General features: G+C 42.1%; 3 protein-coding genes across 5 annotated transcripts; 1 reads left to right on the top strand and 2 right to left on the bottom strand.

The window, feature by feature from the left end:
* Positions 1–10,616: 10,616 nt before the first annotated feature.
* Positions 10,617–35,736, bottom strand: ATPAF1 (ATP synthase mitochondrial F1 complex assembly factor 1). Its single transcript, XM_043877013.1, has 9 exons — positions 35,344–35,736; positions 31,912–32,020; positions 28,539–28,583; positions 27,840–27,902; positions 24,181–24,231; positions 22,977–23,024; positions 19,738–19,833; positions 18,082–18,189; positions 10,617–11,789 (listed from the first exon to the last, which is right to left on the bottom strand). Exons 1-9 carry the CDS (start codon positions 35,670–35,672, stop codon positions 11,595–11,597), a joined length of 1,044 nt encoding a protein of 347 aa, XP_043732948.1. The 5' UTR covers positions 35,673–35,736; the 3' UTR covers positions 10,617–11,594.
* A 205-nt stretch (positions 35,737–35,941) lies between these two features.
* TEX38 (testis expressed 38) lies at positions 35,942–40,849 on the top strand. 3 transcript variants are annotated; one of them, XM_043877016.1, is made up of 2 exons: positions 35,942–36,749; positions 40,108–40,849. In XM_043877016.1, the coding sequence occupies exon 2, from the start codon at positions 40,233–40,235 to the stop codon at positions 40,716–40,718; it is 486 nt and encodes a 161-aa protein (XP_043732951.1). In that variant the 5' UTR covers positions 35,942–36,749; positions 40,108–40,232; the 3' UTR covers positions 40,719–40,849. The 3 variants fall into 3 exon arrangements, with proteins under 3 accessions (XP_043732951.1, XP_043732949.1, XP_043732950.1); XM_043877014.1 differs by having other exon boundaries at positions 35,942–36,776; XM_043877015.1 differs by lacking the exon at positions 35,942–36,749 and adding an exon at positions 36,895–36,994.
* Positions 40,850–42,459: 1,610 nt separating this feature from the next.
* Positions 42,460–83,160, bottom strand: EFCAB14 (EF-hand calcium binding domain 14). The gene is made up of 11 exons (XM_043876474.1): positions 81,979–83,160; positions 80,228–80,376; positions 71,287–71,432; positions 61,441–61,539; positions 58,053–58,163; positions 55,813–55,917; positions 54,593–54,784; positions 52,730–52,816; positions 50,335–50,443; positions 49,281–49,406; positions 42,460–45,920 (listed from the first exon to the last, which is right to left on the bottom strand). Exons 1-11 carry the CDS (start codon positions 82,158–82,160, stop codon positions 45,745–45,747), a joined length of 1,482 nt encoding a protein of 493 aa, XP_043732409.1. The 5' UTR covers positions 82,161–83,160; the 3' UTR covers positions 42,460–45,744.
* Between the last annotated feature and the right edge of the window lie 38,736 nt (positions 83,161–121,896).

Genomic DNA, 121,896 nt, shown 5'->3' with positions numbered 1-121,896 from the left:
GTTTGGATTCCACACCAAGTACCGCCCATGACTTCCCGAAGTTGTTTTCCAGCTGGTCATAGCTGCATTTGGGCCTTTTTCAGAAGCAACTCTAAGAGTGCATCATTGCCCAAGGCTAAGGGAACAAAGGGCGTGTGCTCTCTTCTTCCAGAAAGTCTGCCAGTCTTACGCCAGCTGCCTGGAACCAACCTTCCTCAGGGGGGAGCCCTTGGCACAGAAAGTTCTTCATGATTTGCAGATACACTTGGTGGTTCAGATGGTAAAGAATCTGTCTGCAGTGCGGGAGATCCCTGGGTCAGGAGGGTCCCCCGGAGAAGGGAATGGCAACCCACTACAGTATTCTTGCCAGGAGAATTCCATGGACAGAGGAGCCTAGTGGACTACAGTCCACAGAGGTCACAAGAGTTGGATACGACTGAGTGACTAACACTTTTCAACTTTCCTTGTTTAAGCTGTGAGATTCTGTCTTCCGATTGGATCACAAACCCTGAATAGTGGGTTCTTATTTTACCTTCTCCTATGGAACACTGTAGCAACAACTAACATTTGTAAGGAATTTTCTAGCTGACAAAGTGCTTTCACCATGCTAGACATTTTTGAGTCCTGAAACAACCCTGGGAGGTGAGTATTGATAGCAAAATGTGAAATGACTTGGCCAAGGGGCACAGCCTGAAAGTGGCAGAGTTAGGACTCAAACCCAGGCCTCCCAACTCATTCGTGTACCAGCCCCCTGCCCCACACTGCCTGAGGGCTTAGCAGGTGTACTCACATGACCTTAGCGAGGAGAACTTATTTGAAAGTTCTCCTTTCAAATAAGGAGAAAGTTTCTTATTTCTCTTTCTTATTTTCTTATTATCTCTTTCTTTTTTTTTTTTTTTTTTTACACAGGGCGCCCTGCCTATCTCTTTCTTATTTCTCCAAATAAGGAAAAAATTTCTTATTTCTTCAGAAAAGAAGATGTTCTTTTCTGAAGATGTCCTCCTGGGAAAGTAGATGAACATAGACATTTGTACCTGGATCCAGATTAATGCAATTAACATCATTAAGATCCTCAACCATCCTCAGCAACCTTGACACCACCTTAGATTTTTTGCTTACTTTTTTGATACCCCTGCAAAATCTGCTTAGACAGGTCATATCCCACACATATGGAGATAAGACCTGTGTCCGGCACCCAAGAAAGAACATCATTTATTGTGAGCCAAAGGTAGAAAAGCAGAAGGAAATAGGAAGAAGACCAAGTACAGACAGAAGGGGTTCAGGAAACAGAAGGCTACTGGAGAGTCACTTGTTTCTTTTTCTGGGTCTTCACTGTGTGAAGGCTTTCTCTAGTTGCAGAGAATGGGGACTACTTTCTATTTGTGATGCGTGGCCTTCTCATTGTGGTGACTTCTCTTGTTGTGAAGCATAGGCTCTAAGCATGTTGGTTTCAATAGTTGTGATGCACAGGATTACTTGCCCTGAGGTATGTGGGATCTTCCCGGACCAGGGATTGAACTGATGTCCCTGGCATTGGCAGGCGAATTCTTAACCACTGGACCATTAAGGAAGTCCTCATTTGGTTTCTAGAGTGGAGAGTCACCTGCCTCTGGGAATAAGGTATATGGCAGAACATCTCTGAGATACCCAGAGCTTCCCCGACCTTGAAAACAATTCTTCTTCCCAGAGGACACAGTGCAGGCTGCTGTCTCTGAGACAAACTGAGAAGGGTGAGAAAGTTCCAGCCAATCAATCCCAGCTTCAATGGGGTGAGAGTCCCCCAGCTGAGCTTTGTGCCTGAGTTCCCAACCATTCTCCATCACTGCTGCCTGCCCAGCTGTCTATACATCATCTCTGTCTGCTCCCTCACCACAGGCGAGAGCAAAGGCACACACGATGGATGGAGAACTTCAGTCTACACAGGCAACACACAATTCTCCGTGCAGTTGCAGGGGCCAGGCACAATAACCCAGTGCAATAGATAATCCAGTACTGGGCTCCAGGGGTCATGGGCCTGGAGAATTCTCAGCTCTCAACAATCAAATGAGGAAGCCATCTGGACTTAAGGAGTCTCTGGGGCCTCTGGTTTCCTCTGCTGTCCCTTGAGGTGCTCAACTGAGACATGCTAGGAACAGCTAGCCTCTTCCCAGAAATCTTCCCTAGAAGCAGACAATAATCAAATCCTTATTTTTCAGATGTTTTCCAGTTGTGTTGCCTGGCACGAAAGTGCAGAGAAAAGTTACAACAAAGGGATGGAAGGAACGTTGCCACCAAAACTGTGTATGATGTAGGGGCAGTCATCTTGCCTGGTTTGGGACATTTTTCCTCACCTATAAAATCACGAATCTATCATAGGGGTTCCCAAACCAGGCTGAGCCTCAGAATTACCTGGATATTTTTTTTAAGTAAACAGTTTCCCAGACCTCGTCCAGACCAAAATAATCCATATTTCAGTGATGGGCCCCAAGAATCAACATCTTTGACGAGTTCTTTTGGAGTTTCTGATGTCCAGCCAGAGGAGTAAATTATAGGCTTTGGTTTCTTTAGGCTGTAAACTGTTATGTTTAGTGAGTTGTCAAGGAATTAAATAAGTAGCTATCTGTAATCAGAAGTAACTTGGTCTGATAAGTCATCCACAAATAATTAGGTAGGCCCCGCACCTTGCCCTGGATCTTCAAGTGCCACCTGGCTCCTGACCCAGAGGTCAGCTCCCAGGCTCTGGGTCCTGCCTTCACACCTCCCTTCCTTTGCCCACTTGAGGGCACTGAGTCTAGCCACCTGGTAGTTAGGGAGAGGGAAACAGTGATCTCTCCAACCTGTATGCTCTGTTTGGGCTTAACCCAGCCTTCCCATCTTTGCTCCTAACCTGCTGATTTCTGAATCCAGCCTTGAGATTCCCCAGTTCCTAATGTCATGCTTTCTGGTATGCTTAATATTGCTCAAGCCTCTTTATTTCATTTAATTTTTTTTTTTTTTTTGCTCAAGCCTCTTTAAATTGTTGGAAGAGAATGTCTAAAAATGGAAACATAGCGCAGGAAAAATAACACAATAGAAACTTGTAACTAACACAACATTGTAAAGCAATTAACCTCTGATTAAAAGAAACAAACAAACAAAAAAAAAACAACTTGTGTTCCAGAAGTAGATCTATGTTCCAGAAAAGTTTCCCACCTCTTCTATATAGGAGACGTGAGCCTTGAAAAGGTCAAGTAACTTAATCTAACAGCCACTACTCTGCACTTATATTGTGTGTGAACTATAGTGCTATGTACTCTCTATATATCATTTAATCATTTTCTTTGAGATACGATCATTATTTTTTAATTTACAGGTGAGAATACAAAGGCTCAGAGAGATTAACTTGTCCAAAAGCAGAGCTGAGAGTCTTAATTTAGTCCTTACTCTTAACATCTACAATGCTATCTCCCCAGTGTCGTCATTTGTAAGATGGGAGTAATGTTATCCTCATAGCACTGTTGAAAAAGATCAAATGGAAGAAACAGATAGCGGAAGCAAATGTCTCAGAATCTGTTGGGAGCTGTGGACCTTTCCAAGAAATACTGAAAAAAATAAAAAGAACTTGGTCTAGTTTAACCTCCTACCCACCACAGCAGCCCTGCCTATAGCATCTCCAAGTCATTGGACAACTGTTTGAAAACTTCCAGAGATGGGAACTCTCCACCTGCCAGCTGACCTGGCCCCTGCAGGGCTCAGGAAAACACCTCCATGCTTCCTCTCTTCCCTGAAAAATCAGTGTCAAAACGCAAGATCTGTCAGCTACTTCCCTCCTGACCAGTCAGTTCAGTCAGTTCAGTCGCTCAGTCGTGTCTGACTCTGTGACCCCATGCATCGCAGCACGCCAGGCCTCCCTGTCCATCACCAACTCCCGGAGTTTACCCAAACTCATGTCCATCGAGTCGATGATGCCATCCAGCCATCTCATCGTCTGTCGTCCCCTTCTCCTCCTGTCCCCAATCCCTCCCAGCATCAAGATCTTTTCCAATGAGTCAACTCTTCACATGAGGTGGCCAAAGTATTGGAGTTTCAGCTTCAGCATCAGTGCTTCCAATGAACAGAGGCAAGGTCAAAAGGGGAGAATACATGTAGGTTGAAGAAATAAGAATGCAAGGTGGAGATTCATGCCAAATCATGGATGTTAGAACAATAACAACGAAAGGGATTTGGGGAATCACAGTGAACCAAAAGTTAAGTGTGATCCAGTAGTGATGTTTCAACCAAGGCAAGAATTTGTATGTGTGCGTGGGGGGCGGAGTGGGGAGGTAAGTGAAATGCTTGAGGGGACATCACTTACCTCTGATTACTGCCAGGGCAGATGTAGAAGAACACCAAGGAAAAGCAAGTATCACATCCGTAGAGAGGGACACGGCCTCTGGGCACCAGGCAAAATTCAAGTCAAGATGTGATGGAATGCTAGGCTGAAACCAGGCAGATGAAAGGAAATAGGAGCAAATGCAAAGAGCTCTCAGTAGGAAAAGCCATGTTTGACAGATCCTGGGAAGACAGCTGAGGATGGCAGTGAGGATGAGGATGAGGGAGGACAAGGTGGATGAGTCAGTAAGATGACCTTAGTGAGAGGCAATGTGGAGAGGTCATTGACAAGTGGGCCAGGCCAACTCCCAAAGGACTTCCATCTCAAATCCACTCTGGTCACCCCACAAGGCTATCTTTGGCTTAACTCCAGGCCCCAACTGTAAGGCAGACACTGGTGAGTTTGTCCAGAAGCAGAGGCTGGGGTTTTGGGTCATATAAGGAAAGACAGAGTTTGTTTCCTCTGCTGAAAAGACTCCAAGGTAACGTGAGCACTATCTTCACACATCAGCAGGAGATGCAATGGGGATAGAAAAGCCAAGAGACTTCTCTAGGAGGCTGTAGCTATGGTGGGCAGAGCAAAGTCCAGTGAGGGTGGGGAGAGATGGTGAGATTTCAGCGTAGGGTGGGGACAAACTTGCAATTACTCAGAGCTGTCCCTGCAGGGGCCAGGTCAGCTGGCAGGTGGAGAGTTCCCAGTCCCTGGAAGTTTTCAGATAGTTGCCCAATGATTTGGAGATGCTGTAGGCAGGGCTGCTGTGGTGAGTGGGAGGTTAAACTAGACCAGGTTCTTTTTTTTCTCTTCTCAGTATTTCTTGGAAACTGTTTCTTCAAATGACAGCTTAGGGAAAGCCCAGGAAATAAAGTTTGCTTCTCTCTGGTTGACTTAGGGATAAGGACCAGGCTCCCACCCCCAGGAACTGTTGGGATTTCTTTCTTTGTTTCTTTTATAATATTTATTTGGCTGTGCTGGGTCTTAGTGGTGGCACATGGGATCTTCAATCTTCATTGCGGCAAGCAGGATATTTAGCTGCAGCATGTAGGATGTAGTTCCCTGACCAGGGATTGAACCCAGGCCCCCTGCACTGGAAGTGCAGTCTTAGCCTGGACCACCAGGAAGTCCATGTTGGGATTTCTTTTTTAAAAAAATATTTTAAAAATATTTTTAAAATTTATTTGGCTGCATCAGATGTTAGTTGCTGCTCAAGAGATCTTCATTGCATCATGGGAGATGTCATTTGCAGAGCATGGGCTCAGTAGTTGTGGCATGCAGGTTTAGTTGCTCTGCAGCATGTGAGATCTTAGTTCCCTGAACAGGGATCAAACCCACATGCCCTGTGTCAGAAGGTGGATTCTCAACCACCGGACCACCACGGAAGTCCCCCTGTAAGGACTTCTTGAAGCACAGTTGAAAACTAGTGACTGGACAGTGTCAGATCTTTTTAGTGCTGAGACAAATCAGAATTAACTTGATGAAGGGGGAACAGGCATTCAAAGCTTGCAAATTCTATGCAAAGATCAGAGTCGAGGGAAGAACAGTATATTCAGGAAACTGCCAGTCATCCAGACTGATGGGAGCTAAAGGAGTGGGTGGGGCCTACCAAGAGATGAGCCTGGAGAAGTCACCAGAGACTAGTTCTGAAAGCTCTTGTGAGCTGATCCAAAGCGACTTTGTTCTGAAAGCTCTGGACAGCTTGGGAGGATTCATATAAGTGATATGAACTGATTTTTCTTGTGGCTCTTCCAGTACCTGAGGCCCAGAGAGCTCAGAAGTAGCTTTGTGAATGTGAGGGATGAGACTGCTCAGTGGACATTACAAATGATATCATTAAGTCTGAGCATGGCCTTCTATTCCTGGCTTGGTTCCTGATGCAGCGACCTTCAAGTCATCTCTTGCCTTTTTGTGCACCAAGTCTCCTTTATCAGAATAGGGTAAAAATGCTGCCTCAACCTGCCATATTAAGAGAACTGCCAAGACCAAAATGCTCCATGCAGGATGAAACACAGCACAAAAAGTCCTCCTTTAGGTAGAATATGATGTCTTTAGAAATAAAGTTTGGATGAATCAAAAATACGTAACAAGTGCATTTTGTTCTTAAGGTGTTGGCAGGAAAATTGGCACACCTGTTTTTCAGAGCAAGGGCTGGTTCAAGACACTCATGGCTTCTAAAGGTTTGAGTTGGTTGCTTGAAGTTAGGGTTAGAGGTGACTGGGAGGCTGCCCTCTTTTCTGAGCTGGAAGTGGGGCAAGGCAGGGGGCACAAGGGGAGCAGTGGCACATCCCACCAATCAGCAGGTTCCTGTGACCTCACTGGGTTGTAGGAAGGACTGATACAGTCCAGGTAAAGGGCTCAGCATCATGCCTGGCACATGGTAGGTAAGCCACCAATAATAGATTGTTGGGAGCCGCCGGGACGAGAAAGGAACCTGCAAGGCAGCTCTTCCCCTCGAGGTTGTCCCGGGGACAAGGTCACAGGACGAGAAAGGAACCTGCAAGGCAGCTCTTCCCCTTGAGGTTGTCCCGGGGGCCTGCTATGTCCCTTTTTTCCTTCTGTCTTACTGTTGTTGGGCTTTCTATTAATTTTTGGAAATGATAATTTATAGTAATAAGGCCTCGCTGGAAAAGTCCAAGCCTTTTTGGAAATGCTTAAGATTGCTCTGGCTCAGGACACGACCATAAACATCAAGTCATAAAAGAAAAGGCCACAGGTATAGTTTGGCTGCTTGCTTAAAAGATTATAATGTTCTAGAATAGAAAAGAGTAGAGGTATTTAGATTTAGAAGTAGATATACTGCTTTAGTTGACTTGCTCCTTGGTTGAAAGAATTTTCACTATTGCTATTTCCTTGCTGCTATTTGTTCATTGTTCCCCTTTCTTTAAACAACATGGGATATTATGGGTATTTTTGTAAAATTAGAAAATGGGGTATATAGGATTTTAATGGAAGATTTATATTAACCAGCTTTACTGCCATTATTTTACTATTAATAGAGGTGTTTTGCTGCTTTAAAGGTGTTTTTGCTGTTTAATAGTTAATCATTGTAAATTGAGATTTTGTGGTTTCAGGTAAAGAAAAATATCAGGTTTTTCTCATGCTACTATTTTCAGAAATGTCAAACATGTTACTACTGTAACCCTTCCCATGTATTGCTTTATTGTCCAAAGAATTTACACTATACCTGAGATTTATGAAACATTGTTTTTGTTAGAGTGAGAATGTTAGGCCATTGAAGCAAGAAGATTATGTACGGGATATTTAAGTATAAACTCTGTAATCAGAAACGTTCTAGATGAATGCTTAGGGGAAAAACATGGGGAAAAAAATATTGACGGAAGCACAGACCAATATCTGATGTAATATGTGGTGGCTTAAGGGGGAGGTAACATTCATTCTATAAAAACTGAGCTATCCTAAAAATAAAAAAAGAGCTACGTCTTCTATGCAACGTCTGTGTGTGTGTGTCTGTCTTCTCTCGCCGATGCCGTTCATCCTGAGGGTTCCCCTGGATCCTGCTGGGGCTGGACCCCAGCAATAGATGTTAATGGTATTGTTAACATGTATATATTTTGAGACCAACTGTGAACTCATAGCATGTCCTGTCTTGCATGGAACACACATTCTTTGAGACTTTTAATAAGTCTTTGATTCCTTATTAAGTCATAGGTGCTTCAGGGTAGGTACCACAGGTCAAGCAAGATCTGCATTCCCCACAGCATCTGATAGTGTTCTCTAACCCTCCCTGCCCCTCTCCTAAGACAGCTCTGGTCTTGCAATTAGTATTCACGTCAGTGTCTTGCCTTGCTGAACTCTGAGCTCCTCAGTGGCTGAACTGAACCTTTAAGCATACTTAGCTTGGCCCCACTTTAAGGCCTCAGACTTGGTGATCTCTACCTGGTACTTTCCATAGGTCAAGCAGCAGCTGTCACCTCTGCAGAGATGGTATTCCTGACCATTATGTTATTGCCTCCACTCTTATGTTTTATCACATTTTAAAAATTTCACAGCACTACCAGTATTTGAAATCTTATTGCTTTTTTCATTTGTCTTCTCCACAATAATATAAGCTCCATGAGAATAGAGGCCTTATTTGTCCCCTTCATTGCTGTATTCCCCAGTTTCCTATAACTGTGTTTGGGATATAACAGGTGTTCCATAACTATTAATGAATGCTGAATCAATTCTAAGTCAAATGACAGGCGGACTGAGCATCTGTACCTCTTCTCCAAGACTGAAGGTCAGTGTTGCCGAGACTGCGAAAAACAGAGCCTGTGGCTCCTGCTTCCCAGCTGCTTGAGGAGGAAAGCACCCACTCAGAACAAGACGAGACAAACTCTGCCCAGGCGCTGGACTGAGGCAGAGTCACAGGCAAGACGCAGCTGGGGGCCGGAACACAGCCTGAGTGCAGGGATCACCGCGCTCACCCTCCGGCGTCAGCACCTACGTCGGAGGCTGTAGAGGATGTCCTCTGGAACGACTGCTGAATTGCACTGAGCAGGCAGCCCACCACAGAAGTGCAGGAGATTTAGCTGAGATACAGAGAATGCTTGTTTACCTTGCTGTCTTGATTAGCAAATATTCCTACTCAGTAAATTTTTCACTTATGTGTGTCAAGAGAATCTCTTAAGTGCAAACTATTTAAATATAAGGCATATACATGAACAAGATAATGTTTTGGCTAAAATCCATGTCATTTATTTATTCAACAAAAATCTGAGTATCTTCAATGTTCTAAGCCATGTCCTTGGTGCTGGAAATGGAGGTTAAACCCCTGGCCCTCAAGGAGCTCACAGTCTAGGGGGGAAAAGACACATACATAAATAAATATAACATAGGGTACGCCAAGGGGACCATTATAGGAGGCAAAGAGCCGAAGAAGCTGATTCTATGGTTAACGTCCACAGGAAAGAGAGACCTGGCTAATGTGGATTTTTTGTGAAGAACAGATAAGGCAGTGGTTCTCAAAGTGTAACTGGCTAATTATCTTCATCAGAATCACCTGGAGCAATATTAAAATGGAGATTCCCAGCATTTCAGCAGGTTGGAGTTTGGGACCTGGGAGTCTACATTCTAAAGTGCTCTAGGTAATTCCACTGCAACTTAAAGTTTGAGAACCAGTGAGATAAGGCTTGCTCTTAAAACTGGAATAAAGAATGATCTACATCTGATATACTAATTTGTGTGGGTCTTTAGCGAGAGGTGAAGTAGGGAAGAAGGGAATTGACATTTATTAAGCTCTACTATAATCTTTATATACGTTAATGTAATTCTCACAATGATCCCATAAGGTAGATACTATTATTCTCATTATACAGATGGAGAAACAGAATTAGAGAGTTTAAATAATTTGTTCAACATTTAGAGCTAATGAATCCCAACACTGAACCCAGATTCACTTAACTCTAAAGCCTGTCCACGTTCTATAACACCACACTATAACAGGGGACTGATTAATTTGACAATTTTCTTGTCATTCTTTGCCAGATCTTGCTAGGTAAATATAAAGAAGAAACAGATGGTACTTTGATCACATCTGATGTAACTGGCCATGGACAGGCCCTTCTCTGGCGACCGGTGATTTAGGGCAAAGCTGGGAGGAGCATAAAATGAGCAGTCAGTTCTGACTTATTTCTTCATCATTTTCTCATCCTCTGGTAGAGGTGTTATAAAAGGTACTAAGGCTAAAGACTGGGGCCATCTGGAGGGGAAAAGGAAACATATCTATGAAAGTAATTCCACTGAACATCAAACATTCTTAGGACTCAAAACATCGAGACTCGTTTCTTTTTTAAAAAAAAAAAAAAGAAAGAAAGAAATGTCAGCAAAAGAGGCCTGAATCTGCATTAGGAAATAGCTTAACCTTTAGAGAGATTGTGAAAGACCAGTAATTTTTCCAGGTTAAACAAACGCTGTCTCTATCTACATACAGATTCAGAAGTACAACAAAAGAAACCCAGCTCAGAAAATAATGGGAAGTCCAATCCCATTTAAAGGACTTGGGAACAAGCTCAACCTATAAAAAGTCTCCAGTAATAAATGAAACACACATAAACTGCAAATCCTGGTTATATTCCCACACACCATGTTCAGCGTTGTTCGCCAGACCATAGGCAGGAGCAGCAAAGTGGAACATGTTAGATGAAGAAAGGGAAAAACATTATAATAAAGGTGGCTGACAACAAGAGTGGGGGAGGGGGGTGCTCTGAGGCCTCGCGTTCAGAAGGCTGGTGTGTTACTGCCACCCTCTTCTATCACTGAGCTTGGAGCCACAACAGGGATACTGTAAGCCAAACCTGAGCTTCTAGTGTTGGACAGCTTCTTTTTTTTTTTTTCCTGTTATTTTAAGCAACTGGCTGAGTCCCAAGATCAGTTTTGATGAGATCAGCCCACAGTACAGACACAATGGACAGCACAGAGCTTAGATTTCACTATTTAGTGTAACAAAGATTATAAGCCAGACTTTATTTTCCCCCACACACAATAGGGTACATTTGCTTCCTTTTCTATTAATATAATACTGGCATGGTTTTAGAGTTGTTTAAAAAACAAAAAGCAAATCTGGATTGATCCTCTCTTTACAAAATAGTTGATTTATTTATACTGCACCAATTCAGCCCCTCCAAATACACAGCTTCCAACAGGCAGAATAGTTAGAGAAGCAGGTGTCACAAATTATGGTTTAAAAATATGCAGGCAGCAGGCACTGTACCTGTGTGTTTAATATACCTGAAAACTGCTGATACTCCAAACAATACCACCAGCAATTCTGGGAGCATCTAGATAGACTCTTAATCCTGATGGCAATATGTGGTTGTTCGAGGGTCTAACTGGGTTACGCCTTTAGTTGGCCAAGTGGGAAGAGTATGCAAAGACCACGTCTAACTACAGCAGGTCTTCAAGCTTATTATCCTGTCACAGTTTATAAAGGTGAGGAACTAATTATTAGAGCTGTGCAGTCAAAATGGCCAGAGAACAAATACACTCCTACAGTGCATAAAATTAAGTCAACCATCCTGTGGATCCCTGATTGTCTCTGGATGTGACCTCAAACACTTGAAAAGGAAACTTCAAGTATGTCGGGAGATAGTTATCAGAATGTTTGGGTATCTTTGTTCCTGAATATCAAGTAACAGGGCTCACCTCCACGTTACTTCTTGCAAATAAGCGCACAGGGCGACTCCTTAGAGACGGCTCATTATAGATACTGAGCCTCCGAGAGTTCAAGGGGTGGGTAGACTCAGGACTATCCAGGACTGAGCAGAAAACTCTGTAAGCCAACCTGACATCCCTAAGTCTTATCCTGGCTCTGAGAACATCTCAGTTCGGCTCCAAGTCCGCTTTGCTCCAGCTCCGCGATGACAGACATATACTTGAACTCACTCGGTCTGAAGTTAAAGGTCTCCACTAGCCCGTAGGTCTCTTTTCGATCCGTGGCATAGAAGAGCTGAACTTGGTTGGCCATGCACTGTGCCTCAGCAACATTCTGAAAGGTAGAAAGAACAGTGAGTCCCTTCCAGCACAGGGCCACACAGCTGTGTCTAAGGCCTGTGGCAGGTGGGGGCTCTCGCCTAGGAGTCACTGCTTCCAGAAAGCTTCCTGACTCCCTGACATCCCAAGTCTTGGTGAGGTGCCCCTTTTCTGTGTACCCAAATTAGTCTACTCTTCCTCTAGCATTGCATGTATCAGACAATATTGTATCTGTCCTTTGTTTCCTCTTTTTCTTTTTTGTCTGTCTACCCTTATGTGAATTCCTCACAGTATGAGCCTGTTTTACATCCCTGCATATAGTGAAATCTGGTGAATGCTTGCTGATAAATAAATGCATATGTTAAAAATTTCCCTCTTAAAAAAAATTCCATTTTCATTCAGTTCCTTAGTAACTGTTAAGTATATCTCAAGGGGAAAAAAAAGAGCAATAGTTAACCAGCTCTCCAGCTCTAAGAACTAAGTTTGTGAGCTGGTACTAAGGTTTTGACTAACTAGACATACTGTTGAATAAAACCTATTCCTCATACCACCTCAGTCAAAAAAGTGGTGCCAAAGCCAGCTGTAGTTTTAACAAATTGTCCACAAAGTCTATGACATCCTTTTTTTTTCTCTTGGGCCACACAACTTGTGGGATTAGTTCCCCAATCAGGGAATGAACCCAAGCCATCAGCAGTGAAAGCATGAAGTCCTAACCACTGGACCACCGAGGAATTCCCCATGACACTTTTTCTCCCTGTGATAGAGCCTTGTTTCTCTTTCTGTGAGTGATGGTTGTACTTGGTGACTTGCTTTCTAACAAACGGACTAAAGTGGAATGATGAAAAAGGACTTCTGGCATTCAGTCACAGAAGACATCATGGTTTCTGTCTTGCTATCTCAAATCACTTGCTTTGGGGAAAATCAGTTTCCATGTCATGAGGACATTCAAGTAGCCTATGGATAAGCCAACATGGCAAGGAAATGAGGCCTCCTGCCAACAGCCATGCAAGTGGGGTCAGAGGTGGATCGTCAAGCCCAATCAACCTTCAAATGACAGTAGCCCTTTCCAATATCCTGACAGCAACTTCATGAGACTCTGAGCCAGAACCACCCAGCTACGCTGCGCCTGAACTCCTGACACAAAGAAACTGTGAGGTAATCAATATTTATTTTTTTATGTCACAAAGTTTTGGAGTAGTAATTTGCTATGCAGTCATTTCTAACTAATCCACAGCAAAGCCCCAGGAAAAAGAAGAGGCCACCTTCTCTAAAGCTCAGGAGCAGGAAAATGGTGACCTGACCACTGTAACACAAGTGGGATCAAAATACAGGCTACACTCTTGAAATCTTACAAAAGAATTACCTCAAAAACTCTTACTTTGCTTCCTATACATTCTCTAGTGCTAGCTGATCAGAGGCATTTATTCATCATTATAATGTTCACACAGCCAAAATCCAACCCCAAATGATAATGGAAAATTCCTACTAAAACTGTCAAAAGTGTGCTATGTCTAGCTACAGAGTGATGAAAATGGGTTTATAAATACCACAGGCTGCTTCACCTCCATTCCCTCCCATGGGTTGCAGGTCATTTCTCATAAGCAGGCACTGATCTCTGAGACTGGATCTTCAATCAAAAGCCATTTTCCAAATCGCTGGCTATTTCAAATTAATAGCATTTTAGACCAGGAAGGGGCCTTAGAGATCATCCAGTCCTCATTTAATGGGACCAGAAAACCAAAGCAGATGAGGGTCAAGGATGGACTCAAGGTCATGTGGCACACAAGTGGCAAAGCAAGGACTAGATCTTTGGACTCCCAGGCTGGTACTCCCTCCACGTCACCCTGATACTATTTCTGGTGGGGCAAAATAATTAAGGTCAATAACTCTACTTCATCATTTTTACCTTTTAAATTCAAACATGTCTCAAGGACAGACCATTTTTTAAGCAAGTGCATAATCTGAGGCAGATGTCACCACTCTCTGAGGCCCTGAACTGTAGGGACTGTGACAGTTAACTTCTTTTGAGGCTCAGGATGGTGGAGGTAAGGGTAATTTCAGCTGTGTTCATTCTAGAACAGTGCTGTTCAAGCTGCAGAGGTCCTAGGGCCTCTGTGGAGGTGCCTCAGTCCCTTCACCTCTCTTTCAGCTGTTATATCCTGGGGTTTTACATAATAAGATTTTGTGTGGATAAAGGACTCTGACCACTTGTTTGAAGACCACTAGAATGATGGGAAGAGAGTTAAGACATGGAGAAATGTCTCTCATGGAGGATTATGGAAAGCTCCCCTGCACCCCAGCCGCTGCCGACTCATTTGCCCCTTGTCTTTTATTCCCTTAATTCTCGACATGAAAAAGTAGTCTCTTCCCTTTCCAAGACCCAAGAAGATAAACATATTAATTCCCTATGCTGCTCAACAAGGAGGTATATTAACAGACCTGATTCCTCCCTCTCTTTCAATCCTAATACCTATAAAGTGCCAAGTCTTGCCCATTTTATTCCCTATACATTTCTGAGGTCATTCTCTCTCTTCCTTCCCTACTCTGCTAAGGTCTTTACCACCTCTTGCCCAGACTACTGCAACTGCATTTTAAATGATCACACTGACCAGGCTAGAACTAAAAAATGTTTAGGAAGCAAATACTTAAGGTTAATGGTCTCAAAATCCAACTCTCTATGGGTCAACTCCTCATCTTTCTGTGCTCACAGGATAAAGTCAATCCTCTGAACACAATCCACCAAATTTCCTTTTTTAATATATCAGTGATAGCAAACTGTAATACTCCAAGTCATTTTATGCTTCCTAGCATTTCCGTATCCCATTCCCACTGTCTGGAACATTCCCCTCTCCCTTTGCCCTCCCCACTTTATACTGCTAAACTCCTGCTAATCTTTGAGGTTCAGTTCAGGAGTCATTGCTTCATTCTTCTGCGTCAGAACACTCCCTTGACCCCTCCAAAGCTGTGCATGTCTTTCTCCTAGCATTTACTACATTCCAATGAAATCATCTGCTCACACACACACATGTGGAACCAAATAAGGTTTTTAAATGCTATACTAAATTTTCATCATCAAAACTAATCAGTTTAGAAGAAACCTATAGATTCCATGTATTTCTATCTATTTGCTTTACTGTATTTGGAAACACAATGCCTAAAATAAATGTATGCATGAGTATGCAGAGGATCATATATTTATATTACATTTCTAGGTTTCCCATCTCTGAATCATGTTATCTCTACACTAAATTTTAACATGTCTAATTCTGTACTACACTAGAAACTCAGAGGTTGATTTATACAAGGCAAATGTATGTTGTTTGGTATGCTGTTGAATGTTCTAAGACTAGGAAGCAAATTTTAATAATTACGGGAACCATGTTTAAGATGGTTAGATGTCATGCTTTGTTGAAGATCAGAAAATACAAAACCATCTCTGTGTCACTCACTCCTGTCTGTGGTCAAGTTTTAAATTTTATCATTATTGGTAACTACATCCCCTCCAAGGCTCAATTTCAAAATTCACACTGTCTACTATTTCCTATATTTAACACTCACTCCCAACTTCAAAAATCCTTCAACTACACAAGACTGTAAAATAAGTATACTTCAATAAATTAAAAAAAGAGAACAGATCACAACTAAATACAGCAATAAAAATTTTGCAAGTCAAAAAAACCCAAAAAAAACCTTTTACCTCAAGCAGGACTCATAGTTCCTACTGTCTCTTCATCTTTCTTATGTTTCCACTTCTCTCTTTACCCAACTCACACTCCATTGTCAATAATTATAGTCATTTCTTTGCATTCACCTTTAACTTCCCGGTCCCTGTCTTACTTCATTACATCACTTGGCTAAACCACCCTAGGTAAATCCAACTCTCAGTCCTTTATCTCATTCCCACACACCCATTCTCTCTTCCTTTTTCCTAGATCACAGGTCGGCAAACACCTTCTGGAAAGGGAGAGACCATTAATATTTTAGGCTTTACGGCCCTACAGTCTCTTGTTGCAGCTACTCAACTCTCTGTTGTAGATGTAAAGCAGCCACAGATAATATGTAAAGATAAGCATGGCTGTGTTCCAATAAAATTTTATTTATACACATTGAAATTTGAACTTCATATAATTTTCACAGGCCATGAAATATTACTTTTTTAGTTTTTGTTTCTTCAAGTACTTAAAGGTATAGAACACATTCTTACTTCATGTTCTAGACAACAATTTCACACTTTCTCTTTTCTACTCAAATATCCAACATCTATTCTTCCATCCCCACTCTCAGCTAATGATTTTTCTTTTCACTAAGCAATCTGGAGAGAACATCTTACAAGCTACCATTACCTCTATCCACTTAACTGAATGTGTCCTTATATCCTGGCTTCTCTCTTGCTACATTTCTGGCAAAGATTAACCCCTCAGTCCCAAGATTTACCCATTCAAAACACCACTTAAACAACTCTCTTTCTCCTGCATTTTCAATATGTTCCTCTTTACCTGACCTTTCCATCAGCTTATACATACAAGGCTCTCATTTAAAACAAAACAAAACAAAAAACCCACTCTCATCCCCACTTCTTACACCCCATTCTTTTTCTTCTCAGAAACATTCCTTCAAAGACAAATTTATAAAAAAAAAAAAAAAAGACAAATTTATGCTTACTTTTCTAATTTCTCTCCCAAACCTTCCCTAAATGTACTCCAAATACACTGTTGTCCTATCCCTCCTTTGAAACTGCCCCCATAGAGGTCCCCAATGACTTCTAGTAAATTCTCAGTCCTCATCTCACTTGCCCTACCAGCATGTGAGCTGCTGGCTCAGCACCCGTATTCCCTGAAACATTTTATCTTAGCCTCCAGGGGGTTCTACCATCTTAGTTTTCCTCCTACCTCACTGACTCTTTCTTTTACATCTTCTTTGCTGATGCTTCCTCATTGCTCCAGGGCTCAGTTCTTAGACCTCTTCTCTTTTCTACCTTCATTAACTTCCTTGGTGATTTCATTCAGTCTCATGGCTGTAAATAACAATCTTATGCTGACAACTCCTATTTTCATCTCTTCAGCTTGGACCTCTCCCCTGAACTTCAGACTCATATGCCTAATTACCTATTACTTGGATTATCTAATAGGCACTTCAAACTTAATGTGTCCAAAATTCAGTTCCTGATCTTCCTCCCAAACCTGTTCCACCTGCAGTCTTGTCTGTCTCAGTTAATGGCAACTCCATTCTTCTGGATAGGATTTTGGGTGACTTTCAGTTGAGTGTGATGAGTAGAAGGAAGAATGGGAGAAATGAGACTGATAAGAGACAGGACTAACAGACAATGAAGGAGACATCAATCACGACCTAGACTTGGGGCTTACTATGACTATGCGATACTAGCTGAGTACCATCACTTTTCCCTTCCTTGTATGCAGCTGGTAAAAGACAGAGGAAAAATCAGTGGGTGTTATAATAAAGAACCTCAGGAGGAAAGGGCACTAATGGGCCCACTATCTTGAGGACATCCTGAACTTAAAAACACTGCTGGATAAATGAGACTGAAATGAGCAAGGACTAGACAAACAGGCTGAACAGCAATCATAAAATTGCTCCTGGTCCTGGACATACAGAAAACAAACACAACAGACATCATTACCTACAGGCACATGGTCAATGCTCTATCCCAGGAAATGGGAAAAGGAGGAAGGAAAAACACTATGTATGATGAAAGCTCTACATGTGAACAGTGTGGAGAAAGATAAAAGATTAAGAACTATTCTAAACTTTGAACTCTTCTGTACACTTAAGAAGCCATTTACTTGTCTAGAGCCTCTTACCTGAAACCCCATGGGCCAGATGTGTTTTAGAGTTAGAATTATTGGATTTTAGTAAGATAACAAATGCAGATACCATATAACTGTATTATGTAACACTCATAATCCATTAATATTTCCCTTGTAAAATGCAAGAATATTCCACACCGAGTAGGATTAATAAGGACTATCAGTGGCCTCACATCAAAGTGAAGTTACAGTGAAGATACAGCTATCAGATAAGTTCAAATTAGATAAGGTTTGGTGACCAAAGGAGTTATGAAAAAATTTTGTGGTCAGAGCTTTTGGACTTTCAAATTGTGAATAAATGAATGAGAATCTGTACTAACTTCAATTGGAAGAGCTTGAGCAAGACAAAATTACTGTCAATTTACGTAAGAAACAAGTATGTTTCTTATGTTTGTCTTTGGAATTTTACTTCTCGTGAGGTTTGGCAGAAGAATATCTTTACGGCCACCAGATAAATGCAAAAAGGTAAAAGTTGATTCTTACCAGAAATGTGGAATCCATTTCTGCTGTCATCAGCACTATGCCCTTTTCTTCCTTAAGTTCAGGGTAGTGATATAAAATCAGCTGGCTGGCCGCAGCTTCCCCTCGGGTCTGTAAGGAGGAACACTTATCAAGACTCAATAAGGTACCACAACGAAACTGCAATTTCACAGCAATGGAGAGTCTGGAGGAAATTCTGGCTCTTAACAGTCCCTTGAGTGGCTAGTGAGTTGGAGGATTGGTACGTGGGGATGGTCAGGTTTGCCAAGTCACAGCAAAACTGACAGTTTGCACAGTGTAATTTGTGTCTTCAATTGAAAAAGGTTTGGCTTTTTTCCCAGAAAATGTTTACAGTAGGCAGTGAATCCTTCATCATGGCCATATATTTAAAAACAAAACGACACGAGCAGCTACCAAATCAAGTTCTAAAGAAAGCAATATGCCTGTGTAACTGCCACTTTTATGGACTAGTGCATTTCACAGTTGAAATCTACTCCCCTTGGCTGGCTCTGAAGACTGAGCTCTTTTAAGCTGTAGCAAACAGCTGGAGAGTTTGCACATGGGCCAGATTTGTAATGTGCAGTTTTAAAATATAATCTGGGTGGGAGAAAGGGGGAAAAAGAATTGGAACATCATAATTTCATGAAGAATAGACAGGGTAGTGGTTACCAGACCTCAGTTCAGACTAGGAAGAGAGGCTGGGTTCAAAGCCTAAGCCCTCATACAGTGTAGGAGGAAACAACCATACATTCAAAAGGTCTCTGGGTTTCATCTTTAAAATTTCAGAGAAAGTCCTTTTAATTATCAATACCTAATTACTGCTAGGGCTCTCTTAGTAATAGTGTAGCCTCTCAATTCTCCTGAACATTATTTCTATAGATACACTACCATTTTGATCATAATTGTTTCTGGATCTTTTTCCTATACCTGTATATGGACTTCAGGAGGGTAGTCCTAGCATAGTTTTCAAAACAGTATAATGGTTAAGTTCATAGACTTGGAGTCAATAACATGGAGTCAAGCAAACCTAGCTCTACGACTTATTAGCAGTATGAACTAACTTCTCTAAGCTTGCTATTTTTTTTCTTTTCTTTTTTTAAAAAATAAACATGATACAATATTTGGATACAATCACAAGGGATAAAGTCATAAGAAAATTCTCATTCTGTTGTGTGCCCCCTTCATCCCAACTGCAAAGCTGTTATAATCCATTCTTGTTTTTCCCAGATCTGGCCTACAAATAAAGACTGACAATCCTAGTGATTATCTCATTTGAAATACTTTTATTTTAAAAGCTTCAAATGCTTCAGATCAAACTTCTTAATCTAGTATTTGGGAATAAAACGAAGAAAAAGGAAGGAAGCATGGAAGCAAACAAAATAACATCTATGAAATGAAAAACATGCATCGAGCACTTTAGATAGTGCTGATCTGGTTAATAAAACACATGTAAGACACAGAACCTACCTTAAGGTTATGACTCATAGGTACTGGGTGGGACCTAAGAAGCTAGCCTAACGAAGTATGACAGTTGATCAATGCCACAGTAAATGCTGCTGGCAGTCAGTATATATTCTGTCTTAAAAGTCTTAGCAAGGGCTCTTAGTCCCACAGAGGGGTAGGCCTCTTTCCCCGAAGAGATGAACACAGGACACCTACCTGAATATTTATAAGTGCAGTGAAGTGGAGTTCAGTACCTGTCCACTGCCCGACAAAAAACTCATAACCTTCCCTTCTTGGTAGTGCACAGAGAAACTGTGGGAAATGAATACACAAGGAGACAGGTGGATAAATAAAACCTCTTGCTCTATGTCCAAGACCTGTGTCATTCACTCCATTTCTTCAACATTTGGTTTTTAAACTTCTGTTGTATTTTGAAATTCGTATGTGATAATATAACACTCTTACACTTCCCAACCCACCTAAGAAAGAAAGTATTAGAGATTCACTGAAGCTGTCTATGTAAACCCATTCTAATTCCATTCTAGAATGACAGCTAACCTGCATTTGGTGCCTGTCATTCCCTTCCAGGTTTTTATACTTTTAGTGTGTAAGTATACATCCAAAAACAAGAAACAGTACTGTTTGCATGTTTAAAAACTTAAATCTTACCAAACTATATGTATACTTTTGCTACTTGCTTTTTTTACTTCACATCATACTTCTGAGATCTACTGACGTTGGTAAATATTACTAATTCATTATTTTCACTGTTATATGGAAATTGACAATAGATATTTACCACAATTTTACCCATCCTTCTTTTGATAAACTTTTTGGTCTTTTTCAATTTCTAAACTTCCTCATGTTGCTGAATTAATTTTTGCTAGAATTATTATAATCACTTCATATTCTACTAGCTGAGGCTGATACTGAAGTATGGCTCTAATCACCGAGATGATTAATTTTATGCTCAAGATGAACTGGGGAGGAGTGGTAAAGAGACTGATGCCAGAACAAAAGAGTATAATCAGCCTAATACGCATTAGTCATGGAACTGTCTCCTTACTGCCAACCACTAAGGTTCCGTTTTGTTATTACTAATATTAGATGAGATAACCATAGTGCCTACCGAGAAAAAAATGTTTTTAAGCTTTCTTGAGGTACATTTGGGGTTTAAGTTGCACATATTTAAAGTGTACAATTAAAATAGTTTTGACATATGTATACTGTGAAACCACAGTCAACATGATTATCACAACCAATATAATGAAGGTATCTATCATGTCCAAAAATCCCTTTGTAATGCACCCCTCCCTCTCTCCAACTATTCCTAAGCAACCACTGACTTGGTTTCTGTTAAAACTGGTCAGGCTTCCCAGAATTTCATAGAAATGGAACCACAGAATCTATACTTCTTTGTACACACAGTTTCTTTCCTCTTTCACCTGTGATAGATTTGGATATCTTCAGCATCTCTTAATACCAATAAAGCTGCCATGAACAGCTTATACATGTGTAGAAGTCACTGAATGGATGTAAGTTTTCAGTTCCTTTGGGAAAATATGTAGAAGTAGAATGGCTAGGTAGTATGGCAGGTATATGCTTAACTTACAAAGAAACTGCCAGACTGCTTTCTAAAGTCGTAGCACCATTTTATACTATTATCAGCAATATATTAGAGTTCCAGTTGTTTCATATCCTCACCAACACCTGGTATTGTCAGTCTTTTTAATTTTAGTCATCTTAGTGGTATCTCACTGTGGTTTTTTAATTTATTAATTTATTTTTGGCTGTGCTGGGTCTTCCCTGCTGCATAGGCTTTCTCGTGTTGCAGGGAGTGTGGGCTACTCTCTAGTTGTAATTTGCAGGCTTCTCTTGTTGCAGAGCATGGGCTCTAGGGCACACAGCTTTCAGCAGTTGTGGCTGCTCAGGGGCTCAGTAGTTGTGGCTCCAGGCTCCAGAGCACAATCTCAGTAGTTGTGGTGCAGGGGTTTAGTTATCCCATAGCCCAGGTATCTTCCTGGACCAGGGATCAAACCTGTGTCCCCTGCATTGGAAGATGGACTCTTCACCACTGAGCCACCAGGGAAGCCTTCACTGTGGTTTTAAGTTGCATTCTATCTTAGGTACCTCACATAAGTGGAATAATATAGTATTTTTCCTTTTGTGACTGGCTTATTTCACTTCACATTATGTCTTTAAGGTTCATGAATGCTGTAGCATGTGTCAGAATTTCCTTCCTTTACAAGACTGAATAATGTTCTGCTACATGTATATACCACATTTTATTTATCCATTCATCTATCACTGGACTCTTGGGTTACTTGTACCCTTTTGGCTACTGTGACTAATATTCAACCTAAGATTTTTTTTTTCTAGATCTTGAGTTAATTTTGGATACTGTGTGAGGTAAGGGTTCATTTTTTTGTGTGTGTACGGATACTCAGATTGTTCTGCACAATTTGTTGGACATGTGTTGAAAAGATTATTGTTTCCCCAATTACCTTGGCAACTTTGCTGAAAAACAACTGACCATGCATATATTGGTTTATTTCCAAATTGTCTACTCTGCTCCACTGATCTATGTGTCTGTTTTTATGTTATTACTACACTGTCTTAATTACTGTAGTTTTATGAAATCACAGTCTAGAAATCAGGTAATGTAAGTTCTCTAACTTTGCTCTTTTTCTTCAAAACTGTTTTGTTACTCTAGATCCTTTGGATATCCAAACAAGTTTTTTTAAATTGACTTGTCAGTTCTGTATGTGTGTGTCTGTCTGTCAATTTCTTTAAAAAAAAAAAAAAAGCTTATAAAGATTTTGATTGGGATTATATTTTATCTAGAGATCAATCTGGAGAGAAATGCCAATACTAAATCATCAGACACAGTATATCTCTCTATTTACTTAGATGTTTTTTCTCTCAGCAATGTTTAGAAGCATTTTTTGAGAATCTTAGAAATCAGTACAGACACCAAGTCAGCAGACGCACCTCACCTATTCCCTTTCTCTTAGGTCTTCTGGCAGCTCACTATTCCAGCAACAATTTCATAATTCCTTTCAGATATATATAATCAAAATAGCATAGCCAAAACTGAAAAGAAACTGCCAAGAGAAGAGAAACTTAGAGGAGGTTGAAAAGATTAAGGTGTCAAGTGTTGCTTCCAACATTCACTTACATTCTTTTTTTCCACTTATATTAATAGATTAAGATCCATATCAGTAAGGGCTGAGATGTTTCAGAGAGCTAAACAGCCACAGACTTATTGGGCAAACCCATAAGGTTAGTTAGGGCTAAGGTTAAAAAATCTCATTTATCAGTATAATCAACATGTAAGCATCTTTGTTAAATAACTATACAATGTGTGATAGCGTGGAGCATGATGAGAATGGTTAGAAAACATCCTTGTCTGGCAGCACTGAGAAGCAATCCTCATATGGTCATCGGAAACTTACTGTTGGGCAGGACTGAGCCCGGTTCCAAATCAAATCAAACTTTTCTTTCTGTAGGTTAGAAAAGAATAAAATTCAAAGACAAGAAAATAAAAAAGGTCATAATCACATTTAAAGTCACCAAGACTGAACTCCAGAACTAAAATACAACTAAAACAATCTTAAGTTGCATCATTTACAAACCCCTCTTACAACAGAGAGGAAAAACCAGATGTACACTTTCTTATTCAGTATCAGAATTATGTGTGAGGAGTGGATACTCCAAATGCTCTAAACTCTTCAGGGGACTCTGCCAAGTGTCAGAGACAATAAGTCACTGAGTCTGTATGAGGGAGAGCTAAGAAAGCCTGCTCAAACAATGAGTCAGTATTAGAGATTTAAAATAACATGAAAAGCACAGATTCTTTTGGCTGTTGAACTCATGAAAGGAAAGGGTATATATGTAAAAGAGGAAGAAAGAAAAAAAGATAGCAATACTTTCAACAACAACCGAAAGGCCTGGCTTTATTTTTCCATCTGTACATTTTCCTCCTTAAGAGGAAACTTAACACGTGTAAGCTAGGTGTATATTTGTGTACTTGATATAAACTTAACCTAAAGCTACTTCCTCTTCAGAGAAGAACAATTAACGAACTAGCTGATAACCGAGAACATTAAATGCTTTCTTCTGGGAGAGGGCGGCAGGACACTAAACCAGAAGTCAGCAGCATTCCTTCTGAGTCACAGATCTTCAATGGTCAAGCAGTGGCCCGCGACTATCTCCAAGGCAGCAATTTTGAGGAGGGAGATGCCTCAAAAGCTTGGGAAGCTCCAAGTCAGCTCAGGTATAGGTCAGTTATAGACAGGAAGGGAAGGAAGGTATGCTTGAGGACCTGTCCTAAATTCCAACAGCTTGATTGGAAAACACGAAAAAGAAATAAAAGACAGTTGGAAATTGCTCAGCAACATAAACTTACACCATACTCCCTTGTCAGGGACTTGACTCAAAGAGACATTTCTAAACCAGAAAGAGGAAAAACAAGAGCCATAAATATACCATATGGAGCTCCCAATCTTTGGTGCTCAGGGCATAATAAAAACCCTCAGAGCTATAAATGTAGGTTCTCAAGAGGCAATAAACACAGAACAGTAAAAGCAACTGCCTACTAAGGTTAGAGCCCTGACCCTCATGCCGTAACACTTTCATTTCCCCCTCCAAAGTACTTACAGGAATAACTGCGTAGACTGTATCTTTTGCTGCAAAATACTGCTGCCAAATCTGTACAAAAAAGAGAGTGTCTGTGACCCATTGGTCATCTTTTCAATCTGCACCAAGAAGCAGCGACAGCTTTCATTGCTCAGAGTAATACGTTATTTGCTAACAGGGAAGAAAATCCAACGTAATACTTTTATTACTTGTACGTGATTACAAAAAAGATTTAATAGCATCTACTCTTCTAGATGATTAAACTGTAACTCTTAGTAGCAAATTCCTGTCAGAGAAACAGATTCTATGACCTTGTTAATCATTTCTTCTAAGACGTGCTTTGTGTATAACAGACATACTATTTTTTCCGTATTTTCTGTCCCCAAACCCACAATGACCAGCCATCTGTGGGCCCTCTCAGAGAACCCAGAGTCTCAAGGTCAGGCAGATATGGGTGCAAATCCCAGCTCCTGTCATTTGCTGGCTATGCTACTTTGGGCAAACTACTGAAAATGACTAATTAACAACAATATAATCATTGATAAAATACCAGTAACATCAACCTCATGGGATTATTGTGAATTTGAAATAATTATTTGAAATAATAATTTCAATAATATTGAAAAAATAATTTGAAACATTATTTGAAATAATGTTCATACTTAGCACAACAGAATTACAATGCAAACCATAGCCAATGTGCTCTGAGGGCAACAAAGAGGCATTTAATCCGATTTAGGGTACAAGTACCAGAGGAAGGGACACTTGAGCTATGTCCTGAAGAATGATCAGGAGTTAGCCAGATGAATGGGGAGTCTGGGAAGATAGACAGGTAGGAGAGATGATAAGAGACATTCCAAGCAGAGAAGGACAAGCATGAGCAAAGGTACAGAAGTTAGGGAAGGCATCAGAGCCAATGCGATACCTAAGCGAGCTGGTGCTAAAGAATGAGTCACCTTCCTTCAGAGCTGCTCTGCTTTGTCAACATCCCCAAGAACATGGGATGGGGGTAACTGAAGACACTAATCAAAGTGAGATCTCACCATCACAAAGCACAGAAGGAATATTACCTCCTAGGACCTGGGCAGATCACCTTATCAATGCAGCCTAAGATCGCTATGCCTTTCTATTTTTATGTCAAAATACTGCCTCCTCATTTCAAGGACAGCATGTCCTGCTTATTTTTATTTAATTTATATTGGCAGATAGTTTATGAATCAACACTGAATATATGAGACTGATGGATATTTCCTAACATAGTTGACCTTGGGCACTCAAAATTATTTTAATGAACACAAATTTGTATCTAAAAATATAGGTTGGAATGATATTTGTCATGTAATGGTCAGGCCTCCTAGGCCTGGCTTTTCTCTCCCCTAAAGGACATGACATACTTGGTGTCCACTTTCTATTGGCACTTCTACCCAAAGGCAGTTTGAAGTTTCCTGGAGACTTCGTATTAGGCCTAAATTCGCAGAAGATAGAACTCTGTGCTGTTCTCTTTTTATTTTCACGTCTGTCTTTTCACTAGGCTGAAATTCCTTGAGAGGAGGGGTCCCTCATTTATTTCTATATCTGGCACAGAGGCTGACATTTAATAAATGCCTGCTGAAATGAATGATACAGTACCCAAGGACACCCATAGCAACTGGTACAACTTCTTCTAAGGGAATATGATGCAGAGTCAAACAGACATGGGTTTGAATCCTAGTTCTATCACTAAGTAAGTTACTTTATCGCTTCAAGTTAATTTCCTCAGTTGTAAATTGGGGATAATAGTACCTACTTTATTTTTTTAGTTTTTAAAAAAATTTTGTTTTTTTTTCTTTTCTTAGCTTCTTATTTATATTGGAGGACAGCTGATTAGCAATGCTGTGTTAGTTTCAGGTGTACCAGCAAAGTGATTCAGCTACACATGTACATATACCTACTCTTTTTCAAATTATTTTCCCATTTAGGTGTTCTTATACATAATTACATAATTTTTATATATAAACGGTCCCATCACTTCATGGTAAATAGATGGCGAAACAGTGGAAACAGTGGGTGACTTTATTTTTCTGGGCTTCAAAATCACTGCAGATGGTGATTGCAGCCATGAAATTAAGACACTTACTCCTTGGAAGGAAAGTTATGACCAACCTAGACAGCATATTGGAAAGCAAAGACATTACTTTGTCAACAAAGGTCCGTCTCGTCAAGGCTATGGTTTTTCCAGTGGTCATGTATGGATGTGAGAGTTGGACTATAAAGAAAGCTGAGCGCAGAAGAATTGATTCTTTTGAACTGTGGTGTTGGAGAAGACTCTTGAGAGTCCCTTGGACTGCAAGGAGATCCAACCAGTCCATCCTAAAGGAAATCAGTCCTGAATATTCATTGGAAGGACTGATGTTGAAGCTCAAACTCCAATACTTTGGCCACCTGATGTGAAGAGCTGACTCATCTGAAAAGACCCTGATGCTGGGAAAGATTGAGGGCAGGAGGAGAAGGGGTTGACAGAGGATGAGATGGTTGGACGGCATCACTGACTCAATGGACATGGGTTTGGGTGGACTCCGGGAATTGGTGATGGACAGGGAGGCCTGGAGTGCTGCAGTTCATGGGGTCACAAAGAGTCGGACACGACTGAGCGACTGAACTGAACTGAACATAAAATTGAGCAGAGTTCCCTGTAATAACACCTACTTTGTAAGGGGGTTATGAGAATATAATGAAACAGTGCATATAAAGCACTAAGTACAGCCCCTGACACACAGTATACTACTTTTATTATTGATTCTCTCAATCTACCTAAAATAGAATTATGGAACTATAAGGAATGACAATAAATAGCTTATTATATTCTAATTATAGAAAAAAGAACCAGACATGCAAGTGTGAATAGCAATACAAATCATGGTATATGGAATGACCAAACAAGTGGAACAGATCACAAGTGTTTTGATAGAAGGTATCCAGAAGGCTTCCTGCAGAAGGTCCTAAAATAATGGAGGACTCTGAATGTCAAACAAAGGAACATGGGAAGTCACTGAATTTTTGAGAGCAGGTTACTTCATGTTTTATTTTTATTCTTTTATTTAAAAGCACAAATATAGCATTTATTCTGTGCCAGGCACTGTTCCAAGTACTTTGTAAATATTAACTCATTTGACTCCCTGAATAACTCCATGAAGTAAGTAGTATTATTATGTCCATTTTACAGATAGCAAACCTGAGACCTAGAAAGGTTAACTAACTTATCAAAGTCATTCTGCTAGTTAAGTGGCAGAGCTTGGACTTAAAACTGGCAGCTTGGTTCTAGAGTCTGTTCTTAACCAATACATTATGAGTAGAACTTCAGGAGGATTGAATGAGGAGGATATGACAAAGAAGTAAGAGCAGGGAAACCTATTTAGAAAGGTAATACAGTCATCCGGGAAGAGAGCAGTGATGATTTTAAATAAGAGGCAGACAACAGGAATGAAAAAGAAAGGGGAAATGTGAGTTAATTAGACATACAGGAGTGAGACCAAGTGTTCTTATGCACTATTTTTCATGTAATTCATCACTTTTGCTTTCAATGACTGCCTTTCATTTTGGCTAGGAAGAGGTATCAGGAAACGTATGTTCATTTCCACCTTCAGAATGGTTCACAAAGCACATATTTTCAAAAAGTATGCCAATTCATTTTCTTTCATTACCTGTTTTATTTCTTCTGCAGTTTTGTCTTTCACCATCTCAATGTTGAAGATTGAACTGAGAGTCTGAAAGGAAAAAATAAAAGGCAGTTAACACCTACAATTGAAAAAACAAAACAGCTTAACTCTATCTGTAAGCTTTATAGGAAGCATCATGTTAGGACAGTAAAGCAGATCTTCAGTAAGTGGAGAATGAGTATTTAAAAACCCACAAGCTCAGAGAAGGCAGCCAACAGGGTCAGGCAGGTTTCACAGTTCTATTTTCAGGGATTTCTATTTCCATTTCTATTTGCACGGATTTCCCAAAAGTTTCACACTCACTCATGAGTACTGTAGCTTGAAGCTGGTAAGAGGAGAAAGTTCAGTTGTTACCTTTAATTTAACTGCTATTCTATCAGAAATGGTTCCTTATTTGCAAGTTAAATTACAGAGTAAACATGTATTTATTTGATTTTTAAAAACTATTTCCTATAGACAGGAAAGGTATCACTACATTTCCTCTAGCACTCCAGGACCCACACTATGTAGGAGTCATAATAAAACCATAACAAAGTCATAACAAAAGTTCATAGAAATATTTCTAATCTCCACAGTTAGAAAAGCACAAAAACACTGAACCACAGTACATACGTTCAAATATGCAGTCTCCTGTTATAAATGTTCCACATGACTTCAGACTTGGCTATTCAATTAGAAACCTACCTTGTCCTTAGTGAATCCTCTGCTCACAGGCTGTTTCCCCAGTGTCTGAAATACAGGATGGGACAGGATTATTACTCTAAAAGACCACCCTCCCTAGGTGAGCTGCCAATACCTCATTTAGTAATGCTGCACCTAAGAACTCACTTCTCTTCACTCTATATAGTAACTGTTCTAAGAGTTATTGTTTGTGAGACAACTTTTGACTGATTCTGAGATGCAGAGATGAGAAACCTCTTCGTCAGTAAACACCATCTACTGGTACTGAGAATTCATTCAATCCCTGGATAAGGGACTCCTTCCCAGAACAAGCCTGCTTAGGTTTCCTGTGCTCCACTTCCCAGTGAGCCACAGAGGAGATGAGAAATGGAATGATGTCTTTTCCAAGCTGCTTCTCATCTGTGACAGCACTTCTGAAGGCAGGCATCCTCAGCAGACTATCGAGTCTTTTCCGGTAATCCATATTATAATGTATTCCCACCCTCAAATTAAGACTCCCTCTCACAAAAGGCCAAGAAAAACTGAAAGTGATTATTTTCTCTCCTAACTCACTCTCAGATAAAGGCCACAGCAGGAAATCCTATCTGGAGTTGTTTCTGATAGTAGGGATGGGTTATACTGAGTCTTCCATTCAATTTCTCAGTTCATGATTATCTTTCAGAGAGCACAATCCACACCTGGAAATCTGAAACTGAAACAGACTTTCTGGATTAAACTGTTTTTCATTACTCTGTGCTTTAATGAATCCAAATCTTTCATAAATGATGTCTGTAGAACCAGTACCTACAAACTAGACAAAAGCCTGGTATAGAAAAACCTACCGGATACACCCTATGGGCCAAAGTTTCAAGAGCAATTAATGAAACATTTAAAGCATCTCTACTACAGGTGCTCTGGAAATCTAAGGGGACTTTTTTGTTGTTGTTGTTATCACAATAATTGACTGGATGGTTCCACCTGCATTTATCGGAGGGGCAGTAGTGCCAAATGAACTGCAATTCTGCAGGTGAGTTCTACATAATGAAGAATTTTCCCTCATCTCATACAACTTTTCAATGTCTAGCCAGACCTACCTTTCTTCTTTTCTTCCTCCACCCATCCCTTCCTCTTCCTTTTTTTAAACAGTTTTAATATTGAATTTTTCAGAAATGCAACTACATGTAACTTGCGAGAAGACTGTACCAATACATTGTGGAATCTCATGAGAGTCACTGATAACAACACTACTATTGTTTGGGAGTTTTTATAATTACCAACATAACAACTCGTACCAGTTGGCATTTGCTGCGTAAGTATTCATAGCGATTTTACATAGAGATGAAAGTACCTGATGACTGCATTAGGTCTCGTAGCGTAGTTGTGCCTAAGAACTTACATACTATTATCTGCATTTTTTAAAAACTAATATTAAAATTAAGGCATTATATTCCCTGACATTACATGGGTAGGTGGGTTATATTGTCTACATTTCATTTCAGGGTAGAACAGAGAGAATTAAATACAATTTATTACAAAAAGGGGATGTTTGGTATTATGTGGTAGGGAACCAATGACTCAAAGAAAAGGCTTTAGAAATAGACTCATTAGTCATTAACCTTTCTCCAGCTAGATAAGAAAGACAGTAAAGTGAATATTTACTTAAGAATTGCCATAATTTAAATTTAATCTTTACTTATTCTGCTCTTGTCATCATAAAGGTGAATTTCTAAGTCTTATTTCAAAAGGGGACAAAAAGCTTTCCCATATAATATTGAAAGTTTATAACACAGTAATATTTCCAATAGCTATTAACTTGTAATCTTGACACTATAAATGTTTTAGGAAATTACAATAGATAAAATATTTGTAGTAGAGTTGTCTGTTCATACAAAAGTTGTAAACTAGGTTTGTCATAAGAGGTTGAATTTGTTCCTCAACCTTATAATGATTAATCCATTAACTATTCTGATTCTAATTAACTCAACCAATCATTAAGACTGAATGAACTCTTAAAATTTGGGATACCAAGCCAAAAAAGGGTGCTTCACAGGTGGCACCAGTGGTAAAGAATCCACCTGCCAATGTAGGAGAAGCAAGAGTTCTATCCCTGGGTCAGGAAGATCTCTTGGAATAGGAAATGGCAACCCACTCCAGTATTCTTGCCTGGAAAATTCCATGGAGAGAGGAGCCTGGCAGGCGATAGTCTTTGGGGCCTCAAAGAGTCATTCACAACTGAGCAAGTAAGGCAAAAAGTTATTCTCCAAGTAAAAGAAACGCCTATCCTTTTACAATGTAGAACCCGATTTTCCATTGTAACCACCTTATTTCAGGCCCATGCAGCCCACATCTAGATACATTCTCCCTGGCTTTGGTCCCGCCTACTTGGATTTGTTCTGTGTACCACCCTAGGTTAGCATTTTTCAAATCATAGGTTGTGAAATAAATTTAGTAGACTATGGCCAAAGATTTTTTAAAAGATGAAAATAATATTAAGAGTGCATTCCATGCAAAAAAAGTAAGTATTGTTTTGTAAAAATTTTGTTTCAGTTATAATCATATACATATGTGTGTCAAGAACTGCAATGTAAAATATATTTTTTACTGTGGGTCATGGTCAAAAAGTGTGGAAGCACTGCATTAGATTAATTTTCCTATACAAGTGTCCCTTAGTATCAGTCAGGGATTGGTCCCAGGACCCCTGAAGACACCAGAATGTGTAGGCGCTCAATTCTCTTGTATAAAATGGTACATACAGTATTTGCTTATAAGCTATGCACATCTTCCCATACATTTTAAATCATCTCTAGATTGCTTATAATACCTAGTACAATGTAAACTCTATATAAATAGTTATAAATACAATAAACGCTAAGTAAATAGCTGCCTGCAAGTGGTAAACTGGAGTTCTGCTTTCTGGAACTTTCTAGAGTTCCCTACCCTGCCCTCGAATATTTTCAATCCTCTGTTGGCTGAATCCACAGGTGTGAAATCTGTGGATGCAGAACCTGCAAATAGGGAGTGTTACTTGTACACAGCTTTCAAGATGCTTTTCCCCAGCTCTGATTCTTGTTTAAGGATAATAAAAGCTAATACGTATTAAGCACCTTTTCCTCCCTAATTCCCATACCTGTTGCCATGTGTATCTTGCCTTGACCATTCAACTATACCCCTTGGAAGCAGAGATTATCATTTTCATCACCTTATATCTCCACCATGACTCTAATACCTTGCCAAAAAGAGCAGAATACCATTTACAGATGGAGACTGAGCTGAGTAAAGATAGAGTGAGCTCAGTTTATCCAGCTGACCCCTCAATGAGCCCATTCCCAGGATAAGGGTCAGGCGTGGTGGTGCAGAGTATTGGTGTGCCAACAGCACCCAAAGGGGCAGGTCTTACCTTCTGTTCCACACATTTGATAAAGTCACCTTGCTTGGAGTGCCCCACTGGCTGCTTCCTAAACTCACTGCGCTTCTCCAGTCTGGACTCAAAAGCAGCTGGGTCAGACCTGATCAAAGGTAAATGAAAGGTTAAACCACCTGGGCCTTTCTGGATTTTGAACAAAACACCATGTTTCACTTTCAGAGATGGGGCATAGACATCATTTGTCTTAATTTAATTACCCTGAGCACAGACCTACAAATCAAGAGAGTGGACAAAGAAATCCACTTATTCACCTATTTTTCATCCTCATGGAGCCTGTGTAACATTTTTCTCCTGCAGGATATTCCCTAGGGTGCCACAGGGCTTGGTCTCTCAGGTACTTGGAATTTGAATCCTCAAGACAGGAAAGGTACTCTGTGGGCATCTCTCTCGGTCGCCTCCTCAGACAGGAATCCCACTGTCCAGCTTTTACTGGAACACATCTAATTCTCAGCCATCTCCCTTCCCTCCCCTACTAGGGCAAATCTCCATTCAGAGCCTGGCGATCCAGACGCTCCGGGCAGCCTATTTTGCAGATTTAGCACCCGAGTTTCCTCTGATCCTCTCTCCAAAGAACATGTTGATGGAACATCAGAATTTGTCCTTTGTGTCAAAATGGGGCTGGTCTTCAGGCCTGAAGTTCAGGTTGGGGCTGCCATTTGTTAAGAACTCTTCAGGTTGTGTACACTCTGGTGAAAATGTCATACAGGGGCTCCAGCTCCTGGGCCATGAGACCTATAGTGTTATGGGTGAGGTCTGCAGGATCTAAAAACATCCTGGTCACCCCTGTGGTGGAGTTCTTCTTGGTCAAGATACTGCTGAGTGCTCCTTCTCTGTACAACTCTTTTCTGGAGGTGACATCGAACACCACTGCCTTCACTGCCATGTATTCTGGCAGATCTTCCTCCCCTCCAGGGAAGGCCAACTCGTCCTGGATGAAGAGTTGCACCAGGGGCCCCAGCTGGTAGGGTGTGGCATCTTGCCTGACCAGGGCCTAGGTCAGTGTTGCCAGTGAGTGGATGGAGAGGATGAGGGGTGGCCTAGGCAGCAGTGCCCTGTCGTGTACTCCACCCTGGGCATCTTTTATGGCGAAAACATTCCGAGTCTCTGTCTACCCCTCTGCATCTTTCACCCCACCAGGAATGAGAGAAAATATCTAGTTTTTTTATGAGTACATGAAAATTGCTCTTATGTCACCTCTTAAGTTTTTCTTCTCTAGGTTAAAATTCTTCGCTTTTTTCCAGCCCCTCTTCAAATATGTGCTTTGTAAATCTGTCTCTACTGTGGACCTGCTCTCTGGACATGCTCGTTTGTGCATGTCCTACCTACCTTGGGCCTAAAGCTAGATGAAATCCTGTAGCTCACCTGTGTAGTGTGATGCAAAAACCCAGGGGCTAGACTGGAGTAGGGTCAGCAGGGCACACAGGCTTGTCCTGCCCTTGGCTCACAATGAACTTGTGGCTGGTGGTCCAAGAACCTGGGTTTAGTGAGCGTGCTCCAGCACTAGCCAATCAGGACTATAATTCCTTCTAAACTATCTCAGGAGAGACACTACCTGTTTGGTCCTGGGCCTCATGGCTATGCTCTGTCTCGCCCCTTTCCTTAGTTTGGCACAGGTTCTACTGACTCTTTTTTTTTTGGTCCTGCTTTCATTTCATACCTCCCTTTCCCTCTACTTCATGTTTTCTTTTTTCTTTTTGTAGGCACACAGGTTTCCCTTCCCTCTCACTCAACTTCTTTTAGAACTTATCCCTTCCTGTCTCCCTTTCACTCATTCAACAAACTTGACTTCTTGTTTCTTGCCTGTTGGTTAACTTGCTGGGTTCTAGAGATACAGAAACACATAAGAAAGAGTACCTACCTCAACGAGTGTACCACCTAGTAGGACAGAAAGACAAGTAAATATGTACGTTAGAGTGCTACAAGTATTATGATGAAAATTTGCTCAAATAATCCTAAATGGTTGAGGTGGTCTTATGCTGCTGTACCTTTGTTTATGCTGCTGCTCTCCTTACCTGGAACATCTGCTCCCAACACCAGTCCTTTATTCCTTTGTGCTAGGCCACAAAGTTCAAAGGAAGTTTTGGTAAGAGGTAAAGCTAGGAAGACTGGCAGGTACTAGAGCACGAAGGCCTTGTATGGAACACTAAGGATATGGACATTATCCAAAAGTCTGGGGTGCCTAGGAAAGCCACTCTTCAGGAGATAACAGTAGTGTAAATACTGACAGCAACGACTGAGTGAGGAAGGAAAGTAAAACCAGTCATTCATTTGTTCACGAATAAGAATGAACAGGAACTGTGAAGTACTCAAGAGTATATGTAGACCACTCTTCTGAGATGCTTGTCTGTGAAAGCGATCAGTGAGAAAAAAGACTGAAGGGGAATGAAGCTCAAGAAGAAATTTTTAAAAAGACAAATACTTGAGTATATCTAAATGCTATTGAAGGAAAGCAAAAATATTTATTTATTTTGTTATTCTTTCAAAGAAAGATCACTATAATAGCAGTGACATGGACTAGGGGTAGACGGGTCCAAGGCTGGAAGAGGGGAAGACTAGTCAGAGGATGACTGCAATTCTCTAGGTGAAGATGGTGCAGTGCATTAAGGCTGTGGAAGTAGAAATGATGGAACTCAGAGAAGTTATAGGAGCAGTCTTAGGTTTTCCTTCCTAAGACAACTGCCTGCCCACCCTGCCAGGTTCTCTCCCAAGTCCTTTCAATTTTCACTTTTGATCTCCTTCAGCTCTTCCCAGTTGAACTCTTTGGACCCACCATGCCCCCTTATATCTACCTCTTACGTCTAGGACCTTCTCTCTAGAAGGTGGAGGGTAGTCTTAGGAACCTGGGATTCCAAGTCAGACAAATCCTAACCAGCTGCGTGACCTTTGGCAGGCTTCTAACTCTCTGATCCTCAGTTCCTCATCTTAATGAGGGTCCAACTGAGAACCAACTGTGACACTATTACTTTTTGATGTCCTTCTCCCATCCCAGTCTCCTTTCCTTGTAGTCAGGGTCCTTAGCTAGAAGCCTGGGACCCCGAGTTCTAGGTCAAGCTTCAGTTGACTCAATGTTTGATCTTGAGCAACTCTCTTCTCTGCAGAGCTCCACTTTCCCATTTCGATAATGAGGACAGGTCTCCCGGACCTGCCTGCCCCTTAAGGGCTGCCCCTAAGAGTCGACCTCAGCGTTTTGAGAACTAAAGCAGGGGGAAAAAAAAAAAAAAAACAAAGACAACTGGAGTAGAGACTCCCGGCTCTCACACTAGCTGTGTGATCTTAGAGTGGGGACAGAAACAGAGGTCCTCTGGCAGGGATGCTGGAAGGACTGAGAGCGCCGGATACAGAAACACCAGAAGCGCGGGCCGCGCGCCGCCCCTCCTCCCCGCCCGCCGCCGGCCGGGCCCGCACCTGCGCAACTGCTGGATCTTGTCGCGGTAGCGGTCGTAGAAGGGGTTGGCCTCAAGCTCGTCCCCGACCCCGCTGCCGTCGGCTCCCCCGGCGGGCCGGCCGGAGCTGCGGCGCACCGGGAACACGCGCAGCTGCGCGGCTGACACGAGCCCCAGGCTCAGGGCGCGAGTGCGCACTGCGCATAGGCCGCGGTAGAGGCCGGCCACTTGCAAGACGGCCGGGCCCGCGCCACCCGCCGCCGCCACCACGGCAGCCATGGCCGTTCCCACCTCCTCCTCCTCCTCCCCGGGTGCGTCGGCCTCGGCCAGCGGCCCGCGCGACCGCTCCATCGTCCGCCGCGCCCGCGCTGCAACAACGAGGTTCCGCTCTTTCAATGTTCCGGGCGCCGGGGAAAGGCTGGGTTGGGGGCAGGGCATTCGCTGCTCCTGCCCGGGCCCCCGCCCCCGCCCCGCGTGTTCCGCAGCTCTAGCGCCCCCGCCCGCCTTCTCCCGACCAGCAGCCCTTGCCCGCCGTCTCCTCTTGAAAGCTGCTCAGACCTACTGGTCCCCACCGTGCCTGCTGCCTTTTAAATTCTTTAGGCACACGCTGGAGTCGTCGTCCTTCAGCATGGAAGGCCCTTTCATCAGCTGTTAATCACAGCAGCAGCGTCTCTTTACTGAGCATTTCTATATGCAGGACTCTGATTCATAGCACGTGAGCCCAAGTTTCATCCCCATTATACAGACGAGGAAACTGAAGCTGAGAATCATCAAGAGATTTGCCCCAAAACTGAATTCTTTTCGAGATTCCAGCTGTTTCTGAGGTCTTCTCATCTTCTGCTTCCTGACACCTACCTTGAACTCCAGCCAAACTGAACTACTCTTCTCCCCAGAGAGACACCTGGGTTTGTTCTCGACAAGTCCTTATACCTGGAACGCTGTCTCTCCACCCAATGCCATCATCTTCTTCATCCCCTGGACTTGGACAGTGACATCAATACCTGTGTCTCACCTGGAGCAGGCCCCCCTGTGATGGCACCAATCCGTCTGTCCTCAAGAAATTCCTCCTGTCTGGGGCTTACCTGATAGAAGCCCCTCTTGAATGGTGGACCTCTCAGAGGCAGGGACAGCACTTTCAACTCTGCTCAGCCCAATCTTCAGTTTCGGAGATGGACCCCAGGCCCTGGCCTGTGCTGGGAGTAGTGTGGTGAACTTTGAGATCAGCAAGTCCTCTAAGTGTGCCAGCCTGTACCTGCCTTAGCATCCTGGCACTGGCTGCTCCCTTTGCACGTGGCTGTCTTCCCATCATTTAGGGCTCAGTTCACAAGAGAGCATCTCAAGGGAACTTTTCTTGATGCACCCACATCACTTTATATTCTTTATTCCACTATCTTATTTTCAGAGCAGTTGACTGCCTGAAATCCTTAGGTGTTTGTTTACAGTAATTTATGGAGGGTAAGGCACAATATAAATAAATAAATAATGTTAGGTGATAATAACATGTTATGCAAAAAACAACAGGCTAAGAGAGACAGAGATAAGGGGACATGTGAGCAGAGACCTGAAGGAAATAAGGCATGGTCTGTACGGATATCTGGGGGAAGAGCCTTCCAGATGGAACAGCAAGTGGAAAGGCCCTGATGCGGGAGCATGCTTGCCCTGCTTGTGGAACAGTAAGGAAGTGACTGTGCGAAGGAGGCATGGGGACAGGCAGTTTGGTTTTTCAGGGCTTTGTAGGCTTTGGTTGAGGACTTTGGTTTTAAATCTGAGATGGGGAGTCACTATGGGTTCTGAGTAGTGAAAGTGAAAGTAGCTCAGTGGTTTCCGACTCTGCAACCCCATGGACTAGTGCATGGAATTCTCTAGGCCAGAATACTGGAGTGGGTAACCTTTCCCTTCTCCAGGGGATCTTCCCAACCCAGGGATGGAACCCAGGTCTACTGCATTGCAGGTGGATTCTTTACCAGCTGAGCCACAAAGGAAGCCCAAGAATACTGGAGTGGGTAGCTTATATGCACCACTTTTAAAAAGGATCATTTTGACTGCTGGTGGAATATAGGCCGTGGGGGACAAGGATGGAAGCTCTCCTAAGGGTGACTAATTTTTCCTAGTTTACCTGGCATTTCCCTGATTTTAGCATCAAAATTCCTATGTCCTGGAAACTCCCTCAATCGCAGGCAATCAAGGACGGCTGGTCACACTATAGGGGGAGACCAGGTGAGAGAGGATGGTGCTTGTGCTAGAGTGATGGTGGTGGCATACTGGTCAGATTCTGGGCATGTCTTGAAAGCCTAAAGATTTTGCTACTGGAATGAATGTGGGTGTGAGAGAATGAAGAGCATCAAGGATGACTGTCAGGTTTTTGGCTTGAACAACTGAAAGAAGTTGCCATTTACAGACAGGAGGAAGGCTGGCTTAGGTATTGGAAGATGGGCCATCAGGAGTTTGGTTTTGGACGAGGTAGTTTGAGGTAACTTAATAGACTGGCTAGGAGGTATGTCAGTCAGGCTTTTGGGTATATGAGTCAAGTTCAGAGAAATGATCTGGGCTGGAGCTATAACAGTGAGAGTTGACAGTGTAGCTATGATATTTAAAGCCGTGAGTCTGGGGGAGATCACTGAGGGAATGAATGTGGATAGAGGGCTGAGGACTGAGTCCTAGGGCACCTGACATTTAGAGACCAGGGAAAAGAAGGCACACTAGCAAAGGAGACTGAAAAGCAGGAGCCAGTAAGGAGAGCCCAGATTAAGTGGAACCAGGAGAGAAATCTATGCTCATTATCCCCAAGTGCCATGCTGAAGGCTTAAAGAGGGAAGTAATTAGATGGTGCCAAGAAGCCAATCTAAGCTTAGTGGTGCAACCTACATGGAGGCTGACTTGGGCTTAGTTAGCTTTCTGAGCTGCCTGTAACCTCAGGAGGCGTGAGCAAGTCCCTGACCCAAGCAGTTCTAAGGATTACTGGTGCATAGAGGAGATCTGCTTCTAGGACTCAAGCATCTGCTGGGAGTTGGACTAGACAGCTCTCAAAGTGCCTTCAAACTGGACATGGTGAAATTCTGGGAGCTGATGGAAACAACTGTCTGTCACAGAGTATGGGGTGTTGGGCTGAGCCTTGAAGGATAAGCAGATGTTTGAGGATGGGGTGAGGGGGGGAGTGGGGAGGGGCACTCCTAGGTGGAGGAGCAGTGTGAGCAAAGCTCCAGAGATGGGAATGGGCAGGGTCTGTTGAAGAGTCATCTGGTCAGAAGGGAAACGCGTATGAAGGATGGGGAGGAAGGTGAGGCTGGTGGGAAGCTCCCATAGGGCCAGAAACATTTGCCAACACTTGGCTGAAGGAAAGTAATTAAACAAAAGAGATTGTAAGAGCCAAGGAAGGAGGTGATAACTCAATCATAGAAGACTTGAGGTCAGGGCTGCCCACTGCTCTGGGTGTACCCTGTCCCAGTCCCCATTTGGGACAGGTATCCATCAACTTTTCCTTAAAGCCTAGGGACACAAAAAGCCGCTGAGGGCCCTAGGACCCTGTCCTGGAGGCTGCTCTGTGGGTCAGGGGTAGAGGACCAACAATTCAGAGCGTGGGTCAGGCCCTGGTAGAAGCAGTAGAGGTGCACAATGTCCAGAAAACACCACTGGTGGAGTCCCTTCCTTCCATTAGACTTTACAAATGCTGCCCCTGGATCTTCAGTGTTCGGAACTCAGTGACCCGCTTTTAAGGAACAATGGGGTCTGGGCATTCTGGGGACTCCTATTGGCTAAACAGATGAGTAGGGGAGCTCCCTCTCACCAGTGAGGTACCAAGATTTGACTGTATGGATCCCCAAAGCGAGGACCTCAGCCTCCCTGGTGGTAAATGCGCTCCCTCCCCAAACCCCTGCTGCTTGCTTTGTGCCCTTAGGCTTGGGGGCACTCAGGGAAGACCTTTTGCCTGGATGGGAGTGATGACTGCCTGCATGGAAGAGTATTAGAGGTGGGACAGGGTTTACTCTAGAAAACCACAGATTTCTTGAGGGCAGAGGCCATGTATCTCTGCCCACCCAGAGAATATCCCAGGACCATCTCAATTGAATGGTTAGGGTTTGGTGAAATGGGATGGGATACTGGTGTCCCATCCACTGGTAAACTGCTACTTTCTTGATGGGCTTTGCCTGCAGTGAAGCTTCTTATTCTGATGTTTTGGATGGGCCAGGGTTGGGATCCAGAGGCTTGAGTAAGCCTGGGCAGCATGCTTCTCTAGACCTTACTTCCCTTATCTGTGAAGGGCTAAAGGTGGCCTCTTAAGCTCTCTGAAAATTCTGTTTTGACTGAATAAAAGAATGATGAGGCAAGTTAATGAGAAGAAAAGCAAGGAATGGAGAGAGTGGTTAAATGGAGGAGTTGTTCAGTCGCTAAGTCGTATCCGACTTTGCGACCCCATGGGTTACAGCACACCAGGCTTTCCTGTCCTTCACTGTCTCCCAGGGTTTGCTCAAACTCATGTCCATTGAGTCAATGATGCCATCCAACCATCTCATCCTCAGTCATCCCCTTCTCCTGCCTTCAATCTTTCCCAGCATCAGCATCTTTTCCAATGAGTGGTCTCTTCGCGTCAAGTGGCCAAAGTATAGGAGCTTCAGCTTTAACATCAGTCCTTCCATTGAGTATTCAGAATTGGTTTCCTTTAGGATTGACTGGTTTGATAAGTGGAGGGGACGACTGGTGAAAGGGCTAAGGAGAGGAATGAGAAACAGCTGAGACTCCTCAAACTACACCTTTCAGCCAGCTTATTCTTTTTTCTTATTGCCTTTAGTGTGGGTGTCACTGTACTTTGGATTCCTGGGGCTGTGTTCTGTGGTAACTGGCAGCTGCATTCTCTTTCTGCACTGGAGGAAGAACCTGCGGCGGGAAGAGCGTGCCCAGGAGTGGGTGGAGGTGATGAGAGCAGCCACATTCACCTACAGCCCGCTGTTGTACTGGATTAACAAGCGACGGCACTATGGCATGAACACAGCCATCAATACTGGCCCTACCCCTGCTGCCACCAAGACTGCGACTGACGTCCAGAGTTCAGATCGCCCCTGGGAGCTGGATGTCCCTGAGAGCAGGAGCTGTGCTGCTCAAGACAGCAGCCCCAAGGTGGAGGCCCCTGGCCCCCTGCAACCTGCAGTGCAGCCTCCCCCACAGCAGCCCCCACCTTCTTCCCCAATGCTGCGGCCCCAGGCCAGCTCCCCATTCCCAATTCCCATCTTTCAGGAGGTGCCCTTTGCCCTCTCCCTGTGTAACCTACCCCCGATGCTGAACCACTCGGTCTCCTACCCTTTGGCCACCTGTCCTCAAAGGAATGTCCACTTCAGTTCTCTCCCCACAATGGCCCAGGGGGACCACTGCTTGAATGCCAAGCCCTTTGCTTCAGAACTGTAGCCTCCTCTCACTGAGGATGGGAGCTGGAGGTATCAGGGGCAGAACAGGAAATAGAGCTGATCTCAGGGAGGTGGTATTGACACAAGGCCAGGGCCCATGTGGATGTCACCTAATGAAAGATTTAAAAAGTCCAAGGCTCCATGTGTCTCATTTGTTGTTAGGAGGGCAGTGTCTGACGGGGGGCATTTTGCAAACCACGCTAAAGTTCAGTCTCACCAACACCAGTGGGAATGGCTGTGGGGAGACACATTGAGCCAGTACTTGTGACGGGCTCAACATCCCTCTATCTGTTATTTCAGAACAAAACCATGTGCCAGACCCTGGGTTAGGTGCTGTTCTGTGGGACACTGCGCACAGCCACAAGAGTGACAGTCATCGAGGATGCATGAGCCATGGTGATTCGTAGTGGCCAAAACAAGTCAGTATGAAATCTATGAACCACACTGCACTGCCGCTTCAATTGCCTTCTTTGTTAACATCTATGATGCACTGTCTCTACATTATTTCTAAAACAAGAACACTGTCAAACAGATATCACCACCTTTCTCTTTCAGATCAGGAGTTTCCAAGGGCATTTCACATATCATTTAAAAAAATATTTATTTTGGCTGTGCTGGGTCTTGGTTGTGGCACATGGGATCTTTATTTGAGGCATGTGAACTCTTAGTAGTGGCATGTGGTTCTAGTTCCCTGACCAGGGTTCAAACCCAGACCCTCTGCATTGGGAGCACAGAGTCTTAATCCATCGGACCACCAGGGAAGTTCATCATATCACGTTGCCAAGTCTCAAATTTATGTCTGCCTGGCATCAAAAGTTCCTGATTTTTCCACCATTCACCATGATCTCCATTCCCTAATGTATTCTTTGAAAACTTTCTGGAAAATGATTTGTGTGTGTAGGGCATGATTAACTTGGTTCACAGATTGACTTGGCAGAGGGCTGGCCAATGAACCTCCTAAAAGTACCCCCCCCTTTTTTTTTTTTTTTAAATCTTAAAGGGATTCATGGCTTCTCCCAAAGTTAAGATCCAGTGCATGTGAATATTATTTTTTGCATCTTCTGGAAACTATTCTAAAAGGAGAGACAAAGATAATACTGGCTATTTGATCCCAGTTCAAATCTAAGAAAATCTAGTTCTGCTCCAGGATATAAAATTTTCCTTCCCTTTGGAAATAAGAAAATCCCCTTACTGTATTTATGAGCTAGGCTTTATGTATGGTTTTTCTTGAGAGGAAAGGCCTCCCAGATTGTGTGTGTGTGTAATCCCAGAATCTAGCAACCATGTAGAGCTAATTAAAAATTTTTTCTCTTGTGTGAAAAAAGCCCCAGCCTCTTCCTCTATGACCCTTATATTGCAATGGATTTCAAGCCTTCTTCCTTCGTTTTTCCTGAAGACATGAAGTATTTCCTGTAAACATGCTCCTATAGTGAACCTCAAAATAAAAAGCAGGGCTAAGTGGAACTTCCCTGGTTGATGCAGAGTCAGGGGCTTTACTCTTCCCTTACCCTGCCCACATCCCCACAGTTGCCAAAACGCCTTCATTTCTTTGGGCCAAATTGGGCAAATCTGCAGATTCTTCAGTGTTACTTTCTGTCCACCATCTGTTAGGCTTTGCATTCAAAAGGAGGAAGGAGTCCATAAAAATGGATCAAAGTAGATTTTTTTTCTTATTAATGGGGGGGGGGGGCAGTGCACGCGTGAGCCTTTAATCATGGACACAGTGGAAGAAAAAAGCAATGTTTAATTTAGATAAATTAAAATGGTTTTATTACTGATATGAAATTAGCAAAGCCCAAAAATTAAGTGATGGAAATCTTGAATTCACTCCCTAAACAGAACCAAAACTGCTTAAACATTACCAAAATAGCTCCACTAAAGCAAAGTAGATTTACATTTCTTAATATGAGAAAACAACAAGGTAGGTTAGGTTCGTATAACAAACAATATACGCTCTATAAAGTCTCAGGAACACCCAAATGTGTTCTGGTTTGGATATGAGAGAGGACCCACATCTAACTGGTGTTGTGTTGGTAAGCAAGCCAATGAGGTGTGTAGCAAACAAAAGCTGTCACTAAAAACAACTCAACAGCAGGCCATTATGAGTATGAGCCCATCTCAGTCAAAATCTTCAACTGTGACCGCTGAGACCAGAGCGGGAAGGGGGGCAAATGGGGCTCTGTCCAGCAACAAAGCGGGGGAATGCCGAAGGCAGGGCAAGCAGCTAGCAGCAGGTGGACAACGTCCACTCCTCAGCTGTGCTGTAACAGACACAACCCTAAGAGCCAGGCCCTTCTCTGCCTGAAAGATGACACTACTATTTAGGGATCTAAGCCAGTTTCTCTCTTCGAGTCTTCTCTTCCTTTAATATATTGCCCCTCGATTTATGGGGGAGTCTCTCTAGGTAAACATTATACCAGATAGAAGGCAAAAGAAAAACAGGACCAAGAAGTCATGCTTTGGGTAACTTAGGAAAGCAGTAGGAGCTGCCAGAATGAAGAGATAAAAAAGCATTTGAAATGAAAACCAAAACCAAAACTACTAACTCTACTCAGCCTTCCTCTCAGGATTGAGGTGTGGCAGGTTAGGCTTGATTACAGATCAACACACGTTGGGTAAGTTAAGACAACTTTCAAATAAAAATCCCAAATTAATACTGAACGATACTGATTCATGCTGATGTATGGTAAAAACAAACATAATATTGTAAAGCAATTATCCTTCAATTAAAAATAAAAAAATAATGAACAATACAGGCTTATGGGGATTCTTTTTTAAAGCCGACAAACGTGCTTAACTTAGAACAAAGGAGTTCAAGATGTCCTAGTTCTACCTGGGAGATATAGCACTTTCCCAGGTGGTATGACAAGGGTATTCACAAGTCTAAGAGTGTAGAGGAACACCTCTGCCAAATTTGGTAGGGGAGAGGATGGTACCATCCACCTTGAGGTGGGAAGAACAGAGGATAAACTAAAAAGCACAGCTGATGCAAAAGGAAAGTACATACAAAGAGTAAAGGTGTCCTCAAAGTGTTTGCCTATGAATAAGAATTTGAAACTAAAAAGGACAAGCTACATTACCCTCAAGTATATTTCATATAAATCAATTCTCAAAAAATACCTTCCAGGTATGGACATATTATTTATGGTACAATATATACAGATATAGCAGTATAGTTTATTGCTAGAATTTTATTTGGTTGTTACAAAATTTGCAAGGGTATATATATTAAAAAAAAGGGAGGGGGCATGAAAGGCAGCCAGAAGACTAAGTTATCTTCAAGTTACCTAAAGTGCCAGACTAATTTTATACTATATTTAAACCTTTCCAAGAACATAAAATAGCACAGAGAGGTGAAGGAATTAGAAACATGAGCCATATGAGGTAAGCAGACACATTCATGTCATCCTGCCTTAACTCTAAATTTTAATATCTCCAGGGAAAAAGAAAGGTTAGCCAACACCAAGCTGAACATCGTATGAAGAAAAAAACCAGCCCTTAAACATTTAAAGGTGCTCAACTATATCCATGGCTAACAGGGAAACTTGGACAAAGTGAAAATGGAAACCAGCTCTACTAAAGAAGTCTGAAGTCTTCTCTAGTTTCTCCCTGACTTGGCCAACAGCACAGTTAAATTCTTCAGTTTCCTTTTTGTGTAGCCTGAAGGTTGCTTCTAAGATCAACACAGCACAAACATAGGTGACAAGGAGAAACAATTCCTTCTAGTCCAGGGACCTTTAGTACCAGGGCTACAAAAGTATTTAACGGGAGGATTATACTTGCTTGTATTAGATTTGAAAAAACTTGCTGCCATCATGTGAAGCCCCTACTCCAGGCCTGCCTGCCATGTTCTCTGGACAGAAAGCCTCTAGTTATTTCCGCGCTGCAGTTGTAAGGAAATGTAACATGATTTCAGGCGTTTCATTTTACAACCTTTTTGGCCTTAGTCAGCCCACAGAGGAACACATTAGGTTCTTGGTTAGCCCCCAGGTAAAAATCTCAAGAAGTTTCCTGGGTCAGAATTAGAGGCAGTGCTTTCTTCTACAGTTCCTGAGTCGCCAGGCTGAGACAGTGGCCAAGGGACTGCGGCCCTGCCATTCAGAATGGAGATAGTATCAGAGGTGAAAGTCGGTTAGAGCTTAAAGGTAGACTTGAGTGGATGGGTGGGGGAAGATAATCTAGTTCACTCAGGGGGGGAAATGTGGCTCCTACTGGATTAACTTTTTATGCATATAAACCCTGAAACAGGATTAAAATGAGAAAATCCCCAACAAGACTTCTGGTTCACAGGCTGGGGTTAGCTGAGAGGACAGAACAAATAGCCAGATCTTACCTTCCTGAGTCTAGAGGCAGCCCTGTCCCCACAGTGTCCGCTCCCTAAATCTATTCCCCCCAGCACCAGGCCACACCCCATGGCAGCACCTAAAGATGTCTTAAGGAGACGGGGACATAGCTTCAAGCTGCTACCAGGTAAGATTAGCAATTTTTAATAACAAGTCATTTGTTCACATCCTGTTTCAAACCATTCTTCCCACTTCTCACAAAATATGCATGACTCTTTCATTTTAAATATTTACAAACAGAAAAGGTCTATCTGCTGAAGGAAAGACATTTTCTGAGTCTGTATAAAGTGCAGCTAATTTAAGGCAAATTTATGTGAAATATAAAAGGTGGCTTAGTCTTGCTATATACACATTTTCCAGTTTTAAAAGATAAGGTCTCCTCCCGTCAGAAAAAGGAAAGAGAAAAAAAGAGGGCTTGACTTTTTTTCTGGCAATTTTAAAATTAAGATCTTACTGGTTTCAGGAAATCATAGATTTCTGAATATTATAAGTAAAATGGTCTTTTTTTTAAAAAAATAACTTTTATATAGCTTTTTCAAACAAGTTAAAACGTGACAATGTGTCTGCTATTGTAGTTTGGAGGACTGGAGGATTGATGGGTAGGTAAAAGGGTTGTTTTTGTTAGCTGAGCAGATAATAGGTAGTCCACAGCATACATCCACTTCTGAAATGAGCTTGATGAGACTAGACACCTAAAGCTGCTCTCAGCTCCAGGAATGAGTATCTTCCATCTCCATCAGAATCAAACTCTCTCAAATGCTCTGGTTCTGGCCCAACAGACTCTAAGGAGTCCTCGATTTCCTGGTAGGTCAGTTTCCCATCCACATCCTGGCCAGTCTTACGGAATAAGCCCTGAAGATCTGTTAAAAAGGAATCACAAAAACACATATATACCTATATGCATAGCTAAATTTAGTTAACAGTTTAAAAAGTAGTCTCAACTGAATTTAAAGCACTAAAAGAAAAGCTACTTTGCTGACTTTGTTCCCCAGAGGTAAAGTTTAAGGTCTTACTAAATCTCAAAGAGGAATTCTCTTTGCTTTTTAAATTTTTATTGATTTATTTTTGGCTGTGCTGGGTCTCTGTTGCCTTGTGCAGACCTCTCCACCTGTGGCGAGTGGAGGCTGCTCTTGGTTGTGGTGAGTGGGCTTCTCAGTGAGGTGGCTTCTCTTGCTGTGGAGCACAGGCTCCCGGTGAGCAGCCTTCAGTAGCTGTAGTAGCTGTGACACACGGGGCTTAGTTGCTCCACGGCATGTGGGATCTTCCTGGACCAGGGATCAAACCTGTGCTCCAGCACTGCAGGTGGAGTCCTATCTGCTGAGCCACCAGAGAAGTCCCTGAAAGACTAATTCTTGATCCTAATTTAAGGATGAGAGAATACTGTAGGGCACCATCCTCCCAAAATAGAAGCAGTGACAGACAATCACAGGAGAAGTAAATGGACTAATTTTCTCTCTATTCAGGGCCTTTCTTTAAGATTTTCCAGATTTTATTCTTATGCTGAAGGGGTGGAAGGGACTGCAGAAGCCTAAAGAGCTAACTGATAGGAGCTCTGATGGCCTATAAAACAGACTATGGTATACTGTCAATTCAATAGTTATTATATAATCCAGTAGTTCCATTCCTAGGGTATTAACTCAAGAGAAATGAAAACGTGTGTCTACACAAAAAGCTGTAAACGAGTGTTCATAGCTTCATTGTTCCTAGTAGTCAAAATGCAGTATATCCATAGGATGGAATATTATTCAGTCAAAAAAGGAATGCAATACTGTTGCATGCCACAAAATAGATAAACCTTGAAAACATTGTGCTAAGTGAAAGAAGCATATTGAAAGAAAGAAGCACACATAAGACCATGTATTACATGATTCCACTTACATGAAACACCCAGAATTGGCAAATCCAAAGAGAAAGTGGTTGAGAGATTAGTGGTTGCCAGGGGTTGGGGGAAGGGGGATAATAGGATGTGACTATTCTCTTTCTGAGACTGACCTTCCCCACTCTCCCACCCTGCCCAAGAGCGGGCTCTGTAATGAATACTTAGGAGGGCCAACTGTTTATATAATGTTTAACAAGGGCTTGACTGTGTCCCCATGGAATGAGTTAGTATTAATTATTCAGTCTCTAGAACAGACTTATGGACATGGGGGAGTGGGGAAAGAGAGGGTGACAAATGGAGATAGTAGCATGGAAACATATAGATAGCCAGTGGGAATTTGCTATATGACTCAGAAAACTCCAACCAGGGCTCTATGACAACCTAGAAGGGTGAGAAGGGGTGAGAGGCAGGAGGGAGGTTCAAGAGGGAGGGGACATATGTATACTTATGGCTGAGTCACGCTGACGTATGGCAGAAACCAACACAATATTGTAAAGCAGTTATCCTTCAATTAAACATAAATAATAGAAAAAAATAGATTCAGTCTCTAATACCAGAGAACAGCATTGTTAAGCAATTTTGTAGACAAGCTTTTGTGTAAGTCCCTACTTTCAGTCCTAAAAGCCCCAGCAAAGCAGCTATATAAAGCTCTCTGAAAACCAGGAAAGCAATGAGACACTTGTTCCCAATTCCTGCCACCAAGTGGTCAACTGGAAAATGTTTTTTGTGTGTGTGTGCATGTGTGTACACACGGGGCATGAGTTTATAGAATGTGCTAAGCACTCTGCAAGAGTATTCTAATAAAAATCAGATTGTTGCCTCAGGTCATTTAAAAAATGTAGTCATTCAAAAGTGTGCACCACCTATATTAGGGATTAAAGTATAAATGCTAAGATGGCTATTTCTTAATCTGCTCTAACAGTCTTTCTTCCTTTTATTTCACCAATTCTTGATGTAAAAATGAAGAGCAGGAGGAGGCAACTTGTGTTGCCAACAAACACAACTTAACACTCTCCTGTCTCCCCAGAAAACAGAAAGAAAAAAAATGGGGATAGGGAAGCAAGTATTTAAATAGCAATATAAATTAAAAAAAATTTTTTTAATTGAATGATAATTGCTTTACAGAATTAGGTTGTTTCCTGTCAAATATCAACATGAATCAGCCACAGGTATACATATGTCCCCTCCCTCTGCTTCTGTGTCTGTCCCCTCTGTGTCTGCTTCTCCATTGCTGCCCTGCAAATAAATTCATCAGTACCATCTTTCTAGATTCCATATATATATGTTAGCATACAATACTTATCTCTTTCTGACTTACTTCACTCTGTACAATAGGCTCTAGGTTCATCCACCTCATTTGAACTCAAATTAAATGGCAATGTAAATTTAAGTCTTCTATGCTTTAAGAATTAATTGTAACCTGTAGATAACTTATTCACTTAACAAATATTCACATGTCCCAGGCATGAGGATAGGGGCTGGGAGTGAAGTTAAATATTATAACTCCCCAGGAAATTACAATAGTGTGACCTGTGCAAACATAAGATACTGTGAGTACACACACAGGAGGGCCTAGTCCCATCCTGGGAGGTTAAGAAAATGTTTCCTGATGGAAAGGTTTTTAAAGTGAGGTGAAGAGTCAGGCAGAGAGGGTGACAGGAATGGGTGATTTTCCAGGCAGTTAGCAAGTGCAACATCAGGAGACCAAACACCACAAAGAGGGATGGAACACATACTGCTGGAAGCAAAGCAAACACATTTCTCTGTGAATCAGATCCTTCCTACTAACATTTATCTTGCCGATTTTCAGCCAAAGACCCCTCATTTTTGGAGGACTTCTGACAAACAGGGTCAACTTTTACTTTACTTTGCTAGTCTCGCAGTATTATGTTTGCTTGTCTTTTTCACTGGACTGTTATATCCGTGGGGAAAGTGAGACTGTATCTTCTTATACTGTATTCTTACTGCTTACACTGCGTCTAACTAGGTACTCATTGAATGACTGAAGACCCTAAAAAACATTCACAGAGAGATAACATAATGCAGTGTGGTTAAGAGTAAAAGTTTCGTTGTCAAAATGCCTTGGTGTGAATTTTGCCTCATCAGTTATTGGCTGTATGGACTTCAGGCAATTCCCTATCGGTAAAATGGGTATAGTACATGACTACTGATGGTCCCAGGATTGTTACCAGGATTATATGATATAATGCATATCAAGTATCTGGCCCACAGGAAGTTCTCAACAGTGTTAGATATCAATCTTTATCTTACAAGTTAAAAGAGTCAGAAAGCTACAACTTTGAGCTATTTCCTCAATCATTCCATAATATAAAAATTTTACCTTCGATGCTAGAAATTCCTGGAAGGGAAGCAGGTCTTAGCTGGACAGCTTTCTCAACCTGGTCTCCAAGAGACCGTGGGAATTTTGGCAATGTTGATGGCTTTGATGTGAAATTCTGTACTTCCTCTGTAACAAACAATATACAGTTTTAGTATTACCAGTCTGATATAAAATTAAACCAGTATTGAAGGTCACCTTCAAACTTCAATATTTAAGTTTGAAGCTGTGGTCCCAACTGGATGCTCTTACAGTTCAAGTTAGCATTATATGTGTTTAGAGGTTGAGAGTTCAAGCTGTAATGAGAAAAGCATTGGGGATTTGACATCGTGGGAACTCTGCTAAGAGCCTGATTTGAGGGTATGTGTCACCAGACCGGCTGTGCTGAAATAACGCTACCATACAATTATGTAGCACAATGTCCGGGCAAGGCCTCCCACTGTACTTTTGTCTCCCAAGTAAAAGAGAGTAACAGAAGTTGTATTGCTTTCCCCAAAATGAAAAGTACTTGTGGGTGGGTAGGGGTCAAAACGAACATAATCTAGTGCCTTGGTTACATCATTAAGCAGCACCAGCAGAGGTTGATGCAACTGCTAATATCGATTAGGTTATGTCCCTGCCTAAAGTCAAAGGCCCTTCCAACTCAATGATCCCACATTATTACTTGTTAATGGCTTTTCAGGAGGACTAATATTTATTTTTAAGTAAATTTTATGCACTTACAGAAATGAAGACTCCCATAAACAACATTTAGGGCTGGTTTAATACACACCATGACAGTAATGTTTCTGCCTATAATTGGATGCAGACAGCATGGAAAAGTCTATTTCCAGCTAAACATTACCCATTCTTCCCTTAATAGACTGGAGTACAAATCATGTGCAAAATGGGCTTTTTCTAAATGAAAGCAAAGTGTAGCAGCTTCAACTCGGTGCGCTCGGGCATCATTCACTCCGTGCCATCAGTCCTGCCAGAACACCTTTCCCCATTCCCCGTGTGGGAGGCGAGCTGCCCAAGCCTGCGTGAAATATTCAGAAGCCAATCCTGAATATCTTACCTTCATTGGCAGTCTCTGGAGGCCTGCTCTCAGGTTTGTTTGTGAGAGCACTTATCAGCTGCAGTTTCTCTCTAAGCTTAGATACCTGAGAATCTGAACTATCTTCTTTCTGTCCAAAACAAAGATCATAGAAGATTTAAGGCAGAAGCAGGACCTCATCTGATTCTTCATGATATTCCCAAAGCCTAGTTAGCCTGTAGTTCTTGACCCCAAATAGGCTCCCTCTGAGAGCAATGAAGGAATGAATCAGTAATTACTAGAGACATCTTTAGTACTCAGTGTTGATGAGGGCTGGGCTGGATTTGAGCCTAGATCATTCAGGGAACATTATGCCACAGATGATCTGATTCGCTGTGTGCACTTGGCAGCTGGGGAAGGCATGCATATGCCAGCAGTAAAGGAATGCACACTTGCTCAGGTGCCTTCATGACACCCATTTCCTAAATGGGCAGGATCCTGTTGTCTAGGAACTATTTCATACTAACTAAATAATTTTCCTGAGTAGCTTACTTCTCCTTGTGACTATACCACTTTAGGTAGAGTTTCATGCTCTTATTACCTTAAAAAAAAAAAAAAAGCAACCAGACCACAAGTATTCCCTTGATCTGCCTTCTTGTCCCCCATGATAACTATTCAACTGGTGGCAGGAACTGTTAGGAACATGAAAGAATTATAGTATTTCTAATTTAAGGCCTTACTTGTATCTTTAAAAAAAATTTTCCCCTTCCTCTGCCTCATTCCAGGATGATATAGTGGCATATAAAAATACAATTAATTATAAAAAGAGAGAAGTCTGATTTCTGTGAGGTCAGTTTCTAACTGCATAGGCTAGTATGAAAGGTCCTGATCCTATGTCTAATTACAATATTGACCACTATATGTTTCTTTCATTCAACATATATTTACTTATTTCTCTCCTATCCTTATTCTACACTAACAGTTACTGTATAGTAGAAGGAAATGACAACCCACTCCAATAATCTTGCCTGGGAAATCCCATGGACAGAGGAGTCTGGCAGGCTATAGTCCATGGGGTCACAAGAGTCAGACACTACTTAGGGACTAAACCACCACCATGGATCACTCTTTGTTTAGGGAGTCAAAATATGGATATATATAGCTAAAACTAGGTACTAAATGTTTGAATAATTTATAGCAAGGAGAAATTGCACTTTGCTAGGATGCTTAGATGAAGCAGCACTAAGATATTGGGGTAACAGTTAAAAATCACAAAGTGTCAGAAAGTAAAGCCAAAAAATCCAGGCAAAAATGTGTACTAGCTCTATTTTATTCTGATATTTACTATCAAAATCTGAACTGTTGTTGAAATCACTACTACTTTCCAATAATCACCTGTTACTTTTTTTGTGCTCAACATTTTTATCTGGATCTTAAACTTCTCTTGTTATTCTCTAGGTGAAGTTCAAATTTTTTTTTGGTAGTAGCAGTTAGAAAACTCAATAAAAACCTAGCTTATAAAGCACTAAAATCTTAATATGTGTGATTTTTATCTAGATAATACACAAAACTGTTAAGAACAAGTATAGATGGAAAGCATTACACTGAAAACTGTCTGACATATGGTTCATTCCCAAGTTCATTTCCTGTGAACTCACATCCTTGAGCTTATCAAATGCAATGTGCATATGAAATGATATTTCAGTCACCCAGTCATGATCTTCCTGGCTTTTCCTTTATCTTAACCCAGGTCTTATAATACTAATACTACACAATACTCTAATCACAGAGAATGTTGAAAACACCTTTTCTTTCCGGGGATATCAAAACATATCAGATTGTTTGTCTTATCTAGACAATATATTTGGGAGAAAGGAAAAAAGGGAAGGTACAACGTGAAGGGAACTGGCTAAAGCTTAAAGGGACTCTGTATGCACTGAGACTACAATCTTTTCTCCCCTCTTCCATTCCCCCAAAGACTGTAATCTTAACAAGAAATAATTTTTAGTTTAGATACCATTTTTAGATAATTTATGCCTCTGTTTCCCATCAACAGTACAGAGAACTTACTGTCTTAGCTTAAAAGTCCCTTCCTTAGGGAAGTCTTCCTGTTCTATTAACACTCTGTGATATCCTGTACTTTTCCTCTGTAGCACTTATATTCCACTCAATTATGTGTTAATGATCTTTTGACTGATGGACTTTGAGCTCCACCACAAGAGCAGTCACATGTTTATCCTGCTCACTGTGGTCACCCCAGCTTCTAGCAGAGAGCTGGGCATGGGACAGGTGCCTGATAAAGTATTTACTTATTTACTAATATACTAATTACTGTGTCTTGAAGTTTTCAGCAAAAAAGACTGACGTGCTCCCTTTGAGAAAGAAGCAGATGCCTATGCATTTACTCTTACTTCAGAGAAAGCCTCTTATTATTTACCTTTATGCCCTGGGATTTTACTGACTCTATTCTGTTGGTCACTTGATGCAAAGACTCTCTCTTCAGAGTGGCAGCTCTATCATTCACCTTAAAGGGTAAAAGGAACAAAACAAGAGAAGATTAAAGGAAAACATGAAAACTTAAGCAACGTTTAGGACTTTTTAAACAAACTTGCCAAACTTATTTAAAGGGTCTCAGAACACTCAACAGAAATACCAGCAGGAGAATAAGAGTAGGAGAAAGGTTTTAGAGAGACAAAGCTGAAACTAGTGTTTCTAGTTGTTTCCATCACAAACTTCAAAAAAGGAGAGAACTTTAATCCAAAACCATGCTGGGTATGACACTTTTGGAAAAAACAGTAGGACAGATGGTACTATTAGCAATTTCCTCTTCTGGAAAAAAATACAGTGGGGAGGGGAAGGACAGTATGGGGAGCTTTACGGCCGGTGAGTTTTCACAATAAGCCTTGAAAACCAACCTTCAAGGCCTAATACTCATCAAATCACCCCAAATTCCTAGCCTCTACCATGCTTAGTTTAGCTAAGTTCAAAAGGACTTTTTGAAAGAAGGCTCCTTTAATCTTCGCAGCTTTGTAGTAAATTACACACCCCTGGAAAGGAGGAGGAACGGGTTCTCCTCCTCTAATCTCAAAGCCAAGGCCAGGCAACTTGCCAAGGCTGTACTGTGGCAGAGCCAGTTCAAAGGTTGTTTCCTATGTGCCAGAGCTTGACGTTACTTGTGGGCTTGCTTCCAGCTTTGGCGGTTACTTGATTTACAGTGCAATGTCCTATATTTGGTTTCTATTTCTACATATGCCTATGTCTTTGCTGTATGAAAATTTTAAGGGTGGGGCTTGCAGCTATTAAAAAATAATCCACATGGATTTCAAACAGTGCATATGTGAAAGGTGATTTTTTAAAAAAGAAAAGAAAAAAACCCCCATCACATTTTATTTGCAGTAACATAAAAATCAGTAAACCATACAATCTGTCAGCATCAGTGACTCAGTACATCATTCGGGCTCCTCTTGTATAAAATGAGAGGATGGACTCAATGATCTCTTTAGGGGAGGAGCTGGTCTGACATGACGTGTCTTAAACAGCTTTCTTGCAATGTCATTTCCTGACATTTTCTGCAAAGTCAGATGAAGACTGAAACAGGACAAGTCTGAAAGCCTAGTTTGGGTTTAAAAAAACAAGATTCTCTAGTTATTGTCACTGTCATTGTTCCCACCCTTAATAACTTTTTTTTTAACTTCTGATTTTTTTTTTTTTTTAAATTTGGCTGTGCTGAGTCTTACTTGTGGCACATGGGATCTAGTTCCCTGACCAGGGATTGAACTGGGGCCCCCTGCATTGGGAGCATGGAATCTTAGCCACTAGACCACCAGGGAAGTCTCAAACTGAAGTACAGTTGATTTACAGTGTTGCATTAGTTTTCAATGTACAACAAAGTGATTCCATTTCATGTACGTACATTTTTTTTCCAGACTTTTTTCCATCCTTAGTAACTTGAAAAAGAAAAGATCAAGAAGACTTTCCTTGGAAATATATGCCGTAGCTTCCCTACCAGATGAGTCACCGGCAACACAAAAGGAGGCTTGTCATCTTTGCCAATAACTTGTGGGGAGGCCTTGGCAAGCAACTGAACCTCTCCACATCTCCCTTCCAAATCAGGACTAACACCGCCTGTGCCATTCACATCACAGAGCTAGTGTAAGGATTAAAGGAGACAGGATTAAGCACAACACAAATGTGGAGCCTCTCAAGTATGCCAGAGGTCAGTGTCTGAAACGGTGGTGGAATGTCATCCATGTACAGACAAAACACACAGAACACGTCAAAAAGAGGGGAAGAGGCTTACCATGCTGGAGGACAGGTTCGCTTGCTTTTCTGCCTTGCTCATAGCAACCAGATCTCTTTCTATCAAGTTGACTCTTTGGGTAAGATTACTGATGGTCTCATTCATCCCCTCGAGTTTAAGATCATTCTGTCTCTGGTACCCAACTCGGGCACTGTTTACTTCCTCTAAAAAGCTGTGGAGGTACAGGATATCCTAGAGTGGAAATAAATCAAGTTATGGAATCCAGCTAAAGACATGTACTAGAAAAGCAGGGAAGCAGTAGTGAACAACTCTTATTTTGTCAAGTTACTGAAGTAAACTCCTTTCCCTGCTCTAGACCATCAATTGTCTGTCTCTGCTTTGTCCCTCCACTCTGAATTGCTCCCAGTTGACTCCTTCTGGAATTATCTGACCTCAGTTAGACAGGAGGGGGAAAGAGGGAAGAGATTACCCACATGCTTCACTCTCTGGTCCTAGAAAGCTGAGAGCTTGGAAATTGATTTCCCAATGTTTACCTCACCTGCTGGGGAGAAAGCTTGCTGGGTTATTAACTGAAATGCTCATTAACCTAATTTGTCAAGAGTGAAACCACCATTGGAACAATACCAATTACTGAATTGGCTCATGTAGCAAAACTATAACAGGTAGTGCATTATTTAGTATAAGATTCAATTCTTTTTTATTGACATTCTCCAGTACTGATTGCTATTTAAAAAGGAATGATGACTACAGGTTTTACAGGGCATTAAACTCAGTATAGGAATTCTTCTTAGTGAAGATTTCTTTTATTCTCTTTAATGTGATTCTGAACTCAACATCCTTTTCCCTCCTCTGGTCTTTAGTCTTTAGAAACTCTTCATTTTCAAGGATATGCTTTCTACTGTTCTGAACTGTGACTCAAAACAGCTATCATTTTAATTTACTATTCATCCATCTTTAATTTGTCCAGACTGCTATTTTTCAAAAACAGTTTCAGGATAATCTGGTTACTCTATGACTTTCAAGATGTGAAAAGGAATTTACTCCACTGAGGGACATGCAGGGGAAAAAAAAGCAATGTGCCAAGGAGGAGACAGGCTGCATGTTGGATCCCTGACAGAGCCACACGTACCCTCTCTCTGTTTAGCTCTCAGGCAGGCAAGAGATGCCTGCTGACGGACCACAACACAGAGCCCATACTACGCAGGTCACCTTCAGATTATAGTGTGGTCTCAAGGGAGTTAAACCAGAGTCAAAAGTACCTGTTTCAAATTCTCACTGTGGGTTTTATTGTCAAGTTCAGATAGAGTGGAAGGTGATGGAATGATCTGGTTGCTTCCATTGGTTTCCTTCAAGGTGTGCTGATTCTGTTAATAGGAACAGAGGTTGGTATAGGCAATAAGTACTACTAATAACTACAACCACTTATTCATCAGGGATGGCCTGGAACATTCCAGCTTCTCACAGGGGCATTCACAGATTAATCAACAATCATTTCCCGAAAGCCTTAGTGTGACCAGTCCCGGGCTAGGCCTGAGGGCACCAGGTACTTCTGGGGAGGCCTGGCCTAAAGCCTGGACTGGACCAGCAGCACCCAGACTACGTCAGGGAACTGAGGTCCTGTTTCTTAGCCTCAGAATGAGAAACTGAGAATGAACTCCCTAAAAACTAGGTCTTCTCTCCCAGTTCCCTTTATTCTCAGAGAAACTACAGAACCCCTGTATCTCCCAGGACCAACTCGGTCTGAACCTGGTTAGTGTCACCATTTTTCCAGGATTAAAGAGATCTGCACATTCAAAGAACAGCCAGTCATGGAACCACTCACTGGCTTTGGGCATTGAGCAACATAATCAACCATGCACATTACCAACTTTTCAGTTTGTACAGCACATGCCAAGAGTTATGTTTGAAGGCTACCCTTCCTTTCTCATCCCATTCCCACTGCTCAAGACTCTGAAGAGACTGAAGTATGACATGTTTATATACACTTTTCCCTCTAACAGAAAATGTTTGTATGGCTTATTCAGTAGTAGGATTACCACTGGCAACCACAGAAGTTTAAAAGATGCAAATAAAATGATAAGAGTATGCAACTGGCCAAAATAAATTGTTTTCCTTGAAATCTGAAATCCTAGACATTGTCAACTCTGCTTCTATAATAATCAAATGGTAAAATAAACAAAAGGGGAGGAGGAGAAAAAAAAGTAATCCCATGGTTCTATAAACTATGAATTTTTGAGTTAGGAAAAAACTATTTTAGAAAATAATTACTTTGTGAAAATGCTCAAGCTATTAAAATAATGAGAATAATAATAATAATAAAAGAGCTGTTGGGTTAGAGAAGTCTTTATTATCATGGATCAAACAGTTACAGGGTAGAGCTAGAATTAGAATCCAGGGTGTCCAGACACCCAGATCAGGGCTTTTTCTTCTGGGTCAGCCCCACTAAATGAAAATAAGGAGTACTTGTTCTGAAGAAAATGAAAAACCCTCCTTTCCAGAGCTCTAATATAGTCCAGGTCTCCTTGGTACAAACTGCTCAGTTTAAACTTGAAACTCCAAAGCTTGAAAACAACATGCAGGGGAGATCTAGAAATTGGTGGAGAATCTAGGGAATTTTTGTGTGCCTTGTACCATCCTGATTTCACGTATGGATACCTCTTCTCTCTGGCAGGACAGTGAGGGCTGTGCCATTCTTTTTCATCCTTCATAAACCTTTCGTGGAGCTGAGTATCCATTAGGAGATAAATTAAAGCCTTTGAAGGACTGAGACAGCTTATATTGGCACAGCATTAAGAGAAATTTGAAAGCAATTCCCGAACACTGCAGGGGTTTTGCTGTTGTCTCAGTTATCTGTTGCTGCATAACAAACCATCCCCAAACTTGGTGGCTTAAAACAATAGTTTACTATTTCTCATGATTCTGTGCGTTGACTGGGCTCACAGGGGGTGGGGTAGCATCCTGCTTCACATGGCATAGGCTGAGGTCATCCATGCAGCTGTAATCTGACTGGGAGACTGGCTAAAGCTGGAACACCCAAGCTGGCCTTTCACCCTCTAGAGCTCCTCTTTGCTTGGCCTCTAATCATTCCACAGTCTAAGAGCCCTGCCCCAACTCCTGATCCACAGAAGAGTGAGAAATAATCCAGTGTTGTTTTAAGCCACTAAGTTTTAGGGTGATTTGTTATGTAGCAATAAATAAGACACTTCCTCACCCCCTTTCCTTCTTTTCCATTTTATTTCTGACACGTTCCACTCTGAGAATGGTATCTTAGTGCTGTACCTCCTTCACCACATTTGCAAAAGACTCAGCTTTTCCTATCTTAGTTAACAGATTGTAGAAAAATCAATAAACATTGCCTACTGTATCTTTTAAAAAGGTGCCTCCTGTGGTCTGTTTAGGTAAGTGGCAAGTTAGTATCACATGATAACACAGAAGAGGGCAGGCGGGAGTGTGCTGGGGGAGTGTGCTGGCTTTCGGTAGCATTTGTAGATTTCCTTACCATGTCACTCTGTAGTAGCTCCACGGTTTTCTTGTGTTCATCCACAGTCTTCTGTATTGCCTCCACAGCAAGATGGACACTATTTAAAGTGTTGCCAATGGAAGCTACACTCTGAACAGAAACATGGAGTAGGGTGGGTGGTTTTTCCTTTTTGAAATTTTTAATAGCTTTATTAAGACACAACTGATAAACAATAAACTGAACATATTTAAAATGTATAACTTGCTAAATTTTCACACACAAACACACACATCTGTGAAACCATTACTGCAATCAAGATAATAAACATCAATCACCCCCAAGTTTCCTCACACCCCTTTGTAATTCATTCCTCCCCACTGCCAGGCAACCACTGATCCACTTTCTATCACTACCTATTTATCTATATACCTATATGTGTCAGTTTGCATTTGCTAGAATTTTATATAAACAGAACAGTGAGTGAGCATGTACTTTTTTTTTTGTTCTGGTATGGCTTCTTTCATACAGTATAATTATTCTGAGATTTACATACGCTGTAGCTACTCAGCATGTTGTTGAGTAGCATTCTACTGTATGGATACATCACAGTTTATCTCCTGACCTGTTGATGGCCACTTAGGTTGTTTTCAACATTTGATTATTACAAATAAAGTTGCTATGGACATTCACATACAAGTCTTCATGTGGGCATATGTTTTCATTTCCCTTCATCATATGCCTTCTTGTCAACACAATACTTAGGAGTGAATGCCTGATCATATGGTATGTATGCTTAACTTGTTTATTTCATCTCCTCATCAATACTAGTATCCTCAGTCTGTTCTTTGTTAGTCATTCTAGTGGGATTGCAGTGGTATATCATTGTGATTTTACATTAAACACTGACCTAATGGAGGATTATTTCAAATATCTTCAAACTATGAATTCCATGTAGCTTGTGCTGACACAATTAACCAGAAACTACACACACACACACACACACACACTTTTCATAGAGGAAAGCCAGAGCTTTCCTAAAAAAAAAGTACTAGTTTATAAACCTGGGACCTGTAGGTAAAGTTCTCCCACAAACTGTCTCTATCAGGCCCTGCAGGCAGATGACCAGAGGTAACACGGTAGATTGCCACTCTCAGAAGAAAATGATGACTTCTGAGTAAAAATAGGTGGGGCTATTTTTGGCTTTGGGAAACCCAACATCGCAGAGATGAAGGGAAAATTTCATTTGGCAGCATGTGTTCTGCTTTAGAATCCCATCGGTAACTACTGAGTAGAGTTTGATATGGGTAGTAGCTTATTTGCTTTCATTGTGTGTAAGGAGCCCAAGTGGATTGAGGATTTAGGAATGTAATTCAGAAACTGTCTTTTTAAAATCGGCTTGTTCTAAGGGATCATACAAAAGAGTGTTACTAATTTGGTAGGTTTTGGCCTTTCATTAAGATACACTGACAATTTTATAGTGTCCCATTAGTATTTTTAACCAAGGGTATTTTTATTACACCAATAGCCAGCCAGGAATCCAAGAGAAAAGGAAATGTCATTTTCAACATTAAAAAAAAAAATTACAGGAGATATATTGAAGTTAGGTTTTTGAGATGACCTACCACTTCAAAACTGAGCCGCTTGTAATAAAAGTAGTGCCTGACATTAGAAATGCACAGAATTGCAAGGAGACAACATGCTGGGCAGAAGTCTCTAAGCAGGGATGTTATCTATACAAGCTTTGTTGTTACAGAAGCTACAAGCATTCAAAGACATCCACTGTTAGAGAATCCTCACTGACTGGATGTATGAGCCCATCAGGATACAAAAGGATAGTAAGCTCTTGTTTAAGATTTTTTTTTTTAAGGAAGCAGCTGACAGCATGTGAACTCTACAGCAAAACCCTGAAACTAGTATTCTCACCAACTGCAAAGTGCCTGGCACATACTGGAGGACGCCCCACAAATATTTATTAAATGAATGAATGTGAGAATAAACAAATTTCCTCTTCGAATGCAAGACTGCCAGAGTTGCTTCTGTATTGAAGGTACAGAGGCCTACCTTTTTCCCACTTGGCCTTTGGAACAATAGCAAAAAGAAACTGGTCTCATCTGGTCCCTCATTTTTTTTTAAAGTTGTAAGCAGATGACCATATTGGACAAATAGCAGACTATAGAGACTGCGCACACACAGTGGTATGGCTGTAAAAGTCTTTTGTTTCTGGCTTATGAATTTCTCATTCTCTGGTGCAAACAATTTATACGTTTATAGAGGGTGGTGTGGGACTTCTCTGGTGGCTCAGTGGTAAAGAATCCACCTGCCAATGCAGGAGACACAGGTTCGATCCCTGGGTCGGGAAGATCCCCTGGAAAAGAAAATGGCAACCCATTCCAGTATTCTTGCCTGGGAAATCCCATGGACAGAGCAGCCTGGTGGGCTACGGTCCAAGGGGTTGCAAAACAGTCAGATACAACTTAGCGACTAAACAAAGCAACAACAACAAAAACAAGAGCCTGGTACATAATCAAATCAAACTTGCCACATGCTGACTTTTAAAAGTCAAAGATTCTAGATTTGATACCCATTGTCTGGAGTTCTCTGCTTCAGAATCTCTTCTTTCATTTCCTGTCCCAGGGTCTCATGTTGCTTATGTGCCCTCTTTTCCTTCCATTCCCAACCCATTCTCCCCACCCAGGTCTAGAGATCCTCACATATTCTTCATTTGGTTGGTCACTGTCTCTTGCTCTTGGCCTGAATCCTAGGGATCAAGTAAACAGAAATTCTAAAGTACTGTTTGCCTAGGGCCTAGAGTCTAGAGTACATACTGAAGAGTGATTTGCTTAGAGGGTGTGCCCCTTCACCTTTATAAAATAATATATACTGTTTTCTAAAATGCTTTTTACCAATTTATACTCTCAGCAGGAGTGTTCGAAAGTTTTCTTTGCACTACATCTTTGTCAACATTTATCATATCCCGGAATTTTATTTGTACTTCTCCAAACCTTTTTTTTAAACCAAAACCAATAAAAACATACTCACCAAAAATACCTCTCTTTCTCAATTATGGGAAATAAAAGCAATTTAGGGCAACTCTCATGTACAACTGCTCTGCTTTCATAAAGACACTGTGGATGTTGAACTGAAAAGGCAAGTAATGAAAAGCAAACCCACACATGTTAACATGAGTCCCAGCAAAGCACTCCTGGGATTTGGAAAGCCAAATAAAATGGTGTGAATCCATATAAACCATAGTTAAAGTCACTTGTTGCAAATTAAAAGCCCAACTAAGCACACCAAAACAGAGACGTCTTGAACTCTGCTACTGTCTTCTTGGAGTAGCTGATTTCAAATACCAGCCTCTCAAAGAAAATTTGCAAGAAGGTAGGATTACAGTTGGTTAATTTCAGTATCTACACACAGCGCTTACCTTCTGAAGTCCCTCTACAGTGGCAGGCAGGCTAATTAAGTCTGCAGCTGACTTGACGTTGGCTTTGAGGTGGTTTACTGCAGAAGTCAGCAGAGAAATCTGAAAGGAAGTGAGTAATAAACAATGAAAACAGAATCTGTAGAACAAATCATCGCTTCACACACACTGCAGTTGATGAGGATTGTCAAGGCACCTTTGGATGCCACGTGATTCTGCAATCCAGACACCCTGCCCCGTCAGCTCACAGGAACAGAGGAACTCTGTGGAGTACCTTGGATAGATCTGAGGTGTGGAAGGCAGCAATAATACCCGTTCTCTCCTGGCCAGGCCAAAGAGGGAAAGGCAGGTATTCTTTACCCCATTCTTGGCAGCTACAAGATCCAAAAATCTTAAATTGCCCAAAAGATGCAGTGATTATAATACAACCCTTAAACAACTGTACAGGAAGAAAGCTAATGATCAAGGACCTCTAAAAGATTTCATTTTGATAAAAAATACCACCTCAGTTACTTACTGAACTTTTGTTCCTACCCAAGTGGGAAAATATATTATAAAGTAAAAGCCCATCATCACAAAATATAGTTGACAGGAACTGAACCTGACAACCTGAATGGCACTTTCAACTACTTGGGGACTTAGTTTTGGTTTAACAATGTGATTAATATTTCAAACTCAATTGCTCAACCAAAGCACTACTTTGGACCCTGGAGGGGCTCAATAAATACCCACTAACTTGCTGGCTGACTGACAGACTGAATGTATTAAAATAGGAGTTGAATCAAAATAAAATGTATCTTCCCTTCTGCGATTTAGGGATAACATTCTAAGTAGCCGGACTTCTCTCTTGAATGAGGACTGGGGGAATCTGTGTAATACGCCATGTCAGGTTGCAGAGATCATACTCCAACAACTGCAGTGTGGCTGAAGGTGCAGTTCCACACTGCTTTCCTGTCCCATATTCGAGGATGAGGACACAGACCTACCAATAGCAATTATATTCAGAGTGGCCTCACAGAGTAATCAAGGAAGGTTCAGGGCACTTGTGACATGCCTAACCCTGTGGTAGGCGTAAACCTGACCCCTTATTCTTTTCTTCAACACATATCTGGCACCTTCTCTGCGCCCAACACTGCGGAGAAAGTAGCAAACAAGATCATGAGGTTTTGCTCTCATGGAGCTTACATCCTGGTAGAAAGGTGATAGAAGAACAAAGAAAAAAAGTATTAGATAATAACAAGTACTATGTAAAGTATTTAAAGAGAGCTCCTGGAGTAAGCAGCAGCATGTTCTGAACAAGGGAGTACAGTGGGGAGCCCTGGAACTTTTCTCCCTCTTTCCTTTTAGGAGGGATATGTTCAGGAGTGGCAGACCATTTTCCTTTCATTAATCCTCTCATTTATTTGTGCGTGCTGAGTCAAAGTCATGTCCAACTATTTGTGACCCCATGGACTGCAGCCTGCCAGGCTCCTCTGTCCATTGGATTTTCCAGGCAAGAATACTGGAGTAGGTTGCCATTTCCTACTCCAGGGGATCCTCCTGACCCAGGGTTCAAAGCTGGATCTCCTGTGCTTTCTGCATTAGCAGATGGATTCTTTACCACTGAGTCACTAGGGAAGCCTTCTCATTCATTCATTCCTGCAACAAATATTTATCAAGCCATATTTTATTCCAGTGGTGAACAACACAGATGTCAATGATCATTCGTGTTTACATTTTAGTGCAAAGAGACACAGAATTTCATGTAAGAAAAATATTTAGATAGTGGGATGCATTAGAGGAAAATTAAAATAAGGTGACTTGATGAATGACTGGGTAGCTACTTCAGACTGGACTATCAGAGAAGGCCTCTATTAGAAGATGAAATTTAAGATGAGATCCAAATAATAAGGAATTAACCAGCCAGATCAAAAGAAGTACATTTCAGAGGGAACTGCTAGGTCCCCGTGTGAGGAAGAGCTTGGCATATTCGGAGGATAGAAAGAAGGCCTGGGGGCAGGATCAAAAGATGAGTGAGAAAAGGACGGGGAGGAGGGAGGGGAAGAGAGGGGAGGGCAGAGAGGCAGAGGTAGGGAAGAGGGATGGAGATGAAGATATCATTAAAGAAACAAGTACTAAATGTGATACCAAATAAAGTCTGAGAAAAGACTATTACTGCAGGTTGAAAGGGACAAGCTTCACTGAAGCAGGACTCAAATCAGACTCTGACAGAGAAGTAAGAGTTTTATATATAGAAACAAATCAGCTTTCCTTTCTAGGTTACAAGGGTGAGTGTGGCATCAGTGAGTAGGTAGGAAGCAACAGCAAGAATATTCTTCCTTCATAGCATTTCTCAAAGTGACAATGATTTATTTATGTGTGTGATTTTAAATGAAGGTTTCTCTTCTCCACCAGACAGTAAGCTCCATGTCATCAAGGACCACCTCTTTTTTATTTTCCATAACACACCTGGCACAAAGACAGGCATTCAGTAAGTATCTACCCAATGAATGAATGGCTAAGAATGAACACTCTGTGGCTGAGATGGACACTGAGAAGGTGAGCCTGAGCAGAGCAGAGGGTGGAGGCTAGGAAGTAGAGATAAAACTACATAAGTGTGAACTAATTTTCCTCACTGGGAGTATGGTATAACAACAACCACTTCACAGGGATGTGTGATGGTTTTAAAATATGTCCACAAATTCTTTGATGGTCTTCCCTTTAAGAGGTGGACACTAATTCCCTTCCCCTTGAGTGTGGTCTGCACTTGTGACTCATTTTTGGTCCACAGAATAAAGTGCAAGTGACAATGGGCAACTTTGGAAACTAGGTCATAAGAAAGCAGTAAGTCTTCCTTTTTGTTCTCTCTTAGATCACTTGTTCTGGACAAGCCAGCTGCCACGTTGTAAGAACACCCAAGCAGCCCCATGGAGAAGCCATGATGGGACAAACTGAGAACTCCTGCCAACAGTCCTGTGACTGATGATCCTTCAGTCCCAGTCAAGCCTTCAGATGATGCAGCCTTGATACTATATTTTAGCTGCAACCTTAGATCCTCGCTAGAGCAACTCAACTAAGCTGCTTCCAAATTTCTGACCGAGAAAAACTATGAGATGATAAATGTTTGTTGTTTTAAGTCATGAAGTTTTGGGGCAAATGTAACACAGCAACAGATATGAGGATTAAATAAGATAACTAGAACTCTTAGCATAGTAACTGATACAAACAAAATACTAAATAAATCTTAGCTCTTTAATAACAAAATTTAATAAGCACTTAAACATGGAATTCTCCATAAGTGTTCCAAAATATTCAGACAAATAATCAACATTTCAACTCTATCCATTTAAAAATAGAATAAGTGAGAAACCTCAGCCCCAGAGAGATATTCGCAGCAAACCATAAATTCTTAACAGCAGCAATTACATCAAGGAGGTTTTAACCATGCCTTTAAAAAGGTATGAATGATATTGAGGTCTGAAAAGCACGTAAGGAAACAGGTATTCTCATGCATTGTTAATGGAAATATAAATTGGAGACACTTGTTAGATGGTTATCTAGCAGTATCTGTCACAACTTGAAATGTTTATACTCTTTAATCCAGCAACTTCATTTCTAGAAATATCTATCCTAGAGGTTACTTGCTTAATCAAAAAGAAGAAAATACCTAGGAATAAATCTAACTAAGGAGGTAAAGGATCTGTACTTGGAAAACTGTCAGACACTAATAAAAGAAACAGAAAATGACACAAACAGATGGAAACATATATTGTTCATGGAGTGGGAAAAAAATCATTGTTAAAATGACCATACTACCCAAGGCAATCTATATATTCAATGCAATCTATATTAAAATACCAATGGCATTTTTCACAAAACTAGAACAAATAATTTTATACGGAAACACAAAAGACCTCAAAACGTCAAAACAACTTGAGAAAGAAGAACAAAACTACAGGCATCATGCTCCCGGATTTCAAACTATACTATAAAGCTACAATAATCAAACAGAATGGGACTGGTACAAAAACAGACACATAAATCAGTGGAACAGACCAGAGAGCCTAGACATGAACCCACACTTATCTGGGCCATTAATCTACAAAAAAATATTGCAAGACTATACAATGGGGAAAAGATAGCCCCTTTGACAAATGGTGCTGGGAAAACTAGACAGCTACACGCAAAAGAACTGAACTGGACTACTCTCTCACACCATGCACAAAAAAGATCTGAAACCATAAAACTTCTACGAGAAAATACAGGCAGTAAGCTCTTTGACATTGCTGTTAATAATATTTTTTTGAATCTATATCCTTAGGCAAGAGAAACAAAAGCAAAAACAAATGGGACTTCATCAAACTAAAATGCTTTTACACAGTGAGGGAAACTATCAACCAAGTGAAAAGGGATTCTACTGAATGGGAGAAGTTATCTGCAAACAATATATCTGACAAGGAGTTAATACGCAAAATATACAAAGAGCTTATACAATTCAACACCTAAAAAAAAAACCCGATTAAAAAATGGGCAGATCTGAACAGATTTTTTTTCCAGTGAAGACAGGCACATGAAAAGATGTTCAACATCACTGATCATCAGGGAAAAAGCACATGAAAACCACATTGCCTCCCACCTGTCAAAATGGCTACTGTCAAAAAGACAACAGATAACAAATACTGGAGAAGATGTGGAGAAAAGGGAACATAATGTAATGGGAATGTAAACTTGTGCAGCTACTATGGAAAACAGTATGGAGATTCCTAAAAAAATAAAAAACAGAACTACCATATCATCCAGCAGTTTCACTCCTGGGTACTTATCTGAAGAAAATGAAAACATTAGAAAAGATGTATGTTTCAAACACTCCCTTAAACAGTTCTTATGCCAACATAAAGTTGAGATGCACTATCAAAAATAAAAGTGATAAAAGCAGCCAGAGAGTACCCTAATAAGTTTCAAATCACTGTATAAAATGATAAAAAATGACTATGCATGAAATGGTTTAGCTTAAATAAAAGTTCCTGCTTTAAGTCAGGAAATTAATTTTTTAAAAAAAACTAAATCAGTCCACACCAAAAAGAGAAAAAAAAAAAAAAGAAATATGCACCTCTATGTTCACTGTAGCATTATTTACAACAGAAAAGATATACAAGCAACCTAAGTGCCCATCAACAGATGAATGGATTAAGAAGTTGTGGTGTGTACTATACACATACACACACATATACATACAAAAGAATATTACTCAGCCATAGGAAGGAGTAAAATCTTGCCACTTGTGACAATACAGATGAACCCAAAGGACATTATGCTCTGTGAAATAAATCAGACGGAGATGACAAACACTGTAGGAAATCACTTATACGTGGAAGCTAAAGAACAAATGAACAAACATAACAAAACAGAAACAGATACAGAGGACAAACAGGTGTCTGCCAGACGGGAGGGGTGTGGGGGAAGGAAAGAACTAAGTGAGGGAGATAAAGAGGTACAAACTTCCAGTTGCAAAATAAATGAGTTATAGGCATGAAATGAGCAGCATGGGGAAGGCAGTCAATAACTATACAAGATCTTTGTATGGTGACATAAGTAACACTGGTGATCACTTTGAAATGAAAATAAATACCAAATTATTTGTTGTGCAACAGAAACTAACAGTGTTACAGGTCAATTATACTTCAAAAACAAAGTCATAAAAAGAGACCAAATTTGTGGTTGGTTACCATAAGTGGGGGGTGGGGATGGCGGTGGTGGTGGGGAGGGGAGGGGAATTTGGAGGAAGATAGTCAACACATACAAACCTCTTGTTATAAGATAAATAAGTACTAGAGATGTAATGTACAACATGATGAAGATAATTAACACTGCTGTATGTTATACATGAAAGTTGTTAAAACAGTAAATCCTAAGAGTTCTCATCACAAGGAGAAATACTTTTTTCTACTCCTTTAATTTTGTATCTGTATGAGATGATGAATGCTCAGTAAACGTACTGTGATAATCATTTTATGATGTAAATCAAATCATTATGCTGTACACCTTCAACTTATACAGTGCTTAGTGTTAATTATATCTCAATATAGCTGAAAGAAAACGTAAATTTAAAAAAAGATTATGCTCACAAGCATAAAGATGTGTGCTCAAGACTATTCACTGGTTTCTTATTTGTAACAGCAAAACATTAGAAAACAATCTAAATGTCTATCACAAGGATAGAGATATATTGAGTAAACAGAGAAAGCTGTAGAATATGTACCTAATGACTCCATTTATAAAGTCACACATATGTGTGCACGTGTATACAATAACCTATAAACCAATTCATATTAAAAGCTATTATGATTTTGTAAATGTATATAAAGTGAACTGCAAAAATGTAGCCCAGACTATTGACAACAACTACAGGGACAGGGAATGTGTGTATCTGTGTATGATGGGGGCACATACAGAGATGGCAGTGAAGAATTTTCTTAAGAGTTTTATGTGTATCTTACTATTAAATCTTATATAAGAATATGTTCACATATTACTTGTGAAATTTTAAAGACAAAAGATGGGAAGGAAATAGACACATAGGAAAAATACATCACAAAGCTTTGGGAGGGGCGTGACAGATCTCCTTGGCTAGCCCTTTCCCAACCCTTTCCCCACACCCTCCACTGGGCCTTCCAAGACTATCTTAACATGCTCAACCCTGAAGTACTGGGAAGGGGTCTCTCCCACATCTCTTTTATTCAATGCCCCAGAGCACGTACACAACTGGCTCTATACCAACTTGACAAGCAAGGATATGATTATTCCAAATACTGTATCAATTGTGTGATTACCTTTTTCCACCTGAGGGAAGAACTCCTTTCACTGACAACTGGCCAGATTTTAAACAGACAACAAGCTGTGTTCTGGGTGAAGCAATCTGGGTAGAGCTACTCTCCCAGGTACTGCACTATCCTGATCACAAGTATCTGGAGAATGGTCATGGCCTCACAAATGGCCAGTGTGGCTAGTTGGCAGCTACCATTTCACCCAAACCAGAGGAACAGCTGAAAGCCAAGGCAATGAAAGATGAGGCGCTGTCCACTTCTCCCCATGCCCCCAAGTGCTCTAGGCCTGGGCTATCAGCTGACTCACAGAAAGAGTACGCTCTGGAGAGCTGACCATTCATTTTCCTCTAAGTGCTCTCTCAGAGGACCATTCAAGTCCTCTAAATGTTAGAGGACTTAGAGAACTTCGTACTCACTTATATGACCTGGATCATACACTGGTCACCAGGATTCAGCTACAGTCCCGGAAACCACAAAGCTGGATTCTGTTTTTCAGCACTCCTCTCTTGGGTGGAATAATGCCCACATCTGTGGAAAACTACTGCAAAGCTACATGTGTAACTAGAATGAAAGGCAAGGGACACTCTCCCATTACTGACATCAGAGGCTGTTTAGGTCTCTGATAGACACATTCTAGAATGTTAGGTTGGATTTGAGCATTATAAAACTTATCTCTAATGTCACACAATGCAATTCAAAGAGTCTAAAAGAAGTTGAATTAAATACAAACCATTAAGAAAAAAAGCCCCTACATTCCAGCCAAAAGATAAGTCATGACTTTCATGGATATTACATGACTTTTCATTAGTGAAATTAAAAATAGCTACTGTAGACCATTTACTTATTAGACCATTTTATACTATAAAGTCTGAAATGTTGCTTTTTTGCTTTGGGGTTAAAATTAAGTGCTCTTTAAATAGTAAGTAAAAAAGTTACTAAAACAGATAATCATCGATTATAAGCCCCGATGGACTTGACAATACATTCTTTCAGCTTTATCCACTAAGCACCTACTGCATCCTTTAGAGGTTATATAAAGATGGAAGGTAGAATAAAAAAACTGGAAAGAAAATAGGTTTCTACAACTTGAATATTTTGTTAGCACTGCTACACAGCAGTTGACCTTGGGTAAACCTCTTAACCTCAATGAGCCTTGGTTTTCTGATCTGTAAAACAGAGACAGTACCTCCTACTACATAGAGCTACAGAAGCAAAACAGGATATCTCATATGTAGTGCATCTAATAGGGGCCTGCATAAAGAAGGAATTTAATGGGTGGCAGTTACCATCTTAAGTGCCATCATCATTATTACTGTGCTCAAAGCTCAGAACACAATGGACAACCTTCTGGTATAATTAGATGCCTCAGAACTGCAAAAGAACCCATGGTTTGCCCCAGAAAGAGATGCTAATTATTTCTCAGTGCTTCATGGTGGTTTACTTTCACTTGTACTCTCTGGCCAAACTGCTCATTTGTTCTGTGAATACAAGCAAGGTCAGAATCTATCCTATATTTCTTGTAAAAAAGGAGTGAATCCCTGCTTTTCCCTTATTACTGAGAGTCCAAGTCTAAATGATAACTAACTAGTCAATAGTAGGTGCCCTAACCCATCAATTATTTCATGATACTTATAAAAATGAAAGAGAACTAAATAAAAAATAAAATATCATAAGGCAGCATTATATTAAGGCAAGTGATTGTTTTCAGAAACTTTTATTTCAGTCACACCCAGGTGGCGCTAGTGGTAAAGAATCCAAGTGCCAATGCAGGAGATACAGGAGACAAGGTTTCAATCCCTGGGTTGGGAAGATCCCCTGGAGAAGGAAATGGCAACCCATTCAGTATTCGTGCCAGGGAAATCCCATTTTCAGAGGGCCTGGTGGGCTACAGTCCATGGGGTCACAAAGAGTCGGATGTGACCAAGTGTGTGCATGTGCGCGTGCACACACACACATGTATGTGGTTTACTGGGTAATTATGGAAAATATTTCTTATTGTGGGTTCCAGGCAAAAGTCTAAAAGCCACTGCCCTAGGTCATTGATCTGTGGTCACAAGTGCTGGCCTGCGCCACTCCCAAACTACTGCTGAAAGACGCAGGTAGCTTCAGAAACACTGGCAAGCACTTTATTCTAGCACAGAGCTCTCTGCCCTGACTGATTCTGAACTTTGTGACTCCACTCCGAAGAACAGAACATCCTTTTAGTCACAACAGGAATGACAAAGCTATTTTTAAGGACTATTGTGGGTGGACCATTCACTTGGCACTTGAGTTTTCTTTTCAGTCAATGCATGTCTTTCTTAACTAAAGCACACAAACTGAGAACAAGGGCTAGAGCCACCGAGTTGCTGCTGCAGCACCTTATTTATATAAGATGCTCCATCAACATCCTCTGAATACTCCTTTTTCCTCTGGCAGTCCCTCTTTCGGAATCAATGTGAGATCTGGCCAATTTAGGGACTGGAAGTTTTGGCTCTAAGCCTACTTGCGTGGTCAAGGTATTTACCCAACTCTGCCATTTCCTCTAATGCTATTCTAGAATAATAATTATCATTAGCTGCTGATAAGTTTCCAGTGAGGCATACAGCACCACATCCCAAGGCTGTCTGTAAGTTCGCAACTTACAGACAACTCAGTATCTTACTGTGATCTTGAGCAAATTACTCACTATTAAGCAAAATAAGCTCTCATTATCTGATAAAAACCAGTTATCCAATTTTCTTAGGGAGGTTAGGCGATACGTTCTTACATTTAATATCTACACTGCTCCTTAGGAAAAGCTGATTCATGAATTTCTAACTCCTTCTAAGCTTCTCTACTTGGTAAAACTCTGCTCCTCTGTAGAAAGGGTTAACATTTTAAATAATTGGTAAATGCATAACCATTATCTATCTTACCTGACTTTAATGTGTTGGGATCACAGTATGCAAAGCACCATTTCAAAACGTAAAACAATCTGAAGTGAGTTCCCTACACTTACTGATACATACTAGACAGACAAAATGAAACATTCATAGCTTATACAGAAAGAACACACTTTTGCTACCTGCTTATTCATTTCTGTGATGTTTATCCAGACTTTGTTCAACCCGAGCTCTCCAGATTCAATCTTCTCAAGTTGTTTTTGTTTGCTGAGTAATTCTTCATTAAGTTTGGGAATTTCTTGGAATGAGCTTTTCTGATTAGATTCCACTAAAAGCAAACATAAGAACAATCATAAATAGCCATAAAGTTCCCTCATGGCTCCAAGATGAAAAAATGATCATACAGCAGGAAAGAAGACAGATTAATGAAAGTTAATTCTAGGAGGATAATGACAAATCTTATCTATCAACTCCACTTTTTACTTTCTTTTTACTTCTGTAAATGTGTACCTTTAACACTAAAGCTTCATTTAACTGGGGCTATCTCACTACTGGCAGTACAACTTTTTTAAAGCCAGGTGGCTAAAAACAATAACAAACAACATCAGCAGAAAGAGTTAGACTTGAATTGCAACTTGGTAACTTACTGTGATCTTGAGCAAATTACTCAAATTCTTTGAGCTCACTTTCTTCATGTGTAATACAGTGATAATTCTAACCATCCTGTGAAAATATTTTAAGTGAAAGAAGGGCTGTAAAGCACTAAACACAGCTGGCCAGGCATATAATAAGTGATAAATAAATGTTAAGTATTGACCTGCTCAATTAAGAAACTTTCTGATTGGTCAACAAAGTAAAATAAACTTTACTCCATCAATGCTCAAGGTGACAGCCTAAGTTATATCTCTAAACAGGCATATAATAAGTGATAAATAAATGTTAAGTATTGACCTGCTCAATTAAGAAACTTTCTGATTGGTCAACAAAGTAAAATAAACTTTACTCCATCAATGCTCAAGGTGACAGCCTAAGTTATATCTCTAAATGTTTAAATTTATTTTTTCTACCTCAAATCAGTCAAATGCAAGATAAGATTCTTACTACCTTTCAAACGCTGCTTTGACAACTAAGATTTTAAATCTTTTTCATAAACAGCAAACAGTGCTTTCTTAAATCTTAAATCAACCCAAAAGCTCAAAGTGAAATAGAAGATAAAGAAAAATGTTAGGTGAATTTGGTCTTTCTTTTGAGAAACAGCATCTTCTGGATGGTTTAGACATTCGCCAGCCTGACGGCAGAGGCCTGAAAGAGTGCTTTCTGAAACTTCAATCTTTAGAGTATTCTTTCCTTTTCATGGAAAATAAAATATTGATAATGGCTGGTCCTCCAGAATAAAACCTATGTCTTTCTTTTAAAGCCATAGTTCTTTAAAACTGCTTGATTAGTTATCATGTGCTCTTTTTAAAATAAAAGACTGGCATAAAGGGACAGATATAAAACTATTTACTAAAATCTTAAGTTCTCAAACTTTTTTTGTTTCTGTATGGTCGGCATTGAGAATACACCTGGCACACTTCAGGTACTCAGTAAGTATTAATGACTGAATGAATCTGGCCTTTGCTTACCTCTCAACCATATTTCTCATCACCTTAGCCACACTTCAGTCTACTTTCCAGCCAAGTTGATTTTCCAGGCACACCAACCTCTTTAAGCTTCAGTGACTGCACACACTAGCCTCTGCCTGGTTGACTTCTGCCCCTTCATTTCCTCCACCTTAGCCTAGTTGATTCCTTTCAAGATTCAGTACAGATAGCTGGCCCCTACCTGAGGCCACTGTTACTTCTTTACAATTCCAAACTCTACTGAGCACTGAACATGCTGTGCTGTAATTATTTGTCTCCTCCATCAGACTGAAGAGAGCTGCCTGAGGACAGCGATCAGGTCTTGTTTGGTCATGTAATCCCAGGGACCAGCACAGTCCCAGGTACATAGAAGCATTTAAATGCTTGTCCAGTGAAATGATTATAGGGTATAAAATGAAGTTAATATTATCTTAATTAAGTTAAACAAGGAAAACTCAACAAATAAATTCAACAACAAAAAATCCCCACAAAAACCAGGGGGTGGTGGTGGTGTCCTCACTGTAAACAAACCCACTATCTGAAAATTCAGAATTATTAAAAGAAATTAGATATTTTTATTCACTTTTAAAAAATATGTGAAGGAGTTCTTTATAAATAGTAGCCTTGGCTAAGTGCTTTTAATGTGACACTTGATTTACACCCAGTTTGCAGGAATACATTCATCTCATGTAGTAGGAATATTTTAACAGTCAGTCTAAATTAACATAGCACTTAGCACCCAACTGAATTTTGAATTCAGTTAGGTTATAAAGAAAAGCTTATCCCACACATATCTGCCATTCTCACATGGTAAAACATCCCAAGGCTGGGGAAGTCTCTCTCTTTCCTGCAATCTATATGAATTAAGTAGAAGAGGAAGACAAACACGTAACTTGGATTAAAATTATTAACTAATAAATATATAAATCTGACAAGCCCTGCAAGTGGTTTAAATCCTGAGGATTGTGTGAGCCAAGAAGGGATTATATTCATTATCTGATTTGGGGTTTTTTAGGAGAGAGAAGACAAGTAAGGGTACTCTGATTACATACGTGGAATGAAATACAGTAAACAAACTTATGATTAAGTTTAATCATAAAAAAACTTATGATTACAAATTCATGTTCTTTCAACATGGAAGCAACTCATTTAAAATTTAGTATAATCCTACTCATTCCAGTCCATTTTAGTTCACTGATTCCTAGAATGTCGACATTCACTCTTGCCATCTCCTGTTTGACCACTTCCAATTTGCCTTGATTCATGGACCTAACATTCCAGGTTCCTATGCAATATTGCTCTTTACAGCATCGGACCTTGCTTCTATCACCAGTCCCATCCAAAACTGGGTGTTGTTTTTGCTTTGGCTCCATCCCTTCATTCTTTCTGGAGTTATTTCTCCTCTGATCTCCAGTAGCGTATTGGGCACCTACTGACCTGGGGAGTTCCTCTTTCAGTATCTATCATTTTGCCTTCTCATACTGTTCATGGGGTTCTCAAGGCAAGAATACTGAAGTGGTTTGCCATTCCCTTCTCCAGTGGACCACATTCTGCCAGAATTTAACTCAGATGGCCATTATATTATGTCTACTACTGTGGGCAGGAATCCCTTAGAAGAAATGGAGTAGCCATCATGTTCAACAAGAGAGTCCGAAATGCAGTACTTGGATGCAATCTCAAAAACGACAGAATGATCTCTGTTCGTTTCAAAGGCAAACCATTCAATATCACAGTAATCCAAGCCTATGCCCCAACCAGTAACGCTGAAGAAGCTGAAGTTGAACGGTTCTATGAAGACTTACAAGACCTTTTAGAATACCCAAAAAAGATGTCCTTTTCATTATAGGGGACTGGAATGCAAAAGTAGGAAGTCAAGAAACACCTGGAAAACAGGCAAATTTGGCCTTGGAGTATGGAATGAAAGAGGGCAAAGGCTAATAGAGTTTTGCCAAGAGAATGCACTGGTCATAGCAAACACCCTCTTCCAACAACACAAGAGAAGACTCTACACATGGAAATCACCAGATGGTCAACACCGAAATCAGACTGATAATATTCTGTGCAGCCAAAGATGGAGAAGCTCTATACAGTCAGCAAAAACAAGACCAGGAGCTGACTGTGGCTCAGATCATGAACTCCTTATTGCCAAATTTAGACTTAAACTGAAGAAAGTAGGGAAAACCACTAGACCATTCAGGTATGACCTAAATCAAATCCCTTATGACTATACAGTGGAAGTAGGAAATAGATTTAAGGGACTAGATCTAATAGACAGAGAACCTGATGAACTATAGATGGAGGTTCGTGACATTGTACAGGAGACAGGGATCAAGACCATCCCCAAGGAAAAGAAATGCAAAAAGGCAAAATGGTTGTCTGAGGAGGCCTTACAAATAGCTGTGAAAAGAAGAGAAGTAAAAAGCAAAGGAGAAAAGGAATGATATTCCCATTTGAATGCAGAGTTCCAAAGAATAGCCAGGAGAAATAAGAAAGCCTTCCTCAGCGATCAATGCGAAGAAATAGAGGAAAACAACAGAATGGGAAATACTAGAGATCTCTTCAAGAAAATTAGAGATATCAAGGGAACATCTCAGGCAAAGATGGGTTCGATAAAGGACCGAAATGGTATGGACCTAACAGAAGCAGAAGATATTAAGAAGAGGTGGCAAGAATACACAGAAGAACTGTACAAAAAAGATCTTCACGACCCAGATAATCACAATGGTGTGATCACTGACCTAGAGCCAGACATCCTGGAATGTGAAGTCAAGTGGGCCTTAGGAAGCATCACTACAAACAAAGCTAGTGGATGTGATGGAATTCCAGTTGAGCTATTTCAAATCCTGAAAGATGATGCTGTGAAAGTGCTGCACTCAATATGACAGCAAATTTGGAAAACTCAGCAGTGGCCACAGGACTGGAAAAGGTCCGTTTTCATTCCAATCCCTAAGAAAGGCAATGCCAAAGAATGCTCAAACTACCACACAATTGCACTCATCTCACACGCTAGTAAAGTAATGCTCAGAATTCTCCAAGCCAGGCTTCAGCAATACGTGAACCAAGAACTTCCAGATGTTCAAGCTGGTTTTAGAAAAGGCAGAGGAACCAGAGATCAAATTGCCAATATCTGCCGGATCATCGAAAAAGCAAGAGAATTCCAGAAAAACATCTATTTCTGCTTTATTGACTATGCGAAAGCCTTCGACTGTGTGGATCACAATAAACTGTGGAAAATTCTGAAAGAGATGGGAATACCAGACTACCTGACCTGCCTCTTGAGAAACCTGTATGCAGGTCAGGAAGCAAGTTAGAACTGGACATGGAACAACAGACTGGTTCCAAATAGGAAAAGGAGTAGGTCAAGGCTGTATATTGTCACCCTGCTTATTTAACTTATATGCAGAATACATCATGAGAAACGCTGGGCTGGAAAAAGCACAAGCTGGAATCAAGATTGCCGGGAGAAATATCAATAACCTCAGATATGCAAATGACACCACCCTTATGGCAGAGAGTGAAGAGGAACTAAAAAGCCTCTTGATGAAAGTGAAAGAGGAGAGTGAAAAAGTTGGCTTAAAACTCAACATTCAGAAAACTAAGATCATGGCATCTGGTCCCATCACCTCATGGGAAATAGATGGGGAGACAGTGGAAACAGTGTCAGACTTTATTTTTGGGGGCTCCAAAATCACTGCAGATGGGGACTGCAGCCATGAAATTAAAAGACGCTTACTCCTTGGAAGGAAAGTTATGACCAACCTAGATAGCATATTAAAAAGCAGAGACATTACTTTGCCAACAAAGGTTCGTCTGGTCAAGGCTATGGTTTTTCCAGTGGTCATGTATGGATGTGAGAGTTGGACTGTGAAGAAAGCTGAGCACCGAAAAATTGATGCTTTTGAACTGTGGTGTTGGAGAAGACTCTTGAGAGTCCCTTGGACTGCCAAAGAGATCCAACCAGTCTATCCTAAAGGAGATCAGTCCTGGGTGTTCATTGGAAGGACTGATGCTGAAACTGAAACTCCAGTACTTTGGCCACCTCATGCGAAGAGTTGACTCACTGGAAAAGACCCTGATGCTGGGAGGGATTGGGGGCACGAGGAGAAGGGTACGATAGAGGATGAGATGGCTGGATGGCATCACCGACTCGATGGGCATGAGTTTGAGTAAACTCCGGGAGTTTGTGATGGACAGGGAGGCCTGGCATGCTGCGATTCATGGGGTCGCAAAGAGTCGGACACGACTGAGCGACTGAACTGAACTGATAATCCTACTCAAAAGAACTTACTTAGCTCTTTTCCTGATCTTTAAGAAGAGGAAATGAAGATTTCTGGACATGCCCTTTAGATACAACACATAATGCCAATAGTAATATTTTATATTTGTGCGTCTTTACAGTTTACAAGATACTTTTATGTAATTACTCATCTTGTAATTGAGCCCCTACTATGTGCTCAGCCATGTACCTGGCACTACTGCATACAAAAGAACATGAGATTCTCAGTCTGGTGGGGAACGAGGCATTAGCCCAGAGTTTTGTAGAGTGTGACGGATGTTATGACACAGGAATGCCCAAAGTGCTTTTGTAGCACAAATTTATGTTTTATGGATGGGAAAATGTAGGCTCAGAAAGAATAAGTGACTTGTCTGTGTTTCATAGCTTGTAATGAGCAAGTCAGGATTCAACAGTCAAACTTTCTGATTCTAGAAAATTTGGAAAGGAAAGTCTAGAAAGGACCAGCACTCTTTCTAGAACACTTCAGCTGTCACAGATGCTTACATCCTAGCACCCTTATTAGCATAAGATCATTTTTAAATTCTGCATGAAATGACTGAACTGCTACTCTTCTGTATGACCAGAAACAGACATGTTTGACTTATCAATACTGTCCATCTCTTCCAAATTCTTTCCCCTCCGTCTAGCTTTGAGTGATAGAGTGGAATGGCTGGGTATAGAATCTTCCTTAGAATAACTGTGGAGGTCTTCTGGAGTACCTGGTTCTAGAAAAAGAAAACTGAGTGAAGAGTTTCAAGGCCGGGCAGCACTTTTAGCTTAAGGATCAAATTACTCGTTGGCCCCAAAGAAAAAACATCTAGCCTACCTGCTCTGCTTTCTGCTCCAGATATCTCAGCAATCCTGTCTCCTTTCCTCACTAGTGTCTTGGAAGATAATGAAATAAATGACAAGGTGCTCTGAATTTTTAAAAAAGGTATTTAAGCCAGACCAGCAGGTAGTCTTATTTCCACTATCCTCTTGAAAAACAAGAAATAAAAATAAACTTATTGAAATATATTTAAAGTAGCAACATAATTCAAAGAAAGATTATATAAGTTTAACAAGATTAACGTCATTTAGCTAAGAGAATGGTTTTCCCAAAAAGCCTCTTGCCAAGTGGTCCACTAAAGTTCAGCCTATAGACTGACTTATAGAGCCCCAGGCCCCACGTCTGTTCTCTCAGGAAGTTCTGCTTTAGATAGTACAGGTGCTAGCATATCTATTGCAGCAAACCAAAGCCCGCAGAGCAGCTGAACTGACAATTCCAAATCTGCTTCATTCAGCTGGCTGACAAGTACAGCCAGGGTCCCCGGGGAATGCTGCTCAGTGGTAGAAAGCAGGTCTCACAGTCCCAGGGCACAACTCCTGGCATCTCCTGAATTTCCAGGAATTGGTATTAACAAGTGCTCAAAACATATTCGTGGCCTGATTGATTGTTAGGTCTACTGTATGTACACACTTCAAACATACCTTTCTAGACAAAGAAATTTCCTGAGAATGAAAAGCTCAGCTAAGGTACACATTACACTGGTGTCCTGAAAACATAGGCACAGAGCAGTCAGAAATAAATCCCTGGAAGGCAGAATTGAGCAATGTTTTGAAATGTATAAATAAATAACTGCTTTATGTGACCCAAAGAGTCAGATGCGACTCCGTGACTGAACAACAACAACAAACATGTGACCCAAATAAGCTGCAGTACAAACGTAGGAGGCCCAACTAGTTACGAAGAGATATCGGCATAGACAGGTATCGTCAGTGGATAGTTAAAACACTGTTTCTCAGAACCTCCTTTCCAAGTTATGATTATTACTTACCAAGAAAAACACCATGTAATTCTGCTAAGTACAAAATTAAGGAGGGAAAATAACTAGAATACAAAGCTCATTCTTTCTTACACCGTACTCTGATCCCACCAATTTATAATACGGAAATCAGGATGACCCTGGCAGAGAATTGTGGCCTATCTAATCCCATTCCCTGAATCAGAAGCTCCGAAAAAAACTAAAGTTAATACTTCAATATATTTTTTTTAAGCAACATCATTAGGAACCTCATTAATACACTAAGAATTAGCTGTCCCTAGGTTAGGTTTGGAACTTAACTAACTGCAGGCAACAAAGAGAAACTGGGGTGAAGGAAAGCTAGGATGTTGTGATCACCTAGGGCTTACTTCTAGGAAGTAAGGAACAACTCTAATTCTAGTTCTAGGGATAGATTTCTTTACGACTTTGAGAAAGCCTAGGGGTCAGTCTCCTGGAATGTTAAAGCTGCTAAAGTTAGGGTATTTGTGATTTTGTGATTAACCTGAAACTGGTTCCTTAGCTTAGAAATTTTTTTTAAAAAGCTAATTTTATTACTTATAATAAAATTCAGGTTGTAATTATAGCTATGCATTATTTGTTAGTTAAAACAAAGACTAAGTAAAGCATCTTTTGGGTATAACTTTCTTTCCTTTTTTTGTAATTTGCTGTTGTTGTTTTAAGATTTTTATTAGCTTAGAAAATTAACCCTTGTAACCTAGAACCAAAGAACTCAGTGTTGCTAAAGAAAGATCTTTAGGCTAAAAAGGGTTGAAGATACCATGCAAGCACATCTCTCAGAAAAAGGACGTTGGATGCATAAAATACAACTTAACAATTTAGAATGTATAAAACTCTTCAACTTCAAAAGTTTTTTAAGAGACACTGACTCATGAGACAAATAATTATCTGTGACTCAGCACTCAGTAAGCACGCCATACATGCTGGGTATTATTATTACTGCTCAGTACTATGCTTCCCTAGGCTTTTCTTAAGGAGGATATCGTCTGATAGACACGCCCACATTCTTTCTCAAATGGCCCTGTGAAGAGGAAGGAAATAGCCTAGTGTTGCTACTGACACTTTACAGTTGGGAAACATGCAGTGGCAACAGGTGGAAATTAACCAAAGTTCTAGGATCCTGGATCTCAGCCCTTCCCTTTTGTGCTATAAACGCTGACTGCAATGCCATTATTTCTGATGTTATTTGTCCCAATGATGCATAAGCACTGTGTTTTGTTTGTGCATTTAAAAATAAATGTTACTGCATTCAAGCCGACAGCTAAGAAAGAGTTTAAAAAATGCTGAAAGGAACGTGTAATTGCTTCATCAGAGTGAGCAAAAATCTTAACTCAGTGTGGTTCACTTTGTCCTAGAACCTGGCGAAGTCCAAAGTTATACTCTGAAAAGGGTGACCACTTACTTGTTCGGAACTTTTCCTTGAGGGAATCCAGATCCTCCTTCAGAGCGACTTGCATCCACACCAGGCCAACGCAGGCCACGACACAGGCGGCAAGGATGACAAACGCACAGAGGGGATAACAGATCCTGCAGCATCGTAAATAGTCTCCCCTGATCATAAGAACAAATTCAACCAGGAGTATGAAAGGGATTATGAATACAGTTTGATTCCAAATAGCACATGTGTAGGCATGCAATTAGCATCTCTAATGAAAAATCAACCCATTTACCAGGGAACATAGGGTAACACACTTAAATCTGAACAGCAGGTTGAATATGTCAAGATAATATGACCCAGGAAGAGTTAGTCTATTGGGGACAAACTTCTCATGAAATGGGGGAGTTTCTGAGTTACAGGGGCTCACTGCCATCATCATCAATTCAGGTCTTTGGAAACTGACTCAGGTTAGGGAAGTGTAAAGATCAGAGTTTTCTCTGCCATTTATTACTGTATTGTAATTCACTTATCTATCTAGTTCTCTCTCGCAAATATATAGTCATTCCAGAGAACCTTGTTTCACTTTATTTAAACTTTATAAACTTTTGAGTAAGCTTTATTGAAAATGGAATGAAAAAAAACTAGAACAGTAGGTTAAAGTGGACACCTCATACACTCCAGCTGATTGGCTCAGAAGGAAGGAAACATAGGAAGGAGTTAGATTTCACATCAAATGTCAACCAGCACTCAAGGTCTAAGCTAAACCAACAGGGTAACTGTTCCAGTTAACTATTCCACTTCATCAGATCTTCATAGCTGAAGCCCAGGACTGCCCTGAACTACTTCATCTGGCAAAGATTATTAGAAACCAATCTCTTCCTTTAATATAAAAGGAAAAAGACATTCCAAACAAACAAATCTCAAAGGATTTTATTTCTTTTAGCATCCTAAGCTTCAGTCTAGCTCTTGCTTTCACATCCTCAGCAGCATACTCTTTTAATGTGCTCCTTGAGAGAGTCCAAGGGCACTTTAAAGATTCCCTTCAGCCCCTTCCTACCCTAACCCACAATTTCCAATGTCTTTGTGTTTACTAGAGGAGGGCATGGCAATCCCCTCCAGTATTCTTCCCTGGAGAATCCTATGGACAGAGAAGCCTGGCAGGCTACAGTCCGGGAGTCACAAAGAGTCAGACACAACTGACTGAGTAACACTTTCACTTGTGCTCACTACTGGAGGGTGTTACCATCTAAAAGTGATTTGAAAAAAGCTGACTCTTCTGTCTGTCTCCCATACTCCATTTCTCTCAAGGTTCATAGTTTTTACAGAACGGCCTTCATCATATTCCCCCATTACCAGATTCAGACCCATCAACAGTAGGGGAAAAAAAAAAACCCAAACAAACAAATAAAAAACCCTGCAGTCTTAAGGTCCCTGTGTCTCCTGAATTTAACAACAAGGCCTTGTCTCTCAAATTTCTCTCTCCCTATGTCCCTATTCTTAGCTTCTTTGCTACTCTCACCGGGCTCTTGGCACATTCCCCAAGTCCACACTTCCACCGTAGATTCAGAGCTCTTTGTACACTTACAGACAGATCTCTAACTTATACTTCATTCAGAACATGAACTCATCTTCTAACATTTTTCCTCCCTTGTGCCTTCCAGGAACTACACACTTTTTTCTTCCTAAGAACTCCCCTCTCCTTCCCTTTCATTCGCCCTCTTGGTAGTGCAAGGAGATGCCTTTTCCCATCCCAGCCTCAGCACTTCTTTACTCACTTGACAAAGCGAGAGCGATTTCCAGCTACACCAAATTCCTCTTCCTCCTCTGAGCTGGACTCGGAGTCTGAGTCAGGAGGCTCCGTGCGAAGCAGGCGATGGCCTGAGCCTTTCTTGGGTTTCTTTCTCCGGCTGTCCCCAGCCAAGCCGATCAATGCATTGAGCTCTTTGCGCTTTTTCATCTTCTTGTGTGGGGTAAGTGGAGCACCCACTCCTGAGCTGCCAGGTTCGTACCCGACGCCCAATTCTCTCCCTGCCTTGGAGCTGCCTTCCAGGGTGAGGAATCCTGGGCCAGAGCCCTCTGGTCACTCCCACCCAGGGTGGGACTGACCAGATACACTACGGGCTGGAGATTGGACTCCAGAGGAAACTGAAACTCAGATGAATGGGGGAAGTCACATAAAGATGGCCAGGGAGCTGGTGATCCAAATGGGTAAAGGCCTATGCATGGAGTGCCAGTTACTTAAGAGGGTACTGGGGAGGGGAGCAACTTTTGTCTCTCAGGATAAAAAGTCAAGCCAAGAATGAGAGATTCTGAACCCTGGCCAGCAGACAGTATTTCTAAGGGTACTCCAAGAGCTGGAAAGGACACACAGATAGGTGTTTCGGACTTCCGGGGCAGGATTTCCAATGGAGAGAAAAACAAGAAAACTTGGTTCTTGAATGGGAAGAGACGGGGAGATGCAAAGCAAGACGGTGGGAACGCGCTGGTCCCTCCCTAGATGGCAGCAGGAGGGGGCTCCCAGCCACCACAACCCTGACAGAGAAAATGCCCGAGTCCGAGAAGATCACCGTCCTCCGGCCTTCGTCCTGAGTTTGAAGGGAGTCTGAGGCCAAGGAAGACCCAGAGCCCAGCCTGGAGGATTCGGCCTGAGAGGAGCCAGTCCCGCGCCTGGGAAGACGCCAGCCCTGCTGTCTGGGCCTGGGGGCGCGGGGAGGAGGGGTGACCGGAGCTCAGCCCACCTGAAGCGCTCCCGCCCAGAGTTTGAGGTGTTCCGGTACGGGCGACTCTCGGCAACTCACACACGCCGCCTCCACTCCAGCCGCGACTCCGGCCCCCGCTCCAGCTGCGGCCGCAGCTGCTCCCAAGTCGCTGGTGGCGGCGGCGGCTGTGGCCGCAGGCTCCAGACCCGGGCCATAGCTTCAGCCCCAGTTCACTTCCCCTTTGGCAGCGGCCACCGGCACCGCCTGCCAGTAAGGCGCACTCCTATTGGCCGCCTGTTCGATGACGTCACGCAAGGGAGTAGGGGAGGCGGGGCGTTAAAAGGCGCAGGCTCTGGCGCAGGCTAGTCCTTCTGCCCCGTCGAGGAGGCCCCGCCCCCAGGAGGGTCCCAGGGGACCTGTCTCTCACCAGTTCTGGGCCGTATGAGTTTTCCAGAGGAGCAGCGATGAGCCAGGCAAAGCACTCAGCTGGATGAACTTGTTTGGGAAGTTCATCACCGCACCGGCCCCCGGTTGTGACTAACCCAGTTTAGGGGTGCCAACCCTCTGACTCTCCAGCTGTTTATTAAAGGTTTAGGCGTGTTACAGGTTAATGACCTAGTTGAACACATTCATTCATTCATTCTGTAAATATTGATTACCACGTGTCAGAAACAGTTCTACCGCTGAGTATACAGCAATAAACAAAATAACCACTGTCCCTGTCTTCCAGCGTAGGGTTGCCTGATTTAGTGAATAAAACAGGACACTCTTTAAGAAAGTTTAAATTTCAGATAAACAACGAATTTTTTTTTAATGTAAGTATATCTCATGTAACGTCTGGGACATCTTCATACTTAAAAGTTATTTTATTTGAAATTCAATTTTAACTGGACCTCCTGTGTTTTATCTGCCAACCCTGTTCCTGCAGTTTATACTTGAGTGGAAGGAGAACGATGACATGTTAAATGTCAGGAGGTGATAAATATTATGGGGAAAACTGAAACATGATAAAGGGACAGGGAGTGCCTCTGTGATAAGGGGACCTTTGGTTAGAGATTGGGAGGCAGTGAGGGAATGAGTTGTGCAATGACCCCAAGGAAGGAGTGATGTGGAAAATGTGGTGTGGCTGGACCTGAAGAGCCAGCTGCTGCTGCTGCTAAGTCGCTTCAGTAGTGTCCAACTCTGTGTGACCTCATAGATGGCAGCCCACCAGGCTCCTCTGTCCACAGGGTTTTCCAGCAAGAACACTGGAGTGGGTTGCCATTTCCTTCTCCACTGAAGAGCCAGAGGAGAGCTATAAGAAATGAGGTCAGACAAGCATCAGGAGCATCTTGTAGGGCTTGAGGGACTACTGTGAGGACTTTGGGAAACCATTAGTGCTTTAAGCTCTGGCTTAGATTTTTAAAAAGATCACTCTAGTTACTGTGTGGAAAAGAGAATTAGGAGAGAAAAGGACAAGTAAATATGATGGCAATAGTGGAGATGGTGAGCATTCTGGATGCTTCTTGACCATTGAGCTAACAATATTTGCTGATGGTTTACAGAGCAGGTGTGTGCAAAACAAGGAGTCATAGATAACTCCAGAGTCGGGTTGTAACAGTTGGAACAAAGGAATTGCTGTTTACTGATATAGGAAAGAGCAGATTGGGGGCAAACTTGAGAAGCCAATTCAATACTCAGATGGACTGTTTGGTATATCTATTTGGTATTCTGGGCAGAGGTTGGGTCATGATATATAAATCTGAGAGTCTCCCATGTAGATAGTATTTAAAGCAAAGTGCTTTGAACTCCTCGGAAAAAAGTCATTTAAAGTAATTTTAAAAATATAACTTTAAAATTTATTTATTTTTGGCTGTACTTTTTGTTGTGCAGGCTTTTCTCTAGTTGTGGTGAGCGGGGGCTGCTCTCTCATTGTGGTATTCAGGCTTCTCGTTGCTGTGGCTTCTCTTGTTGCAGAGCACACATGCAGGCTTCCGTAGTTGTGGCACGTGGACTTACTAGTTGCAGCTCCCGGGCTCTAGAGCAAGGCTCAATAGTTGTGGCACAGGGGCTTAGTTGCTCCGTGGCATGTGGGATCTTCCTAGATTAGGGACTGAACCCATGTTTTCTGCACTGGCAGGCAGATTCTTTACCACTGAACCACCAGGAAGCCCTAAAGTAATTTTTATATCCTAAAATATGGCCCTAAAGTAATTTTTTATATATTGACACTTGTTACTGTGTCAGTCACACTGGCTTTGTCTAGGGATACGCACCCAAAGTCTGGGCCTGTCTCTTATTTATCTTTATGTGTCAAGTCCAGAGGTAGAAGATCCAATATATATGTGACACCTCTGTAGGTGGGCAGAGTTACGTAGAGGTATGAGTGGAGGTTTAGAATCAAGAGATCTGGGATGGAATCATTTGGAATATTTACTAGTTCTGTCAACATGGAAGCCATTTAAATCTGAGCTTCAGTTTTCCTCTCTGCAAAGTGAGGATTAGCATCTATTTCACAGGACAGACACACGAGAAGATACTTGTGAAAGTGCTTTTGATGCCTCCCAAACATGATGCAGTTATTTTGGTTTTTCATTTCCTTTTGTTTCTAGAGCTGTGCTACACAGTATGGTAGTCAGTAGTCACTAGCCACCTATGACAATTTTAATTTACATTTTACTTAATTAAAATTAAAAGCTTAAATTAGTTCCCCAGTTTCACTGGCCACTGTGCTCCATAACCATATGTGGTTAGTGGCTATTGGGCAGCAACAGAACAATACATTTCCATCATTATAAAGTTTTGTTGGACAGCTCTGCACTAGCATCTCCTTGAAGGTGTGGTACTGCACAGGAAAAGGTCTTGACTTCTAGAACCATTTCACAAACACATGCTGTGGTCATGAGAAGCCCAGGCATAAGGAATGACTGGCCCAGGATAGCCCTTCTCATGGCCCTCCTGTGTTGTAGATGTTACATATACACCAAGGGAAACTGGGGCTGAGGAACCCAAGGGAGTGAGGTGGGATCAAAGCTGTTTCACCCAGCTTCAATGACATCTGGTTAGCCAGGCCCTGCCCTCTCATGCAGTGGACCAGTCATGGGTGGGGAGGTTGGAGGAGGAAGGATCTGTGATTCAGTCCCGTTGTCCACCTTTTTGTCTATTTTTTTTTTTTTTTTGGTCTATTGGTCTTTAGATAACATGACTTTTGGTGTTGGGTGTCCCATGAGATACTGAACCTTTGAAAACTGCTGGCCAAGTGTCTTTCTTCTCTCAGGAGCTCTTGGTACTCTCTAGCTTCCTCCCTCAAACCTGGACCCTCAAGGCCAGAAATTAAGCCAACCCTATCAGAGCAAGGGCTCCTGCATTGAGGAGCCACGCGCCTTCCCACACCAGGACCTCTAAAGGTTGTGACCCATCTGTTCATTTGGGGATGTTCACATTATGATTCTGTGTCTGTGCAGCCCTGTTACCCATTCAAAACTTGTCTGGAATGCACTAAGATCTTGGGTAAGTCACTTTCCCAAGTGACCCAGCTTATTTAACTTATATGCAGAGTACATCATGAGAAATGCTGGGCTGGATGAAGTACAAGCTGGAATCAAGATTGCTGGGAGAAATATCAATAACCTCAGATATACAGATGACACCATCCTTATGGCAGAAAGCGAAGAACTAAAGAGTTTCTTGATGAAAGTGAAAGAACAGGGTGAAAAAGTTGGCTTAAAGCTAAGCATTCAGAGAACTAAGATCATGGCGTTTGGTCCCATCACTTCATGGTAAATAGATGGGAAAACAGTGGAAACAGTGACAGACTTTTTTTGGTGGGGGGACTTCAAAATCACTGCACATGGTGACTGCAGCCATGAAATTAAAAGACGCTTGCTCCTTGGAAGAAAAGTTATGAGCAACCTAGACAGCATATTAAAAAGCAGAGACATTACTTTGCCAATAAAGGTCCATCTAGTCAAGGCTACGGTTTTTCCAGTAGTCATGTATGAATGTGAGAGTTGGACTATAAAGAAAGCTGAATGCCAAAGAATTGATGCTTTTGAATTGTGGTGTTGGAGAAGACTCTTGAGAGTCCCTTGGACTGCAAGGAGATCCAACCAGTCCATCCTAAAGGAAATCAGTCCTGAATATTCATTGGAAGGACTGATGCTGAAGCGGAAACTCCAATCCTTTGGCCACCTGATGAGAACTGACACATTGGAAAAGACCCTGATGCTGGGAAAAATTGAAGGAGGGAGGAGAAGGGGACAACAGAGGATAAGATGGCTGGATGGCATCACCAACTCGATGGACATGAGTTTGAGTAAACTCTGGGAGTTGGTGATGGACAGGGAGGCCTGGCGTGCTGCAGTCCATGGGGTTGCAAAGAGTTGGACACGACTGAGTGACTGAACTGAACTGAACTGGAGTCACTTTCCAGTTCTGGTATTTCAGCTTTTCCGTGTGTACAACGGGAATAAGCATATTCCCTGCCCAGCTTTCTGCTCCATGCTTTTTTGGGAAGGGAGCAACATCATAGTGTTTATACAGGGTGAATGATACGGGCTGAATTCTCATACAACAATGTGCAGAGGGTAAGCAAAGTTGAGTTCCTAGAGCTCAAAATCCCATTCTGTGTGAGTGGTGAAGTCACATCTTGAGATGCTGCGCTACCTTAGAAGACCTACAGAATGCTTTCACTTGGGAAAACTGACGCAGAGAGTGGGAAAACTGAGGCAGAGAGTGGGGGCGAACTGGCTCAGGGCCAATGATCAGAAATGTGTGGACTTCTGATTCCTAGGCTGAAGCTCTTTAAGATCTCATAATCCTCTCTTCTTTGGGATCTAAGTCCACATCTGAGCTCTGCCAGTTGGCAGCTGTGTGACCTTGGGCAAATGACTGAGCCTCTTTGAGTCTCCACTTTCGTGAAGTGGTGGTAATAATAGTACCTAGGACTAGCCATGTAATTTGTGGGGGTCAGTGCAAATGGAAATGCAAGATCCCTTGTTCAAAAATCAGGAAAAAAGCCTTTCCCCCCCTTTCTCTCATGATTTCTTACCTAGCTTGTCACGCTGTTCATTGCTCATTAGTTAGCCCTGTGCTTCCTTGGGCATGGGGACACTAACAGGGGTGAGGGGTCCTTCCCCAGGCACCCCAACTCAGCCCTCCCTGTGTCTGTACCCAGGCCAAGGATGAGATGGTGCAGGGGAACAGGCTGCTGAGAACCTACCCTGGGGAAGGGGAGAGGGAGGTGTGGCGAGGCAGGACTACGTATGAACAGAGCCTCCAAGTCCCTAGTGTAGGCTCCTTTGCTCCATCAGACTTCACTTTCAAAACACAAATTCAAAAATAAAATGATTAAGAATTTCAAGATGGTAACCACAGAGCATTAAGCCCCAGCTGTAGGGCACCCTTCTGAGTTGGGGGTTCTGCATCACATACTTGTGAAACTGACCCTGAAAACATGTGACCCACAGAATAGTTGTGTGAAGAAGCAATGTGCCTGACTTATAGTAAATGCTCAATAAATGTACCTGTTCCATCAATGTGATTATTAATTATTCAATGTGATTTATTAAGTATAATTTTCATGGTGACCCAGTTGGGTAATTCATCTTCATTTACCTAATAGAAAATGCTGCTTCCATCTGCTACAAGAATTCCTTTTGCCATCATTTTTCTTGTTATTTTTCTATGGTTAAAGTTGGAAGGAAGGAACAGAAATGAACTTTTGAAAATAGTCATGTATTAGGCATTTTTTGTGTTAATCATCACTGTAATAAATTAGTCCTCCCAAGGTAAGCATCTTGTCCTTGCTCTAGCTGAAAAGGAAATGGATGTCCAGGGATTGCAAGAGGCTTGCCCAGGGACACACAGCACATCAGTGTCAGAAACTGGGACTTGAATCTGGATCTTAGCCTTGGAAGCCTGAGTTCTGCACCTGGTGCCCAGCGCCATGCTGGCAGACCTGCTGCCTGGGCCTTTGTCTGCAGCTCATCTGGAAAGGGACCACAAGCTGAAGCATCTTACCTCTCCTGGGGTGGCTTCATCTGCTTTCCCAGCCCCTTCCCCATTCTTTTTGCTGCTGTGTCGGCAGCTGCATCCGGTACCCTAAAGACAATGGGAAGAGGAAGGACTGGGTGGTAGGAGAGGAGCCAAGCTCCAAGCTAAACAATGATTTTTCTCCTGGTGGGTCCCAGGCAACAGGAAGCAGCACCGGTTCCCAGCATTATTGTGGGCAGGGGTAAGGACTGCCCCCACCGGGATACTTCTTCTATTCCTGGCACAGTCTCCTTTGAGTTGCTGCAAGCTTTTTCCCCTTGGCTGTGTAGTAGCCTCAGTTTCCCCATCTACTGACTATCCTAGCACCCAGAACAGAATCCAGTGCTGGAAGGACCTTGGGCACTGTTTGCTGAATTAAATTATTGGGAGAGCAGAAGAGAGCTATTGGAAGAATTTCTAGGCATTGTTCTTCATCTTGGTGATCCCACCCATTCATTCCATCCATCAATCCATCCATCCATCCAACAATCCTGCCCTAAGGAAGCTACTTCCACGTGCCAAGTCCTGTGTGTGGCCCTGGAATACACCAGTAATATCCAGGTTCTGCACTGCCAGAGTTCCCAGGAAGCAGGCAGTGGTCCCCAGGGTTTATACTGTGGGACAAAAAGAAAGTCTGGAATGATTGAGTTTATTTTAGGATGAGAACAATAATCTTGGGAGGAAAGAATGTACAATGGCCTTCAGACCACCAGTTCTTGCCCTCCTTTCCAGGGGCTTGAGCTGGAAGTGGACTGGATCAGAGGGAGCCCTGAGTCTGGGTACAGTATTGTATGGGTTTGAGTCTCAGCCTCTTCACCTACTGAATGTATGATCTTAGATGAGTTCCTTTTCCTCTCTGAGTATGTTTTCTCGTCTATAAACTGGAACTAACTATGTGTACCTCCTGGCAGTGCTTGAGGATTAAATTTAAATGGTGGGCATTAAAGGGCTTCAAGGGAATTGTTAAATGCATTGAGTGGACAGGGAGACCAGGAAACATACTTCTGAGATACCTATTTGGAGCAGGAGACTTAGTGCAGACTTGGAAAGAAGGTAATGGGATCGTGATGGGAAGGCTCTTCTAATTGAGAAAGGGCTGTGTGTGTGTGTGTGTGTATGGGCTCCCTCCATCAATGCTGGGGGTGGATGAAGGAGTAAATGGCAGGTGATGCTGAATCAGCAAGGTGTAGGAGTGGGGGACAACATGGAGAGGCTGTCTGGGCCATCCTGAGTTCTTTTCTAAGGGAATAGCACTGGTTTTGTGTGTCTAAATCAGCCTGAGACTGCAGTTCAGCTCCATCTGAGACCAGTCTACTTACGGAGACTGGCACTAGTAGACAATAGACATACATTACCTCATGCTGCCCTCTGCAGGTTTCCTGCACAACTGCACCTCTTAGATGGGGACAATTGCTCTTCACCGAAAATAACTTTCCTGTCAGGAGATGGGGAAACACAAGATAGACAAGATCATACTCCTGCTGTGTAAGAGCTTCTGGTGTGTGTGAGTGTGTGTGTGACAGAGAGAGAGAGACAGATCAACAGACAGAGACAGAGAACAATAAAGATGAACAGTAAAGATGTGATCAGTGCCATGATACAAGATGCAGAAAGGGTAGGGATGGAACTAGGGAAAGGTTTTGAAATGAAGTAAGCTTTCATCCATTCAATCATCCATCCATCATATATTTATTGAACACTTAATGTATTCTAAGTCCTATTCTTTGTGCTGGAGTTATAACAAGGAACAAAATACACAGAAATCCATGCCTGCATGGAACTTACATTCTAATGAAAGGAAAAAATTCACAAATGAGGTGATAAATATATACTGTGTTAGATAATGAGTACTAAGGAGAAAAATGAAGCAGTAAAGGAAGAGTATTGTTGTAGTGATTACAGCTTTTGAAGTGAAATTTGAATAAAAATATTCAAGGGAGAGGAATTTTAGCTTCTGTACATGATTAAAATTGTGCTGGACTTTCTGTCCTGCATAACTAACTAGTGTGTGTATGTGTGTGCATACTCAGTCGTGTCCAACTTTTTGTGACCCCACAAACTGTAGCTCACCAGGCTTCTCTGTCCTGGAGGAGAATTTTTCAGGCAAGAATACTGGAGTGGGATGCCATTTCCTCCTCCAGGGGATCTTCCCTGCCCAGGGATCACATCTGCCTCTCCTGAGTCTCCTGAATTGCAGATGGATTCTTTACTGCTGCCTCATGGGGGAAGCCCATAAATAACTAGAAAACTGTACAAATATATGGAATAACTTTTTAGGCATTGGACAATAATTAGCGCAGAACTATTATCCTTGAGAGAAGGAAAACAAGACAGTACAAAGAAAATTAACTGTCTTTCTATTATGAAAATAGATATAAAAATATTTAACAAATGTTACCAAATCATAACCCACTCCAAATAAAAAGCATATATCATGACCAAGTGGGGTTCATCTTAGAAATGCAGGATTAGTTTAACGTTTGAAAATCACCATATTGTAAAATAAAGGAGAAAAACATAATTTGTCACAATATATACAAAAAAGAGTATTAATAACATTCACCATCTATTTATAAGAAAAGCTCTATTAAAATTAAGAGTAAAATGTGGTAAAGAGCATCTATGAAAGTTCTACAGCTAATACCATACTTAATGCTGAAAGAGAATACTTTTACATTAAGAACAGGACAGGGATGTCTGCTCTCATTATTTGTGTTCAACACTGTACTGAGGTCCTAATCACTGCCACAGTAAAAAAGAAAAAAGGTCACATATTTAGATATGAAGAAGTAAACTGTCTTTATTTACAGATCAGATGATATAATCATATAAATAAAAAGTCCTAAGGAATCTATAAAAGAGCTATTAGAACTAATATATTAATTTAGCAAAATCACAAGATAAAAGGTCAATGTACAAAAGTTATTTATATTTTTGTATACTAGAACTGAACAACTGGAAAATAAAAACTTAGAACCATTTACAATGACTTAAAAACATGGAATATTTATGGATAAGTTCAGCAAATTATGTGTAAAACTGGTACACTAAAACTACAAAATACTGCTGAGACCAAAGTAAGACCTAAATAAATAAATATATCATGTTCATGGATTGAAAGACAACATTGTTATGATGTCAGTTATTCCTAGATTCATCTATAGATTCAATGCAGCCATAAGCAAAAATACCAGCAGGCTTTTTTGGGATAAAAATTGACAAGCTGATTCTAAAATATATATATAAAATGCAAAAACCTATAATAGTAAAAAATTTTTTTGAGGAAGAACAAAGTTGGAAGATTTACAATATTTGATTCTAAAACTTTCCCCAAGGTGGGAGCATGTTTGTGCATTTGAGGAGCAGTGAGGATACTTGTATGACTGTAGAAGAATGTTTGATGCAAAGAGATTATGAATTTCATTCTAAGTCAGTTAGAGAGCTATTAGAAGATTTTGATAAGGGGGCTTATATGATCCCACTTAATGTCTTAATAAGGTCACTCTGGCTTCCATATTCAGAAGAGAAAAAAAGGACAAAGGGCAGAAGCAGAAGAGTAGTTTAGAGGCTACTGCTGTAATACAGAGATGATGGTGATCTGGACCAAGTGGTAAGAAGTGGTTGGTTTATGGACACATTTTTAAAGGTAGAGCTGACTGAATTTCCTGATGAACTGGATATAGGGCATGAAAGAAAGAGAGAATTTAAGGTCTGGGTAACTGGACAACAGAGATGCTAATTACTATGGTGGGGAAGCTGGTAGGAGGATGAGACGAAGTGTTTTGTGTGGCTGAACCACACTGACTCCATCCTATCAGCTTCATCTTAGGCCTGAAGTCCACCCCCTCCTCTTTCTGCATGACTGAGTTTTAACCTACTCATAAGGAATGTGCACAAACCATATATGTTCTCTATCAACTTTTACCTGTGCCTTCGTCTCATATAAAAACTGGAAGAACGCCTTTGCTGATGCAGATGGTTAATGGTCATGAGACCCCGGGGGAGATGAAAAATGCCCAGTTTCCCTTGGTGCTGACATGCTTCCCACTTGATAGTCAGATTCTATTTTTAGCTTTGGCTCCTTTAAATCCTCCTGTACTCCCTCCACAGTATGGTGTGAAGCAGAGCTATCAATGTCTGGACTGTGGTCCACACTGTCCTGCCTGTATGTAAGTTACCCACAATAGACTTCATTGTTGCACCTTATGGAGTTGCTTGCTGCATTTTTCAGTCTTAAACTTCCTTCTCAATTCAGAGGATATTATTCAACATCCTTCTTCCCAACAATTTTGTCAGAGACATGATAAGTTTGAGATGCCTATTGGATACCCAAGTGGGGTTATCAAGTAGGTAGGCCCATGAATATGAAGTCTAGGTTACAGATGTATTTAAAGCTATGTGATTGGATGAGATGACTAATGGGATGAGTGGAAATAGAAGAAAAGTTCCAAAGACTGAACCCTGTGGGTCCGCCAATATTTAGCACTTGTGGGATTAAAGGGGTTCGTCTGAGAAATAGGAGGGAAAATTGTGTTAGGAGCAAAGGTGTTAGAAAAGAGAGGAGACCAATAATGTCAGACATATGGGCAGGGGAAGTCTTGAACTGTCTTGAATGCCAAGATGGGGATATCAATCTTAAAAGACAGAGTCACAGTCAGATTCAAGTCATAGAAAGATTGCTTTGGTAGCACTGTGGGATTCAAACAGAGGTTAGGAAGGGGTCAGACTTTAGGTAGGAAGGCCAGTGTGTGCATTCATGCTTAGTCACTCAGTTGTGTTGCGCTCTTTTGAGATCCCATAGTCTACCAGGCTCCTCTGTCCATGGGATTCTCCAGACAAGAAGACTGGAATGGGTAGCCATTCTCTTCTCTAGGGGATCTTCTCAACCCAGGGACTGAACTGAGTCTCCTGCATTGCAGATGGATTCTTTTCTGCCTGAGTCACCAGGGAAGGCCAGGGAGGAGGCAAAAGCAATCGTGAGGTCATCCAATCAGAAGATCAGGACTGATGGTCTCCTGATCTGGGATTTCTCTATCCTTGGGCTCTTGGAGCTCAAGGATTTGTCTGCCAAAGGCTCCAGGGGGCTTCCCTGGTGGTTCAGTGGTAAAGAATCTGCCTGCCAGTGCAGGAGACATGGGTTTGATACCTGGTCTGGGAAGATTCCACATGCCACAAAGCAACTAAGCCTGTGTGCAACAGCTACTGAGTCTGTGTTCTAGAGCTGGGGAGCTGTGGCTACTGAGCCAACATGTGCAACTGCTGAAGCCTATGTGCCCTAAAGCCTGTGTTTCATGAGTGAAGCCACTGCAATGAGAAACTCAGGCACTTCAAGTAGAGAGTAGCCCCCACTCTCTGCAAGTGGAGAAAAGCCCACACAGCAAGAAAGACGTAGAACAGCTGAAACAAAACCAAACAAAGCAAAAGATTCCAGCTAGGTCTTCCTGGCTTGCCCTAAACCTTGAGAAGACAGGAATGGCTGGGTCTTCTGTCCATGATGCTGATCTGAAAGTTCCTCTCTCCACCTCTTAAAGGCACATCTGTGCTCCCACCTCAGCTTTCAGGACTGGCACAGAACCAGCTAGCCTTGAATCAATCATCACAGAACCAATCATCACCCTGCATATGGTCAGAGACTCAGAGCCTTAAGATCTGATAAAAGATTTTTGGGGTTGTGTGCCTGGCTCCACCTTTATTCAGATCTCCAAGGTTACTGTTGCTGTGATAGTCTTGCTGGTCACACAGATTAAGAAAGGCTTCATACCTAGAGAATGGAGTGCCCCAACCCAGTCAGTTTCCTAGGTCCTACCCCGTCCATATGGTTGAAGTTTTTGGACCTACATAGTTCCCTAGTCTTGTTTCTTACAGGCACAGTTCCTTAGCATTTCCCATTCTGCTCAGCAATTATCCTTAGCAACTTGTAAGCTGCTAAGTCATGTCCCACTCTTTGTGACCCCATGGACTGCAGCACTCCAGGCCTCCCTGTCCTTCACTATCTCCCAGAGTTTGCTCAAACTCATGTCCACTGAGTCAGCGATGCTATCCAACCATCTCATCCTCTGTTGCCCCCTTCTTCTCCTGACTTCAATCTTTCTCAGCATCAGAGAACCTGAAGCATCAGCAACCTGTAGCCCAAACTCTCTGGCCTTTTATCATTACATGTTGACTTTCCCTGAAAAGCCTCTTCATGCCTCCTTCATCTGAATAAGTCCTAGATGCTCTTCAATGCTCAACTTAGGGGTACCTTACTCTAGAAAGCCTTCCTTGGTACCCAGGTTGCTTAGGTGTCTCTTTCCCCTCCTCCTCCTCTTTTTCTTAACTGACACCAGTTGCACAAATTTAGTTTATCTATAATCTTGGCTCATAACACTGTCATCATTAGTCTTTGAACTGACCTCTTTTCCTCCCCTCCTTCCTTCCTCTTTCCTTTTTTCCCTCCCTCTCCCTGCCTCCTTTCCTCTTTCTCTCACACTCAAACTTGCAAACCAGCCCAGCAAGTAACATCAGCAATAATTACATGCAAGTGTCCATCCTGTTTCCTCAAAGAGGCAAAGGAGAAAAGAAAAGATATACCCATCTAAATGCAGAGTTCCAAAGAATAGTAAGGCAAGATAAGAGAGTCTTTCTAAGTGATCAATGCAAAGAACTAGAAGAAAACAATAGAATGGGAAAGACTAGAGATCTCTTCAAGAAAATTAGAAATACCAAGGGAACACTTCATGCAAAGATGGGCACAATAAAGGACAGAAATGGCATGGACCTAACAGAAGCAGAAGATATTAAGAAGAGGTGGCAAGAATACACAGAAGAACTATTCAAAAAAGAGGTTCATGACACAGATAACCACAATAGTGTGATCACTAACCTAGGGCCAGACATCCTGGAGTACGAAGTCAAGTGGGCCTTAGGAAGCATCACTATGAACAAAGCTATTGGAGGTGATGGAATTCCAGCTGAGCTATTTCCAATCCTAAAAGATGATGCTGTAAAAGTGCTACACTCAATATGCCAGCAAATTTGGAAAACTCAGCAGTGGCCACAGAACTGGAAAGGTCAGTTTTCATTCCAATCCCAAAAAAGGCAATGCCAAAGAATAATCAAACTACCACACAATTGCACTCATCTCACGTACTAACGAAGTAATGCTCAAAATTCTCCAAGAGAGGCTTCAACAGTATGTGAACTGAGAACTTCCAGATGGCCAAGCTGGATTTAGAAAAGGCAGAGGAACCAGAGATCAAATTGTCAACACCTGTTGGATCATTGAAAAAGCAAGAGAGTTCCAGAAAAACATCCACTTCTGCTTTATTGACTACTCCAAAGCCTTTGACGGTGTGGATTACAACAAACTGTGGAAAATTCTTCAAGAGATGGGCATACCAGACCACTTTACCTGCCTCCTGAGAAATCTGTACACAGGTCAAGAAGCAACAGTTAAAACTGGACGTGGAACAATGGACTGGTTCCAAATTGGGAAAGGAGTACATCAAGCCTGTATATTGTCACTCTGCTTATTTAACTTATATGCAGAGTACATCATATGAAATGATGTACATCCAGCCAGGCTGGATGAAGCACAAGTTGGAATCAAGAATGCCAAGGAGAAATATCAATAACTTCAGATATGCCGATGACACCACCCTTATGGCAGAAAGCGAAGAAGAACTGAAGAGCTTCTTGATGAAAGTGAAAGAGGAGAGTGAAAAAGCTGGCTTAAAACTCAACATTCAAAAAGCTAGTATCATGGCATCCAGTTTCACTTCATGGCAAATAGATGGGGAAACAATGGAAATCACGGCAGACTTTATTTTCTTGGTTCACTGCAATGCAGATGGTGACTGCAGCCATGAAATTAAAAGACACTTGCTCCTTGGAAGAAAAGCTATGACTAATCTAGACAGCATATTAAAAAGCAGAGACATTATTTTGCCAACAAAGGTCCATCTAGTCAAAGTTATGGTTTTTCCAGTAGTCATGTGTGAATGTGCAAGTTGGACCGTAAAGAAAGCTGAGCACCGAAGAACTGATGCTTTTGAACAGTGGTGTTGAAGATTCTTGAGAGTCCATTGAACTGCAGGGAGATTAAATCAGTCCATCTTAAAGGAAATCAGTCTTGAGTATTCATTGGAAGGACTGATGCTGAAGCTGAAACTCCAATCCTTTGGCCACCTGATGTGAAGAACTGACTGATTGGAAAAGACCCTGATGCTGGCAAAGATTGAAGGCAGGAGGAGAATGGGATGACAGAGGATGAGATGGTTGGATGGCATCACTGATGAGATGGTCATGAGTTTGAGCAAGCTCTGGGAGTTGGTGATGAACAGGGAAGCCTGGTGTGATGGAGTCCATGGGGTCTCAAAGAATTGGACATGAATGAGTGACTGAACTGAACTGAACCTCTTTCCATATCTCCATGTAAACACCATCCTGAAATTTGCATTTGTCATTTCCTTGATTTTCAAAACATACACACACACATTTTTTTGTTTTAGTTATTTTTTTGGTATTTACAAAAAGAATATCATGCTGTATACAATCTTTTGAGACTAGCTATTTTCTTTCAGTGTAAATATCATCAATATTCAACCAAATTGTAACATGGGCTATAGTTCACTCAAATTTGCTGCTGTATATGAAATATTCTTTTGTGCAAATATATCCCAATTTATTGATTGATCTTCCTGTCAATGGATAATAATGGTATTGTTTCTATTATTTTGCTATTTCAAACAGTACTGCTAAAAATATTATTGTATTTATATACTGGAGCATCTCTCCTTGTGCATACTTACACTTACTCACACACCTGTATATATCTTGAAGTGGAATTACTAAGTTGTAGAGTATCTGGAAATTCAGATTTATAAGCTAGTACTAAATTGCTTATCAAAGTGGTTGTGTAAGTTTACACTCCCAGCCACAGTAGTATAGTAGAATAGTTGACCAACATTTTCTCTAACATTTGCTATTGTCAGACTTCTTTATTTTTTAACCATTTTTAATTGAAGTATAGTTAATTTACAATGTTGTATTAGCTTCAGGTTAGCAAAGTGATTTAGTTATACATATATATATGTATTCAGTTATATATATTCTTTTTCAGATTCTTTTCCCTTATAGGTTATTACAAGATATTGAATATAGTTTCTTGTCCCATACTGTCAGACTTTTTAATCTTCATAAATTGAACTGGAGTAATTGTGATTTCATGTGGTCTTTATTTTTATTTACTGTATTACTAGTGAGGTTTAGCAAATGTTTATTAATAATTTGGTTCCCTTTTCTGTGAAATGCGTAATTGTGACTTTTGTTCATTTTTTAATTGTTTTCCCCTCTGTAAATGATTTGAGGCACTTTATATATTCTTGATACAAATCATTTGTTGGTATCTGTTACAACTATATTTTTCCCAGTTTGTAAATAATTGCTTATCTTTTCTTAAAATGTCTTTTAATGGGTAGAACTATTTTAATATAGTTCAAGTTATTCTTTTTCTTTTATGATTAACTTTTTTTTTTTTTTTAATAAGGGCTTCTCTGGTGGCTCAGTGGTAAAGAACCCACCTGCCAATGCAGGAGATGTGGATTTGATTCCTGGGTCCAGAAAATCGCCTGAAGAGGGAAATGGAACCTGCTCCGGTATTCTTACCTGGAAAATCACATGGACAGAAGAGCCTGGCAGGCTACAGTCCATGGAGTCGCAAAAGAGTTGGCCATGACTTAGCAACTAAAACAACTTTTTTGTAAATTATTAAGAAATTATCTCCCAGGTTGAAGTTATAAAGATATTAAAGTATATACTAAACGCTTTACCTTTTAGAGTTTCCATTTTGATCCTTAGTTCACCTTGAACAGACATTTTGTGTATGGGGCAAAATACGGAGGGCTTCCCTTGTGGTTCAGCCGGTAAAGAATCTGCCTGCAGTGCGGGAGACCTGGGTTCGATCCCTGGGTTGGGAAGATCCCCTGGAGAAGGGAAAGGCTACCCACTCCAGTATTCTGGCCTAGAGAACCCCATGGACTGTATAGTCCATGGGGTCGCAAAGAGTCGGACATGACTGAGAGCTTTCACTTTCACTCAAAATACGGATCCAATTTCACATTTCTCATCTTTCTAATCCATATTGGCCAATTTGTACCATCCATTCAGTTCAGTCACTCAGTCATGTCCAACTCTTTCTGACCCCTTGGACTGTAGCACGCCAGGCTTCCCTGTTCATCACCAACTCCCAGAGCTTGCTCAAACTCATGTCCACCGATTTGGTGATGCCATCCAACTATCTCATCCTCTGTCATCCCCTTCTCCTCCCACCTTCAATTTTTCCCAGCATCAGGGTCTTTTCCAATGAATTAGTTCTTTACATCAGGTGGCCAAAGGATTGGAGTTTCAGCTTCAGCATCAGTCCTTTCCACTGAATATTCAGGACTGATTTCCTTTAGGATGGACTGATTCGATCTCCTTGCAGTCCAAGGGACTCTCAAGAGTCTTCTCCAACACCACAGTTCAAAAGCATAAATTCTTCGGCACTCAGCTTTCTTTATGGTTCAACTCTCACATCCATACACGACAACTGGAAAAACCATAGCTTTGACTGGGTGGACCTTTGTTGGCAAAGTGATGTTTCTGGCTATTTAAATATGCTGTCTAGGTTTGTACCATTACACTATCTTAATTTTGTGATTAAGTGATTTCATAATATACTCTAAAAACTGGTAGAGCTAGTCTTTCCTCCCTCTTCTTCTTCAGAAATACCTAGGATATATTTGCAAAGCAGAAATAGAGACACAGACATAGGATACAAATGTATGGAAGTGGGGAAGGGGACATGGAATGGATTGGGAGATTGGGATTAACATATATATGCTAGTGTGTATAAAATAGATAACAGATGAGAACCGACTGTATAGTACAGGGAACTCTACTCAATGCTCTGTGGTGACCTAAATATATATATATATGTGTGTGTTTGTGTTTATGTACATGCATGTGTATATGTGTACACATATGTATGTATATATATATACACATACATGTAGCTGATTCACTTTGCTGTACAGCAGAAACTAACACAATATTGTAAAGTAACTATACTCCAATAAAAAAAGAAATATTTAGGGTATTCTTGGCCCTTTCCTCTTCCATATTAATTTACAATCAGTTTGTTAGGCTTAATTTTTAAAAAGCTCTATGGTGATTTTGATTGAGGTTGCATTGAATCTAAAATTGACCATAATATATATTTTTCTTTGGAGACCTGTGATAGATATTGTCTCCATTAAAAAAAAAGTTTGTTTATTTGGCTGTGCCAAGTCCTAGTTGTGGCAGGTAGGATCTTTGGTTTCAGTGTGTAAACTCTTAGTTGTGGCATGTGGGATCTAGTTCCCTGGACTCCTTGCACTGGGAGCTTGGAGTCTTAGCCCCTGGACCACCAGGGACGTCCTGATATTGTCTCTGCTTATTTTACCCCAGTTTTTAATTTTGGAACAGTAATAAGGACTATATAGAATATCCACAAAAACAGTAAAGCAACGCCCACATACCCTTGCAACATTTGTTTTAGGGCTCTATTTTATATAAATACTAATATGTTCTTTTGTTTTGAATCATTTGAGAGTAACTCAAATTATGAAATTGTATTCCCAAATATTTCTGCACATAACTGCCAAGTACTGAGATGTTCTTCTGCATGAGCACAATGTAATGATCATATTCAGGACATCTGACATTGTTGCATTATTATTTTCTAATAAAGTTCTTATTAAAAATTCTTCAATTTTCCCCTTAATGTCCTTCATACTGATTTTAAAACATGTGATCAAAGAGCTTACATAACATTTCATTGCCTTGTTTTTTTTTCCTCTTTAATCTAGATCAGTTTCCAGCCTGTCACAGACCTATGATTTTTTGTCTTTTATGAAATTTTTGAATGTACAGGCCAAATCTTCTGCAAAAATGTACTTCAATTTAGATTCAAAATGGTTATGTAAATATACACTCCCACCAGTAATTGTCATGTGATTTTTTCCCTCAAGATTAGATTCAGGTTATACATGTTTGTGGGAGGAATACTTTATCATTGATATGTCTATCTCAGTGTATCACACCTGAGGGTAAAATGTCAGTAGTGTAATTATTGCTGACATTAGATTTGATCATTTGGGTGAGGAAGTATCTCTCGGTAATATATTATATTTAATTACATGTAAATCTTATGCAACTTTAGTTATAATTATGCCTAACTACTTTATAATATTGTTGCTATTATAGTTGAAATCTTTTAAATATTGTTCTCTATGGCAAATGTTTGCTGCTGGTGTATAGAAATGCAATCACTCAAACATTTGTCCAATTGCCTTGCTCTGTTAATAATTCTAAGAATTTGTGAACTTTTTGTTTTATTTGATTTTATGTGGACAATCATATTATCTGTACTTAATGACAACTATATTTCTCCTTTTCCAATTATTCATACCTGGATGTCTTTTTCACCTGTTAGGGCTGAAGTTTCTCCTTTCCACTCTCTCAGCCCCTGTGCTTCCTTGTCATACAAATTTTTTTCTGTTCTGAAACTAAATTCTAAGGAAGGGCCAAGTAGGTATGTTTCCCTACCAGTTTGTCCCTTTCTGTTTTCTTAACTTCTTTCTGTCCCTGTGATTCTTTGTCAATATCTATGTCCTCAGAAATTTCTATAGGTTGTGGGAACCTGGATAAGCTTGTCTGGTGGAAACCCACCTGCGGAGATTTAGCAAGATTAGTGAGGTGGAGTCAAAACAAAGCTTTAAAGGTGAAGGCAACTCCCTTAGGAGTTGGCCCAGAAATTCCAGTGTGAAAGTGTTACCAAGTGAGGCAAGGTCTTGAGAACCTTACCTGAATACAAGGTGGGTTTATACTCAGAGACAGCTGTGGCTTTGTCTGGCTGACTCTGTTGACCTTCCTCCACATTTTCATGGCTTTGAGGGAGAGGGAATTGAAGGGCAGAAAGGATTATGTCAAGAGATGCAGTGATTGGAGTAGGTCATCCTGAGTTTGGCTTTATCCTCTGCCATTTCAGGGCTGAAAAACTGGGTCCTAGGAACAAGCTGACATAACAGCAGGTCCTTCGTTGATTCCCTCAGGCGGCATAGCCCCCATTCCATTAGCACCTGCCTGAAACATGACTGTCTCTCCCACCAGACTGGCACTCTTCAAGGGCAGGGCCAGCTTCTTCTATCTTCCTGGGATCCCTAGCACCCAGCATGGTGGGGAAGGGACATCAGAAAATGCTTGATCAGTAACATTTGTGTGGTAGCTCAGAGCATGTCTGTCCACAGAGATCATCCAGGCATAATCTATTCTCCTGAAAGTCACAACAATTCTGTGAAACATGGTAGAGATCATCATGCATTTTATAGCCAAGAGGTGCAGAGAGGTGAGCTATGAATTCAATTTCAAACTGCTGTTAAGTGTCTGTCTGTCTGTATGCTGCTTCATGTGTGCTGTCTCTGGAGGGATCCATATCTGGAGGGAGGTTGGTGTCCTCCCACTAGAGAGCGTTTGGTGTATGGGGAATCTCCTCCAGGTGGAGTGATAGGGAGCTCTGTCTGGTGTCAGCATCCTCCGATTCTCTCCCCAGCAGAGTCTGCCTCCTTTGATCAGCAGAGGGAAGCAGTGAAACAGAAATTTCTGATGCCCAGAACTGGGTTCACCGTACCTTTGCATGGTCAGAGCCTCTGCAAAGTTCTAGACAAGTAATAGTGACTGCCATTTACCAAACACCTTCTATGTGCCACAAGTATTATATATTATTTCGAACCTTCAAAACAGCTGCACATAGAGGGGATGACCATCTTCATTTTCTGGATGGGGAAACTGACTCAGAAATGAAGTCACTTGCCTGTGGCCATGGATCTGGTGAATTGTATACCTGGCATGTGAACCAGGTGTGTTGATTCCAAAAAGTTGGCGTGTCTCTGTTAGCAAGCCCCGGACAAATGTCTGTCGAACAAACTTGTTGAATTAAGTCAAGGCAGGGTCCTCCTCCCTCTCAGACACCCTACTCCTCCCAGCCACCCTATTTCTTGGGGTGAACACCACACAGGGCTGAGAGCAGATCTCCAGCTTGAGGAGGAAATGTTTCTTCTCCCTGCCTTCTCCGTCCTAATTGTGTCACTGCCCAAAGTCTTCCATAATGTCTTTTTTCTTTCTTTTATTAATTTAGTTTTATTTCTTTGGTTGTGCTGGGTCTTTGTTGCTGTGCACAGGCTTGCTCTAGTTGTGCTGAGCAGAGGCTACTCTTCGTTGCAGTGCGTGGCTTCTTACTGTGGTGTATTCTCTTGCTGGGGAGCATAGGCTCAGTAGTTGAGGCACATGGGCTTAGTTTCTCAGTGGCATGTGGAATATTCCCGGACCAGTGATTGAACTTATGCACATTGCTTTGACAGTAGATTCTTATCTACTGTATCACAAGGGAAGGCCTGCTCTTTTCTTTCTGAATCTATCTCCAAGACTTATTTTCCATCCAAAGCTGGGACAGGAAACAGAAGCTTGGGGCTAGAATCTGGTACACTGGAATGGACAGGACAGGACTGCTGACCTCGGCTGCTAGTCTTACATCCAGGTGATCCTCAATGGCCTTTGCCCTAGTATATGCCTCCACTCTCTCTTATCAGCCCTCCTCACCGCTCTCCTACCCTCCAGGTCTTTCCACCTCCCCAGATTAATCTCCACGTTAGCCAGAGTGACTAATGCCTCAGTTCCCTTTATGGCCTTCAGTCCTCCCCATGGCCTCTAGGGTCAAGCTCCAGGTCCTCAGCCTCGCCTGCAAGGCTGGGCATGCTCTGGGTCTGGCCTGCCTCTCCAGCCTCTCCCTTCAGTCTGAACCACCTTCATGCCCTTTTCCCCTGGAATTATCCAACAGCTGGCTGACTGTGCCTTGCCTCTTTGGCCTTGGCTATCCATGTCACCTTCTCTGCTAGGGAGTGCTTGTTTATCTTTCCAGATGCAGTTCTAGTGACCCCTCTTCTGGGAATGCTTCCATGACCTTCCTTTCTACCCCAGCTGTAACAAATTCCTCACCATGGTTCCAGCAACAGGAAACACTTGATTGCCCTGATTTGTTCTGTACTTTTCTCTCTCCCTCCTCTGGGAGTTCCTCCATGTCTGAGATAGCTCTGTGTCTCCAGCCCTTAGCATTAGTATTAGTAGCTCAGCATAGTAGTAGCTTACTGGGTATCTGTTGAATGAATGAAGTCAGCCTCAGATGGCTTCCCTGCTCAGGCCTGTGACTTCAGGCTACTGCTGCTCTGATCTCCTCTCAAGTTGTGCAAAGTGGTGTGAAGAAAGAACCAGCTTCAGTGTCCCTGCTGGTCAGATTCCCCCTTCCTCTGGACACCCTTCCACAATAAGGGAGCATTCTCCACCACATCCCACCAGGGCCAGAGGTAGACCCTACATTGGAGCATAAGCTTTGAGACACATACCTCCTTCCTTCTCTCCCTACCACTTCCCTCTCCAAAAGTCTGCCAAGAGCCTAGTAAGTCTCCGTGCAGCAATTGACACCCCCTGTTGCCTCCTGGCATTACTCACCCCCTGTTGTCATTTGTTAGGAGAGAGGGAGAAGGAGCAGGTTTGGTTGGAGATAGGAAGGAGTGAAGGTAGAGCGGATGAGTCGTACCTTGATGTTCTAGGGTTTCCATCTTCTCGGTGAAAGGACAAGTGCTGATTCAGCGTAAGTAGCTTCTTCTCTTTGGCCCTCTTTTCAGGGATGGGATGAATGATTTAGTGTCAGAAACCCCAGGGTCTCGCCTGAGGGAAGGTCCTCAGAGCTATCTGAGCCAGCCTGCTGCCTTTTAGCAGAACCTGGTTCACACTTTCTGCCCTTGTCCTCTCCTTCTCACAGACATGTTTGTGATACCTATGGTCTAATTTGCTTTTTCACTTTCACTTTCAGACACTAACCATGCTGTGGAGGGGCTCAGGGTTCAATCCATCTCTGCTTATTTTAACTGTCTGCTTTAGTTGGTGAGTTTTGATCATGAGAAGAATCATCACCCACCTCTGAGTGTGTCCAACAGAGTTCCGGTCAGTCCCAAAGTCAACCCCAGATACTCATTCTCAAGTCTGCAAATTGCGGTACTCTCTTGTAGCAGTGCTTGTAGTGAGCACCACAGATGTTACACATTTGCCAAACTTTAAGCAAACAGGTGCATGGTATGGAAACAAGCCGTGAATGGTTTCAGTTGTAGCAGGTGTACACCAACGTAGTTCAACGCCCAGGGCAGAGGGTAGTGAGCTTACTACCTTCTGGGGGGTGTCAGGCAACTAGCAGCTTTGCCCTGGGTTTCCGAAAGTCTTCTAGCCTGTGCAGTCACACTACCCTTGACACTCAAATAGAACCATCTGAGATGCATTTCCACACCTGGTGGAAAACTAACATGACCCGCACAATATTTTCAGAAGCTTCTGTTTCTCTTGGTGATTTCCTGGTTGTTGTAGTGATCTTAAACTTGTCTACACATTTTTCCTATCAGAAAAGTGTAGTCTAATTCCTTCCCCTTGATGATGGACTGGCTTCAGTGATTTATTTCTCATAAACAAAAAGAGGTGAGGGACTTCTCTGGCAGTCCAGTGGTTAGGACTCCACACTTCCACCCCAGGGGGCATGGGTTTGATCCCTGGTTAGGAGCTAAGATCCCACATGCCATGCAGCATTGCCAAAAAAGCAAAAGCAAAAACCAAAAAGCTGGAAAGAGGCTTTCCATCACCAAAAAGGTGATGCTGTTTGATTCCTGAGGCTAGATTGTACCAGATGATAGAGCTTCTATCAGGCTCTCTTTCTGCACACTTGCTTTTGGAACCCAGCTGCCATGCTGTGAGGAAGCCCAGGCCACAATGAAGAGGCCACGTGCAGGTGTTCTGGCCAACAGCCTTAACTGGGGCCCCAGGTGACAAATGTGAGTGTTATGTGAATGAGGAAGCCTTTGAGAGGACTACAGCCCTAGAAGGTTTGACTGCCGCCACGCTGTGTCATAGTAGCACTAGCCTCTTTCTGTGCTGCTTGGGCCCACAAACACCATTGCTCCTTCTCCTTCATCCCCACAAAGCATCACTCATGCAAGGTTAGTACATGTGGTGGATGATATCAAAGATTTGGGGCTGCAGAGGGGAGCTACAGCAAAGATCAGGACAAATGAGAACTTGACTGTTAGACTCCCATTAGGGAAAATTCACAGGTACTCCACAGGGGATTTTTGCTGGTTCTAAAAGCAAGGCCTTCTGCCCTCATTGTGGGGCTCTCTTTCCACTCTCAGTCCTCCTCTTCCTCTTCAGTTGCATTAATTCTTATTTTCATAGGCAGTCATCCAACCATCACAGTGTTAGTCCATAAATGTAAGGCTGCAAGACATGAAAGATTATTTCCCTACATGTAAACTTATTTTCTTTCCCCAATGCCCTTCCTACAGGTGGCAGAAATGGATCTCAGTCACCCCTGGGTCTCCTTCTTCCTTCCTCCAGGTGTGTATCTTTCCAGGTATGTGTCGAGTTCGGGGAGTCACTGCAGTACTGCTGAGGCTGGGCTGTGGGGTGCCTGCTCTCTCCTGAGCATACACGGTTCTGCCTCACCCTCACTCTGTCAGTTAGCAAAGGTGGCCATTGTGTCTTCCTTCGTGTCCAACCACAAGGTCTTTCCCGGTCAAACTCCCTCCCAGTTGCCCCTGGACCCCACTTGGGAGAACAGAGCATGCATCTGCCCCCATGCTGTGAGGCTGTGAAGACCCATCAGCCTAGAAGCACCATGCAGCCCCTTCCTCAGCACCTTTCCAGAGCCACCTGGGTCATGCTGCTTTCCTAGGCTTCACCCTGGGAGGATGTGTGTCCCTTTTCCCTCTCCGAGTTCCCACACAGGTAACACAAGGACCTTCTCAGGGACTTGCCAGAGTCACACCTCTTCTTCACTCTTCACTGGCTCTTTCTCTGTCCCTGTGTTGTAGAATCTGGAGTCACAAAATACACCTCGGAGGACAGTCAAGACAGTGGAGTACAGTTTATTCCGCCAGTTTATATTGGTACACCAGTACCAATTCCAAGGGGAATTGGTTCACAACAAGGACCCTGATGATTTCAGAGGACTCGGTTTTATACCCTCTGCTACATGACTGGTCATGTTAGTGATTAGTTTTACAACGTGCAGGTGCTGAAAAATTAACAATTACAACATGTAGGTGCAGGCGCTATCATTAATCTGAGACAACCTGACCTTTACTTCTAGCCTTTGTTTGCCATCTGTGAGGAGGGGGTTTCCTGGTTTTTCTTTAATGCTGGTTAACAGGGTTCATATCCTGCCTTAAGATGGCTGACAGTCTTCAAGATGGAAGCCCTTTTGCCCTCCTCCCAGTAGTTCCAACATTCCCTCCTCTTGATGCTCATCTTATCTTTAATGATGGGCATCAGTCATGGGTAAGTATTGTACATGGAGACCATGTAGCTGTAGCAAGGCTGTCAGTCTAGAGGTTATACATGGAGTTATACATTGGAGAATTCAAGGCCTGAAAATAATACAATGATTACAAAAAGATTTTTCCACTAATCACCTTTGATCCAAGAAAATACTGATGACCAAAAAAGGAGTATTATCATTAGACATAGCTTTTACCTTAAATGTCACCCATGGCCTTGATCAATTTGGTTAGATTCCAGATTACACCAAAAAAGAATCAACAGGTTGTGAGTTACTAAAGAAAGAAATGTTTCTCATTGTTGCCTCAAGAATGAGCAGAGGGGACTAAATTCCCCTCTGTGTAAGGGAGACACCCTCCAAGAAAGTCCATCCATCACTGACAAAGGCATGACCCCACAAACCCACCAGTTAAGTTCGCATGAGTGGGCCCAGGACAGGAACACATTATCCTGAGTTTGCAGTCCCGGCAGGGTTGTCATGCTGATCAGGAACAGCAGAATCATCTGAAGCGGCTCCATCCTGAATCCGGTCATTGATGGAAGATGAGTCGGGTCAGTGGTTCTTCTGGGTTAGGATGGTCAGTCCAGTGTCCCTTTTCCTCCACTGCTGTCTTGAGCCGAGTGTGGTGACTCCAGGGAGTGATACCTGGAACTTTAACTGCAGTGGGAGGGGTTAGTACAATTGTGTATGGCCCTTTCCGGGTGGGGGCAATGTCTGCTGCTTCCAATCCTTTACCCATACTAAATCTCCTGGTGAGTATGGGTGTACAGTAGTGCCTAGAGAAAATGGAATTCTCTCCTGAACATAGGGGATGATGTCATGGATCACCTTCCCCAACTGTTTCATTTGCCATGACACCTCCATCCTTCCTCTTTGTAAATTTCCCTCTCCTTCCCAAATAACCGGGGGAGGCCTCCCAAACATTATCTCACAGGGGGAATATCCATGCAACTGGGGGGTCATTCTGATTCTCATTAACACTTATGGCAGCATGTCCACCCATTTTGCCAAAGTCACCTTGATAGTCTGGTTCATTCTCTCAACCATTCCTGAGCATTGTATGTATGTAGTTTGTATGTATATATGTACGTATACAGACCTATATGCTGTATGTAGTTTCCGTTTAATATTTACTGCTTTGCAAACCAATTGGAGTAACTCAGCCACAAATGTGGGCCCATTATCTGATCCGATTCTCAAAGGGAACCCAAACCTAGCATACACGGGGCCACTTCCTTTGCTTTCTCAGTCTTGGCGGGATAAGCTTCTACCCAACCCATAGAAGTACATACCATCACCAGCAAATATTTGCATCCTTGGCATGGTTTTACCTCAGTGAAGTCCACCTCTAGATGTTCAAATGGAGTGATCCCGCTTAATTGTATTTGGGGAGGCTCTGTCTCCTTGGAAGCCGGGTTATTTTTAGCACAGGTTACGCATAGGCTTGCATCTGCACACAAGGCTGTTAGACATGGTATGGCTGAACTCTCTCAAGTCTTTGTTTTTTGTAAATGGATGGATTGATGAAAATCCATAACCAGTTGAAATGCCACCCCTAGAGGGATGAAAAGTCTCCCATCTGAGAGTTTCCATCATCCATCCTCCCGCTGTGTTCCTTGCTCAGTTTGTGCCCAGGTGGTTTCTTCCTTGTTATAGTCTGGGGCTGCTTGGGTGGTTAGTAGGCTAGACACCACAGGCATCATAGTAAGTTTGGTTGCTATATTGTCCTGGGTGGTTGCTTGCTTTGTCGCTCAATCAGCCAAACAGTTCCCTTTTCCCTGAGGTGTGTCCACCCTTATTTGGTGGCCCCTACAGTGTATTACTGTGTATAGATCTGTCTAGTCAAAGCTATGGTTTTTCCAGTAGTCATGTATGGATGTGAGGGTTGGACTGTCAAGAAAGCTGAGTGCCAAAGAATTTGTGCTTTTGAACTGTGGTGTTGGAGAAGACTCTTGAGAGTCCCTTGGACTGCAAGGAGATCCAACCAGTCCATCCTAAAAGAAATCAGTCCTGAATATTCATTGGAAGGACAGATGCTAAAGCTGAAACTCCAATCCTTTGGCCAGCTGATGAGAAGAACTGACTTATGGGAAAAGACCCTGATGCTGGGCAAGATTGAAGGTGGGAGAAGGGGGCAACAGAGAATGAGATGGTTGGATGGCATCACTGACTCAATGGACATGAGTTTGAGCAAGCTCCGGGAGTTGGTAATGGACAGGGAAGCCTGGCGTGCTGCAGTCCATGGGTTCCCAAAGAGTCGGACACTACTGAGCAAATGAACTGAACTGACAGTGTATTACTGCCACTGCAGCAGGTTCCCACACTGTTTCCAACAGTAGCAGAATTTCCTTTATTTTTTTTTATCTCCTTAGCAGTTGCAGTTAATAGCCCTCTTTCATTATATACGGCCCCGTGTACATGTAAGGTAGCAAAGGCATACCGTGAGTCAGTATATATATATTTACCTTTAGCCAATTTTAAGGCTTGTATAAGTGCCAAGAGCTCTGCTAGCTGAGCCAACTAGTGTGTGGGGAGTCATCCTGCCTCGACTACTGTAGCGTTTGTGCTTACCACATCCGGATGGCTTGTCCCATCTGTGTAGTCTAATCTGGTTGACTTAAGGCGATGTCTCTGAGGTCCAGTTGGCTAGAAAAGACTTCCTCTAGCACCTCCTCACAGTCATGGTTGGGAGGCCCTTGGCTTACTGACAAATAAGTTGCTGGGTTTAGAGCTTGACAGTGTTCCACCTTTATTTGGGGACTTTCACATGAAAGTCCTTGATCTGAGAGGTGGAGAGTCACTTTGCCCCAGACACCCCATTAGGAAAATGACTATGGCATGCAGTGCTTTTATTTTAATAGCTCTCCCATAGTCAGTTTGTCAGTCTCTTATTAAAATGGCAACAGCTGCTACTTCTCTCAGGCATGGGAGCCATCCAGAGGCTATGGGATCCAGCCTCTTTCATAAATAAGCCACAGTTTGTTGCCCTGAGCCTATTGCTTGTGTCAGCAATCCGAGTGCTACTTGTTCTTTCTCATGGACGTACAAAGTGAAAGTTTGGTTAAATCAGGGAGGCCTAATGCGGGGTCCTCTGTCACAGCTCTCTTTAATTGTTCAAAAGCATGATTCTGCTCTGGCTCCCAAGTTAGAGAGTCATTCCCATGATCTGTAGTGGCAGCATACAGGGGGGGGGTTTAGCTATTTGTGAAAATCTGGATATCCAGATCTGGCAAACCCCATGGCTCCTAAAGATTCTCTCACTTGCCTTTTGGTAGTAGGCTGGTTTATCTGACTGACCACTTGTTTTTGTTCTATGCCCAAGGCAAGCCTTCCCTTCTTTATAATAAATCTTAGGTACTTTACCTCAGTCTGGCAGATTTGGGCCTTTTTCCATGACACCTTATATCCAGCCTGGTCCAGCAAGCCCAGGAAAGTCTTAGTTCCTTCCCAGCATAGAGAACAAGTCTCTGCCATCAGGAGTAGGTCTTCTACATATTGTAGGATCTGACACTTAGTAGTATCTGGTGGAAAGGAGAGGAGATCTGTTGCCAGGGCTTCCCCAAATATCATAGGGGAATTTTTTAATCCTTTGTGGCAGCTGAGTCCAAGTCAGCTGGGTTCTCCGACCTGTCCTGGGGTCTTGGCAAAAATTCTTTGGCTAACTGGAGCCACTCTTTTACAAAAGAAAGCCAAACAAGTAAAATACTGGGCATTAGGCTTACTAAGCTCAAGTCCAAGTGGACTCTCCACTACCCCATCCTACTTTTCACGTTTCTTCAATCACAGAAAGTCCAACTTCTATTTCGTTGCTCCTTTGCCAGGGTCATGTACCCCAGCCACTGCTGATGTTTCCACTCAAAGCACAAATGCCACTTTACCTCGGCTATGACCAGGGTGGAAAAGGCCTTACTTACTAAGTGTTTCAGTGGTAATACCTCTCATGTTTTTCTCTCAGAAGCCAGCCAAATCCAAGCAATTAAGGCTTGCACGTACTCTTCCTTGCCTAAGTCTGATCCTGGAGCGATCCAAGTCTGTCTTATCATGGGTTGGTGCAGACAAACATGCATCCAGTGCCACAGTTCCCAGTCTGGCCCTAAACAATGTTTAGGAGTTCCCCGAATCCCTAAGGAGAACTGGAGGGTGATGCGGCAAAGGGGACGGTCCCTTGGAAGCCAGAAAATACATTGACAAACAACCAGCACAGATGCAGTTAACAGAGTTTTACTTGTTTCAGTAAACAATTCCCCACTGAGCCTACGAGGACACAGCTGCTGCAGACTCATCCAGCTCCAAGGGATTGATCAGGCCCCTTCTTCCACTGTTACAGTGGGATGTACCTGTGTGTGCTTCCCTCTGTTGTCTACAGTCCTGTGAAATCCACCTAGAAAGACGAGTTGATTAAACAAGAGCTGATTCAGGGGAGGAGGCTCCTTCCCCTTCCGGAGGCTCTCATCCCAGCGAGCCACAGGCGGAGTCTCAGTGGGCCTGTCTCTCTGAGGGTTTCCCGGCCAACGCACCAGAAATGTTGTAGAATCTGGAGTCCCAAAACACACCTCAGAGGACACTCGAGACAGTGGAGGACTGTTTGTTACTCCAGGGGGCCCAAGGGGAACTGGTTCACAACAAGGACCCTGATGATTTCGGAGGACTCGGTTTTATACCCTCTGCTACATGACTGTTTACACATTAGTAGTTAGTTTTGCAACATGCAGGTGCTGAAGAATTAACAATTACAACATGCAGGTGCAGGCGCTATCGTTAATCTAACTGAGACAACCTGACCTTTAGTTCCAATCTTTGTTTGCCATCTGTGAGGAGGGGGTTTCCTGGTTTTCCTTTAATGATGGTTAACAGGGTTGAGGCCCAGTTCACATCCTGCCTTAAGATAGCTGACAGTCTTCAAGATGCAAGCCCTCTTGCCCTCCTCCCAGTGGCCCCAACACCTGTGGTACCCATGCATTTGGTCTCAGCTATGGGAAGGTGGTACCAATTGTTCATGTACTATTCCTTTAAATCTACTGTTTATGTTACAGAGCTCATGTTCCGAATCCTTCAGGGCTTAGGTTTTTGAAGTCTGAAAGCCTGGTTTTTGCAACTCCAGGTCTTGCCTTTTGACTCTGCAAGTCAAGAATGCTACTCTGCAAAGAATTTCAGATCTAGCTAGTACCTAGAGGGTACTAGGAAGGGAATGGGGAGAGCAGTGCAGAGAGATTGCAGAGAACTGGGAAGTAAACATCTTACACAGTGTTTTAAAGTCTCTTTGTCCATTCAGCTCACATCTAACCTGTGGCCAGGGGCTTCGCTGTTCTTAGTTGCTCAGTCATGTCCAACTCTTTGCAACCCTATTGACTGTAGCCCTCCAGGCTTCTCTGTTTATGGGGATTCTCCAGGCAAGAATACTGGAGTGGGTTGCCACACCCTCCTCCAGGGGGTCTTCCCAAACCATGTCTCCAGCATTGCAGGCAGATTCTATACTGTCTGAGCCACCAGGCACTTTGTTATTTATCTCCAAACCAAAAGAACATTCTTTGCCTAAGAGCAATTCTACCTTCTTCCTAAGCCAGCTGGCCCAGATGGCAGGTGACTTTTAAAAAGAACACTTTCTCCTTACTGTTACATAATTATAAAACTGTCACCAGAGCTATAATGGAGACCAGCACTGGGGACCTTGAGACAGAAAGTAGTGACAGATGAGTTGCAGGGGTCGGGTATGGTTGACTTCCTGGAGGAAGTGACATTTGAGCTGGAAGAACATTCCAGGCAAAGCAGAAAGCAGGAGAAGAGCTACAGAGGTTATCCTGGGATCAAGGAGTAGGAGAGGAAGGAGGGAACTGCAGGGTGCCGATGGGGAGAGGACATCAGAGTGACCTGTAGGAATCAGCTGTGCCAGGCCTGGGTAGCAAAGTGTTTGAATTCCATCTCAAAGGTAAGAAGTGTGATCCCTTTAGAAGATTCTGGCCAGGGCAGTTATGGCTCAGTGTCCAACTCTTTGTGGCCCCATGGACTGTAGCACACCAGGCGTCCGTGTCCTTCACCATCTCCCAGAGCTTGCTCAAACTCATGTCTATTGAATCAGTGATGACATCCAACCATCTCATTCTCTGTTGCCCTTCTCCCCCCACCCTCAATCTTTCCTAGCATAAGGATCTTTTCAAATTTGTTGGTTCTTTGCATCAGGTAGCCAAAGTATTGGAGCTTCAGATTTGCATCAGTCCTTCCAATGAATACTTAGAGTTGATTTCCTTTAGGATTGACTGGTTTGATCACCTTGCTGTCCAAGGTACTCTTGAGAGACTTCTCCAACACCACAGTTTGAAAGCATTAATTCTACTGTGCTCAGCCTTCTTTGGAGAAGGCAATGGCACCCCATTCTAATACTCTTGCCTGGAGAATCCCATGGATGGAGGAGCCTGGTGGGCAGCAGTCCATGGGGTTGCTAAGAGTCGGACTCGACTGAGCAACTTCACTTTCACTTTTCACTTTCGTGCATTGGAGAAGGAAATGGCAACCCACTCCAGTGTTCTTGCCTGGAGAATCACAGGTACTGTGGAGCCTGGTGGGCTGCTGTCTATGGGGTCGCACAGAGTCGGACACGACTGAAGCGACTTAGCAGCAGCAGCAGCAGCAGCAGCCTTCTTTATGGTCCAACTTTCACAGCTATACATGACTACTGGAAAAATCATAGCTTTGATTAGACAGATCATTGTCAGCAAAGTGATGTCTCTGCTTTTTAATATGCTGTCAGATTTGACATAGCTTTTCTTCTAAGGAGCAAGTGTCTTTTAATTTTATGGCTGCAGTCACAATCTGCAGTGATTTTGGAGTCCAAGAAAATAAAGTCTGTCACTGCCTTAAAGTAGAAACAGACAAACAAGTGCCATGGTTCAAATAGTTTTCTCTCTGCACCCTTTCCTGGTGTTTCCTCATTCCACTATCCCTACTTGAAATGCCAGTGCCATTCTCTTCCTTTTATGGGAAAGATAACTGGCCTGGCCTGGCCTGCATCCTATTTCCTTTCTCTCGACTGAACCTTGCATCTCATGTACCTTCATTACAGTGAATGTGCAGGGTCACGTGCAACTTGTGACTATCCCCTTTACTCTTCTACCTCTAGGCCTTTGTTCTTGCTGTTCTCTCCATCTTCCCTTACTTCTCTCTGTCTGCCTCCCTCTAACTCATCCTTTAGGTCTTGGTTCTGTAGCTGTCTCCCCAGATCATATCTAAGTCCCTGCCCACAAGTGTTTCTGATCTGTGTCTCCCCTACTTTCCAAAGTGGTCCCAGCTTAACTCCTTGGCCAGCAGCCCCAGCCCTGGGCCTGGGGCCATCTAGGCAGTGAAACTTAGTTGCTTCCTGGCTTCCTTTGGCAGCAGTATTCCCAGGAGGTGGGATTGGCAGTGTTCCCAGGCCCTGGACACTGATTCTGACATAAGCTTCAGGGCCACATAGTATAAAATAAGATTAGTGGGCAGATCATTAGGCAGCAACAAGGGTGAGACTGTGGCACCAGAGAGAAGAACCAGACTTTGTGCTGGGTTTAATGGGCCTTGCTCTAGTTTCAGAATCAGAAGATGTGTATCCTAACCCAGTGCCAAATTACTTTGCCAACAAAGGTCCATCTAGTCAAGGCTATGGTTTTTCCAGTAGTCATCTATGGATGTGACAGTTGGACAATAAAGAAAGCTGAGCACTGAAGAATTGATGGTTTTGAACTGTGGTGTTGGAGAAGACACTTGAGAGTCCCTTGGACTGCAAGGAGATCAAACCAGTCAATTCTAAGGGAAATCAGTCCTGAATATTCATTGGAAGGACTGATGTTGAAGCTGAAACTCCAATCCTTTGGCAACCTGATGCGAAGAACTAGTTCACTGAAAAGACCCTATTGCTGGGAAAGATTGAACATGGGAGGAGAAGGGGATGACAGAGGATGAGATGGTTGGATGGCATCACCAACTTAATGGACATGAGTCTGAGTGAACTCTGGGAGTTGGTGATGGACAGGGAGGACTGGTGTGCTCCAGTCCATGGGGTTGCAAAGAGTCCGACATGACTGAGGGACTGAACTGAACTGAATTGAACCTAGCGCCAGAGCCAATTTGCTGTGTGACCCTGCTGAATGTTTTCTGTCTCCTGAGCCTCAGTTTGTTCATCTATAAAATGAAAGGATCAGATGAAATGATCTGCCTTTGGGGTCTTCTCAGTAAGTATTCTTCAGTACCGCATGGGCTCTGCTGGTGATAAGAAGATGAAGCAGACCCTGTCCCTGCCCTCATGGGGCATATTGTCAGTGTGGGGCAGACCCATGCTCAGCTGGTTCCAATGCAGTGGCAAAGTGGAAAAGGTGGGTTTTGTGCTCAGACTGACCTGGGCAAGACTTGCTGAGTCATCTTGGGCAAATGTCTTTATGCCTCTGAGCCTCAGGGCCCCTTCAGTAAAATGAGCATGATCATGCCTGCATATGGAGGTGGGTGATGAGGGTTAAATGGGAGAAAGAAAAAATCAACGTGTCTAAAGAACTTGGCACTCTAGGCATTATTTCAGGGAGGACAATTCTCCAGAGGGGCCTTGTGGGGGTTCTCAGGAGGGCGGGTTCTCTCTGCTTGGGGTGGAGGTGCACCGGGGAAGCTCATCAGGCTGGGCCCTGAGGGTAAAGAGCAGCCCCGGGGGCGGAGCCAGCTGGGCAGGTCCTTAGTGCCCACCCTTCCCTGGTCAGAGCACCATCCTCACAGGCTCTGCCCACTCTGCACCAGGCAGGGCCTCTTCCCACTCAGCTCCCCTCAGCTTGCTGGGCCCCAGCTCATGCTCTGCCTGTGTCCTTTCTCTGAGACTGTTCCCAAGCTTCTCTGGCTGGCCATCATCTCCTACTCATTCTTCTTACTCAGGGCATCCTCCCTTCTGCCTGAAACCTTCTCTTCTGGCTCTGCGAAGGATCCTGTGTCCGTCTAGGTTCCCTCAGAACCCCACCATCACCCCACCATGCTGTTCTCATGCTCCTTTGTCCCCTGGGTGCTGTCTATCCTGCCCCATGGTTCTTATGTCTCCTGCCTGCTTGGGACCTGGATCTGTCTCTTATTCCCCAACTCTGTCCTGCATTCTCAACTGTGTTCTCTCCTAGTATCTTCCCTTCAGCATTAAAAAATTCTCAGGTATCTTATCTTAGGGCTTCCCTTATGGCTCATAGTAAAGAATCTGCCTGTCAATGCAGGAGATTCAGGTTTGATCCCTGGGTCAGAAAGATCCCCTGGAGAAAGAAATGGCAATCTACTTCATTATTCTTGCCTGGGAAATCCCACGGACAGAGGAGCCTGGCAGGCTACAGTCCATGAGGTAACAAAGAGTTGAACATGACTTAGCAAGTAAACAACCACGAATCCCCTGACGGATCATTAACACCCCACACCCCTTCCTTTGCTGCTCCATCCACAGGACCTTTCTCTGAGCACCACATATTTTTTAAACCTGTTCAGCTCATATCAGCAGGGATGAGGGCCAGGCAGTATTTGCTGATCACAGAAGAGAGAGCTGTTCCCAGGGCAGGGCTGGAGACAAGTGTACTTAGCACATTCTCTCCGAGGTTTTGGAAACTGTCCTAAACCCAAGCATTGCTTAATTGCCTGAGCTGCGGCAGGGCAGACGCAGGACCCACAGTATTACTGAAACCTGAGCCAGGTAATTTGGTAACTTGGTCTGTTGACTGCCCTGCCCCAGCGATCCTTGGTCGTTATTGCTAGAGATAGGTCCACCATCCTGCCTCCTTTGGTGAAGTGGAGCCCTGTTTTATGAACTAGAGGGATGGGAGTTTCTTAAGGCACTGTTCTTCTTTCTCTTCCCTATCACTAAACCTCAGCCTTGCTTACCCACTTCCAGTGATGAGGAGGTCACCACTCATGGCTCACAGGTACCTGCCTGGCAGGCTGATTGTGTAATGGATCTGGTATGGTAAGAGTTTTAAAACTGAATTCTTGTTCTCTTGCCCTTTTCCTGTCTCCAAGCAGTGCTGCATGTTGAAGAGTCTTTGCCCCATTGTGTCTGATTTGTTATTGTTGTTCAGTTGCTAAGTCCTGATTCTTTGTGACCTCATGGACCGCAGCACTCTAGTCTCCCCTGTCCTTCACTATCTCCTGGATTTTGCTGAGACTCATGTCCACTGAGTCAGTGATGCTATCTAATGATCTCATCTTCAGCCCCCTTCTCCTTTTGCCTTCAATATTTCCCAGCATCAGGGTCTTTTCAAATAAGTTGGGTTTTCGCATCAGGTGGCCAAAGTATTGGAGCTTCAACTTCAGCATCAGTCCTTCCAATGAATACTCAGGGTTGATTTCTTTCAGGATTGACTGGTTTGATCTCCTTGTAGTAGTACAAGGGACTCTGAAGAGTCTTCTCCACCACCACAATTCAAAAGCATCAATTCTTTGGTGCTCAGCTTTCTTTGTGGTCCAACTCTCACATCTGTACATGACTACTGCAAAAACCATAGCTTTGACTATAGAAACCTTTGTTGGCAAAGTGATGTCTTTGCTTTTGAATACACTGTCTAGCTTTGTTATAGCTTTTCTTCCAAGGAGCAAGCGTCTTTTAATTTCATGGCTGCAGTCACCATCCACAGTGAGTTTGGAGCCCAAGAAAATAAAATCTGTCATTGCTTCCACTTTCCCCCCTTCTATTTGCCAGGAAGTGATGGGACTGGATGGCATGATATTAGCATCTTGAATGTTGAGTTTTAAGCCAGATTTTTCACACTCCTCTTTCCATCTCGATTCCACCTTGTGATTCATCTTAGCAAAGAGAAGGGAAAGAGGATTCCAGGCTGAGGGAAGCGCATGTGTGAAGGCAAGATGGAGCAGAGTGCCCTGGCAGACCCAGAGGAAGATAGGTGACAGTTGCAGGGGAAGAGGGCATGGACAGAGGATGAAGCTCAGTTGCGGGTATAGGAGCTGGGTTGGCAGTTCCATGAGGGCTGCATTCCAGACTTTATCTTTTAGTTAAGGGCAATGGAAAGAAACCATAGAAGAGCTCTGTTTGGAGAACCAAGACTAATACAGGCAGCACCTCTGCCATCACATCAAGGCAACAAGATAGTGCTGGAGAAAAAGATATAGCCAAGGAGTGACCAGCCACAGTGGCCATCCCTGCCAGACTCTCTGCTGTGACTCAGCCTCTTATCAGCCTGTGGAGTTGGCCATGTGAACTCTTGTTGGTTCAGACCCTGTGCTGGCACCACCTCCTCCCCACCCCTCAGTTTTTGCCTCCCCATTGCTTTGCAGAAGCTGGAGACTTGCTTTTCCCCTTTGGACTCAGGTTGCACCTTCTGGGTAGATTAGAGATTTAGAGAAGGTCCTGGAGTCTGTCCCTAGGACCCTTTCCCTCTGGGCCACAGAGATCAGGACTTTCTGGCTACTCTCAGCTGCCAGGAACTCTGCCCAGTGCACTGTGTCCTGACTCTGGACTCCATTCCTGACTAGCTCCAACTTCTCTCCTCCCTTCCCTGGGCATTGACCCTTGGGGCCTCCAGCTCTGCCAGAGACTTTCCATATCAGAGATCACACAAATGTAGAGATGGACGTTCTCCTCCCAGGTCTTTCAGTGACTTGCTGGCCAAGTTCCTCTCTTGTCCAGAACTTATCTAGAAACTGAAAGACTTATTGCTAAAGTTCCCAGCTCTGTAGTTCTGATGACAGGAAACTGATAAATTGACCAATGACCAACAAGCTGGGAGTTAGGATGGGGATGTTCTCTTGTGTTTTCCTGGGGACAGAACAAATTTGAGGGAAGTATCTCAGATTCTCAAGGAACTTTAGAGGCAGAGGGAATGGTTTTCATTTCTCAACACTGTACCTGGTAACTCTAGGGAACAATCCCACCTCACTGCCAAATGGAACCTTCTATTATGCTGGGGGCTGTGGGATGCTGGGCATTTGCTCAGCTGGCAGCTGGGAGCTGGGTCAGCTGAGAACCAGGACTCTGGGCTCTACTTGCAGGACTCTCTGGGTCATCTCAGTAAGAGAAAGTACTTCTTAGCCTGTGGCCCCGAAGAGAGAATAGGTTCATCTTCCATTCAAAAAGCATGGAAGTAGACTACTTTCTTTCTATTCCTTTTTAATATTCCAGTGAAATGGCTGGATTGCCCATCTCCCCAGTCTCTGAGAATGCCTTTTGCTTCTCCCTGATGTTCCCGCTACTATGACCCTCTCAGGAAATCCCCAGGAGTTTGCTGGGGTCAAAAGACTACTTCTGGTTTGTATTTAACTCAGAGGGTTCTCCTTGAAGTCAGGAGGACATCATAGCTACTACCAGAGGCTCAGAGCATCATAGCTACCACCTCCTCACTGCACTGCCATGGCTGCTGCTGACACTTGTCACAACATCAGGTCCCATCTGAGGCTGTTCCCCACGCAACTCTAATTCCCACCATGGAGCTAGGGTACATGTTGCCTGGACCAAGGCGATATTTCAAATTTAACTTTTACATTATGAGACAAGATTCCAAACACACAGAAAATATAAAAATATTGTAACAAAAGCCTATAAACCACCTCCCAGATCTAACAGATGTGAATATTTCCATATTTGTTTCAGATGCCTCTTTCTCCTTTAAAAGCAAGTAAATGCTAGATATGGCTAAAATCCTACCCTGATCATTCCTGTTCCCTTGCTCTCTCCACAAAGTCTAACCTGAAATCAACATGTTTCCATATGTATTATACTTAAAAATTGTTTGTGTGTAATACAGAGTATGGTTTTTTGCATTAAAATTTTACATAAATGTTTACTTGCCTTTTCAACTTCTCTGCCCCCCTCCAGCTTTGTTTTTGAGATTCATTCATATTGATACATGTAGACCTGGGTTACTCATTTGTATGGTTATTCATGGTATGAATTATTCAGTTTAGGTATCCATTTTCTTACCAAGGGAAAGTTGGAATGTTTCTACTTTTTTACCACTGTAAACTTGCTTTCATGGTCTCCAGGCATGAGTGTGGAAATTGGGTATATGTCTAAAGAATTGCTGGGTGGTGAGGTTTGCACTTCTGCAACTTTACCAAGCACTGTCACACTGCTCTCATACTTACATTCTTACTAGAAATATATGAGGGTTTCCATTTCCTTACATCCTCACTGATGCCTGGTACTATCAAACTTAAAAATTTTTGCTAATTTGTTTGATATGAACTAAAATCTCATTGTAGATTAAATTTTCATTTCCCTGATTTCTAATGAGTTTGAACATTTCCCCATGCTTTTGGCCACTGAGGTTTCTTTTATGAATTGCCTTTTCATATCTTTTGTCAATTATCCTTAGGTTGTTTGTGTTTCATTTATTATTTGTAGATCTTTATGTATTTGAAAAATTAATTTGTTGCTAGTACATGCTTTGTAAATATGTGATTCAGTCTGTGATCTTTTAATTTTGCTCTTTATATCTTTTCTATGCACAAACTTCAAATTTTAATGTTTAATTGCCCACTTTTTAATGTGGTCAAATGTATTATTTATCAGGACTTTATGATTTGATATTATTTTAAAAGTTTTGACATATTTTTAAAGATTTAATGTTCATGTCTTTGAACCACTTGGAATTTTTGTATATGATATAAGATAGAGACCTGTTTTCCCTGTTTCCTTGGGGACAGTCAGTAGTAACAGAACCATCAACTGAGTGTTTCATTTACCTTTACTGACTTGTAATGCTACTTTTGTCATTTATGATATTTTGATATCATTCTTAGTTTTTCTGTTCCATTGTATGAGTGCATTTAAAAAATATTACTAGACCTATAAAATGTCTTGATATCCTATGGGGGTAAATCTACTCTTATTCTTTTTCAAATTCCTCTGGCTATACTTGGCCCTTTATTTTTCTCTAAACATTTTAGGATCAATTCATTAAGTGCTATGGAAATTCCTGTTGAGACTTGTTTGGAATGGCATTAGAGTTATAGACTGCTTTAAGAAGTGCCATTTTGAAATATTAAGGCTTCCCTCCTTGGATTTGGGTTATTTTTCCATGTATTACCTCTCTACCTCAGTGGCTACTGAGACAAATGTTAGTTTTCCTTCTTTAATGAGCTCACAAGGTTTTGTGAGAATCAGTAGAGACTATACTCAGGAAAATCTTTCCAAAGTCTGCAGTTCTGAATATATTTGTTGCAGCCTTGGCATTTTATTAAGACCAACAAATATCTGGTCCCTATCTCCCTGAGATTAAAATTCATAGAAATTGGGGGCAGAAAGGGAAGCTCCACATTTATAGGCCTGCAAAGAGTAGCACAGGACTCAGTTGCTCCATCACATGTGGAATCTTCCCAGACCAGGGATCGAACCTGTGTCCCCTGCATTGGCAGGTAGATTCTTATCCATTGTGCTACCAGAGAATTTCTGTGCTACTCATTTAATCCTTCACACAACCTTATGAGGCGGCTACTATTATAACCACTGTTTCACAGATTAGCAACCTGAGATTTAAAGAGGTCAAGGAACTTGTTCAGGGTTGGATGTGTACCTAAGAACAATCAGAAACCCAAGACGATGCTCTTAACTGGTGCTCTTGTTT

The sequence above is a fragment of the Cervus elaphus genome, chromosome 20 (assembly GCF_910594005.1).
Source record: "Cervus elaphus chromosome 20, mCerEla1.1, whole genome shotgun sequence".
NCBI lineage: Eukaryota > Metazoa > Chordata > Mammalia > Artiodactyla > Cervidae > Cervus > Cervus elaphus.
This window is presented reverse-complemented; position numbering and strand designations above follow the sequence as displayed.

What these genes read in the sequence shown, in the direction of transcription:
- ATPAF1 (XM_043877013.1), bottom strand. Translation starts at nt 35,672, where the DNA reads ATGGAGCGGTCGCGCGGGCCGCTGGCCGAGGCCGACGCACCCGGGGAG. An exon ending in GAGGATTCACTAAGGACAAG is followed by an intron (nt 27,903 to 28,538) that starts GTAGGTTTCTAA and finishes TTTTCCTTTCAG; the next exon opens with ACTCTCAGTTCAATCTTCAA. An exon ending in CTGCACTTATAAATATTCAG is followed by an intron (nt 18,190 to 19,737) that starts GTAGGTGTCCTG and finishes TCCTCCTTACAG; the next exon opens with ACCCGAGGGGAAGCTGCGGC.
- EFCAB14 (XM_043876474.1), bottom strand. Translation starts at nt 82,160, where the DNA reads ATGAAAAAGCGCAAAGAGCTCAATGCATTGATCGGCTTGGCTGGGGAC. An exon ending in AATCGCTCTCGCTTTGTCAA is followed by an intron (nt 80,377 to 81,978) that starts GTGAGTAAAGAA and finishes TCTTATGATCAG; the next exon opens with GGGAGACTATTTACGATGCT. An exon ending in TAAAATCCCAGGGCATAAAG is followed by an intron (nt 50,444 to 52,729) that starts GTAAATAATAAG and finishes TGTTTTGGACAG; the next exon opens with AAAGAAGATAGTTCAGATTC.